Below are 144,179 nucleotides of genomic sequence, written 5' to 3' on the forward strand. Positions count from 1 at the left end.
GTCGGTAAACACAATCCGCCGTGCCATCTGTAGATGCCAACTAAAGCTCTATCATGCAAAAAGGAAGCCATATGTGAACGTGGTCCAGAAGCGAACAGAACACAGTTAAAATGGACTGTTTCAAAGTGGAAAAGTGGAAAAGGCACTATAAATGCTGAAAGGTATATAAAGGTTTTAGAGCAACATATGCTCCCCTCCAGACGACGTCTATTTCAGGGAAGGCCTTGTGTATTTCAGCAGGACAATGCAAAACCACATACTGCAGCTATTACAACAGCATGGCTTCATGGTATAAGAGTCCGGGTGCTGAATTGGCCTGTCTGCAGTCCAGATCTTTCACCTATAGAGAACATTTGGCACATCATTAAATGAAAAATACATCAAAGACAACCACAAACTCTTCAGCAGCTGGAAACTTATATCAGACAAAAATGGGACCAAATCCCAACACCAAAAGTCCAGAAACTCATAACCTCGATGCCCAGATGTCTTCAAACTGTTTTGAAAAGAAGAGAAGAATGCTACACCACAGTAAACATGCCCCGTATTAATTTTGTGCATAAAATTGTAAAATTTCTCAGTTTAAACATTTATGTTATATATGTTCTATTGTGAATAAAATATTGGCTCATGTGTTCTGAAATCCTTTTAATTTTAATTTTATTCAAATAAAAAAAAAAAATTCAGTTTCCGGAATTCGGGTTGTATGAGGTTAATGACATCAATCACAATTATTTTAGCTATTGATAGCTATGGTATTGTTTCTCATTAGATTTATACATCTAGGTACAAAAAAAAAAAAAAAATACAATTTATTATAAATTTAATAGTAAATACTTTCTAATAAAAACATACTTTATAAATTGAACATTTTACAGATTTCATTAAACATTAAGTTATTACATTTAATGCAATTTAATAATTCATGGAATATATATGTTACAATTGTTACGTGCTGAACCCTCAGGGAGTACGAGGAGACACAGGAATAATGAATTCAAATCTTTAATCATACAAATAAGTTCAGGAACACGAGAAACAACACCAAAATAACTTTAAGACTCGACAAGGGTGGAACTCAAACTGAATGCTTATAAAGCCAACTAAAACTAGGGAGGAAACGAGATAATGATAAAAACCCAGGTGAACAGACTTAACCTTAATTAACTAATAAAGAACTAATGAGGAAAACCGGAACACAACCAAATTAGGGAAAACAAGAACAGATAGATGAGACAGAAACAAACTAAACTGAAGTCCCAACTCCTAACATTACGCGTCCCGTGCCGTAACAGTTCCACCGGGGAGGGGGGCTGGGGCCCTGGAGGCCACTGTGAGGCCAGGACAAGGGAGACCTCCAGGGCGGGTCAGTGGAGTCCAGCGGCCATGACGGATCCGGGGACTCGGGCGGCCATGGCGGATCAGGGAGCTTGGGCGGCCATGACGGAGCAGGGAGCTTAGGAGGCCATGGCGGATCCGGGGACTCGGGCGGCCATGGCAGAGCTGTCAGCATATTCGGTGTGGGTCGAGTCTTCTGTTACCTGTTGAACCCTCAGGGAGTACGAGGAGACGCAGGAATGATGAATTCAAATCTTTAATCATAAAAATAAGTTCAGGAACACAAGAAACAACACTGGTTCAATTACTTCTAATTGTACATTGTCCCTGTAAAAATAAACAATAAAATAAAAAAATAAAATAAAAATAACTTTAAGACTCGACAAGGGTGGAACTCAAACTGAATGCTTATAAAGCCAACTAAAACTAGGGAGGAAACGAGATAATGACAAAAACTCAGGTGAACAGACTTAACCATAATTAACTAATAAAGAACTAATGAGGAAAACCGGAACACAACCAAATTAGGGAAAACAAGAACAGATAGATGAGACAGAAACTAACTAAACTGAAGTCCCAACTCCTAACAACAATGTTACAATGTAAAAAAAAAAAAAGTAGCAACATTTCTTCTTTATTGATATACATCCAAGTGAAACAAATTATGAAAAAAAGAAGGTTTAAGTGGATTAAATGATTGGAAAAGTCTAGGATATGTTATCGCAGAGGAGTATGATGTTTCACTGGAGATCATGATTTTTTTTTTTTTTTTAGGAAAGAAAAAAATTATAAAATTAGTGAAATATATGCTTGGGAGTATTTACAACAAGAAAATTCATAATAAGTTTAGAACAAATTGGGTGCATTTCCATTTTACACCAACTTAATATTAGCTGCCTCTGAAGGAAGGAGGTCCCTATCAAGGGGAACATCATATTTGTGGGTATGTGCCATCAAAAACCCTACATGAGTACATCTAGTGATTCTGAACCGACTGCCCTGCAAAAGAATGGAACAGCAGGAGTGTCGTGGCACAGACCTGTAAAACACACACAGAGCGGAGGATGAGATGTGATTTGAGTTGTATGTCACACTAATGTCACTTGCAGACTTATTAAGCTCTTCACCATGGTGACGATGAGTCATTCACCAGCTCCAGACCCTTGCCATTGTCACTGTTAGACAGCTTCCAAGAGAAAATAAATAAATTAATAAATATATTCAACGTTTTAAAAGCACATCTAACGCTCCTACATTAAGTCCACATGTCCAGTGCTTCTCAGTCTGAAAAGCATAAATACATCACAGTCTACATGACATTCATTTGGCTGAAACTTTTGTCATATTACTTCCTCCAGCGTTTTTACTCGGCCCATATGTTGGTCTAACCAGTACATTTTTTACTCAGTGTTTAAACAGGACATCAGATAACATAAGTGTTTATTGACTGCCCAAATGTTAGTAATTACGGCCAATGCCAGCAAATGTTTACCGAGGACTGTATTTATTTCCATCACATGTGAGTGTGGCTGACAGGTTATTTTCACAAGCTGCATGATGCACTGTCAATGTTGATATAACTCACATGTCATGCATTTTACCTCGATGCACAGTAATGACTGCCTTTCATGGCGTGCCGATATGTCATTCTCACAACCTCTACTGCGAGACTGTGAGGATTTATAGCATCATATCATGACATTTTCCAGAATTCATGTCATTACCCAACATTCATCACGCATACAATTCACAAGGTCCATACGCATAATTACCTCTCAAACTCAGCTGAAAGAGGCTTTCATATGCATGCAAATAACTGCTGGTATTGCTCTTTATCATATTAAAGTCAGTGTTAGGCAAGCTACTCCAAAAATACTTACTGTATATATTAATATCTTTATTCATAAAGGACACATTAAATATAAATTTAAAAAAAGCTAATTATAATCTTACAAAATATTTCTATTTCAAATAAATGCTGTTCTTTTAAACATTCTGTTCATCAAATCCTGAAAAAAAGTACCATGGTTTCCATAACAATATTAATCAGTATATAACTATTAGTAGTATATAACTATTTTTAATAATAATAATAAATGTTTCTTGAACAGCAAATCAGCATTTTCGAATGATTTCTGAAGGATCATGTGACACTGAAGACTGGAGTAATGATGCTGAAAATTCAGCTTTATCATCACAAGAATTAATTACATTTTAAATTTAATTAAAATAAAAGCAGTTTTTAAATTGTAACAATATTTCACATTATTGCCATTTTCACATTTTTTTTTTTCAGTCAAATAAATACTTCTAATAAAAGATTCAATTCTTTCAAAAAAAGAAAAGTAAAACCTAAATCTTGCTGACCACAAATATTGAATGGTAGTGTACATGACAACTTTTAAAATGTAATTTAATTTAACTACTTGGATCAGATAGCTGTATTGTTGTCATGAATCCGGTCTGTGAACTTCCATTCACTCACCACCAGAGGTCACTCACTCACCACAGTTACTCTTACACTACACTAACTGTTGCACGTCACCTCCGGACTACAGTTCCCATCATCCACTGCACTGATGACAGGCACACAGCTCATTGCACTGACTACACACAGCTGATTCCCATTTGCACACCTTACTTAAACCATGGACTTTCTCTCCCTCACTGCCGAGTATTGTATGCACTTATCGCTCCCCTAGCTTTAGTTACTCTACAGAGCCCTGATAGTTTTCCTAGTCTTGCCTTGCCTGTTTCTGATTGTGTTTTCCCCTGCCTGGACTATTGCTCACGTTTTGTATTTACCTCTCTTGTCTAGCCCCTTTGGATATTGTTCGCTGTCGATTGACCCTTGCTTGTTTTACGACCACACCTTTGTAATAAAGCTTGCACATGGATCCGCATGTCTCACGTCTCGTTGGCTTCATTACAATTGTATCTTTTATGCAGTGTGTAACATCGCTGTATGTGAATGCAAACGATCTGCAAAGTTTTATAGGCGAAAGTGCATGATAAATGTGACCCTGGAGCAAGGGTATATTTGTAGAAATAGCCAACAATACATTGTATGGGTCAAAATTATTATTTTTTCTTTTATGCCAAAAATCATGAGGATATTAAGTAAAGATCATGTTCCTTGAAGATATTTTGTAAATTTCCTACAGCAAATATATCAAAACTTAATTTTTGATTAGTAATATGCATTTCTTTAAAGATAAAACATAGGCTTTCCTGTAGCTCAAATAGTAGAGCATGGCGCTAGCAACGCCAAGATCATGGGTTCGATTCCCAGGGAAAGCAAGAGCTGATAAAATGTAAAAACTGTAACTTGAATGCAATGTAAGTCGCTTTGGATGCAATGTAAGTCGCTTTGGATAAAAGCGTCTGCTAAATGCATAAATGTAAATTTCTAAGGACTTCAGTCGGACAACTTTAAAGGCGATTTTCACAATATATAGATTTTTTTGCACCCTCAGATTCCAGATTTTCAAATAGTTGTATCTTGGCCAAATATTGTAGATGATGTAGAAATTTCACTTTCAAAAAAAAATTAAACATTTTTGTGTCCAGGGTCACAAATAAATGTATTGTCTCCCAAAAGAAAGAACGACTTCAAAAAGCGTAAACGAGTCATTAATAATTCAAATCCCACTTCTGTGATGGCTGCACGTCACAGGGTAACACATTTTCATTATGCGCACCCATGTTGGCCAGCCATGAACAACTTGACCCACCCTTAAACATGTAATTTTACTAACGCCTGTTTCTCTAATCTCAGGGAGTTCAACACAGGTAAAATGGCTTAGTACCCAGTTGATTTGGACCAGCTGGCTCCACTGAATCACAACCTGTAAGTATGATAAATAATAGATGTTTATATTTTCTATCGAGCGTTCAAAACACGAAACCATGGCAATGGGCATATCGTTTCCTACATGCGCTGTACAGACCAATCACAACAGACTGGGCCATCTAACCAATCAGAGCAGATTAAGCTCACAGAAAGAACGGGTTTGGAGAGACTGAATTTTAGAACTGCTTCAAAGGAATTGTTTGAGAATCGTTGGAAAATTAGTTGATATTAAATGCATATGTTGAGAAAACGAAAGCATTGTTTGACCTTGCATGCATGTAAACCTATTGTAGGAGACTTCTAAAACAATATTATGAACCTTAAAAATAATATGATAAGTATAAAGATAAAACATTTAATATGTACATCGGGTAAAATAAGTATTGAACATGTCACCTCAGTAAATATATTTCTAAAGGTGCTGTTGACATGAAATTTTCACCAGATGTCGATAACAACCCAAGTAATTCATACATACAAAGAAAACAAAACAAATATACTCACAAATTAAAGGTGCACTAATCGATTTTTGCCAAACAATGTTGATATTTGAAAGCACCAAAACAAACACGACCATACCCCAACAGGACCTCGCCCTTATTTTGATATCTCCGTCCCACACTTACATACACAACCATGGCAAAGACAATCACGGAAACAAGCGAAGATGACACACAAGCATATTCAAACAAAAGCCAACACAGATAAGTTGTGTGAAACAATGCAAAATCAACATTACTCACCTATCAAGAAGAAACAATGTGACCTCGGCGTCTGCTTCGAGCCCTTCTTGAGTTCTCTCCACTGCTGGAAAGCTGCTCTAATATTTACCGAAGAGGGTTCTACCTCTGGCCTGATCGTAACCCTTCTTTTTAATGTTTTGTTCCTCCGATATTTTCCTTTTTTTCATCTTCCAATTCCTTTCAGTCGGTCTCTCCAAGTTACATCGGATGACTGACGAAATTGGGATCTCGCCAGAGAGACCAATCCACTTCGAGTGTAACTAAACGAGCCAATGGACATTGGCATGTGATTAGTTGCGAGTGCGGGCGTTACGGCACTGCAGCGGTGGTCACGGTCGCACGGGAGAGAAAAAAAGATCGTCTTCGTGCAGACATCCACACCAGGAGTGTGCGGTGGCCAGCTCCCCTGCATGCTTCAGCACTAAAAGAGCAATTTCTCTAAAAGAGCAACACGGGTGATCGCGTCTTTTTAAAGATATCTTATTACCCGTGCGTTTCTGGGTGTGGTCGTTTCCTGGCGCCTCAGGGCGGTCACGATCGCTGCCTCACGTGTCTAGGCATTCAACACGCTGAGGAAGCTTTTGGTGGATGGTTCATGTTCTTCTTGTGGGGACATGACCATCTCGGAGTTGTGTAATAGACTCCGCTATGTCAAAAATAGCGGAGTCCCTCTGCCTCTGCCGTGATCCAGTGTTCATCCCGGCACCCGGGGTTGCGCTACATCCGGTGGAGTCAGAGGTGATTTGAGGATCATGGTGAGGGCTTCCCCAAGTGGAGCGCCTCACCCCTCAAGCAGTCTGCAACCGGTGGAGCTGCCGAAGGAGCGCGCTGGGCCCTCTGCTGGACGGGGTGTACCACGCGTTTCCTTCGGTGCCCCCTCTGATGACCAGATGTCGATCGCTGCTGGTTCTCAGCGCCCCCCTCCGGTGCCATTCTTTCCAGAAGTGTATGAGGAGCTTACAAGATCGTGGAAGGCACCTTTCACTGCCCGAAACAAATCTTGTGGCTCCTCTCCCCTCATCACTCTCGATGGTGGGGCCGCTTTGGGGTATGCAGGCATCCCTTGGTGGAGCGGTCTGTGGCCATGTAACTGTGTCCAGCAGCCGCTACTACCCTGTGGGGGTGACCCGTGTCTCCCCTGTAGGGTTTGATACATAAATATAATTTTAATTTAGCTCAAAGGGAATCATTAATGATTTTATAGGGAATTTGAACAGAATCACTGTTTTGCGGCTGTTCACTGAGTCGGCAGCGATTCACTGAACGAGCCGTATAACATCAACTCTGCACTGGATATTAAAATCCAAAATATAGTGAAAACACTATTAATAAGCACAGTAACAAGATCGGCAGATTAAGACATTAACTTGTAAGCACAAAACACAAGATACTTCTCTTTTGAATATAAATACGACTTTATTTATATAAACCTAAGACATAAACTAATCTAACATGAACACAAGCATTCACACGTTGCAAAAGAGAGAAAGGATGAGTTTAGAGAATGAGAATGTGAAATCCCAAGTTTATAGCAATATGTGCTATCACATAGACCTGAACAAACCATCAATCACTTAATTAACCCTCGCACTGAGTTTCGCAATGAGGCTAAATTTTATATTAAATGCACCAGTTCAGTTAGAATCTGGAGTTGTTTTACTTGCGTTGCCTTTGAGTTACAGGGATTCCCTTCTGTCGTCGTCTTTACAGGAAAGGGGTTTTCCGAGTTGGTGATTGGCTGGAAGTTCAGTAGTCTTTGAAGTGATGTCTTGGGGAGCCAATGGTTGGGTGTTGGCTGAGGATGGTCTTGGAGTCGCTGGTTGAAGTTTGAAGCGGGTGCAGTCGGAGCTGGACTTTGCGGCAAACTTAACTTTTGAACACGAGACTCAACGGAAAGAAAAGAAACTAAAGTAAAAGAATAAAATGAGTAACGAGACTAGGTGGTTTTTCCTCTCATCGTGGTGTTAAGTAGCAACTGGCCTGTAGGCCAGAGCACGCTCAAAGAGCGCTAAAACAGCGTCAAAACGCGGTGGCGAGAAGAAGAAGAGGAGAAGGGAAGAAGGGGAGAAGGGAAGAAGGGAAGAAGGGATGATTTGATGCTGTCCTGAGGTTTTAAACTCGGCTTTTTGGACACATCCCATCTGGTGTCTTGACCAATTAGATAGGCTATTATCTTAGCTAGGGTTGTTCCTTCCATCATAAATCAGCATGTTATCAGTCACATGGTCTGAATTTTACACACTCTTGCAAAGTATAATTTCGGATGTGATTTCTATAACCAGAATATGATACATTTGACAAAGAATCAGTTGGAAGAAACGTTTCAAGCTAGAATTGTCAAGCTCATACATACCAAACACGAATAAACCTTAAAGTCATTCAATAGTTATTAAAAAGACACATAATATGTGCTTAAAACATGATAATCTAATGTGTGGGTTACATACATAATATAGTGTTACGCCTAGAAATGTCCTTTTAGGATGATTTTACGTGCATATGAAAAAGAAAGTCTCTGTATAGTTCTGTGGAGACCAAAAGACATGTTCTTTGGACAAAGGAATTTCAGTCTCAGCCTTTGTCTTGTATGTGTGGGGGAAAAGTCAATCTAAAGAAGCTTGTGATTTCTCTTGTGGAACACATGTGATGGCCATCTCTTTGACCATTAATCTTGACTATTTACCCCAAATTTGACGATCTCCTTCCTGCGTTGGACTTATCAATAAATGTTCTTTTGTCTTAATGTTGCGAGCTGTTCTGGAAGAGGCTTGTTGGTTAGGCTTGCTCCAGAGGTTGGAGATAGGCATCTTTACGACGTTGTCATGTTCTCCTGGAATTTCGGCTCCTCATGTTTCGATGTCCTGATCGAATCTTAGTTTTGTCTGACTCGTTCTGATGCTACACCCCTCATGGGCCTGTAAGTATTAGTCAGGTCTAACTGGCAGTGCTTATAGAGCCTGTGGGGAAACGGCTTCTGCCCTCCACGCCATGGCGTTACTGGAGGTACACCAGGTCAAAGCCCTGAAAGACCTGCACGAGGGTGGTCATGACCTGGCGGTTCTACATGAGCTGCGTGCTGCGACGGACCTTGCGCTTCGAGCGACGAAGGTGACCGCACAGTCTCTGGGTCGTGCGATGTCCACGCTAGTGGTCCAGGAGCGCCATCTTTGGCTGTGTCTCGCTGACATGAAGGAGCAGGAGAATATACAGTTCCTGAATGCTCCCGTGTCACAGACCGGCCTCTTCGGCGACGCTGTCGAGAGCTTTGCCCAGCAGTTCTTGGTGGCACAGAAGCAGACTGAGGCGATCAAGCACATCATGTGCCAGAGGAAACCTGCTGCTTCCACCCCGGCTGCAGCCCCTCAGCCTGCTCGTCACCATGGACGCCCTGCTGCGGCCGCCCCCTCTCCCACGCAGCCGCAGCAGCCTTCCACCAGGCAGCGTCGTGGAGCCAGTCGCAGGCAGGATGCCCAGCCCGTCCAGGCCCCCGCCAAACCTGGCGGCAAGCGCAAGTTTGAGACGGGCGACCCAGAGATGGAGGAGACTGCTCGTCGGGAGATGGTGACTGCACCACTCTCTCCCCCGGAGGAGGACCGGGTGGAGAATCTTTTGTTTCATTTTGTTTTTGTTCCGCCACTGGACCAACAGCCAGCGGTACCCAAAACATCAATAAAAAAGCGCTTTCCTCAATCTCTGGGTCTCAACAGGAGGAGAGTGGTGAACCGTGCATCATGGGATCACTTCCCTCCTCCTCTTTCACCAGCAGGCAGCAGGTGGTTGGCTGAGTTCCGAGGTGGGCGTGGAGACGAGGTACTCACCGGGTTCAGATTACACTGGCCTGCCGCAAAATCTTCAGCCCGTGGACAGATGTCTCGTTCCTTCGGGCAGGAGTGCCCCTGGAGCAGGTATCCAGGCATGCTGTGGTATTCACGGGTTGCCTCGGCCCCCGGCAGGGGTGCCGCGTACAATGGGCACGCAGTGTCAGGGGAATGGACGGGTCCCCGACTGCATTGGCATATCAATTGCCTCAAGTTGCTGGCAGTACGCCTTGCCTTGAGCAGCCTCAGAGGGCGCCTTCGGGGCAAGGACGTTCTGGTCCATACGGACAACACTGCGACCGTTGCGTATATCAACCGGCAAGGCCGTTTACGCTCCCGTCGCATGTCGCAACTCGCCCACCACCTCCTCCTCTGGAGTCAGAAGCATCTGAGGTCCCTTCATGCCATCCACATCCCAGGAGTGTTCAATCAGGCGGCCAACGAGCTGTCTCGAGCGGCACTTTCTGGGGAGTGGAGACTCCATCCCCAGGCGGTCTAGCTGATTTGGGGTCGATTCGGAGTTGCTCAGGTAGACCTGTTTGCATCTCCATAAACCACCTACTGCCAGTGGTTCTACTCCCTATCCGAGGAAACGCTCGGCACGGATTCACTGGCACACAGGGCCTGCGCAAATATGCGTTCCCTCCAGTGAGCCTGCTAGCACAGACACTGTGCAAGATCAGAGAGGACGAGGAGCAGGTCCTTTTAGTGGCTCCATATTGGCCCAACAGCACCTGGTTCCCAGAACTCATGCTCCTCACGACAGCCCCTCCCTGGCCGATTCCTCTGAGGAAGGATCTGCTTTCTCAAGGATCCCCGGAGATGTTCGATCAGATCCGTGCTTTCCTTTTTGCAACAAGGGTTGGAGCGTAGAGGGGAGGTCAGTGGGGAAGAACAATCTGGTCATCAGGTTTCTTAGGGGGGCCAGGAGGTTAAATCCTCCTAGGCCTCCCTCCCTACTCTCTTGGGATTTGGTATTGGTGCTAAGAGCCCAACAAACTGCCCCCTTTTGAGCCTATGCAGCCAGTCGAGTTGAAGCTTCTTTCTATGAAAACCCTACTCCTTACTGCGTTGACCTCGAACAAGAGGGTGGGGGACCTGCAGGCATTTTCGGTCGACGAGTCGTGCCTTGAGTTTGGGCCGGCTGACTCCAGTGCAACATTGAGGCCCCAGCCCGGCTATGTGCCCAAGGTTCCTACCACTCCCTTCAGGGACCAGGTGGTGAACCTGCAAGTGCTGCACCTGGTGGAGGCAGACCCAGCCCTAGCTTTGCTCTGTCCCATACGCGCACTGCGACAGTACGTGGAAAGAACTCAGAGCTTCAGGACCTCAGAACAGCTCTTTGTATCTTACGGAGGACAGCAGAAGGGGAAGGCTGTCTCCAAGCAGAGGATGGCCCACTGGATAGTGGATGCCATCACCTTGGCCTACGAAGCACTGCCCGCTCAGGTTCCGTGCTCACTCCACTAGGCGTGTCGCATCATCCTGGGTGCTGGCTTGTGGTGCCTCGCTAGCAGACATCTGTAGAGCTGCGGGGGTTGGGCGACTCCCAACACGTTCGCTAGGTTTTATAGCCTACGTGTCAAACCGGTTTCCTCCTGTGTTCTCACCTCAAATGGGTAGTGGCACTGAGAGGCCCGACTCAGAGTCGGCTTGCGGTGTTCTTACACCAAATATTCCAGAGAGTTCCTTAACCAGGCAAACCCTGTTGAGTCCTCCAGCATTCCGGCGTCCGGACGTGGAGGAGCATCCGGCGCCAGGCCTTTCAGCCAATGAATTCTTGAAATCTGGTGTGAGGTTAGTGCCCATATGAGTGACCCTGTTGGGATCCCATATGTGTATTCCACAGTATACTTATTAGAGCCGTGTTTCCCTGGCAGACCACGTTCTGCCATCTATAAATGATGCAGCCTAAGCCATCTCAGAGACTTCCATGTGCAATAGGGCCCTACGGGGTTACTTCACATGTCTAAATGTCACTTAACCCCCTCTGGGAGGTGACTCCGCAGTGTGCCTCTTCCAAGCGGAAGGGCACGCTTCCCAGTGTTATCCAAGTCCTACTGTTTGGGTTGCTCAAAGTACAACAGTAGTTGACATTCTCTGTGTAGAGCCCGGTCCTATCGTCTGCCTTATAGGAAGGATCAGGAGGCCTACACAGGGCACTGGAAGGGGCAGCTCCTGTGGCACTTTGGTAGGGATCCCAATTTCGGCGGTCATCCGACGTGACTCGGAGTGACCGACTGAAAGGGAACGTCTAGGTTACGTATGTAACCCTGGTTCCCTGAAGGTGGGAACGGAGATGCCACGTCCCGTCGCCACAGTTGCTGTACCACCGCTGAGCTGCCGGGTCACCGGCTCGGCTCCTCAGGGAAAGCATGAATTAATGCGGTGCACCTCCTGCCTCTTATACTCACGCTGTGATCAGCGGCAGCTACATGCAATAATCACATGTCAATGTCCATTGGCTCGTATAGTTACACTCGAAGTGGATTGGTCTCTCTGGCGAGATCCCAATTTCGTCGGTCATCCGGCATGACGTCTCCGTTCCCTACTTCAGGGAACAAGGGTTACATACGTAACCGAGACGTTCTCTCTATCTATAGTCGATCTGCTAATATCCGTCCTGTACACTCAAACTGAGCGCATTTTTCTCTCATTACTTACTGCTGATTGGCTGCAAGTGTGTTTTGGTCTGACACTGCGGTCAAAAGCGTTTTTCAAAAATTTCTTAGTGCAACTTTTAAGTTATGTGTAATAAAATGGAATGACACCGGGTAAAAGTACTGAAATCAATTTAAAATTTTGCACAAAAGCCTTTGTTGGTAATGACAGCTTCAAGACACCTCCTGTATGGAGAAACTAGCCGCATACATTGCTCAGGTGTGATTTTGGCCCATTCTTCCACACAAATAGTCTTCAAATCTTGAAGGTTCTGTGGGCCTCTTCAATGAACTCTGATCTTTAGTTCTTATTTTCTATTGGATTCAAATCAGGTGATTGGCTGGGCTATTCTAACAGCTTTATTTTCTTTCTCTGAAACCAATTGAGAGTTTCCTTGGCTGTGTTTGGGATCAGTAATCTAATTATTTACCTTATTCTGAATAAGACAATATTATGATTAAGGTGTTTATATGGGTTTCTTCTAGAATAATCCTTTCATGTTCCCGTTTTACATGTTATAGTACATAGATCGATTAATATTAATATAGTTTTGGGTGTTTCATTTTTAATTTTATGAAAGCTTCAAGTGCAGTTAATTATTTGTGCGTGCAGACGACAGCAGTGTTGAAGCTCTTTTATTTGCCGTCAAACGGTTGATCGCTGCCGCGTGTGTGTCCTTTCGGAAAATGCGGCGAAAAGTTCTACACGACGGTAATAGTTTGATTAATGTGTTTACATGTCTGTACTGCACCTCGATAATGGGACTAAAATAGGAATACTCCACATGTCTTAATTCGATTTCTGTTAACTTCGATTATGAATTTAGCCGGATTAAGGTCATCAAAAATCTCTGTTTATATGGTAGACTCTTAATCAGAGTATTGTCTTAATCGTATTAAAATCAGAGTATTGATGTCCATGTAAACGTAGTGAGTGTCTTGCTGTAATGTCCACCCTTTTTTAATCTTCATCATCCTGATAGGTGTTGGGACTGAACTAGCTAATATTAATTTCCACTGACAAGGGGCAGGATTGCTTTCTAATTACTGATAGATTTCAGCTGGTGTCTTGGCTTTCCATGCCTTTTCACACCTCCCTTTCTTCATGTGTTCAATATTTTTTCCCTGTGTCCTTCCATTTTATTACCCATAACTTAATTTCTGAACTTATTTGTTTTGTTTTCGTTTTATGAATGGATTACTTGGGTTGTTACCAACATCTGGTGAAAATGTCATGTCAACAGCACCTTTAGAAATATACTTATGGAGAAAATGGTAAAGTGTTCAATACTTATTTTACCCGTTGTAAATAGTAATGGTTCCAAATCATTAGCCAACTGAGAAATGTAGCTAAACTAATAGCTTTGCTCCTTGTAGCAACACAACTGCCCAACACTGATACGCAGTATTTCCTTCAGCCTCCATTTCTGACACACTCAGGAGCACAGCCATAATCTCCTCTGTAACAGCAGGTGATAAGCTAAGCCTTTGGGGTAAGATAGGATATGATCTCAACTACCTATCTGGACGCTTTTCTTAAGACTCCGAGCCAATCTATTCAATTCCTTGTTAAGAGTTTGAACTGAGCAATATTCCATGCTGGGTTTACGAGAAAAACACATCTGAACATGCAGGAGACAAACACAGATCTCTGAGGTGTAACTTCCCACTATTGCATTTTAAGAGGCCACACTTATGCAGGTATGCTAATTACAGATGCACAAGCCGTTTCCATCTAATGAAAATTAATTTACCCCTGCCAGGAAAAAGATATCATCCACTTTGGCATGGGTATAAGGATCCCAGACAAAGGAAAAAGCAATTTATTCATGCCTGACATATCTGTCCACATCTGCAGAGGTCAAGCAAATAAAATTGCAAATTGATTCCCTCTCTATAATTGGGAAGCCCTGTGTGTGGAGGAGAACCAGATGCACGATCTCTGAAGACTGCCAGTTTCAATAAGTGTCAAGGAGGACTTTCTTGCATCCACGTCAGCAGAAGACACTTCTGGGTCCTGAAGAAGCCTCTTCAGATGGTCACTAACAAAAATATGAATCTATACATACACACAGAGGATCAAGGAAGAGAAGAGCTGTAGAAGTCAAATGCTTCTAAAGGGATGAGACTGTACATGTGTGTGTTTGTGTGTGTACCTGCATGGTATTAACGTACATTTTTTAGGTCCCCATGAGGAAACAAGCTTATAAATCATTCAGAATGAAATGTTTTGAAAATCTGAATTAGCAGAAAGTTTTCTGTAAGGGGTAGATTTAGGTGTTGGGTTAGGGTAAGTGGGTTATAAAATACAGTCTGTACTGTATAAAAAACATTACATCTAAGGAATGCCTCCACAAAACAAAATGGAAACCAGTATGTGTCAGGTTTGCAGTCTTTGTAAGGGCTAAATTTACCCACAGACTCTATGATGTTTTTAATGAACAAAGTATTTTATTTATTTTTTTATGATGTAAAATTAGCCCAGCATTTACTCAATATGAGATGGCACTGGATTAACGTGTGCAATTCAATCTGCTTGGTTAAAATGTGTAACTTTTCTTGCTGGGTTACTATATGTTGGGTTACTAACCCAACATATGTTCTGTCCAATATGTACCCAGTGCTGGGTTGCCAATTTGTTTATTTTTAATCCAACCATTTTAGAGTGCAACGATGGAAAAACCTGAAAAACCTAACATTGAGTGCGTTTACATGGACCCTCTTAATGCGATTATAATGAGATTTTGGCGATATTGCGATTATGCTTTACCTCATGTAAATTTTAGATTAAGCTCATAATCGCAGCAAGCATAATCGTATTAACATAGGTGGCGTACGCCGATTTTAATCGGAATATACAGGCATGTAAACACCTTAATCGCAGTATTGCCGCTCTGACCAAAGTGCGCATGCGCTTGTGACATATATGAATAACGTGACACGCACCTGTAATAATACGGAGATTAGAAACGATGGAGGGGAAGAAAGCATCGCATTCTGAGGAAAACACAACAAGCTGCCAGCAGTCTCTGTGCAACATGATCTCACAGAATTCCGTGTAATGTTCACGGATTTAATTAACCCCGAATCTGTGGTGGCATCACGGAATCGTCGAAAATTCCGTGATGGACTCACAGAAAAAAATCCGTGATGGGCTCACAGAAGTGATACCAATGTAAGTCAGTGACAGGCATCAGCCATGCTCCACACACGGAAACCAGTGAATCCGTGCATGGACCACGGCTGATGCCTTCTGTGAGCCCATCACGGAATTTTCGGCGATTCCGTGATGCCACCACAGATTCGGGGTTAATTAAGTCCGTGAACATTACACGGAATTATGTGAGATCAGGTTGCTCTGTTCCTTACCCTCATCCAGAAAGGACGAACAGAACGCGACGGCAGCGTATAGGCAAACAAATTCCATCATATTTCTATCATGGCGCCGAAAAAGCATGGAATACAGCGATACAAAATCATTATGCATTAGACGTAAATAGATTAAAACAGCGACCAGTAATACTGCTCTTTATGAGTCCATCATTTGTGCTGTCCAGTGGGGTATGTGAATAATGGCAGTGAAAAAATTAACCACAATTCTTAGCGAATAATAAGAATAATGAAAATTGCATGTAAACGGGAGTAAGAGCTTTGCTCTTGACATGTAAACATCAAAATGCGATTAAGTCCTTACTCTGATTATTGGAAATAATCGCAATATTCGTGCGCATGTAAACGCAGTCATTGAGTGCGTTGACCCTCTTAATGCGATTATAATGAGATTTTGGCGATATTGCGATTATGCTTTACCTCATGTAAACGCAATACTTCGATCTAAATAATACGATTAAGCTCATAATCGCAGCAAGCATAATCGTATTAACATAGGTGGCGTACGCCGATTTTAATCGGAATATACAAGCATGTAAACACCTTAATCGCAGTATTGCCGCTCTGACCAAAGTGCGCATGCGCTTGTGACATATATGAATAACGTGACACGCACCTGTAATAATACGGAGATTAGAAACGATGGAGGGGAAGAAAGCATCGCATTCTGAGGAAAACACAACAAGCTGCCAGTAGTCTCTGTGCAACCTGATCTCACAGAATTCCGTGCAATGTTCACGGACTTAATTAACCCCGAATCTGTGGTGGCATCACGGAATCGTCGAAAATTCCGTGATGGGCTCACAGAAGTGATACCAATGTAAGTCAGTGACAGGCAGCCGTGCTCCACGCACGGAAACCAGTGAATCCGTGCATGGACCACGGCTGATGCCTTCTGTGAGCCCATCACGGAATTTTCGGCGATTCCGTGATGCCACCACAGATTCGGGGTTAATTAAGTCCGTGAACATTACACGGAATTCTGTGAGATCAGGTTGCTCTGTTCCTTACCCTCATCCAGAAAGGACGAACAGAACGCGACGGCAGCGTATAGGCAAACAAATTCCATCATATTTCTATCATGGCGCCGAAAAAGCGTGGAATACAGCGATACAAAATCATTATGCATTAGACGTAAATAGATTAAAACAGCGACCAGTAACACTGCTCTTTCTGAGTCCATCATTTGTGCTGTCCAGTGGGGTATGTGAATAATGGCAGTGAAAAAAATTAACCACAATTCTTAGCGAATAATAAGAATAATGGAAATTGCATGTAAACGGGAGTAAGAGCTTTGCTCTTGACATGTAAACATCAAAATGCGATTAAGTCCTTACTCTGATTATTGGAAATAATCGCAATATTCGTGCGCATGTAAACGCAGTCATTGTCTAATCCAACCCAACAATAAAAACAGCAGCATATTCACCATTCAAAATTAATAATTTAATTTAATACTTTACTGTAAAAAAAAGAAAAGAAAAAAAAAAAAGCTGCATCCAAATATTCCTACTGTCCTACTATATACTATGCGAAAACAGTACACCAAAAGAGCAGCATGTCCGTATACATATTCAAAAAAAAAAAAGAGTAGGCAAAAAATACCTGAATGAGCTACTACTGATGGACAATATACATTGAGGCCACTGAAGAGGAGTTATAAATGGCAGTGAAAAGATGCAACTTGAGTCACATGACAATGACAACTTGCCGAACAAATTGTCCAGATTGCATACATAGAACATGCTTCTCTAACGGTCACAAAGTATAAAATACTAAACCTAACATTGGTGGTTCTCAAACTTTTTACTGTGGCGTACCCCCGGGGCATTTAACATTCTTCTGAGTACCCACACTTAGACAGCAGTCACATCTTTTCCATCAAGGGACAATATTCGCCCCCTTAAATTGATTTACAGGTGCATTTTTTTACCTTTAGGGAGGCAAAGTTTTTCTAGCCTTATTATTAGTTGTATATTATGTCATATTCTTAACATGACATTAAGTGTATTATTAACATAATAAATAAAGCAATAAATGATGGCAAAACGAAGAGAAACCTGTAGATTTAAAACTAAAATCGCCAGTAGGTGGCACTGTCTTAATGAGCGAAGCATCACATCATTAATTCATTCATTCATTCAGTACCGAAGCAAATGGCTGTAGTTATGAATGGGTTATTAATCACTGACTCTCCGAATCGTTCAAAGCTGCAGATTAATTCACTAACGAAACACCACTGTTGCTTGGAGACGCACTGTTGCAGATTTTGTTGGAAATATTATTTCGTTTTCTAAAATATAACAAACAATAATTGACAATATTGTGTTTAAAATGTAGGCTACATTTAAAATTTAAAATGTTCACTTAATATCCTACCTTTTTTGTTGAACTGTTATATAAAATAAATGTCACAGTTGCAATCGTTTGAATATTCAGGGGAAATTGCATTCTTGGTCGTATTTTAAAGATGAAAAACAATAACGGGTATGTTTCTGTATTGAAGAGTTGCTTAAATCGATCTCTATGTATAGTCCTTGTCAATATTTGTTCTTCATGCTGTAAGAGCTACAAATCTACTTTGAAGACACAATGAACAGCGTGATTTGATAAAGTAGCATAATCTGCAGGCATCCTTATAATACTCATGAATGCTTGTGTGGATGCAGTCAGTTTTGACCGCAAAAGATGAGGTAATTTGATGTCATTTGACTGTTTACGGCACTCCGAATTTCCTGTTTTATATTAGAAGCAGCATTTTGCTTGTTAGAAATACATGCTTGGTTTTAATATTACTTTAAGTTGGTGTAGAATTAAATGAGTGCTAAAGCTCAACAATTTGTTCGCTATTCGCAATTTGTTAACTTCCGTATTTGAGGGAGGGGGCACACAACAATGTAAACCTAGCTTAGGGCATCCATTTGGCCAGCAGTGGCCCTGTCAGTGACAACAAGACAGACACCCCCCAGTGCTGACTGGACAAGAGGCACACCTAAGTGGTTAGAGTAAATGGAAATGTAGAAGTAAGCAACAAGACAAGAGTAGTCTCATATTGATAAAATGAGAGAGAGAGCGAGAGAGAGAAAGTGGGAGATTAGGAGGATAATGCATGGTGAAGAGGCGAGAGACGTGTTGCATGATTCACAAACCATAGTGGTCAAGTGGACGATATGAAATGGCCTATTTTCTTAAGTTACCATGAATGTGCTTCAACAGAACTGCAATGCTGTTTTACTGGGACAAATATGGCTGGCCTATATAAAAATGTACACATTTCCATTCTGTTCAAAAGTTTTCAACCTTTTTCAACCTTTTTTCTGTCCACAACAATATTCAAAGGCCCCATGATTTTTCCAATTGCTCATGATTTACTGAATAAGGAGTTTAGAGCATAGCATAACTAGTATATTCATTATAAGAAAAAGTGCCCATGGGGTTCAGAATTTATTATTTTACATTTTACTAGAAATCACACTTTTAAAATGAGACTGCTTCTTTTTCGTCAAAGGAAACAGTTGTTGAGGGGGTGAATAAAATAAGAAATATCTTGATTTTTAATGGTTTTAGTTCTTTGTTTTGTCTTATTTTAAATCATTTGAGGCCCCTTTGGAAGTTTTCTGAGGCCCCTACTCGGGAACCATCGTTTAGACAAATCTGACTGGACAAAAATCTAGACACGCCCACAAGTGTGTGCAAGATGTATCATAAATACTTTAGGTCCACAATAAAGTACCTTTTTATATGCATATAGCTACTAAATGTTTGCTAACATTTTGAAAGTACATTAGCATGTAGATCTAAACTAATATGCCACACTTTTGAGATTTTAAGGTATTTTTCAGAGAAAAACTGAATCCTGTACACTTCTTTTGTGGGGTTGATCCCATGCTGAGAAAAGCCCCGGTGGTAAATCACTGATGATGCATCTTTTTCTCATGCCGGTAATTTCCTTCCCCTCCACTGGGTCTCCACCTCTCTTCTAAACGTTTAATGCAAGCTGGAGAACAATTTGATGGAGCCCACAATACTATCTATAAAGATTAACATTTCCCATTTTCAGACCAAGACCCTTCCATGTTTTATTCATGGAAAAGCATGAGCTGTGTGGTCCAGAATTCTGGGAGATTTAGGTGGCATACCAGCCGATTTGATCTGCCCTCCTACTCTTTTATTCATGAGCGTCTCTCTTCTTCAATGTTTGAGGAGGTAAATTAGTGGCCAGTCTGGCTCTGGTGACTGACTCTGCCACACCGAGGGCTGAATGACACCAATTTGTCTTTGCAGGAGCAAACATAATCATTGAGGAGTAGACAGCGGCATACGTGCTCAAACATTCAACCTCACACAAACACAAAATACACACACATACTATACAAACATGAACCATAAGCAGACATATACAGGTGACTGCAAACACAAAGAACAAAACAATCTGTTAATGACATATGCTAATCAGTTGACAGAAAACAGAGGAAAGAGCTGGGTGGCCATCTAATCAAAGGATTAGCATAACACTGACCACACACAGATCAAAAAATTTCCAGAAAAGGTCAGCAATAGTTCAAAGGTTTGACATGAACAATTGTGATGAACGATTTCATCCCTCTAGCAACTCTCAAGGTTATGTGCATGAATGGTTTGAAAAGCTAATTTCTTGGCTGTGTTGCAGATGCCATTGGCTTTCAGCTGGGTTTGCTTCATATTTTTCATACACAAGTGCTCTTAAAGTCGCAATGTATTCTATTCTACTGTATTTTGACGTACATCTGAGTGAAACACCAATGCAATAAGTATTCCTTCGATTAAAGGGGTCATATGACGATGCTAAAAAATAAAATTATTTTATGTATTTGATGTAATGCAATACATTTACGTGGTTTAAGGTTAAAAAAAAAAACATTGTTTTCCACATAACGTACATTATTGTTGCTCCTCTCTGCCCTGCCTTTCTAAAACACATCGATTTTTACGAAGCTCATTGTTCTGAAAAGCGCAGTGTGCTCTGATTGGTCAGCTATCCAGTGTGTTGTGATTGGCTGAATACCTCAAGCATGTGACGGAAATGTTACGCCCCTTTACCATATTTGGAAACACACAGCATCTTCACGACATGGCGGTGGCAACAATACTACAGCAAGAATAAAACTTACACCTTCTCTCTTTGCATAAACATATGGGCAGTGTTGTGCAAATCTTCCAACACAATGATGTAGATATGTGGGGACGTGTTTAAATGAGGCATTTAGGAAGGTGTGGACGAGTCTTAACTTTTATAAAGAATATCTCTTTGGGTTTGAGACTTTAGTCTTTGCAACTTTACGGATCTTATATATGCACGAACAGCTTGTAACACTCCAAAGACAAAGGAAAACTTGAAATCACATCATATGACCCTTTAAGATGATTTCAAAAATTTGGAAACTAACAGTGTACCACATAAAACCATTTATAACTTGATAAGCAGCATATTTATTAGGCTGTCACATCTGCACTTTATTTATTTATTTATTTTTTGCTGTATGTGACCCTAACAGATCTGCGACCAATTTTTGTGTCACAACCCACCAATAGAGAAACATTGCCATACACGGATCAATAGTCAGGATTGTGAGAGGTGAGAGACACACGCTGTCGTCATCTTTACTCCTGGAGGAAGAAAGATACTGTGCAAGGCAGGAGAGTGATTCAGAGTGTCTCTAGGGGCCGATGGCTCCATTTAAGCTAAAATGTCACTCAGCAAAACAAGCTCCTGCCTCACATGACCCAAATACACCACTGTTAGTCAACAAACTGCTTGTTTCATTCCAAACTGCTGCAAATCATTCACACATCTCTCTTTAATGTGCTTTAAATTAGTCTAATTTATTATTTATGTAGCTACATGGTGCATTAAAAGTGAATTCATTTATTTCCTCATTATAAAACTTTTACCTCTAAACAAATGAATCATACTTCTGAAAAAAAAAAAAAAAAAATGTTTAAATAAATTAAATTTAAATATTAAATTAAATTACTGTTTATAAATGGTTTGGTAACTAGAGTCAGAATCTGTTTTTGATAGCAAATAACAACCTTGATATAATTTATTTAAATTCCTCTTTTATGTGATGTGTGAAGAAGGTGAACAGTCACGCCAGTAACTGAATTACACCGTGGAATTAAAGCGAATGTGATTAAACAGGAATTAAGTCATGGTACTAGGGTAAAATCTCAGAGAAATAGGTAATAGGTAAAAAATAGGTTTCAAAAAGCACAAATATGTCATTTAAGGTGCTAATATGCATTAACCATTAGGGGAACACTTATGTGACAATGTTATACCTTTTTTATGGAAGTGTTTGAGGGCAAATGTCCTACTAGCAGCCAGAGATATTAAGTGAGATAATTCCTGCTGGCAGCATAAATACGTTAACATAACATATTTAGCCTTCATTACAAATACACAAAAGGACTCCCCAAAGCAATTGACTTACAGTGTTTGGTGATGTCATTTAATATGGTTTGGTTTTAGCCATAATATGCAATAATATCTCAGTGAAAGAACAGAAAGCTTTCGGTTAAAGATCATTAAGTACATGCAGTAGGTGTTTCCTTGGTGCAGTGATACTGTAACAGAACCTCTTACGCTCACTGATGCGTGACTGATGTATCTGCATATAAACATGATGCAGACCATGGGGAATGATAAGCTGCTTTAGAGAGAAGATAAAAGGAATATAGTATGAAGTTCTGGCTTGCTTAGAATATTGGATTGCACTTTAATGGCCTCATTATGAATTGATCTTTATTCAAATTGTTTGAATTAAGATTTGAGATCAAAGATTGCAAATAAGATTACACCGTGTCCTCTGCACCCACACAATCTGATAAAATGCCCCGTTGTTTTACTACCTGGTATGGCTGGAAAATGAAACTGGCAGTACAACCAGAATAGTGGAGACCCTAGTCAAACAATCCTGAAGCAATATGTACAGGACTTACATCATAGTTGTGAATCAATAGGATCAAATATGAATCTTCTAAGAATCAAGAGAGAGAGAGAGAAAAAATACACTTCTAGGAAAAACTGTACAAAATGGAAATGGTTATTGAAAGCAATTGCAGACTATAATTTTGATGAAAGCTTTGGTTCTGTGATTTCAGAATGACCAGGACAAGATGTTTTCTTTTCCTCTCTAAGCGCATAAAAAGAAAAGAAAGAAAGAAAGCTCATGTGGCAATATCTCCTTTTTTTTTAAATTATTATTATTATTGAGCACTTTGCTTGCTGGCATATATGGAATCCCATCTCCACAAAAAGTTTTTCTCTGAATTCTCCATTCACATCTCGCAATTCTGTTTCACCATATATAAATAAAAAAGATAATTGCAGATTCTCACAATTCTGACTTTTCTTCCCAGAAAGTTATCTAGCGATTCTGCAAGAAAAAAGTTTTGAGTCCAAGTTTTGAGATTTAGAAAAGTTATTTATTCATTTACTTTTTTATATACCGTGACAAAACAAGTTTCCATAGGAATCCCCATTAGGATACTTTTAGGATTGGTTCCATATGGAGCTTATGATGCAATTTTCAGTAGGGATTCAGTAGGATTTTTCTGACTGGGAAATAGTCATTTGACAAAGTTCCTTCACACTCAAAAGGATGTTTCATATGTTAAAATGATCCGAATGCATCGAAGAGGAAATTCATACGTGGGCTGGAGAAGTCTGAAATGGGAAGTTACCTAACCTAAAAACACATCTTGCTCCTCAAGTCTGTGACCGAAAGCATTAGCCTTTAGAGTCCCATCACTTAAATTTTACCGCAAGCCATCCCTGTTATTCCTCTCTCCCGGAGGTCGTTAAAGCTTGTCATAATCAAGGAGAAAGGCTCCGTGACCTTCTGCTTTGACATTTCTGTCACTTGGCAATTGTATAGCAAGAACACCTGAGGGGGAAAGGCATGCAGAGGCTGGGTGAGACAGGGTCTTCGCTAGCAGTAATTTGACATTGGATTGACGATAAGTGTAAACACAGTACATCATCCAGAGAAGCTGAAGAAAAAGAAGGAGAAAAACAGATCGTTCCATCACAGCCTTGATTGCAGGAGGAAGTGATGGCTTTTACATCTCTGCGTGGTTAGCTTCCCAAGTGGTCACTTAAAGGTCTGAGCTAAATGCATCAGAAAATTAGCCAGGCACACTAGAAGAGTAATCTTGTCAAGTTTGGTAACCTCAATTAGATCTCAGAGACAGGAAAATAAAATAACCATCAATGAATGTGTTTGTGTGCAATGTTCTCTCCTTTCATCACGTTTCTTAAATGCTCTTCCTGGCTTTCCATGGGATAATGAGAGGAGATAACATGGTGAAGCATTTGACTGCTCATGTAATCATAAGAGCTTGATTTTCACTGTCTTTGTCACCGTTACAAGGGTTGGACAATGCAAGTGAGAATGACCTGGTGGACTTCAGCCAATCAGATTCTCTGCAAAAAGAACTAAAATTAGGAGGATGTATTAATTAAAAAATAATTAAACCACTGACAGACACATTTTGTGATTTAATTGAACATGCCTACTTAACAAATGCCTACTGTGTAAATCAAACTCTTGACAATTACATGCACTTTAACAATACCACTCACTGATTTAATTTATCATCCAAAGAACATTTAAATGAGTCTGAGTGCACTGATTTTGATGGAGATGTTTTCTTAAAAAAAAAAAAAAAACTTTAAAAATAATATTTAGTAATTTTGAAATCTGCATGACCTACTGCAGGACTTATTTCCTGCATGACTTACATGAGAAATACTGTAAGTGAATGCTTACCACGGCTGTCAAGAAAGATTTCTGAAGCTAGACTGTCAGTTAATGAAAACTTAAACTTAGGTTTGTTAGTCACAAAGCTATTATATGGCTTTAGAAACTTCAGAAATATAAGTCATATGTACTACTTGTCAAGCTCCAAAAAGGATAAAAAAGCATCATACATCTGTGGTCGACATCCGTTTGTATAGAAATAGAGCAACATTGACATTCTTCTGAACTTCTCCTTTTGTGTTCCACAGGAGAAAACAAAAATGCATAAGGGTTTGGAATGACAAGATGACGAGTAAATGATAACAAAATGCTAATTTTTGAGGGAACTGTCTCTTTAACTTTGCTAATCTATTAGTAATGTTGGCAAGATAGACTGATAGACGGCTGCATGCAGCACATTGCAAAGGATATGACTAGGTAATGAGCAACAGGGGAAATAAGACTTCAGACATGACATTTTGTGTTTACGTGTGTGTGGCATGCATATTTAATACTGTAATCCAAAGGACTCCTCATTAAAACTCAATATTCAGGCAAAACAGTTAAGGAAAGAACCAAAACAAGGAAACCGTGCAGCGTCGGTGCAGGGAAATATTAGAGCGCTCATTCCTCCCTAACACACTTCAGCCTCATGTAAAAGTGCCCATGTTATATCTTAGCACATAAGCTAGCAGTGCAACAGGATATGCAGGGAAGGGTATTATCATGCTCTAATGCGTATAGCGTGTATTTGTGTGTGAGTACGGCACGTGAGCATAATGGTGCGCGGCAAGGGTTTGATGTTGATGCCTGTGGGCGTTAGAAATGTAACCCTAGGGGAACGATCTACACATGATCAAAATACTTCAGAGAGATAAAGTGATAGCAGGACAGAGAGAATAATAATAGCCACAAACAGATTTGGAGAGCCTTACATAAAATAAAATAGCTCTAACACAAGCATGCACGTGATATAATTACTCACTAAAGTGAGGCAGGTGGCCAGATCCAAGCTCTTAATTGAAGCATTAGTGAAGGTTGCTTGTTACCGCCATAATGGTTCTGTGAGATCAAGAGAGCATGAACAGGTCATAAAAAGGGTCCATAAATAAACTCGTATGTAATTGAGTCCCATGGCCTGCGTTTGAAAGCTAATGGTTTTCAAACGTCTTTTTTTTTTCTTTTTTTTTTTGTCCTGCAGTGACTTTGAAGTAGCATCATATTTACATCAAATCGCTTAAGGTCACGTACACATGGCATGCTTCGGAGTGAAGCATCTAAGGCACCGTTTACACTAGTGCATTTTCAACGCATAACTTTTGCTACGGTTACGCCTGTCGTTTACACTACTCCAGCGTTTTAGACCCTCGAAATGGAGACTTTTGAAAACACTGCAGGCCCCATTTTAGTTGAAAACTCTGGGGTTTTGAAACGGAGACTTTTGAAAACGATGGTGTGGCTGCCCACATTCTCTCTACGTATCCTTGACGACCGTGTAAACAATAACATCATGCTCATAGTTGTACCCATAGATATGTATAGGTATGAATGAATGAATGAATGAATGAGGCATTTATATAGCGCTTTATTGTGTATTGCAATACACCCAAAGCGCTTTACAATCATGTGGGGGTCTCTCCTCAACCACCACCAGTGTCAGCGTCCACTTGGATGATGCGACGGCAGCCACAGGACAACGGCGCCAGTGCGCTCACCACACACCAGCTACAGGTGGAGAGGAGAGAGTGTCGTAGAGCCAATCAAGTGGATGGGGATTATTGGGAAGCCATGATTCCCCATTCGACCACTCCAAGTACATAGACACGTCCAACATCTAAATAATAGGGAATCTACCTATACAGTACATATCTATGGTTTTACCTGCATGAATGGTCATGTAACGTGTGTTTTCGGTTGTGTAGTGTTACCTAAATGATCGTTACATGTTTGCACGCAACATGAGTCACTCCGAACCATAATGAAAGCAAAAGTTGGGCGTCTCGGCTGTGAACAAGCAACTTGAACACTAACAGTTTAACCAGATTAATAACTGCTAGTTTAAACTAAAGTCATATTAGCGGCTAAATACGCATTATGAAGGATAACCACTGCTGACAGACGTGCTATGTTAGGTTTATGTGTGTAAAGCTGCGTATTTTAAACAACGCACTCTGTGTGTTCGAGGTTTTCAATAAGAACGGCAGGTGGGATAAACTACTGTGGGAACATAAAGTATCGCGACTTGTGAACGAGGGAAAACACGTATCTCTGTGTGTGTTTCCTATGGAAAGCCAAAACATCAAAACGATTAATCTGTTGCTGCACGTTGGAGTTTATTTGCGTGGGCCAACTGTAAACAACGCAGCGATCAACTGGATTAAGTTTATTGGGGTTTATTTAGGGGTTTATTGCGGTAGTTGCACCATCTAGTTGTTTTAGCTTAGTTTTCACGAAGTGTTTCACTTGTCTGAGTTTGCACCTCAGACAAACCATGCGTCTGAATATATTCTTTGCTGTTTCCGTACTACCCACCTTTTGCCTGAGTAACTGATGAGTGCCGCCATTCTAACTTCCGATCTTTTTAGAAATCCATGTTAAAATGGGGTAAGTAAAAAAAAAAAAAAAAAAGATAAACAATTAATTATACTGAAACTTTTTCAATATAACTTCATATAAAAATGTGTGCAGGGCTAAGTTGTGCTGTTGCTAACCTCCAGCTGCTTCATGTCATCTTCCCCCTTATTACTGCAAAAAGATGGTCATTGCGACACTGTAAAGTAATGAAACTATGGTGCCATGTGCTTTTTTTAATAGGTTTAACATTATATTATCGTCTCAGAAAATAAGTTAATTTGACTACAAACACCAGAGACCGGAAATGTACAGCTAGCATTATTCCAGTTGAGCGAGACTTCTGCATTCAAAAAAAAGGTGGCGAAAAACAGTATGTGAAAAGAGTAGTATGTCCAAATTCAGTGTTCATAAACCAATATAGGCAGAAAATACCTGCATGACTTACTACTTCCGAGATTCTTAATGTGCATCTGATGGACACTAATTTACACCATGAGACTGAAATAATTTGTGAATAGCAATGAAGCGACAAATGATTCTGGTAGGTCACATGACAACATGTCATAGTACACAATGGAAGTCATTTACATTGTCCATCTAACAAAAACAAAAAAAAGTGCATTAATAACTACCTTTTCAGGTTCCCTGAACATTATCCAACTACACTACCTGACCAAAAGTCTGCTTTAATAAACGTGTTTCACAAGGCCTCTTAAGCAAGGTCCATATAAAAATGGTTTGGTCTGGTGTGGAAGAACCACACCCAACCCGATCTTATGGTGAAAGTATTTTATGAGGTGGTGATTTCATATGAATTTGTACACAGTGCTGGGTAGATTACTTATAAATTGTAATCCGTTACTGATTCCAGATTATATGACAAAAATTAGTCAGTAACGTAATCCGTTACATTACACATTTTATGTAATGTAATCAGATTACTTTTTGATTACTTTTAGATTACTTTTGACTTAACTTGTTTATCACATTGATTTAAATAGGATTATCTTGTACCATAATGATGTAAAAAATGCAAAGAGTAAGAAAATGTGTTCCAGTCATTGTAATTTACAACATGAAGTGCATTAAACATATTACATCAAGGTTTCCCAAACTAGGGTTCGTAAAGGAACTGCAGGGGGCTTGTGAGTTTAATGAAAAGCTAACAATGAATTAAATCATAAAAAAAAATTAAAATAAATCATTTTAAAACAAAGTCCCTTTCAAGGAAAGTCTCTTCACTCAGTGGCCATATTTGAAATGCCTAACGGGCAGCTCATACAAGACCAAGTCCTATCTTAATGAATGGGGGAATCCTGAAATCTGAAAAAACTGCTCGCTGAACTCGCAATTAAATTGCATACATCAAATCAGCAACAAAAATCTTAAATGAATTGCCCCATGAATGTTGTTTCTTAAAAAGCTTATTTTTAAGGCTAGACCAGCCAATGCGCATGCGCAGTCATAACGCACTTGTGCCTGTGCATGTGCATCAGCTGGTCTAGCTTCAGGTTTCTATGGGAACTGGAGATTCTAACGGCGCTGCAGTGACACAATGATTTTACACAACCGAAAACACACGTTACATGACCATTCATGCAGGTAAAACCATAGATATGTACTGTATAGGTAGATTCCCTATTATTTAGATGTTGGACGTGTCTATGTACTTGGAGTGGTCGAATGGGGAATCATGGCTTCCCAATAATCCCCATCCACTTGATTGGCTCTCGACACTCTCTCCTCTCCACCTGTAGCTGGTGTGTGGTGAGCGCACTGGCGCCGTTGTCCTGTTGGCGCATGATTCCCCATTCGACCACTCCAAGTACATAGACACGTCCAACATCTAAATAATAGGGAATCTACCTATACAGTACATATCTATGGTTTTACCTGCATGAATGGTCATGTAACGTGTGTTTTCGGTTGTGTAGTGTTACCTAAATGATCGTTACATGTTTGCACGCAACATGAGTCACTCCGAACCATAATGAAAGCAAAAGTTGGGCGTCTCGGCTGTGAACAAGCAACTTGAACACTAACAGTTTAACCAGATTAATAACTGCTAGTTTAAACTAAAGTCATATTAGCGGCTAAATACGCATTATGAAGGATAACCACTGCTGACAGACGTGCTATGTTAGGTTTATGTGTGTAAAGCTGCGTATTTTAAACAACGCACTCTGTGTGTTCGAGGTTTTCAATAAGAACGGCAGGTGGGATAAACTACTGTGGGAACATAAAGTATCGCGACTTGTGAACGAGGGAAAACACGTATCTCTGTGTGTGTTTCCTATGGAAAGCCAAAACATCAAAACGATTAATCTGTTGCTGCGTTGGAGTTTATTTGCGTGGGCCAACTGTAAACAACGCAGCGATCAACTGGATTAAGTTTATTGGGGTTTATTTAGGGGTTTATTGCGGTAGTTGCACCATCTAGTTGTTTTAGCTTAGTTTTCACGAAGTGTTTCACTTGTCTGAGTTTGCACCTCAGACAAACCATGCGTCTGAATATATTCTTTGCTGTTTCCGTACTACCCACCTTTTGCCTGAGTAACTGATGAGTGCCGCCATTCTAACTTCCGATCTTTTAGAAATCCATGTTAAAATGGGGTAAGTAAAAAAAAAAAAAAGATAAACAATTAATTATACTGAAACTTTTTCAATATAACTTCATATAAAAATGTGTGCAGGGCTAAGTTGTGCTGTTGCTAACCTCCAGCTGCTTCATGTCATCTTCCCCCTTATTACTGCAAAAAGATGGTCATTGCGACACTGTAAAGTAATGAAACTATGGTGCCATGTGCTTTTTTTAATAGGTTTAACATTATATTATCGTCTCAGAAAATAAGTTAATTTGACTACAAACACCAGAGACCGGAAATGTACAGCTAGCATTATTCCAGTTGAGCGAGACTTCTGCATTCAAAAAAAAGGTGGCGAAAAACAGTATGTGAAAAGAGTAGTATGTCCAAATTCAGTGTTCATAAACCAATATAGGCAGAAAATACCTGCATGACTTACTACTTCCGAGATTCTTAATGTGCATCTGATGGACACTAATTTACACCATGAGACTGAAATAATTTGTGAATAGCAATGAAGCGACAAATGATTCTGGTAGGTCACATGACAACATGTCATAGTACACAATGGAAGTCATTTACATTGTCCATCTAACAAAAACAAAAAAAAGTGCATTAATAACTACCTTTTCAGGTTCCCTGAACATTATCCAACTACACTACCTGACCAAAAGTCTGCTTTAATAAACGTGTTTCACAAGGCCTCTTAAGCAAGGTCCATATAAAAATGGTTTGGTCTGGTGTGGAAGAACCACACCCAACCCGATCTTATGGTGAAAGTATTTTATGAGGTGGTGATTTCATATGAATTTGTACACAGTGCTGGGTAGATTACTTATAAATTGTAATCCGTTACTGATTCCAGATTATATGACAAAAATTAGTCAGTAACGTAATCCGTTACATTACACATTTTATGTAATGTAATCAGATTACTTTTTGATTACTTTTAGATTACTTTTGACTTAACTTGTTTATCACATTGATTTAAATAGGATTATCTTGTACCATAATGATGTAAAAATGCAAAGAGTAAGAAAATGTGTTCCATTCATTGTAATTTACAACATGAAGTGCATTAAACATTATATTACATCAAGGTTTCCCAAACTAGGGTTCGTAAAGGAACTGCAGGGGTTGTGAGTTTAATGAAAAGCTAACAATGAATTAAATCATAAAAAAAAATTAAAATAAATCATTTTAAAACAAAGTCCCTTTCAAGGAAAGTCTCTTCACTCAGTGGCCATATTTGAAATGCCTAACGGGCAGCTCATACAAGACCAAGTCCTATCTTAATGAATGGGGGAATCCTGAAATCTGAAAAAACTGCTCGCTGAACTCGCAATTAAATTGCATACATCAAATCAGCAACAAAAATCTTAAATGAATTGCCCCATGAATGTTGTTTCTTAAAAAGCTTATTTTTAAGGCTAGACCAGCCAATGCGCATGCGCAGTCATAACGCACTTGTGCCTGTGCATGTGCATCAGCTGGTCTAGCTTCAGGTTTCTATGGGAACTGGAGATTCTAACGGCGCTGCAGTGACACAATGATTTTTCCAATCAGCGATTGGCTCTTTCATTTAGAAGGTGGGACTATTCCTCCATATTGTGTGTTGCAGTTTCTCCCATTCATAAGTATAGGAGTGAACAGTCTTTGTATTTCTATAGACATTCCCTGCGTCCCAGTGTGCATACTATCCACCCTATCTGCCCTAAATAGTATCGAAAATTACTACTGTCACATAGAATTTAGGATGGATAGTATGCACATTGTTTTAAAATAGCAATTAAAATGAAACACTTACAAAAAAAATTGCTATGTAACCATTAATCAACATCAAAGAAACCGTGAACATGCAAATGTGATACTTAATTATTGAAATATTTATTTTAAAATCTCAGGGGTACTTGAGTATATACTTAAAGTATATTTGACAAATAAGGCTTAGATGACAAAAACTTTTGGAATGCCTGCATTACATGTAAATAAGAAATCATGTGAAGTGAAAGTGACGTGACATGTGGCCAAGTATGGTAACCCATACTCAGAATTAGTGCTCTGCATTTATCCCATCCTAAGTGCACACACACAGCAATGAACACACACACCCGGAGCAGTGGGTAGCCATTTTTTTTGCTGTGGCACCCGGGGAGCAGTTGGAGGTTCGGTGCCTTGCTCAAGGGTATTGAAGGTAGAGAGAGTGCTGTACATTCACTCCTCCCACCTACAATCCCTGCCAGTACCGAAACTCGGACCCACGAATTTGTATGCATTTTAAGAATACATGCATTTTAATGAATTTGAAAGACAAAAGCCTTCCAAAGACATAACATAAACCTGAAATGATTTTCTTAAATTCAGTGGTCAAATGCTGTATCACCACCTGACTAATGACTGTGTAAATGTCCACAAAACTGAACTTTCTGAATGTATATAATCGGTAGGCTATTTTAGAAAGATGTAAAATTTTATGTAAAAGATGTAAAAATTTAAAAGATGTAAAAGAGAAATTAGGGAGAATCAATGAATTTGAATAATTTATTGCTGTTGTGTGAATATGTAATCATTTAATCCATAAAAAAGTAACTGTAGTCTGATTACGAATATTTTAAAATGTAATTTACTCTAATTACAAGTACTTAATTTTTGGAATCTGATTACGTAATCCAGATTACATGTAATCAGTTACTACCCAGCTCTGTTTGTACAATGAAATTAGCCACCAATTCACCAAAACAAAATACCAGATCCCATCACAAACTGATGCTCAGGTATCCAAATGGGAGCAAACCGCCATAAATATGTAATCTATTGTAAAGTCGTCCCAGAAAGACCAACTCACTATCAATGCCCCTGGTTTTAAAATGAAATACATTCACATATACAGTAGTATAGGTGTGTTATTAATATACATTTGGCCATATGTAGCTGCTTAACAAGCCTTTAATCCCACTGTGATTCATCTTCATCATTCATCAAACTAAAAAAGAAAAGTGTCTGCAACAAGATCAACACCCGCTTGAGAAAAACAGCTGAGACCTACTTCTAATTGAATCTCTCATATCACAAACTTATATTTTCAAAACATTTCCCCTAGTCCACATTACACTGAAATGGGAAATAAGATGGGGATGAGAAATCATGTTGCCATGGCAACGGAAATGAAAATATCAAATATTGATGAAATGCAACAGGAAACGGGGCTTCCTAGAGTTTGGCATACGTCTCATTTTGAGAGCGTGATTGTTTGATTTCGTAGTTAGCACTTGAACAAATGAAGTACGTGTGGGTCGCAACCCACCTACAGCCGTCTACCAGGTTCTGTTTTAACTTGTAGGTGCAAAATAAGAAAATATATTATTTTCATATATTTATTTATTATATGCTTAGCTTGGAGCTGCAGTGAGTGAACAGTAGGTGACGGGTGCATATGCAGCTTTAAAATATACAGATGAAAATGACTGAGTGCAAAGTAACAGTGTACATAATGTATGAATTACATCCTAAATAGCTGTACAGCTGCATCCCTGTTTATATTACGAAACTGTAATGACTGAAAGAGTGAAACAGGGCATACAAGTTAAAGATCTGGGCTGTGAGCCTAAAAATTGATGGTTCCAACTGAGGGAATTACACTGGGGAGTTACAGGGATACCAGCAATGGACTGACAAATGATGAATCTCAATCATTTTTGTGAATTTTAAGGAACACGTTCACATCCAAGGTTTTGTTTTCTTTTACAACCACAGTGAAATGAAACCCCATGGCAGACATACATGCTGTGCAGAGCGATTGAGGTGCCACTCAATATGAATGCATCTCATTTACACAGTTTTTAGTTGCGAAAAACAGGTGCAAGATAAAGTATGTGAACCCTTTGTCATAAAATGGTCTTACATCTTCAGGTAAGTCATAGCAATAGATGAACACAGTCTGCTCAAACCAATAACACACAAACAACTATAAATGTTCATGTATTTATTGAACCCACTGTGTAAACGTTCAAAGTGCAGAGTGGAAAAAGAATGTGAATCACTAGGTTTGGGGGCTGCTTTGTTGCCTAAAGCCCGTTATACACCAAGCCGACGGTTGGCCGTCGGGCAGTTTTTTTTCGTCGGCCGACTAAGTTTTCTCAGTGTGTTCCGCGCCGTCGGCTGAAGTTGGTCCTCGTCGGCTTTTTTTCGGCCGATTCGACATGTTGAATCGGCGTCGGAGCTCGTCGGTCAGTCGGGCCATTTGATTGTTCTGATTGGCTGTTCAGCTGGCGAACCAGTGCGCGAGAAAGGCGCAGAACGGACGTGCTACTTGGCCGTCGGTTGTCGAGCGTCGGCTTGGTGTGTCAGGGCAACTTTGGACCCAGACGCTGCCGACGTGAGCCGACCCCGCAGTCTGCTTTCGTCGCCACTAGTTTGTCGGCGTCGGCTTGGTGTGTACCGGGCTTAAGGTCCCGGACAGCTTGTTATCATTGACAAAATTAATGAATTAATTGCCAGTTTATCAGGAGACTATAAGCCCATATGTCCTCCATTTGAAACTCAAGAGAACTTGGGAGATGCAAGAGCACAACGACCCAAAGCACAGGAGCAAATCAACAGCAGAATGGCTTCAACAGAAGAAAATACGCCTCCTGATGTGGCTCAGTCAGAGTCCTGACCTCAATCCGAGTGAGATGTTTTAGCATGACCTCAAGAGAGCTACCAGGTTTCCCAAGAATATTGCTGACCTGAAAAGTTTTGTGAAGAGGAACGGTGCAAAATTCCTCCCAACTGGTGTGCCAGTCTGATCCGCAATTGAAAATGTTTGTGGAGGTTATTGTCACCAAAGGTGGGTCAAACTGTTATTAAATCCACCCTGCACTGTGTAAGTTTCCAGTGTGTTCCCAAAAAGCCTAAAAAAAATTACTTTTTTATAGGTTATTTTTTAACCTGACTTTGTTTGTCTGTTATGACCCATCAGACCCAACTTATCCAGAAACCCAAGGGTTCACTTACCTTTTCATGTAACTGAAATCAACATTATCAGCTTGTTATTCTGAGATGTATATCATTGGGATCTTTCAAAATAACATGCCGTAGGAGTTTTTAATCATAAACGGTGCTTTACAGCCATAGAAGTGCATTTTAATAACTGCTTTAATAAGTACGTAGAAGAGAAAAGGATTTCCCATATAGGCTGTGTAAACGTACATAGCACTAGCTGGCATTTAATTTCAGTCCATCAGAATATGGTCCCACCAGTCAATAAATATGCAAGTACAGGTAGAAGATCAGCCAATCAATGCAGCAAGTAAACAAACAATCACAATATCAAGTTAAAGTTTACAGGAATAAGCATTATGTGTACAATATATCTATATTCCACTGACACTTTTAATATATATATTTCTTTAATTTGGCGTAAATAGTCTTTTTTTCACATTCAGTGGTCTGTGATGTAAACCCATGACAATGCTGGCTCTTTGTTGTCCGTCTCATCGAGAAGAATCCATTATGTAATAACAAAACAAGATACAGAGCGAAGCAGAAACATTCGAGAAAAATTCGAGGTAATGCTGACCGACGTCTTCAACAATGCAAAGCCTCGAACGTGATTAACTTAATTTTATGCACATATATAATAGAACACTACAGCAACTGTTTTGCGATACGTTTTCATTTCTTTACAAGTATTTTTAAGCTTCAATCTGTGCTACCAATCATACATGTATATAAAATATTTTTGCTTATTATACAGTCAAACCAAGAAAAATATCGACTTTTTTTTCAATAACAATCAGGCTTTACAAGTCTCTGTAGTTTAAGATTCAGTGTCATAACTGTATGTAGTTATATAATACATAGTACAGTCCATTTACTATATACTGTTTATACACTATATATACTCTATAGTGTATATAGTACAGTCCAACACTTGGCAATACCACAAAAAGGACTGATACACTTAATCCATAGGTTCAGATGTATGTTTAAGGCCATGAAATTCTACAGTCTCAAATTTCAAGAGAAACATTGATTGTTGTAAAGAGAGACAAAAAAAGCATCTGTACAAGGCTGCAACACTGAACGACAAAGTGTAATAATTCTCGAATAAGAACAAAACCATGGACAATAACATCCAAAACCAATTAAGACACTGTAAAGTGAGCCCCTTTGTCCCTAAAAGGGCGTGTCATTTAACTTGACTCCGCCCTCACTCCTAGCCCAACCCTTTCCCCCGCCCACCTGACGGAGGTGACTGTGGTGCTAGAGCGTTGTAATCTGAGTCAACTCAGAGTTTGAGTTTCCTGTCCCTGGACTGGGTTGAGGCTCAGGGCTGACCAGGGGCAGCTCCACGCCTAGTCATGCGGGGTTACTGTTCCCGTCCGCAGTCTTGCAGTTGTAGGCCACCTCGCGTGCAATGTTGCGCATGCGGCCTGACTGCTGCGCATCGAGGCCAAACGGTGAAGGGTGGCAGAACTCGCGGAAGCAGCGCTTGAAGTTTTCGTCGAGGAACGCGTAAAGGACGGGGTTCAGGCTGCTGTTGACGTAGCCCAGGGCGATGCAGAAGTGCATGAACACCACCGTCTGGACGCTGCCCAAGTTGAAGCCCAGCGACTGCGCCAGGGCCATGATCTGGATGGGCGTCCAACACACAACGAAGGCCGCGACTACCACCAGAACCATGCGTGTGATGCGACGAAGGTTGCGATCTTTCTCCTTGGACCCCGAAAGGATTCGGACGCTACGGAGACGCTTCACCATGAGGCTGTAGCACACGCTGATGATCGCTACAGGAATCAGGAAGGAGAGCAGGAAAACGCACGTCCCGAACACTGGGTCCCAATAACTGCGAGGATCCGGGAGAACCAAGATACACTCGATGCCTGTGTGGAATGAAAAATATACATCAAAAGTCTTTTCGTGAATTTAAAAATATAATTTGATTTGAGGTAGCAAACAGGGTGCAGAATTGTAATTTAAGTTTGAATGTGAACAAGCAGAATTACATTGAAATATAATGCAAGTCATATAGCTAATTTATCTATAGAAAACAGTGTAAGATAAAAATATAAAAAGACTTGAAACTTGAATGTTTTGAGCAAGCAGACAGCAGATAGATCATTCCTCTTCCTGTCAAATTCCAGGTCAATAAGTTTAAATTGGATTTTGAATTTAAATTTGAATTTGAAAAAGAGAAACATCTGAAAATCTCTAAAATATTACAATGTATTTAATCTAAAACTGATAAGTTAATAGTGCCCCTCAATAATATTGAGTTCTTTACAGATTCAACATGCCCTTTTCAGAAAATGTTGTTTTTCACAGTTAATCATTTTCTCCTTGCCACTCCTCTTGACATTTTTGACAGCCTACCTCTGAGAGCATTAAAAGCCTCTCCATTCCTGAGATGTGTGAATTCGGACTTACTGTGAGCTACATCAACACTCCCATGAAACGGCTGTCAATCGTTAATGCCAAGAGATGGTCTTTTACTCATCTTGGCTGAAAAGCATTACATTTCTGTTACCTAGACTTCTGGACTGTGGAATCTGGTCTAACATATTTCAGCCTTGAACTGCCTACTTAGACAGGAAGAAAACACCCGACCAACATGCAAAGTGACCAACCTTAGTTTGATTTGTTTTTAAGTGCTGTTTAGGGGGAGTAAATGTAAATTAGATCATACCACAATAATCGAGCAACACAGAAAATAAAAATCCTCAAATTAAAGGTTCCATGAACAACCATACAGAAAACTAAGACCTTTATACCTTTTTAAAATGAAAACAATTAAGCCCTTGAAGCTTTAATCCTACTTTATTATTTTATTTATTTATTTATTTTTTCTTCTGACCTGGACGGTAAACACTTCAAAAGCACAATGCTCTGTAACGTAATAATTCTTCATGCAGCCAATATTGTGCACTAAGCACAAAATGTTAAAAATGCAAAACCTTTACTAGCATTTCTGAAAGCACCCTTCAAATAGATAAGATCAGCAATGTGTTTACAGGCCTTATGATAAAAAAGAAAAAAAAAAGAAACAAAATGTTACAAATTTATATAGCAGTGTACACTTACATAACATTTTAGGGCATGGCTGTAACCAGGGTTTGAAAATCAGTAAGGTCTGGGGTGGGGTTAAGAATTGTGCTATTGTAATACCTACAAAAAATACAAAAATACCTACAAATACAACTCATACACTAAAAGCATGTTAGATGTTTTCTTTGTTTTGGAGGGATGAACGCTGTTAAATCATACTATATTTATTGCTTTATAAGTTGTTAATATTTTACTATAGGTTAGGGGTGGATCATTTTATCATTTGTTTATTATTTATGCAAAAATACTTATTACAGTTATAGTTTTCATTAATAAGCATTGCTATGTAGATGATAACTTTGTCTAGTGGTCTTACAGTATGAATGTTTTTAGCATGACTTACTACTATTCTGAATGAAATAGCATAGACTCCTTCATGGCCACTGTTTGCATATTTCCTTTAATTCTGTAGCCTACTTATTATACAGATCTCTGTATTAGTGTTAAATTATACTGTTTTTGATGGCATCGATGACATTTCTTACAGAGAATTTAATGTTTTTTTTGTTGTTGTTGTTGTTTTGCCTTATTGAATGTGGACCCTGTCGTCAATAACCTGACCATAGGCTTTTTGATATTTTTAATCCTGAACTGCAACTTCCCAATTCTTAACTTTCAAAAGTGTCAAATTAAGAGGAAATGACAAGGCCAAAGAAGCTTATAATAGCTGGATCTAGCTGCGTCTGCGCATAACTCTCTCAAGCACTACTCACTCTGCCAGCATTTCACAGCGACATGTATATTTCTCCATCATTAGCAAACGGTCTAAATTGAATTACCTATAGCCTACATTCAGACACTCATATGAGGAGATTTAAATGACTAATTAGAAAACAGATTTTATTTTTGAACATGACAAATTTACCGAGTTCCAGACCTCCAGTGAACTCATAGCAGGCTACGGCCATGTTTTAGGGATACGATGGATCACAAACTCACAGTTCATATCACATTATGGTTTTTGAATTGTACATTGAATCATATTTCGGATCAGCAAAACGTTTTTTTTTAGGTAGGTCAAACAGTAGTGTTCAGGTACAAAAATTCAGTAACGAAATGTTAAATAACATTGCATAGTTTTCACTGTATAAATTAAATACAGATTCTTTATTGTTAAAGTTACAAAAGTTATTCTGTCAAGAGCAGTGAGTGGTTTTGATTTGTTATTTTATTAACATTAATGACACAGACAGCAGAAGGTTTGTTAGGCCGAAGTCACTTTAAGGCATGCACGGATCGCATATACTGTTACAAATATAAGACATAACTGATTGTGTTTACATGAATACTGATTGAGATTTTGAGAATTGTGTTTGTGTCTGTTTAAGCACAAGAATGTGCAAAAGAGAGCTAAATTCTATATTTGCACAAGTACCGAATTGCTTGAATATTTTAAATGGCAAGACTTAAAAACTTGTGCAAATGATAAACTAGCATCATCAATCTATGATGGTTAAACTTTTCAATTAATCTGTGAGGCACATGCATGCCATTCTGTGGGGCCATCCATATAGATCATGGATCAAATAAAATGTGTTACCCCCTAAAACATTTAGTTTGAAATCTCAATCAATCTATCTTTAAATCACTGGTCCAAAAACTGTACAGCATTATATTATTATCCCATTTGTTATGATGACCTTGTTTGAATATTTATCTGCACCCCACAATGTAATCTTATACAGTATATCTCTGTCAATCTTGCTAGAAAAGTGACAGTCTTATGTAAGTTATGAGTGGATTTTCATCATACTGGTCTAAAGTTTCTCCCTATCACATCTGCACACAAGTGGCAATCTGCTGCAGAGAACAGATTCTTCCATACATAACCTTTTTTTTTCACAAAAGTCAATCATATTGCAGGCCTTTCAAAATTGCAAATCCAAAACCAGTCACTCAAATCACATCAGTAAAACAGCAGGATTTTGACAAGCACAAATCTCCATGTGTCTTCAAAGACTGATGGAAACAGACAGGAAAATATTTTTGCAACTGGTTGGCATTAGTTATATGTGCAAATAACTGAATTACATGCAAACCATGCAACTGTCTGCAATGTTTCTGTATTTGTACAGTCTCACCAGTATGGAATATGAAATTCTAATTCATCATGTTGTGACCAAGCAACTCCCACAGAATCGAGAGCTTTCACAGTGATTTACGAATCATTGTTGCAAGTCTTGTTTGTTTGAAAGCTATTTTGAGATGGAACAGCTTTGCTAAGAACCTAAACATGGCTTTAACAGCTACACTGCTGGACATTTGTTTACAGACATTCATCCACATCCCTGTACCTCTGAATCTCTGTCATCCTCCCTCCCTCTGCTTCTGTCTGTCTTTCACTGCAGTGTCAAAGGCAGCAGAATGCAACTTGCATGAAGTGATGAATAAATAAATATGTTGCAGCCTGGCAGTAGAGGAGAGGAGAGAGAGTGTTACGAAAGAAAGCTGTCTGAACATTCTGCTGGGAGGAACACTGATCATCTGAGTACTGCGTGTCCAAAGAGTTTTAGTTATTTTCATCAAACTCTACAGTAAAGCATACTGGTGTTAATTGAACCTATTTAGGTGGGCTTCTGCTACCTGTTTTTCATCTCAGACCCCAAAGGATCTGCAATTAATTCAGCTGTCAGCACCCTTAAAAATCTGTGATTATGTGATTTTCCTTCACGCTTGGTGAACAGAGGTGCAGTAAGCTATCGGAGCAATGGTGCATTAAGCTATTTACACTTTTCATTGCTCTGCCACTGTTTAGAAGAAAACATAATGCTTATAGTAATGAACTTTTTTAGTGTCATCCAAACAACAACAACAGCAGCAGCCAATCAACATATTAGAATGATTTCTGAAGGCTCATGTGACACTGAAGAATGGGGTAATGATGCTGAAAATTCAGCTTTGCTAAAAAATAAACATTTTTTTTTAAATATTTGTAATAATATCGGTAACACTTTGTATTGATAGTCCACTTTAGACATTCTGCTCACTATAAGTAACTTTGCTACTACATGTCAACTACCAGTCATTTAAGTATACGTAGACTGTCTGCTTAACATCTGCTAACAATTGTACTGGTTCCAAGTAGGGATGCACTGATCTGATACTCAGCATCGGTATCGGCTCCGATACTGACATTTTCTGATGGATCGGGTATCATCAGATGAGACCAATCCAAATCTGATATTCTGCGTATACTATTCTGTGTTATTGCTAAACTCCATGAAAGGCACAAAAACATTATAGGCCTAAAGCACCGTAAAGTTTTCATGCACTATATTTCAAGTGTTCTGACACCGTTCCATAGTTTAATGTGTGGTACAGATGAATGTTTAAGTCGTTAAATTCAAGTTCATGTAAAATTCGCTGCGGCTGTCTGTCATCCTCCATTCAGCATTCAAACTGCGTGTCGCATTCAGTTACTACAGTCAAAACAATGAAACTCTCTCTAAGAGTGCACAGTAACTGAAGTTTAAAACTGTTAAAGAAAAGGCGCATTAAACTATCACACAGATATAATACACATATGTATCTCTTCTCTTTGTGCTTTGAACTTTGCGCTCTGTGACTCCATGTTGCTTCAAGCGCATCATTAATGCGCACGGGATGCGCATAAGCGTTTTGTGCCATTCTGGATTGGGCCTTTCATATTATAATAATTTTGCGCAATGAAAGATTATTAATAGCCTTTCTTGTTCTGTCCTATCTATCATATGTTGCTGCCTCATTACTGTGCTATACATTTAAAAGAAATGTATTTTAATTTATAGTATATACAAACAATACCAAGAGCTATGTACCATTTTAACAGATTTAGTCATACCCTTATTAACTTAAATAACGCCCACTAAATAATGTTATTTCACTAAATGTTTAATTTTGTAAAATTATTGTGCACTCATGATTTTTCTAGAATAACTTTTGCTACTGAATAATCTACTAATCTAGTTTATAACAGCATTTTTGTTATAGATTATGATTTTATAATTTTTCATTTGTTATTTTTCTTTAAAATCAAATTGTCTATATTTAGTAGATTGTGTTTAACACACAAAACAGTGATGATCAGGTCACCACACTGAGGTATAGAAATTCTATGTTGATTAAAAAAAAAAAAAAAAAAAAAAACTCAGTGAGCTCCTATACTCCTATAGAATTTTTGATATTGGATTGAATCGGTTCTTTAAAAAATGGTATCGGTGCATCCCTTCCTAAGCAGACATTTTTTAATGTATATAAAGCAACTGTTATAATGTAAAATTAACCTCTAACTCATCTGCATGTAAATACTGTGTCCTGTTTCTAAAGTGCTGGTTTAGTGGTGATTATTTCACAGAGAGGGATTTCGAGATCAGAGAAGGTTTTCCAACACAATACAGCTAAATGGGCTTATCCACTAGTCTTCAGGATCTTTTAGGTTCATGAATAATGGATTTTGAAAGAGAGGAGGGTGCTGAAGAGATGTCGCAGAGGGCACAGCAGAGATTCAGGACATATACATAAATACTAATGAGTGGACATAAATAGAACTATATAACGTCACAAAATAATATATAATAATAATAAATAAATAAAAAACGTTACAGCTCTTTAAGAGATTTTACATTGACATTATTTTCTGGACAATTCAACTGTTTTATTTTATTTTATTTTATTTTTATTTTTTAATTGTAAATCATAGTAGTATTTTTTTTAATATGAACTAGGATTTTTTCCCAATGAGATTTACTCCTTCGCACACTCAAAATGCATTGCATACCCACATACCAAATACACACTCACATTTATATACTTAATAAAAAAAAAGTGAGCTTGTTGTTAAACCTGTTTCCTGATAATACAATTAATGTAGCAAGGCACTTTCATGCTCTTTTCAACTAAAAAGAAACCTCATTCAATTAGGAAATGTTATGATTATCAAGAGCTCAAGCCACAGGGAGGAAAGGTCTTTCTGGGTTGCCCGTGGTTCTGCTTTCAGAGCAGTGTGCAGAGCAATTACTGTAACCTCAATGGATCCAATAACAGCAAAATGATTAACACTGAAATGCTTTGGATGTGCTTTTTAAAGTCTCTTAATAGTGCATGCATTATTGACAAACAAACCCTACACACATATACAGTCATTTTACGATTCCCCTGTAGGTCTCAGGTGTTGCAATTTGTTATTTGGCGTGCTGGTGCATCCTACGATAGTTGAACGGCTGCTCACAAATGAATGTTGCATAAATGTTTAATATTCACTGACTGGCCTGTGAGCTACTGTGATTATTCGCACATTTCCTGCAGTTGAGGGAACCTTTTACATTAAAGTCGACAGGAAACAGCTTTTACAACCTGTTTTACTTTCATCATTTGACATACACTACTGGTCAAATGTAAATTTTTTGAAGAAGTCTGTTTTGTTCACTAGGGCTGCATTTATTTGATCAAAAATATAGTGAAAACAGTAATATTGTGAAATATTGTTACAATTTAAAATAACTGTTTTCTATTTTAATATATTTTAAAATGTAATTTATGATGCAAAGCTGAATTTTCAGCATCATTACTCCAGTTTTCAGTGTTACGTGATCCTTGTAATATGCTTTTTTATTTCACAATTCAAACTTTTTTACTTGTAATTCTAAAAAAAAAAAAAAAAAAAATAAAAAAAGTGAGATATAAAGACAGAACGGGTTAAGTAAGAAAAAATATGGGTGAAGAAAAAGAAAGAATAAAAGAAAGAAAGAAAGAAAGACATACTTTTATTCAGGATTAAATTTTAAAAAATTCAGCTTACTGTTTTTATTGTATTTTTGATCAAATAAATGCAGCCTTGGTGAGCATAAGATCCTTCTTTTAAAAACATTAAAAAATAATTAATAATCAATTAAATTATTCCAAACATGACGGTAGTGTATTTCCAAAACTGAAATTGGATATTCAATGAAAATGATTACAGCACTTACTTTTTTGGGAAGGCTTTTTAAAATTATGTGCAGGAATATGTGCAATCTCAAATAAAATAGTTGCAGAGAATATTAAGTAAAATTAGGCCTAAAAGAAAATAAAAGAAAATAAAAAATAATAGGGTCATAAGTGTAGACACACACTCACCATTGTCATTCTCCACGTCTCCAAGTACCATAGCCGGGACCCCTATGGCTGAAGCCAAGACCCACACGCAGATATTGACCACCTTGGCCTTGTGGGGCGTCCGCATGTCCAGGGCTTTCACCGGGTGGCACACGGCCACGTATCGATCCATGCTCATCACAGTCAAGGTGAACACACTGGTGAACATGTTATAGTAGTCGATGGAGACGACCGCCTTGCACAAGGCATTGCCAAAGGGCCAGAAACCAAGGAACACATCTGTGCCCTGGAAGGGAAGGGTAGCCAAAACCAGTGCATCAGCCAGTGCCAGGTTAAATATATAGATGTTGGTAGCTGTCTTCATCTTGGTATATCTGGGAAAGTGACAGAGAAGGAGACAACAAAAAAAAAGAAGGATGAAAATATAAATCAGGATGAACAGCTAAACACATTTATCCTGACAAAGTCTGTATTTGTGAGGAAACAGATCAGTTGTCGCTCCCCTGGGCCCTCCGCAACAATGACATTAAAATGACATTTCACATCAAATCCGCTTCGCTTTTTAATGGTTTGTTGGCAATCTCTTGTTTTATTTGAAAACTAGAACCTGTGATCCCCACTGTGGAAATGCACCAAGATTCATAAACGATTACAAATATGAATATAGCACTGCCACGACAACGGATGAAAAGCAGGAATTATTTGGTTGGCTGCTGTTTTATGATGTTTGAGAAAGGCTGATAACAGTTGCTGTTCTGTACCAACAATCCTATCATTTATCACAGCTCCACCTCCACTCAGGATCTAACAAAAGATGTGGTGAATCGAAAAAACACCCCAAATCACACCGAAGAGTAGATTAACATCGGTGGACTTTGAAAAGTGGTGTGTATTGATGCCGTACCGCAGTTGAAACAAGATACCTTCTGATGTTCATTCACGTTTATTTCGTGCTATAACTAGTAAAGAGGAAAAGATGATTGGTTCACGTGCCGCTTGAACTGAGGCGCTGCAGCGATCTGTCATGACACAATAAAGAGCCACAAAACGGTATTTATTGTTTCAGTTGACTTGATTATTTCAATTATAATAATTAAGAATGAACTTTTTCTCAAAAAATAAATGAGCCACTTATTTTGAGCTGAAATTGCAGAGCCAATGTTTTGCGATATGGAGTGATCCTTAAAAATATCAGCTTGGTCTAATCTAGTGTTTTGTTCCTCTGTAATCAAAATGACATTTAACAGTAATGACTGGTATTCAGACTGGTTCAGCAGGTGAGAATTTGTGTCTGATGCTTCTACTATCTGTTTGGATAATAAGCCTGGATTTGTTTGTTTGTTTTTCATGAGAGATGTCCTTCATATAATTTGAAATAATGTGAATACATTTAGCATAATGAGGTCCTGCTTCTGACATCATCATGCTCCATCTATTCCAATCCTTTCTAAATCAGTTTTGCTGCATGTAAGCATGTAAAAAAAATGAATGAATGGACACCGAATTAGCATAAATATACAAAGAAAAATTTACAGAAAAAAAGAGAAGAAACAATACAGTATAAAGCAATAATTTTAATACATTTATGTATTTGCAAAATAGTTTTCCCCCAATGGTCCAAATATGCATTTTTCACTAGCTTTTTTCTTATTAGGTTTTGGTCAGCAGTTTATTCGGAGTCAGCAGACAGGCCAATCTCATTTTCAATTTTCAGTTTTAGTGCACTTTAATGGCATGCAATGCAAATTAAAGTATAATCATAACAGTGCCAGTAAACAAGTAATATTAACCAATGAATCTACCAGTGATGCAAATAAATAAATAAGCATAATAATAATAAAGAAACTTTAATACAGCAACATTAGAGGATGGCACAATGCTTTTTGCCTCCTCTGCTGTCCTTTTTCAGATTGTTATGCAACAGCGAGAGCCAGCCTGAGAGAGTACGGTGAAGAATTGAAGAAGAAAGACAGCAAAACATCCTCCTCCAGTCCTGAGTCACGCAGGTATAGAGCCATTTTAATCATCCAACATCACCACAGAAAAAAAAAAAAAATCACATGAAATAGAATCGAAACACGAGGCCAGTGGATCCAGCAGTAAGTACCGTCAAAACTTATACCATCAAATATGGTACTGTTAGATTATTTGTTGAACCTCCTAGGAAGTGGAACATAAGATTTGAATTGCATTCTCACTCAGACGGTGTTTTCATATTTCCAGCTGTATGACAATACAAACATTGACAGACACTGCTGTGAAATGACACAAATGATAATACTTTCATTGGACTTCATAATCCTAATCATAAATCTGTATGTGTGTGTAAGAGCTACAGCATAAATATTAGCACACCGCTTATGAGCCCCTCTGGGTTTATTGTGACAAGTTAGCCGGCAAATGAAAACAACACCCTGTTTTCACTGATATATCATATTTAATAAGCAGTGAATAGACTTCATCGTTAGAAGTTAATGGTAATTCTCTTATAACTGGCTCAGTGTATATTTTGATGACAGCACTGCGCATACAGTTCAATAACTCAATGACTGAAAAATCATATTAGCATATTTCACAAACTGAGTATCTTAATATGATTTCAACCACAGAACATAACTTTTCCAGGAAAAAAAAAAAAAAAAAGAATAAGTAGTTAAAACTGTTTGGACAAACTCAATTTCCAATAATATCTTGACTGGTTTTTAAATGGGTTTAAGAAAAATGTAAATCCCAGTAAATTATGTGATTTAAGATGTTTTCACCGATGCTTTGGTGCAGCCTCCCACTTCTCCTTCTATTTTCTCGAAATTTGTGTTTTTATTACTCAGTATATGTCTGTACTGACTTGTCAAATATCATAGATTTTGACAAATCATTTTAAACCTAAGCAAATCTACCTCACCAGAGCCCGTGTGACTTTATTAAACTCTCAGCAGGTGAAATATGGAAAAAGGACCTCTGGGATGAAGGCTGACTTTGACATGACTTGATTTCATAAATATCTGATGGTGTTGACAAGAGGGACACAGTTTTGAAATCTTATAAAAGTGTTATATATTCTGAAATATTAACCTCTTCCTGAAGGTTGTCAAATTGCAGCAGTAATGTTTCTTTAAAAGATGTATATTAATATTTCAGTTTTTCATTTACTCAACCATATGTCATTCCATACGACTTTATTCTTATTTACTTTTTTACATCTGTAGAGCACAAACAGAGACATTTTGAAGAATGTGCTGGTCAATCTTTTCTGTGAAATTTGCATTTACAGTGTATATTAAATAAATATATTTATCGTATATTAAATATTATAATTTCATAAACTTTTTTTTTATGGTCTCTGGTTGTTATGGTGTGAGGACAGTTGGATTTTGGGGGTAGTGAGTGATGTGATGTTATATACAGTATGTCATAAAATAAGAGAAAATAAAATGACAGAGCATTTGTGTTAAGAATATTTTAATGATAGTCTCTGATTTACTTCATAGTTCATAGTTTACTTCACTTCAAATGTTGCTACTTTCAAACTGAATGGCAAATAAAGTCATGGATCACGTTGTGTCCCATATGTTTGTCACCAGCCGAGCTGATCTAGGTTGGTTTTCCGCAGGGTTAGCAAGTCAAACTAAAACTAGAGAGATTAAACATTTCACAGCAGGCTTGGTTGTAGCAAGAAAATCTAAAGTTGGACGAGTAAAAGAAAATCTCACTGGACGGAGAGAGTTTGCTTTGAAATGTGAAGACCGAAGGCTGAGATTCAGTCTCTGTTAGTATGGGATGGATAGAGGAAAGGGCTCGTGAGAATTGTGGTTGATCTTGCACTGACAGCATTTCAACTCCTTGAAAACCAGACTGGGATCAGACAGTACCGAAACTAGACCCTGAGCCTGAGAGCAGCAGAGAAGAGTGCAGAAGAGAGAGATCAATGAAGTGGAGGGATGGGGAGAGAGTAATCAAGGTTGAGACATCAGGGAGGGAGAAGAGCGTTCAGATCGGATGAGGCTGTGATGAGCTTTTGGGAAAACCAGTGGGAATACATTCATATACAGCAGCTCCTCTCCCTCCCTCTATAATCATGTCTCATTTACACAATCTTGGCCTGGATGTCTACAGACACTTTTGGGCTTGGGCCAGACTCTGGCTGTTAACTGATGCTAGATATAGGAAGCATAAGACCAAACAATGAGTTCTCTGGAATGCTTTCCAATCTTAATTTGTACTTAATTGGTACTTAAGTATTGGACTGTAATGCAGGAATATGCTGCCTTCTGAGGGAGCATCACATATATTCTTCATGAAGAACAGAATCCCAGAATGTACAAATAATACATCCAAAAGTAGCAAACTATATAATATTTGAATTTTAAAGTAGTAATATTATTATCAACATTTGTGGATCACTATTTGTGTGTGTTTTGCAAGAAATCAATACTTTATACAGCAAGGATGCATTAAATTTATCCAAAGCGTCAGTAGAGACATTTATAATGTTACAAATAATTGCAGTTCTTTTGAATTTTCTATTCACCGGATAATCCTGAAAACAGTGCATTATGGTTTCCACAATTATATTATTACAAAAATTGTTTCCAACATTGATAATAATAAGAAATGTTTCTTGAACAGCAAATCAACATTAGAGTGATTTCTGAAGGATCATGATGCTGAAATTCCCGCTTTGCATCACAGGAATAAATGACATTACAATAGAAAACCGTTATTCTAAATTGCAATGCTTCACAATATTACTGTTTTACAGTAGTTTTGATCTAATAAATGCAGCCTTGGAAAACATAAGAGACTTTTTCTAAACTCTAAACTAAACCCGACCCTTTTGAACACCAATGCTCATCTGCTAATAGTTCTTTTTAACATTTGATCATCATCAAAAGTGAGATTGCTCACTATAAATATAAATTTGCTGATCTGTAAGAGATAAAGGTGCCAGTGCATTATTGTTCCTGTAGCATGAGATCAATTCTAATTTTGGTTCATGAAACAGTCTCTCCACAGATTATGTATCCATGCAGGAAAAAAGAATGAATAATCACTTGATCTGCTATAAATATTACATGACCTGCCACGTTAGATGATATATTTATGTTAATTGTATAATTTTTTTTTTTTCCGTCTTGCAGCCACTGAAGTCATAGGGGAAGGGCTGAGATTGCTGGAATTTAATTTAATTTTCTGCAGAGTAATATCTCAAATCTAAATAAAGCAGCAGAGTTATGCAGTACCGGTGAGTGTGTGTGTGTACTGGTATATATGGTTTACGAGGACACAAATGTGTATAATGACATGGATACTAAAACGTAAACAAGGTTTATGAGGACACTTCCTGTGTCCTCATATAACAAAAGGCTTAAAAAAAACATACTAAATGGTGTTTTATGAAATTCAAAAATTGGCAGTAGTTTCCTGTAAGGGGTAGGTTTAGGTGTAGGGTTGGTGTAGGGCAATGGCACATACAGTTTGTACAGAATAAAAACCATTACGCCTATGGAGAATCCCCGTAAACCACAAATTCAAGTGTGTGTGTGTGTGTGTGTGTGTGTCAGTCATAAGAGTGAAGAGTGTTTCTGTAGACTAGAGACTCTCAGTCCGACACCTGATCTGCGAGTTAAATGTGAGGAGATTAAATAGTGTTCGAGAAAATCTGTGTATCACATTTTCGACATATAAAGCAGCACAACTGTTTTCAACATTGATAATAATAGTAAATGTTTCTTGAGCAGCAAATCAGCATATTAGAATGATTTCTGAAGGTTCATGTGACACTGAAGACTGGAGTAATGATATTTGAGTTTTGCATCACAGGAATAAATTACATTTTAAACTATATTAAAATAGAAAACAGTTATTTTAAATTGTAATAATATTTCACAATATATATATATATATATATATATATATATATATATATATATATATATATATATTGCTGTATGTTTGGTCAAATAAATGCAGCTTTGGAACAAACAAAACGAACAAACAAAAATCTAACCAACCCCAACTTTTAAATGGTAGTGTATAGCAAATAGCAAAAGGTTGTGAAATAAACAACTGGACTTTAAAGAGCCCATAAAAATGCTGGATCACACTTTATATTAGGTGACCTTAACTACTATGTACTTATTTTTTGATGTAAGTACAATGTACTTATTGTGTTCATATTGTATTGCAAAACACTTCTGCTGCTATTGAGGTGGGATACGGGTAAGGTTAGAGACAGGTTTGGTGGTATGGGTAGGTTTAAGGGTGGGTTGAGGTGTAAGTGATGGGTCAACAGTGTAATTATGAATGTAATTACAGAAATTAATTACATATAGGTATTTTTAAAAATATAAGTACAATGTAAAAATATGTATGTACACAATAAGTGCATTGTACCAAATTATTAATTTAAATGTAAGTACATATTAGTTAAGGCCACCTAATATAAAGTGGGACCAAATGCTGTATGTATTTATAGTGCATTTTGTTGATGTTGGAGTACAGTAGCAGACATAAAACCCACAAGCACAAAAGGATATGCTTATGTTACCTCATCAAATGTTTTCTCTGATAAATCTGTGTGAACTGCTGTTTCTGAACAGCAAATGGATATACTATTAAGTAAAGTACATAAGCCATATAGGGGTGTCCCCGACTAAGGATTTTCATAGTCGAATCGGAATTTTCGAATCTTGCTTACAGTCGACTGATAGTCGAATCCAACCCATTCTCACTCCCAAGGCGTCAAAAACTGAAGCATGGTCAAACGCCTTTCGTTCCAAGTCTTCTGAAGCCATACGAAGTCTTTATGAGAAGAAGAAAACAAAACATAAGGTTTTAATCGCTGAAAATGATCCCGCTCCGTTAATGCGCTCACATCTCATTCAAAAAGATACTCCAGTCCTGTAGCATGACGCAATCTGTCACGAGACACACAAGAGCCAATAGCCTGTCAGAACAGCATAACGCAATCTGTCACGAGACACACAAGAGCCAATAGCCTGTCAGAACAGCATAACGCAATCTGTCACGAGACACATAAGAGCCAATAGCATTTCACAACCAAGGCTGACGTAAGGCTTCTTCTGGCGGTATTTTTTGAATTCGTGCACAGACTGCAGCATACAGGATTAATATGGCGTCAAATCTGTGCCATTAATAACGGTAAATCACTTCCGCGAGAGGAAAACAGATCTACACGCGAGGAAACGGGAGCCCGCGAGCTAATTTCAAACACTCGCGCGCGCGTCACTCGTCCTCTGCGCGCAATACAAGCCATCGCACGCGTGATCATCCCCCACATCCTCGCGCTCGATCTTCTCTCACCTGCTCGCGCGAACACTTCGATTTTTGTCAGTCGTGGGGCGGGGCTTGCTGTTTTAATTGTTATCTCTAACGCCATTGGTTACTTCCCCTTTTCCGGAAGTCAGCTGTGATTGGACGCCTGTGAAAAGGCCATCCATGATTTATTTGAAAAATAAATTCCGTTTACTAGTGATTGCAATCTTGTGATGTTACAAAGATAAAACAGGACCATAAACCCTTTTTTTTTTTTTTTTTGATAGGTATTTTTATTAGTTTTATATTGCACAATAAACAACAACAATAAAAGAACAAAATACGTAAAATAATAATGATTTAAAAATAAATCAATAAGTAAAAATTTTTTTTAAAAACAGACTTTTGAGAACAACAATCAGGGCATACAAGCAGTTTCAATGGAAAAAAAAACTAGACACTCAATAGGGGGCAGACAAGATACTAAGCATTACGTTGCTGGTCAGAGTCAGCATTACATTGGTCCAAATGATCTAGAAACGGTTGCCATATACTGTAAAACTTATTAAGATTACCAATAACTCCATACTGGAATCTTTCCATATGCAATATTCCAGTAAGATAGTTCAACCAGGTCTTAAACTGAGGAACACTGTCCGATTTCCACAGCCTCAGAATGACACTCTTAGCAATAATTCACATGTAACCTGAGACATGGCTTCATCAACAGACCAGATGCAAGTTGTCATTTATTTTTTTTATAAATATAAGTAGGGTAAAGTGCAGAACCCTCTTACAATGAAAGAATATATTACCATCAACCCCTAAAATTTGACATAGTAATACAAAATATATTAAAAAGTTTATACAGCAACTCTTGCTTATTTATATGAACAATTAATTTATTCATCCAAAGGTCCTTTGAACCAATTTGGGATTTACAGTCATGTACATTTACAATTTACATTTATGCATTTAGCAGACGCTTTAAAAGCAACTTACAGTGCATTCAGGTTATAGATTATTGTTATTTTTGTGTGTTGTTATTGTTATCAGTATGTGTGTTCCCTGGGAATTGAACACATGGCCTTTTGCGCTACTAACACAATGCTCTACCACTGAGCCACAGGAACACTTATTATTATTTACAATTATTTAATGGACACTTCTCACATTTTTGAGGTTGTATATAAATATGGTTGGGTAAGCATATAGTGGTGAACTACAACTAATTCAGCATATAGCAACAAGTTGACTATTAGTTTTATTTCATTTTATTTTCATTTTGCAAAGTTAATATAGCCCAAGCTTTATGTTGTATGAAAATTTCAAATATAACCTTTTTGGTAGATTTACCATGCTAAAAACCGTGGAAACGTGTAATTAAAATCTATAAAAAGGGTTTATGCAGGGTTAATGCTATTAGTTCTAGGCATCAGTTAATTCAATGTAAGGTGATGCATAGACTGCACTATTCAAAATCTAAATTGCACAGAATTTTTCCTACTATCTCTCCTATTTGTGAGAGGTGTAAATCTGCAGAAGGCTCTCTGACCTATCTCTTTTGGACATATCCAAAACTATATGATTTCTGGCGTGACATATTTGAATGGTTCTCGGATATGTATGGTTGTGTTTTTACACCTGATCCAGAAATTGCATTATTTGGTTATTCTATTTCTCTGTTAGATCATAATGTGTCTGTACAAAGTACAATAATTTACGGAATGATTACTGCTAAGAGTGTCATTCTGAGGCTGTGGAAATCGGACAGTGTTCCTCAGTTTAAGACCTGGTTGAACTATCTTACTGGAATATTGCATATGGAAAGATTCCAGTATGGAGTTATTGGTAATCTTAATAAGTTTTACAGTATATGGCAACCGTTTCTAGATCATTTGGACCAATGTAATGCTGACTCTGACCAGCAACGTAATGCTTAGTATCTTGTCTGCCCCCTATTGAGTGTCTAGTTTTTTTTTCCATTGAAACTGCTTGTATGCCCTGATTGTTGTTCTCAAAAGTCTGTTTTTAAAAAAAATTTTTACTTATTGATTTATTTTTTAATCATTATTATTTTACGTATTTTGTTCTTTTATTGTTGTTGTTTATTGTGCAATATAAAACTAATAAAAATACCTATCAAAAAAAAAAAAAAAAAGGGTTTATGGTCCTGTTTTATCTTTGTAACATCACAAGATTGTAATCACTAGTAAACGGAATTTATTTTTCAAATAAATTATGGATGGCCTTTTCACAGGCGTCCAATCACAGCTGACTTCCGGAAAAGGGGAAGTAACCAATGGCGTTAGAGATAACAATTAAAACAGCAAGCCCCGCCCCACGACTGACAAAAATAGAAGTGTTCGGTGAGCAGGTGAGAGAAGATCGAGCGCGAGGATGTGGGGGATGATCACGCGCGCGAGGGCTTGTATTGCGCGCAGAGGACGAGTGACGCGCGCGCGAGTGTTTGAAATTAGCTCGCGGGCTCCCGTTTCCTCGCGTGTAGATCTGTTTTCCTCTCGCGGAAGTGATTTACCGCGCGCGCCAGCATAAGTGGCGCGCTCGGTTATTAATGGCACAGATTTGACGCCATAGATTAACGGCGGACAGAGACGGCGATCGCGTCTATTCAGCTCACAAATCAAATGTTTTAACTCGGAAGATATTTTTTGAATAAATTATGATGGTAGTTGTATCTGCCTGTTATATCTTGTGTATAATTGACAAATAAAACACAAAAAAATAGGGGCAGGGGTTGGATTATGTGCTCATAAATGTGTAAATAATGTAATATAAATAAAACCGTTGTGGCTGTTTACATTGAAAAATCACACCCCAACATATATGCAATATGGCACTGTTATTACCCAATATATAATTTAATTATGACGATAAAATTCCCAGTATGGCGTCGGCATATTGACGCTAAGGGTTTCCTATTTAAAGCAAGGGAGGACCCTGCAAGTCGAAAAATGACGCTAAGGGGTACCTTGAGCGTCAAAAAGCGACGCCAAGTGGTCCTGACCAAGCTTCAATATGTGACGAGTTGGGTGTGAGAATGGGTTGTCGAATCATATGTTTTGGGGGCGGAGCAAAAAACATTACCAAGAGTCAAGTCAGACATTCGACAGTCATAAATACTGACGTTAACACACAGGGAAAATGTGTAATGGACGCCTCGCAGATACAAACGGAGTGAATAATGTTTTATGCTTTGATTAAAAGATAGTTTAACATTAAACGTCAGCGAAACCCTAAGAATTCACAACATTTTTTACAATAGTGCTCTCATTATAACGTTATGTATGCTATATGACAGTTATTAATGTTCTGCATTTCTGTTTTGAGCTGCGCGCGCTGAATGACAAGTAGAATGAAGCATTTGATAGCAGGTTTTTAATCAATGGGATTTAACTCATTTATCTCATATAGAATACGCTTCATTATTTATACAACATAACGTTAATATAACAACTTATAGGCTATCTGCACAAAACGCCCCGATGCATGAACATGTCTGCGTCTGAGCGGCTCTGAAGGAACTCCTTTTGTGGACGCGTTCTTCACGCAACAACGTGCAGAAACACGGGAACTAAACTCTAAAAATTCACAGTGTTTTATCATAATAGTGTTCTCATTATGTTATGTGTATATGACAGTCCCAGTCCCAGTCATTAATATTCTGCATAGTTGTTTGTCCTGCTCGCGCTGAAGAGATAATCACCGTACAACGAAGCACTTTACTGCAGCATAACTCAACCAAATGCATCTTATACGAGATAAATAATATACACGATATATATAAACCGGCTGAAATGTTTTGAAATCACTTGTATTCTACCTGATCGAAAAAAATCCAATCTTTCACTCTGCCTGTGTCAATTTGAGTCTTGTTAAAGTTTTAAATCCTTGCCGCCAAGATGCTGTGAAATTTACATCTATAGGGGTGGTTGGATTTATTCAGGCACCTTAAAATATTTATCAAAAGCTGTTTTTCTTTTCAGATTCTTATTTACAGCATTATCACAATAGGCTGTATATTAACTTATTGGGAGAAAACCGGTAGTTCCATGTGAAATCAGACATTGAGCACCCCCAAATAACCAAAATGGCATGACCATAACACCCCGCGAATATTCGACTGAGAGATTGGGAGTCGAATCAGGCTCCTCAAATCGAATCGTCGAATCGTCGACGATTCGGGGTCACCCCTAAAGCCATATGGTGGCTGCATGTGTCATAAATCATACAGTATGTGGCCTTCGTATGTACACATGACATAAATGCAACGGTGTGATCTGAATGATGCAGTTACTGGTGTGTAACCTTCCATTTGGGAGCTATAACAAATTTTACTGTCACTCCTCAGCAGCCAAAAGACAGCTTGATTCATAAATGATGGATGACTTATTTGAATTGTCAACATCCGAGACAATACATATTAAATAATAAAAAAATATAATCTTTCTAGAAAAAACACTTTTTCACAATATCTGATTGGAATATTAAATACTGTGCAAAAGAGAAAATATTTGTATGTAGCATTGCATCAAATGCCACTCTTTCTACATGAACTCCAGCAATGAGACAAACAAATCCTTTGCTCAAGTAGTCATCATGTAGATGTACTTGAGTGTAATTATATTTGATCACTCTGTCCTATTCACAACCAAAAGTGATCAACCTATTGAAATCACAGAGTAATTGGTTCTTTCAGATGCTGTGCAGATGGCTTTATGAAGTAAATTTACAAGGACGGCTATAGAAAATGATAAAGATTGAATGTGCTTGGCCAATATGTATTGCTACACTCATATAAAAATATAGTGGCTCCTCAGTGCGAGTCTGTCATTGAAAGACAAGGAATTGAAAAAAGAACACACTGAACCAGAAATAATGCAAACACACATATGAATCGATGTATATTTCTGAGTTACATGTGGTCATGTTCTGATGGAAAGAGAGAAAGAATTGGCTGTATAATTTTATCCTTGTCATATACAGATAATAAATATATAAAATAATAAAAAGACAGCCTGGTTGACTGCAATAAAGTATACTGTACAGTGAGTAATGAATGAATAAATACATCTAGATAGATTACATTTTAAATTACATTTAAAAAGGTGTTATTTAAGACTGCATTTTTTTATCACATAAATGCAGCCTTGGATAGAATAAGAGACTTTCAAAAACATAAAAAATCATGATTATTCAAACTTTTGGTAGTAAACTTACCATTACTAAGCACATACATAAGCAATTTACTTGGGTAGTGGTGCAGTAATTCTGAGCCTAAATCAGGCAATGTGAGGGACAGCCCTTGAGGACCACATTAATCATCTCAATACAGACTAAATGAACTGTGCAGAGAGTCGGGATTGACAAAATGACAGACAGCTCAGATAATGTTTCGCCAAAACTAAGCAAAACAAACTGCATGACTGGCACCATTAGCGTAATGACAATCATTATAACTAGGGAGGACAGAAATGTTAAATTCATTCCCTTCAACTTTTGGATGGCCGCAGTGTAAACACCAACTTAAAAATCAAGCTAAAGCCTCTGCCAAATGGATGCTTTGGCAGTGTCCTGAACAAACGTGTGAGCAGTAATCAGCTAGCACTCGCTTCCCAATGTCCGTGTTGTTGTTTTCTTGTTGCTGTTTTTTTTTTTTTTTTAGAAAATCAGTTGGGCTCTTATATTCAGTTTTAGGTCTAACTATTAAACTTTAATGGCAAAATATTTAATGACTGGCTTTTTTGTTACTGAGCTGATCCTAGTAATGCAGAATTGTAAATGTCTAATCAAAAGCTTTGTGGCTCCAGACGTTTGCTGTGCTGTTGTACACATCTCATGTCATGCTGGGTGAAGCCCATCATTGCTTGTGTAAAGCTTCTGCTTTGATTGAGTATAATCAAAAAACAAATTTCTTATGTGGCAGTCTCTGCCAGCAGTTCAGATAATACCCAGCATGCCCTGAGAGGATTACTATGCATGGAAAAGGACAAGAGAACGGAAAGACAGCAAACAACTCAATTAAAACCGTGTGGGTAAAAATCAAATAAGCATGAAAAACAAACTCTTCTGCTTTCAAATATCAATCAGCATTGTTGAGAATGCTGCACGAAACCATTTTGGGTAGCAATATGACAAATTTAGAATTCAACAGAAACCATAAACTATGAATTATTCAGATGTTTTGTGCAAGTAAAATTAACCTAATTAAACTAAATCAAATAAATAGCTTGTCAGCAATAACTTGGTTATGCAAATTGTAAAGTCCAAAATTCTTTTTAAATTAATTTCATAGCATTTTAACTTGGTATAATTAAATAAACTTGCTATAATAATGCATGAAAAAGAAAAGTAAATATTGAATGAGAGATAATAATATTTCTACTTCAAACAGTCTCAACTGGAATATATAAAGATAAAATGGGGATGACACAAAAAGGAAACACTTTGGTCTCTCATAATATCTTATAAATTATTAGGGGCATAAATCCTCCTAAGTATAGAAGCCAGATAAACTATGATCTACTATAAAATTAATAAAGCATGACACATGGGACATTTTACACATGAACTACCATTCAGAAGTTCAGGGTTGGAAATATTATTTGATGTTTTTGAAAGTCTTTAATGCTCTTAAGGCTGCATTTATTTGATCACAAATACAGTAAAAACAGTACAACAGTAATATACTGAAATATATATATATATAGTTTTGCACATATTTCAACACCAAATGTTCTCCCCTACCGAGTGCTGAGTGACAGCTTAATGTACTTTAGGTTAAATCTGCGGTTACACTTTATTTTGATAGTCCACTTTAGACATTCTACTAACTATAAGTAACTTTGTAACTACATGTCAACTACATGTCAGCTAATTCTCATTAATTTGCAACTACATGTCTACTAACTCTCAGAATGTTAGGGTAGGTTTAGGGTTAGTAGAATAAGTTGACATATACTTGCAAAGTTTCTCATAGTCAGTATGTTGTATGTTGTGAACCCATCAAAATAAAGTGTTAGAAGTTATTAAACAGACAGTCTACTAATATTCTAATGACTGTTAGCTGACATGTAGTTACAAAGTTACTTACTGTTAGTAGAATGTCTAAATGGACCATCAGAATAAAGTGTTACCAAATCTGCTAATATGTTACATTTTGGTGTAGTGTTTTATTAATTATTTGATTATATTGATTGTCGTTAACATTTTATTGCTAGAAAATATTCACACAAATCAGGGATTTAACCTGTATTAAGACATGTCATAAAATGTTGTTAACAGGGTTTCCAAAAGTACATGACATAAATATAATTTAGTGTTATTTAGTGTACAAATTTTAGTGCTGAGGTTGACAATTGACATTATGTGAAAGTAAAGCACCTTATTTTGGTGATAATTTCCTGAAAAACATCAACAGAGTCAACAAAACTCTTTTAGATCCTCATTTGTTTCCTTGAAATGGAAAGTGATAATTGCTCCTGCAGATACATTCACATTAACTGAGTTTAGATTTCATAGCAATTACCCAGAGACTGAACCCAAGCCGTCAACCTGTGGCATCTTTATTACAGACACAACATATCCAGTGACTTCAAAAACAAACAGCCTGGAAAGGGAAGTGAATTGAATTAGCCCCTGCCTGTACATAATTAATGATTTACACATCCAAACAGAACAAGTGCATGACTGCACAATTTTACAGGTCTCTCGTTTGGCAAGAAGCTGCTGGGAATCACAACTTTGTGTCTGCCAAGCGCATTTGCGTCTGACTGCTTCTGCATGTTTTGCCAAACGCACTACATTATCAACTCACACACCTGTATGTAAGTGTTTACACACAGTGTCCGCATGCTGGAGGCTGAAACAAAGTCTAGTGCAACAGAGTACAAAGGCACAGCATTTTGCATTCAGGTAGGGCATAGGGAAATTACCAATGGAGAAAACTATAACCATCTTAAAGGAATAGCTCATATTAAAAAATAAATAAATGAAATTTACTTAAAAATGTACCCACCCGACATCCAAGATGTACATGAGTTCGTTTCTTCATCAGAACATATTGGGTGACATTTAGCATTACATCACTTGTTCACAAATGGATCCTCTGCAGTGAATGGGTGCTGCCAGAATAATAAAAACAGCTAATATAAACATCATAATAATCCACAAGTAATCCACATGATCCCAGCCCATCAATTAACATCTTGTGAAGTGAAAAGCTGTGTGTTTTTAATAAACTAATCCATCAAGTTTTTAACTGTTGCTTCTGCGTAAAATTTGAGTCCATAATATTGCTTTCTCCAGTAAAAAAGTTAGAAGTTAAAAATGTCTTAACAGTGGATTTGTTTCTTACAAACACGCTGCTTTTCACTTTACAGGTTAACTGATGGGCTGGATTCATATGGATTACTTGAAGATTGTTGTGTTGTTTTAATCAGCTGTTTGAACTTTCATTCTGATGGCACCCATTCACTGCAGAGGATCCATTGATGAGCTTGGAACTCATCATGTTTGTGATACAGTGAGGGTCTGAAGGCACAATGGATTTAAATATTTCACATTGCGCATTGTCAAAGTCATAAAAACAGAATTTGTTTTCCAATGGTGTATCAGCTCAGTGCCAGAGCCATTTAGGTGCAGATGACAATAAAGTGGATGACGGGCTGTAAATTAAAGCAATTGCACAGCTATGTTATAAAATATTCCCTTATGATTTTTTTATTGTATTTAAAATAAAAAAAAAATTATTTTATGAAATTGGAATTTGGATTAGCTGATGTTAGTGTGGTTTGACAGTCACTTTACACAACATTAATTAAAGTGTTGCATTCTCTGTAAACATTGGGTATCATTCACTAATGTGCTTAGTGCTTAATCTGCTTCTATCTATATATCTGTCTGGCTGGCTGGCTGGCTGTCTATCTAATCTCACGGTCTTGGAAAAACAGGTTTTTTTACACTTTAAAAGTGTAAAAAAAAAGTGTATACAGTGGACATCAAAATTAGAGAACAACCTACAATTTCTACCTGGTCTCATGGCATTTACGTACCTGGGTGCACTTTTTAGCGTGACATGAAATACGTACCAATAAGTACATATCACTGCAGTTTCCAAAATAAATGAAAACAGACTTGCGATTAATAAAGCGTAATTTTTGCACAATTACTTGAAGAATATCATGCTATGACTTCAAAACAATATTAATATGCTGGGAGATATGAAAACTGATGCTTTTGAAGGTTAGTATCGCACACATCCAGCTTCATATCTATGGGTTTTCATAGCTGATAAGTTTGTTCAGCAGCTCACGGAGTACGGAGACGGACTTAGGAGACGAGAAGCACCGGTTCGAATCCCGTGTAACAGCGGTTCGACAAAGCAGTTAAAATCTGCGTAAAAGGAAGTTCAAATGGCACAGTGGCATCAGCTTATACGTTTTTGTATCAGTTTTGCATTTGTTAACACTATCGGGTAGGTTTAGGGCTGGATTTGGTGTAGGGCATATTTCCAACACGATAGAGCATTAACCTTTAGCGACAGTCCCCGGATATTTGAATTCTGAACCGCCGTAATACGTATCTGAAGCAACGTAATAAAAAAACAGCAATACGTACCAATATCTACGTAATAAAAACGTGCCAGGGTTCACATATTGAACCTGTGTTTTAGCGCCAATCAGTGGACATTTCTATTTGAAACTGCCGCGAAACGTGCAGCAAGGTACGTAAAACGGTGTCGCACAAAAAGTGCGCAGAGGTACGTATTTTTATGAGACCAGGTTGTACAATTTCTTAAATTTCAAGGTCACTGCTCTGTCTTAACAGGAGTAGAAACACAGTTTTGAAGGATATTTCATGAGTTAAATATATTCTGAAGTACAGTATAAAAAACTTAAATCAGATATTTGAAAAAGAACTCTGATCAAAATTAGAGAACACTTTCAGATACCTACAAGTTATTGGTGTTAATCTGGCAGCTGGTGCTTATTTCCTTAATTATCTAACAAACCCTATTTAATGCTGCCTTCACGTGCTATCGGAATTATCGTAAATACGAGTTTCCTAATTGGAAATTGGACGTGAACGGCCTCTCAAGTCGTATTTACTACTGGGAAATTCAGAAATAATTTTGATACCTGAGTTTCCGAGTTGGGCGGGTCATAAACTTTAAACATGGTGGAGGGGACAACCATTGCTGCTGTCAATGCTGTTCTCACAACTACATCCCTTTGTCTTGTCGCTAAAGTAGTGTATTTATAGGCTAGATATGAACGATCATTCGAAGCATATTGTATGTTTTATAAGCAGTGAAATAACCATATATTTGACCGAAATTCCAGAATTGTCAGCAAACTGCATGTATAGCACGGTGAATGTTTATATGATTGTCAATCAATGGAATGCTACATTTTATTCTTTCCGACATTAAAGCACTTGAATACGACAAGCTCGTAATCACGACTTCATAAGTGGGAAATAGGGAATTTTTACAAATTTACTAAGTCATTCAAGTCCCCCAAAAAGGCCGTTCGACTACGAAAGACAAATGCATGAGAGGACAAGATAATGCGTAGAATCTCAATGGGGAATCGGTTCAACACTGCACCTGGAATTGCTCGCCAGTTCAGTGCTGAACAGGGTAAGGATCTGTCTCCATTTTTAAGAGAATTTGGACTGAAAGCTCACTCTGCAGTGACCAAACCTCTTTCCTGCGTTCATCGCACAGTCAGCCAGAAATTTTCAAACAGGACAACACTCCCATCACACAAAAATGGGTAAAATAGTTCCTAGAAGCTGAAAACATTGAAATAATGAAATGCCCAGCCCAGAGTCCTGATTTAAACCTGATTGAAAATCTTTGGAAAATCCTTGGCAACAAAGTTATGGCTAAGAAACCCACTACAGTCACCAAACTGTGAAAGAGACTTTTAGAAGAGTGGACCAAGATCACACCAGAGCAGTGTGAGAAACTGTTGAAAAAAACAGCATATGCTGGTCAGGTATGTTTTGAAGCATGGCTGCTGGTGTTTGCTGGTTTAAGCTGGGCCTTAGCTGGTCATGAGCTGGTTTAAACTGGTCAGGTGCTGGTCATGAGCTGGTTTAAGATGGTCATGCTGGTCCTAAGCTGGTACTGAGCAGGAGCTAGTTGCTTAGGATCAGCTCAAGACCAGCTAAGGACCAGCTTAAACCAGCTCAATCTAGCAGCCATGCTTCAAAGCATACCTAACCAGCATATGCTGTTTTTTTGTTTGTTTTGTTTTTTTAACAGGGTAGTGATGTGGCTGTAGATGTGCTGAAGTCATTCAAAGCAAGGGCCTCTACACTTACTACTAATTTTTGATTGCTGTAACCTTCAAAAAATTTAGATGTAATCTTTCTTTGTGCTACAGTCATTGCTGTTCTATAATTTGATCACTGTGTTTTCCACAAAATAAAGGGTTTTTGTTAAAGTGTCTTGGTTGTTTTGTAAAACATCATCCAACTAGCATGGTATAGTCACAACTGAAATTCCTTTAACATTTCAAGTGTTCAAAAAATCAAGTGTTCAAAAATTGTTCTCTAATTTTAATCTTCACTGTGTGTTTATATACAGTCATGGCCAAAAATATCGGCACCCTTGGTAAATATGATCAAAGAAGGCTGTGAAAATTAATCTGCATTGTTAATCCTTTTGATCTTTTATTTAAATAAATCACAAAAAAACTAACCTTTCATTGGATAATAAGAATTTAAAATGGAGGGAAATATCATTATGAAATAAATGTTTTTCTCAAATACACGCTGGACACAATTATTGGCACCCCTAGAAATTGTTATGAGTAAAATATCTCTGAAGTATATTCCCATTCATATTCACAATTTTGAGCACTCCAGGGTGATTACAAACATGAAATTATCCAGCCACAGCTTCCTGTTTCACAGAAATATAAATAGGGAAAACAAAGCCCAAATTCCCTTAATCATCCATCACAATGAGAAAAAACAAAGAATATATTTCTGATGTGCAGCAAAAGATAATTGGGCTTCACAAATTAGTGAAGTGGCTTTAAGAAAAGAGCTAGAGCAGTGAAAATTCCCATTTCCACCATCAGGGCAATAATTAAGAATTTTCAATCAACATAAAATGTTACGAAACTGCGTGGAAGAGGACATGTGTCTATATCATCCTAATGCACGGTGAGAAGGAGAGTTTGAGTAGCTAAAGACTCTCCATGAACCACAGTTGGAGAAATGCAGAAAATAGTTGAGTCTCGAGGTCAGAAAACCTTAAAAAAAAAAAAAATTGTCAAACAGCACCTACATCACATGTTGTTTGGGAGCGTTTCAAGAAAAAATCTCCTAGCTCATCCAAAAACAAACTCCAGCATATTCAGTTATCAGACACGACTGGAACTTCAAATGGTACTGGCTTCTATGGTCAGATGAAAGTAAAAAATTAGCTTTTTAGCAGCAAACACTGGGTTTGGTGAACACAGGGATAAAAAGTACCCCATGTGTACAATGAAATATATACTGCTGTATTTTTGATGTTGTGGGCCTATATTTATGCTGGAGGTCCTGAACATCTTGTTTAGACACATGACATCAAGGATTCTATCAAATACCAACAGATAAAAAATCAATAAGTGACTGACTTTGTTAGAAATCTTATAATGGGCCATGTTTGGATCTTCCAACCGTACAATAATCCAAACACAAACCTCAAAAACAACACAAAAATGGGTCACTGAGCACAAAACCAAGCTTCTGCTGGCCATTCCAGTCCTCTGACCTGAACCCTATAGAAAATGAGTGGTGAACTGAAGAGAAGAAGCACCAACATGGAGCTAGGAATCTGAAGGATCTGGAGTGATTCTGGATGAAGGAATGGTCTCTGATCTCTTGTCAGGTGTTCTCTAACCTCATCAGGCATTATAGGAGAAAATTTAGAGCTGTTAAACTGGCAAATGGAGGTTTCAAAAAGTATTGAATAAAAGGGTGCTGTTAATTGTGGCCAATGTGTATTAGAGAAAAACATTTATTTCATAAATTCTTATTATCCAATGAAAGGTTAGATTTTTGTGAATTTTTAAAATAAAATATCAAAAGGATTAACAATGCAGATTAATTTTCACAGCCTTCTTTGATCATATTTACCAAGGGTGCCGATATTTTTGGACATGACTGTATATATAAAATGTAACAATTATTTTCATTAGCTCAGGGCTTTATCTTCCTAATACAGTACATAACAAAAGAGGAAGGCCAAACATATCACATTCCTAGTTACGCAACTAGTCCTTTCATTCCCATCTTTTAAGAGTCATGCTGTTGTCATCTCCCTTCATATGATGTGCCACTTTCCCACAATTTGTTCTGTCTGTTTACTTTTCTTAGAAGATGACTCAGTGACTTGCCTTTTTTGGCTAAATGACTTTCCAATGCTTGGTCATTAAGTGAAATTGTTTCCACCAGGGTGAACATTACTGTTAAAACCTTCAGAGTCATTATAGATTCCTCTAAATGTTTAACATCAAGCAACTGGCTTCATTTCTGATGATCCGTGGAATACGATGAAGCCAAAGAACTAAATATGCGTGTGCCTTCCAACACTGACATCTCAAAGGATATTGTTTTATTCAAGAGATATGATTGAAATATTTAGGCTGAATACTTTGTGTTTGATCTGAGATAGTATTGTGTGCCACAAGCAATTCCGGCGTTCCTTTTCAGCAATGAAGCTTTGATCACAGCTAATGAATTGTTGTACATAGGAGCTCACGATTCAAATGCAACAATGCACTTACTCATAGAAGCCTTTTATTTTTTGCAATACACTAAGAAGCAATCAAGCAAAACTAATAATGCCAATTGTATTGACCGTCCACCTTGTAATGAAAGGCACTTAGAGAAAGAAAGTTAAGATAAAAGCATGTGTGTAACGACAAAGTGACCACAGAAAGAGAAGAAAATCTCTTTATGTTTTAATTAAGAGGTTGGAAATCTTTGTCAACCTGTGCCTCTAATTAAGACAAAGACAATGAGGTGATTTGTAGACAGAGAAAGAGGTCAGCCATAAAAGGTTTAATTAAATTAGATTTAATTTATACAGCACTTTGTTTGCACAAAGACCATCATAAGGTGCTGTGAAGCATGCAGAACTATTTTTCTACACTATAAATAAATTAATTACATCTAGACCTTTTAGTTTATAATGTAAGAAGGAACCAATTTGCCCAAAGGCCAGTGGAAGGATTTCCTATTCAGTGGTCAATTACTCAGGTAACCTGTGCATTGCAGTAATGTAAGGTCCTGCTTGTTGTTTATAGATCTTCAGGTATAGCACTGCTATACTCAAGAGGGCCAGGCATACGTGCATGAATGTGTTTTTCAGTATTTCAAAAATAAAGTACTGACCTCAGTAACCACGAGGTGTTTAGGCCCTATAGCATCACTAAAGCAGTAAAGTCCAGGCCAGAGATCACAGAAGAAGGTGATATCAGCTGCTGTGCGCTCTGCTTCAACAGCTTACACCGAATTAAAGTGAGGAAATATTCACTCAATCATGGACATTCACACTCACCCTCATGCTCTAAACCTGTATGAAGTTTAAAGAACGTCTTTGACCTTAATTTTCCATTCAGTTATATAGTTCCCTTTCGATACTTCACTCGTACTGCGTCGCTAGACGCTAATGGGGAAAACTCCTTTTTCTCTGAGGACTGAAGACTTCTTCAATCACGCAGTGTATTAAAAATGAACCAATGGCTCGGCAGCGGTGCTGCATGAGCCTATGGCAGTGAAGCCCGCCAGAATGGGCAGGGCCATCTGGCTATATAAGCGGGCATTTCGCCATAAGATCTCAGATCAATTCTCCTTCAGGGACGACGATCTCTCTTCGCTGACACTCGGGACTGAAGACGCTGCGTGAACATGAGCCTCGCCACTCTGCGCGCTCGGATCGCTTTCATTTTAGAGAGCGAATCCTCCCCTCGCGCACTCCCGTTTTCTTCCTCCCAGGGACCTGTGAGGAAAAAACAGCGGGGCAAAGGGGTTAAGCGCTAGGTCACAAGCGAGCTCACGCCGGCCCAGATCCCATGTGCCTCGCCCCCGCCAAGCAGAGTGATTTCTCCTGTTCTCTTTGAGCGCGGAGACCAGCATCCCTCTGCTTATGTGAGTGACATGGTCTCGTTCGGTGCCGTCGAGGTCGAGCTATTAGATGACAGCATGTCTCTAATAGCATCAGACACAGAGGATATTTCGGGCTCTACTGCTGACCCCGCCCCCTCTCCGTCTGCTGAGCCCAGAGACTCCAAGCCAGGGATGGATGCCGAACTTTTCCGCATCCTCTCTAAGGCAGTCGAAGAGCTGGGATTGGAGTTGTCCACACCGGAGGAGCCCACTTGTAGTTGTCTGGATGAATGGTTCCTGATGGGCGCCATTAGGCCCCTCGTCAGCGAGCCTCTCAGTTTTTTCCGGATGTCCAAGATGAGCTTATGAAGTCGTGGCGCGCTTGCTACTCGGCCCGCCTTCGCTCTAACTCTTCTTCTGCTCTCTCCTCAGTGGACAACGCTGAAGAAAAAGGTTTCGAGAGGATGCCTCCTCTCGACAAAGCAGTGGCTGCGCACCTCTGCCCGCCCACTGCCATTGGATGGAAGGCTAAGGTGACTCACCCCTCCAAGCCATGCAGAACGACCTCTGGCCCCCGCTGGACGAGCGTACTCCTCCGCCGGGAAGGCCGCCTCATCTCTGCACTCCATGGCCATGCTACAGGTCTTCCAGGCCAAACTCCTCCAGGCTATGGATGAGTCAGGACCTGATGCCTCAGCTTTTAAGGAGCTGCGCAGCGCTACAGACCTGGCTGTAAGGGCCATCAAGGCCACGGTACAGGCTATAGGGAGGTCAATGGCCAACTTAGTGGTGCTGGAGCGCCACTTATGGCTAAACCTCACAGAGATTAAGGAGGCTGACAAGGTCCCCTTCCGCAAGTCTCCGGGGCTGTTTGGACCTGCCGCCGAGGGCTTTGCGGAGTGATTCACTGCAGCACAGAAGTCGTCCCAGGCTATGCAACATTTCTTGCCTAAATGATCCAGCTCTGCAACGGCCACAAGTCGCTCCAGACTTCCTCCAGCACAGCCAGCGAAACCAGTGCCGTCGCCTGCTCAGCCTGCACAGAAGCCTAAGCCTTGACAGCGCTAACGCTTGGCCAGACACTACCCGCTTCCCAAGCGCCAAGGACCCCAGCCCAAGCTAACCTTGGATCCTGCGCCTCCGGCGTCTTCCTGATCTGCTGGAAGGGAAGAGGAAGGGGCAAAGTCTCGCCAGTGCTGGACCGCCCCCAAAACGCCCTCTGTTGTGCCCTCAAGCACCCCGTTCGGTCCTGGGTGCCAGCGGCAGTATGTTTGTCCAAAAAGCTGTTGTGAGTCACAGGCCCATTGTCAAAGCGCCCTCTCGCACAGTCACTGTTATACACAAGTTTTTGAGCTGTTTCCGCTCTACATCCTAAGCTCCTCCCGTCGATGCAATCCACTTCCGTTCTGGCGGGCTGGGCTTAGTTTCGCTAGCTAGCTCCGTTGTGCCGACAAAGCACTGATATCGCAGTGACAAAGAGGATCTAAACAATTAACGTTACAAAATGAAGAAAAGTGGTTCGGGAACGACGTGTGCGGTAGTTGGTTGCAAATACTCGAGAAAGCACCTGAACGAGTGGTTAGATAGAGAGTGCTATGACCACAAACCAGCTACGAAGAGGCAATGTCCATGCGCTCCATTGTTTACATTTTTCGCAAGCCTGATACCGACTCGGAATCAAAGACCTGACTGAAGGCATTGAATCTAAAGAAACCACCCCGCAACGTTTTTGTTTGTTCCTATCACTTTGTTGACCAAAAACCAACCAAGGATAATCCTTTCCTAGAGTTGTGGCTGGGATACAATCGCCCTCCCCAGCCAAAGAGGCGTCAACTCACCCAGCACCGAAACTGGACAACATCTTAACCATCTGTGCTGGCCTAGTTAACCTGAAGAGTCCACTGATCAGAGTGCCTCATGAGGTTTAGAATCTTGCCTTGTGTCCTTGTCTACCAACACCCAGCCATGTTGTTCATTAAATATAGATAAACACAACAAATACTGCATGCAGTGTATTTTTTTTATATATGAATATTTTCATAGTGATGTAATTGTGTGGGCTGCTTTTGTATTTTACTTTTTAATACCTGTTAGGATTAAACACGCAATCTTTCTTGTTGAAGCCATTTGTTTAGTTTCCTCAAAACAATTAATTCATCCAGTGTTATTTATGTACAGTATGAGCTTACTATGAATGATGAACTGTGTTAAAAGAAATTGTAGCACTCTAAGGAGCATAAGGCCTATCATTCATGATCGTAGTTCAGTGCAATAATTAAATGAAATAACATCAAACTTTATTTTCACTCAAACAGTACAGGCACACTGATATATTGCACAGCATAAAGAGATAATGTAATGCAATTTATTTTGGTTTTAAAATGCGTACATCCCGCAGTTTTGACTTCTCCAGCTTCAGTTACCAGCACCCAAGCATTATGCCACGCATTGTTCAAACACTGGCTAGGCTCTACATTTGCTTTTAAATAAACAAAACGATCATGTTTGTATGACATGACACAACCGACTTTGTTGCTGTGCAGATATTGATATGCCTCGGAGGCTTTCAGATTGTCCATTGCTTTTCCATCTATTGCCATGGATTCCACGAAGTAGGAGCAAATCTTGCTGTAGGTTATGCTGGGCCACGTCGTCACGTTATCCTCCCAGTTCTGCACTGAATTCGGGTGGGGGAGAGTAACGCCTTCTCCAGTCAAAATAGTAGAACCGTGTTCCCAAGCTAGCATCATAATCGCTGTGTAATCGCTGTGTTTACACCGGCAGACTACTTCCGGCGGAAATGAAGTGCATTTGTGTAGAGTAATGGCGCCGCCCGGGATTGGGCGCGTAAACTTGTGTATAACGAGAAAAATAAAAAACAAATATTTTCCTCTTCCAGTCACCATGAGTGTCGAGCCCCCGGCTCTCCACCCGAACTAATCCAACCCCTTGTCACATGGGCCGAGGCCTGGCAGGCCATCCCTGGAGTGTCTCATTGGGTGCTGGGGATTATAAAGAGAGGATATTCGCTTCAGTTCGCTCGAAGACCCCCGCGGTTCAGCGGAGTGGTCTCCACCTCAGTGCAGAGCAAGAATGCTCACATTCTGCGAGCTGAGGTAATGAATCTGCTGGCAAAATGAGCCATAGAGACAGTTCCGCCAGCTCAGAGCGAGTCAGGCTTCTACAGCCATTACTTCCTTGTCCCCAAGAAGGATGGCGGCCTTTTGCCCATCCTCGATCTAAGACTACTGAACCACGCCCTCATGAAACGGCCGTTCAGAATGACTACTCCGAAGCAGATCCTCGCCCCGGGGGACTGGTTCTTTTCGTTGGATCTGAAGGATGCTTACTTTCATATCCAGATAGCCCCCCATCACAGATGATTCTTGAGATTTGCCTTCGAGGGAGTGGCTTATCAATACACGGTCCTGCCCTTTGGGCTATCCCTGGCTTTTACGAAGTGCATGGACGCGGCTCCCTCCCCTCTAAGACAGATGGGAGTCCGTATCCTGAATTAACTCGACGACTGGCTCATTCTGGCACAGTCAGAGGCAGAGCTGTTAGCCCACAGGTCCCTCCTCCTCAGCTACTTGGAGCGCCTCGGACTCAGGATAAATTTTGCCAAGAGCTCACTGTCCAACAGCCAACGAACTTCGTTCCTGGGAGCAGTTTTCGACTCAGTCCAGATAAGGGCGGCAGTCGCGCCAGACTGTGCACTGGCTATACAACAGCTCGCAGCATCATTCAAAGTCGGAGCCTTACACCCTCTCAAAGCGTTTCAAATGATGCTGGTCCTCATGGCCTCTGCTACTCCAGTACTTCAATTGGGCCTTCTCCGGATGAGACCCCTTCAGTACTGGTTGAAACCTTTGATTCCGCCCCACGTGTGGCGTCATGGACGCATCCGTGTCAGGGTGAGCCAAGCCTGGAAGAACCCGCAATGGTTCAGACAAGGCGTGATGATGGGTATGGTCTACAGAAGGAAGATTGTCTCAACAGATGCTGGTCAGTCGGTGGGCCGAAACAACCTAGTTGTTTGTTTCCTGAGAGGATCCAGGAGGCTACATCCGCCCCGACCTCTCACGGTCCCTACACGGAATCTGCCCATGGTCCTGAGAGCCCTCAAGGGCTCCCCCTTTGAGCCACTTCAGTCTGCAACCTTAAAAGCGCTTTCGCTGAAGACCGCGCTGCTACTAGCACTAGCATTGGTTAAGCGAGTGGGCGACTTGCAGGCTCTTTCAATAAACCTTGCATGTCTTGAGTTTGGGCCTAATGACTCCAAGGTAGTCCTAAAGCCAAGACAAGGGTATGTCCCTAAGGTGCTCTACGCCCCGTTTAGAGCTCAGGTTATTACTCTCTCTGCGCTGCCTCCTTATGAAGAGGACCAGGAGTTTAAACTTCTCTGCCCAGTCAGGGCACTGAGAATTTACATTGAGCGTTCCCCCTTTCAGGCAGTCAGAACAACTCTTCGTATGCTTTGGTGGCCGCACCAAGGGGTCACAAAGCAGAGTATCTCTCAATGGTTGGTAGACGCTATTGCACTAGCCTACTCCTCCCTGCGGCCGACTGGGCCTTGCCATCCACCTTTGCCAGGTTCTATAGCTTGGACGTTCTGTCCTTACAGGCCCAGATTTTATCTGCTTAAAGTGCACACGCCTATCTAGGTGGTCTGACTCTCAGGCTTTTCCTGTTTCTTCAAGAATGCTCTTGGCCCTAATAATAGTGCTGAGGTTGTACATTAGACCCTTGGAATGATTATCCAAAGCTGGGCTGACCTCTATGAGTTCATTCCTCTTGCTTCCCGCAGGGCTCACCCTGCATATAATTGGTCCCTCTGAGTCCATATCGCTCAAGGTCGTTCCTCTTACATGGCACGGCAGGATTGAATTGGTTCCCCATTAACGTCTAGCGAAGCAGTATGAGTGAAGTATCGAAAGTGATCGTACTCAGTTACTTACGTAACCTTGGTTCCCTGAGATATGGGAACGAGTACTGTGTACATTGCTGTGCCATGACGCTGCATGACTCAGGGTCGTTGCTTCAGTCGAATTTACCTGAGATCTTATGATGAAATGCCCGCTTATATAGCCAGATGGCCCCGCCCATTCTGGCGGGCTTCACCGCATAGGCTCGTGCAGCACCACTTCCGAGCCATTGGTTTGTTTTTAATACACTGCACGAACCAATGGCTGTGCAGTTACACTGCATGATTGAAAAAGTCTTCAGTCCTCCGAGAAAAAGGAGTTTTCCCCATTAGCGTCTAGCGATGTAGTACTCATTCCCGTATCTCAGGGAACCGAGGTTACGTAAGTAACCGAGTACGTTAATATGGACTACATTTCAAAATTTGGGGTCAGTAAGATTTTTGTAATGTTTTTGAAAGAAGTCTCTTATACTCACCAAGGCTGCATCTATTTGACACAAATATTAAATAAAATAGCTGGTTACTATTTTAATATATTTTAAAATTAATTGTATTCCTGTAATAGGAAAGATGAATGCCATTTAGCATCATTACTCCAGTCTTTAATGTCACATGATCCTTCAAAAATCATTTTAATATGCTGTTATCTATGTAAAAAAAAAAAAAAAAGCTTTATTCAAAAGATTCACAAGAACAACTTTTATTCAAAATAGACATTTTTAATAACGAATCAAGTGTTTACGGTCACAAAAAAAAGTTTCGAATTTTTAAAAATCGCTACTTCCTCGGAATGGTACAAAACTTGGTGACTTTTATGGCAGTCACTATGTGACCACAAAAAAAAATAAAAATAAAAAAAATTGTGGACTTATTTCAAAAAAGCTAAATAAAATAGTCACACTTGTGTTGTTCATGGTCAAAAATGGCCGACATTGGAAATAAATGGGAAATACACAAAAATACAGAGAATTTTTTGTGTGTACAATCTACAAATCATTCACGATGCAGAAAAAGAGTGCACAGCAATAAAGGGGTGACACTCTAAAATATCAAGAGTGCAAAATAGACACACTCTTAAAATGAAATTTTCATTTTTTTGATAGAACTATCCCTTCAAGACCCACTGCTCTGTCCAGTGCAAACGCAGTTTAACATTGTTAATCTGGTAAGCCTTGAATCAACTATAAGAACAACCTGACGTTCTGAATATTCAGACTAATTCAACTGACAGAAATTCACTGATGTAGTGGCACTGATGGCCTCTCAAGTCAGGCTTCACTGACGAAACTGAATTAAACTGTTTTAATGTAGATCATATTGAAATGACATATCTGCATTGAAAATTGCCTTAATAAATGCACCATAACCCCCGATGACTGATCATAGATCATGGGATTATTTTGAAATCTGTGGTGGTTTTATGTTTTAGTTAAGTGAGCGGACCACACTTTATGTGAGCACACACTGCAGTCAGAGATGTCAAAAAAAGCCATTTAGAGTCTCAAAGAAAAGCCTTTTATTGAATACCTCCCTAACAACTACTGAATATATTTCCAGGCACAGAGTAAAAGGCCTTTTCACTTTTTCCTTTATGCATGCCTGATTATACATGAAACACATGTATAAGTTATAATCAGTCACACTTTGCATATTCTAATATGCCGGCTACTGTCTAGTGATTTTGCAAGCCCTGCTAATTTTCTGGTAACAATTTCATTGCATCAACTTTAATAAGGGTAAGGGGCTAATAGCATAAATCTGCAGATAAACTCATATATAATGAGCCAATGAAGTTAGACACCCTGAGTCACTGGCACACTGACTATGCGCCCATGCATAAACAAATAAAAGTTCTGATGTCCAGTGTTGGATATAGACAAAAGCCATGAAATAGTCAAAGGACTGTAAAATACATTCAGCCTGAGATCTGCACAGACTAAATAAACAAACAAAAAATTAGATCAATTGAATCATGCTTTTAGTGGAAAACTATTTTCTTATGGTGAAACTGCATCTTATAATGAATGGAAGCCAGTCATAAAGTGATTTAATTACATTAAAAACATTTTACAGAAGGCCCAACATAAAAAAATAAAAATAAAATAAAAAAAAGAACTATAATACTTAGGATGAATTGACACAAAAAAAAGTTACAAAAGCATCACTACAGCCAAACAGCATTTACACTGAATTTAGGGCACGGCAGGGCAGTGCTAACGCTGTTATGCAGTTTCATATTCATTCCTCCTTGTAATGCACTGTCTTGAGTCCAGTGAGAGAGGATGAATTCATTACAGCTCCAGTATCGATCTGACAGGACCCATCTGAGCCAACTGGAAGAGAACTCTCTCCAAATGCCCATAAACACACTTTTACCTCAAAGCTCTTCCAGGGAGTTCAGAATCAGATGAGGGATTGACAGACAGAGGAACAAGCAGACAGGTGGATGTACATACAGATGTGCATGAATAGACAGACGAACTGAGGAAAGGATGGACGGATGTGCATGGATAGACAGACAATGCATGGATTGACAAGCACATGGACAGATGGACAAACGAAAAGGAATATGAATGGATGTGCACGATAGACAGCCAACCAATGGATGGATGTACAGACAGATGTGAGAATGGACAGATAGATGTATGCACCTAGATAGACAGATAACCCATGGATGGATAAATGGATGGATGGTGCATGGACAGACAAGCACATGGACGGATGGACGAACAAACAGGAAGACATACGTATGGATGGATGTGCACAGACAGACAGACACCCAACCACTGGATGGACGAACGTATGGATAGATAAATGAACAGACGAATGATGGATGGATGGATTGATGTATGCGTCTAGATATACAGATAACCCATGGATGGGATAATAAGTGATTGATGGATGGATGCATGTGCACAGATATGCAGACAATGCATGGATAGGCAAGCACATGGATGTACAGACAGATAGAAGAATGGACAGATAGATGGAAAGGTGGATAGGTGTATGCACCTAGATAGACAGATATGGATGGTGCATGGACAGACAAGCACATGGATGGATGGACGAACAAACAGGATGGCAAACGTATGGATGTATGTTGACACCCAACCAATGGATGGATGGACATATGGATAGATGAATGAACAGACGGACGGATGGATGGATGGATTGATGTACAGTCATGGCCAAAAACATCAGCACCCTTGCAATTCTGTCAGAAAATGCAACCCTTCTCTCAGAAAATTGTTGCAGTTGCAAATGTTTTGGTACTCACATGTTTATTTATTTATTTTTCTTGCATTGGAACAACACACACAAAAAAAAAAAAAAAACAGAAACAGAAAAGAAAAGAAAAGTCAAATCTGATACAATTCCACACAGAACCCAAATAATGCACTGGATAAAATTATTGGTACCCTTAACTTAATATTTGGTAGCACACCCTTTGGAAAAATAACTGAAATCAATCACTTCTTGTGACCACGAATGAGTTTCTTACACCTCTCTACTGGAATTTTGGACCACTCTTCTTTTGAAAACTGCTCCAGGTCATTCAGATTTGAAGGATGCCTTCTCCCAACTGCTGTTTTGAGATCTCTCCACAGGTGTTCTATGGGATTCAGATCTGAACTCATTGCTGGCCATTTCAGAACTCTCCAGCGCTTTGTTTGTAACCATTTCTGAGTGCTTTCTGAAGTGTGTTTCGGGTCATTGTCCTGTTGGAAGACCCATGACCTCTGGTGGAGACACAGCTTTCTGACACTGGCCACTACGTTGCGCCCCAACATTCTTTGGTAATCATCAGATTTCATGATACCGTTCACACAGTCAAGGCATCCAGTGCCAGAAGCAGCAAAGCAAACCCAAAACATCTTTGAACCTCCACCATGTTTGACTGTAGGGACTGTGTTCTTTTCTTTGAAGGCATCATTTCTTCTTCTGTAAACAGTGCCATGATGTCCTTTACCAAAAAGCTCTACTTTTGTCTCATCTGTCCACAGTACGTTCTCCCAGAAGGATTGTGTTTTTGTCACATAAGTTTTGGCAAACTCCAGTCTTGCTTTTTTATGCCTTTGTGTCAGCAGTGGTGTCCTCCTGGGTCTCCTACCATAGCGTCCCTTTTCATCCAGATGGCGACGGATAGTGCGAGCTGACACTGTTGTACCCTGTGTCTGCAGATCAGCTTGAATTTGTTTGGAAGTTAATCGGGGTTCTTTATCCACCATTCAAACAATCCTTCGTTGTAATTTTCATTAATTTTTCTCTTCCGTCCACGTCCAGGGAGGTTAGCTACAGTGCCATGGGCTGTAAACCTCTTCATGATATTGCGCACAGTGGACACAGGAACATTAAGATCTCTGGAGATGGACTTGTAGCCTTGAGACTGTCCATGTTTTTCCACAATTCTTTCTCTCAAATCCACAGACAACTCTTTAGACTTCTTTCTTTTCTCCATGCTCAGTGTGACACACAACACAAAGACTGAGTAAACTTTTCTCCATTTTAACTGGTTGCAAGTGTGATTACTTATTGTCCACACCTGTTACTTGCCACATGTGTGTCTAAATACAAATTACAGGAGCATCACATGCTTGAAAAGCAATTATTTCTTACAATTTTGACAAGGTGCCAATAATTTTGTCCAATCCATTTTTTTAGTTCTGTGTGAAATTTTATCCAGTTTGACTTTTCTTCTCTGTTTTTTTGTGTTGTTACAGTGCAAACAAAAACAATAAGCACGTAAATACCAAAACATTTGCAATTGGAACAATTTTCTGAGAGATTTTCTGAGCATAATTGCAAGGGTGCCAATATTTTTGGCCATGACTGTATGTGCCTAGATAGACAGATAACCCGCTGATGGGATAATAAGTGATTGATGGATGGATGAATAGATGGGTTAAGAAGTGACGGTTGATAAACTGATAGATAAAAAAATTATAATAAGTAATGGATGGATGGACAGGCAGACAGACAAACAGATGGATGGAGGGACAGACAACCCATGGAAGGACAGATGGATGGATGGAAGAACAGATAGACAGATACCTGAATAGATGGACAGACAGACGAATGGCTGGACAGATGGAAGAATGGATGGAAGTACACAGATAGACAACCTAAAAATGAATGGATCTCTGGAACAATGAATGGAAAAATAGAAAAATAGCTGGATTGATTGGCAGAAAGGTGAATGGGTGGACAGGCAGACAGGCGAATGGATGAATGACAAAGAAATGAAAGTATGGATGCATACAGTCAGGTAGAAGGATGGTCAGCGAGACAAATGGATGGTTGGATGGATGGATAGAGAAACATCTTCCATCATTTAAATTTCATCAACCCTTACACCAAGGCACTCATGAAATAACCAGCCATCCAGTTACTTCCTCAAACATCTGACACTTCAATCTGTTTTAACTGTAAAAAGACACTATTCAATGTCATCAGACAACCTAGACACAAACAGAGATGAAACGCATGGAAATTGCTCATGCATTCCAGGAATGACTTCTTTTAGAGAGTGGATTGACTCAGCATTTAGATCAGAACAACACAAACTGATTAGAATGATGCATATACGGTTTCATCCTGCCAGTGGGTCGATGCTTCTGATTGGCTGAGATTGGTGAAAGCGCTGGTCTGGCAGGAAAGCTCTTCTCTTAAAGAGGGAAAGAGCAAAATGGCAGAAGTAAACCGCTTACATCCACATTCCTCCACACCGACACATGATTGATTCACACGACAGAATGTGCAAGAAGGAGACAAAACAATACATTATGAGAGTGAACAGAGAGAGAACGCCACAACTTTCACAGCTGAAATCATCAACGGCACTCATCCAAGCAAAAGCAGTGATACATCAGACTCATAATCATACACTTTCCCTCAGTGAGGGAGGGACAATAAACACATTTGTGGCCTCCACGCATGCTGGCAGATGGAGAGGGTGGGTGAGCTGGGTCTGAGTGGGTGACGGCCTAAAGACTCAGCACAGAACAGGAAACTGAGGCTGCCCGATGATTAATCTCTGGTACATCACTATGCACCATGTGTGGTACAATATCATTATGGGACAACCAGACACAACCAGATGGACAGTTCAGGCCACGTCTGTATATAAAACCAAAATGATGCTGCCTTTACATGGTAAAAATTAAAATTCTGTCATTTTTTTGTTTGTTTTTTTCTATTGAAGAAAGAAGAATTTGGTAACCAACGCATTTTTGAAGAATGTTGGTAACCAAACCATTTTGGTAGTGATTGACTTCCATTGCATAGAGAAAAAATAAATAAATCAAATTAAAAAAAAATTAAAAAATAAAAAACCTCAATGAGACATTTCTCAAAGTATCTTCCTTTATGTTCCACAGAAACAAGAAAGTCATACAGGTTTGGAACAATGTGATGGTGAGTAAATTATGGCAGAATTATCATTCTTGAGAGAACTATCCCTTAAGACAGGTCTGAAATCGAATTTGGCATAACATCCTGTTACTTCACTGCCTATAATATCCCACAATCCTTTGTGTGCTCATGGTTAAAATAATAAAAATGGCATCTGATGAAGTGGTCAGAAGAAGTAAAAGATTTTAAAACGTCTATTTAAAAAAATATATATTTTCAGCTTATGACTCTTGCTCTTAAAAATAAAGGTTCCAGCAGGGATGCCATAGCAGAGCCATTTTAGATTCCCCAAATAACCTCTCAGTGAACAGTTCTTAAAAGAACTATTTTTTCTTAGTGTGAAGAACATCTTAAAAGTCAAAAAAAAAAAAAAAAACCTTTTTCCACTAGAAAGAATTGTTAGTAAAACTGAACATTTCTGAGGATATTAAAGATTCTTCATTGAACCATAGATGCCAATAAAGAACCTTTATTTTAAGAGTGTATCTGCTCTAAAATAATCATTTAGCTCATTTGAATTTGTTTTAGATCATTAGACATGACCACATGGAGCCCTAAAAGGCAGACTGGAACCAGATTTCTTAAAAGGTGTCTTAATACAAAAACACCGCCTGTTAATGCACTGACTGGGCAATGAAACAGCAAAGCAGCTGCCTTTGGATTTGGATGCAGCCTAGATGTTTGAAACCAAATGACATTAAATTAGCTACATATGTGACCTCGCCATGAAATCCAAAGGACTATCTGTATTCTGTCTGTGTAGCTTACAGTGTGTTGGCAAACATTATAAATATTGGGTTCCTCATATTTAAATGATATTGGGTTGGAAGCATTAACATGTTGAAACCATCAATAATAATTATTAAAAACTAGTTTATGGCATCTACAGTATAAACATAAGCACAAATTGTAATAAATTGTGAAGGAGTGATGCAAAAAAAAAAAAAAAAAGGTCTTTGTACTTCCAGATGGTTCACGAGATGAGAAAATGGGGTAAACAGGAAAGCCCAGAATTGGAAAAAGAAAGACAATGTGCCATGATTAGTTATAATACAGATTTTTGACCCACCATTGTAGCTTTCGCTCGTACAGTGAAACTCCAGGACCAAATTACATACATTTTGTAAAACAACAAAGGAATGGAGAGAGAAAGGGGTGAGGTGTGGGATGAGGAGGTGGAAAGATGAGGTAATTGAGAGAAAGCATGTAAACAAACAGAAAGAGTGAGGATGGAGGGTGAAAATTAATTTCACATCTCTTGGCCCACTGAGCTGTCGATAGCGATCAAAGCCTGCTGGGTGAGATGGTTGTGCATTGGGGTTCTCAGTTGTAGTACAGTGTGGGTTAAATGTGGTGTACTGGCTCTCAATTGCTTTAAAGGGATAGTTCACCCAAAAAATGTATTTATTCACCTTCAGGTCAAAAGGAGATATTTTGAAGACCATTTTGTCCACACAATGAAAGTCTTTCATTGTATGGACCAAAATAAATACACAGACTATCACCAACCAGCTATGATGTGAATCATAACGTTACAAACTTTTATCTGAGATAAAGCAACATTTGAAAATCAGGCAAATATACAAGACTGTGTGGTTAACGGCTGTAATGAAGGAAAGAATTACAATTACATGAAGCACTGCAAATGACATAGTAATGACGGTGAAACATAAAACAAATTATTTACAGTTGTTGACTGTGTAGATAGAAACTATATATCTTAAGTCTATTGCAAAATATAGATATATACAGTATACACAACTATTAAAGTATTTTGACAGTTAGATCATTTTTACTGCTTCATGGGTGTGGGTGGAATCCTTTTGGTGCGCTCTGATCACTGTGACTCTCTGATTGGTGGCATTTTCTGTACAGCATCATGGGTAATATATATGTATATATATATATATATATATATATATATATATATATATATATATATATATTTAAACCACAAATTCCACTATCAACATAACATGGTTATTTTAAAAGCAGGTTGAATTAATGCAAACAGATGGCTTCAGTGAAATCATATACCATCGATTAACAACCTCAGAGCTCACAACGGGTCTGTCTTTAATGGATTATCAGAAAGTAAACAGAACTGCAAAAACGATGACTGTTTCCAACAGGTTTCCTAGTCAAACAAAAAGTCCTGCCCCATATCTATGCCATTGGTTGAGTTGGTGTAGGACAATAAAAAGAAAGACAAAAAAGAAAAGAAAAAAGAATGACCACTTTGAGTGCTGAACTGTCCACCACAGCAAATAAACACTTCAGTCTCTGAGCCGAAGGTCATGACCCTGTGGTCTGCTGTCAGAATGCAGAGGTTTTTCCTCATGGCTCTCAAATAAACTGCGCAGTGTACTATTACCAAACCCATTACCAAACCCATAACCTACAACTCCTCATTTTATTATGAATAATACATGAAGTTCCATCCTGTTTTCTATTCATCAGGTCGTATGTGTCCCTGGGCCACAAAACCAGTTGTAAGTTGCATGGGCATGTTTGTAGCAGTAGCCAACAATGCATTGTATGGGTCAAAATGATACATTTTTCGGTAACACTTTTTTTACGGTTACACCTATTAGTTGCTTATTAGCATGCATATTACTAGAATATCAGCCATGTATTAGTGCTAATTAAGCACATATTAATGCCTTATTCTACGTGACCTTATTCTACGTCCCTAATCCTACCCAATACCTAAACTTAACAACTACCTTACTAAGAATTTATTGAGGGAAAAGTCGTAGTTAATAGTTAACAAGTGTTACCTATTCTAAAGTGTTACCAATTTTTATTTTATGCTAAAAATCATTAGGATATTAAGTAAATATGTTCCATGAAGATATTTTGTAACTTTCCTACTGTAAATATATCAAAACTTAATTTTTGATTAGTAATATGCAATGATAAAGACTTCATTTGGACAAATTTAAAGGTGATTTTCTCTATATTTAGATTTTTTTGCACCCTCAGATTCCAGATTTTCAAATAGTTGTATCTCGGGCAAATATTGTCCTATCCTGACAAAAAAAAAAAAAAAAAGTGTATTTATTCAGCTTCAATTGAAAGCTTATTATATACAAATCTCAATTTAAAAAAAATTGACCTTTATGACTGGTTTTGTGAGTGCAAGGTCACATATATCAAGTTCCATCCTGTTTTGACCCGTCAGCTTACCTGATGATGACGTACATGACCAAGCAGTTTCCCACCAGCCCCACCACACAGACGATCATGTAGACCACTGCTATAGTGATCTTGACACCCCTTGGGAAGAAGCTGTCAGTCCCATTGAAGGCGCTGAAGTTGTTCTGGAACAGGGACTCGTTGTACAGACGGAAGTGTCTGGGGTCAGCAAAGCTGATGGAATCATTTGGGAACTCCATGACTTCAGCTATTGGAGAAAAAACAAAACAAAAATAAACATAAAGATAAAAATGCTGAGTGAAGCATGCTCTCCATGCTGTCTATCCCACATCCACGATTAACATGTTTTTACATTTATGATTATTTTTTTTCTTTTCATACTTTGGTGGTAAAAAAAGTAAAGATTACACTTTTAAGGTGTCCTTGTCATTTATGAATTTTACATTCAATACCTGGTAAAATTAGTTAAAAACACGTACTTGCTACAAGGTTAGGATTCGTATTTAGTTAAGGGTTAGTTGCATGCATTTATGCTTAATGTACTGTTATAGTACGTGCATATAACAAGGACACTAAAATTAAGTGTTACCAAAAGTAATAAACATGTTGTATGTTTAAAAAAATCTCTAGCTTGTTTCCTATTCTAGATGTCTAATAAACCTGGCACATTGTATATTAAAAATACTGTTGGTTCTTTGGAGTTGCCTTTGTTCCTCTTTTGTAAGTCGTTTTGGATAAAAGTGTCTTCTAAATGTATAACTGGAAACAAAAATATGCAGTAAAGCGATATTGTTTAAAATATTATTAATATTTGAAAAAGTTTGTTCGCCAAATTAAAGTCAGTCTGGTGTAACCAATATGCAGGCAGCCATTTTGTTGTCATGTGACATGACAACAAACCACTCTCAAGTTTTGAGGTTTTGAAATATTGAAATATTAAAAACATGAATAAATAAATAAACTGTTAGGTCAGGTCAAATGGAGTAACTCTTTATATTAATGAATCAAAAATTGTTTATATATATATATATATATATACCTTGAAGAATGTTTGGAAACATTGTTTACTTTAAAACCAACAAAAATACAAAGATAATATTACTATGAACTTGAAACGTGTGTTTTATATTATGTATTTTAAATATGTCCCGTTTGTATCTCTGACAACATTTATCGTCATTGACCCAAATAGATTTCGCTACAGTTGATGAGGTCGATGTGATATGCGAGTCGCATGGTGAACCATCTACTGTACTGTCAACAGTTTGCGCATGAAATACATCACACAGTTTGTCTATACAGAAAACAACCAAAACATGCCAACATCCTGGTAACGTTCACAGCGGACCAAACAAAAGTAGACAATCATTTAAATCACATCGCTTGAGGAGGGTTGAAATAGAGCAGGACATACCGCTGTTTGAAGAAATCCCGTGTGATCGCTTATGCGTCCGACTCCTGCAAGCACGCGAGGAATTCTTGTTTCCGCTATTCTTTCTGTTTTAAGCAGTCTCAGAGCTCTGTTTCCAACAGCACACAGATATTCACATCACTGTGTATCTCAGGCAAAAGAGAAACATGTTTTGTGTGTGTGTGTGTGTGTGTGTGTTTTTTTCTGAGCGAGCGCAGTGGGAGGGGGAGGTGCGCTAAAGCACTTGCTTGTTGTTGCGAATCTTCAGCAGCGACTTACATCTCCACTAGGTATCTTTCAGTCTCTCTCTCCCTCTCCCTCTCTCTCTCCTGGCACGCGCTAACCCAAACGCTGATTACGCAGCGGTGGCGCGCGCATGCAGGTGTCTGTGGAACGCGCGCGCGCGCGTCTGAACAGGTGTCTTGTGATGGAGAGTCTATGTATTGTAAATATTTTATTAAAATATTAAAATATAAAAATAGTATGTTTACATTAAACGAGAGTAAACAGGCATATATTTTTGTAAGTATGAATAACTAAAACTATAATAAAACATTTTCATTACCTGAAGTACAATAAAACGTTAACTGAACCAAAAAATAGAAGAAGAAGAAGAAGAAGGAGGAGAAGAAGAAAAAAAAAACATGGATTAACCCCGAGAAAAACTTGATAAACATGGCTCAGTAAATATATATATTTTTATACCTGTTTACTTGAAAACTAACAATAACACAAAGATAACATTATTAAAAACTTGTGTTTTATTATTTAAAAAAATAAAACAAACAAAAAAAAATGCTTAAGATTTCCCAGTTTTATCTTGGACAACATTAACTGAACTAAAATATAAAATGTAAACTTAAATTTAAACATTAAAATATCTAAAAAAAAAATAAAAACTATACATGTTCAATAAAATAATAATAATAATAATAATAATAATGGCAAAAACATACAAAAAAATACTAAAAGTAAAATAAATATAACTACAAATAAAAACAAAAAGACAATACGACAAAAAACAAAAATTAAAATTAAAATAGAATTTAAAATTTAACTTAAAGTACAGTGCAGGGCTATTGAAAATAATAAAGACAAAATAAATATAAAATGCTGAAAAGCATAAGATAAATGGTGACCAATTGCAGCACCTAAAATATACACTTTGACTTGAATGTATACTCAAATACATTTTAACCTAAAATCTTGATGCTGACAAATAATGTCAATGTGTCAACCACTTTAACATGACATGCACTTGAAATACTATGTGCCTCTCTTTTCTCATGTTTTTATATTAATTTGTGCATCAAGCAGCTTTCGTGATAATTGCAACAGATTTCAATTGCAAAGTGCAACAGATTTCATGTATAAGTCATTAATGCTGTTTGAATTATTTTCAGGATGCTGCCGATTTTGCATGCAGATTTGTTTCGTCAGCCATGTGACAGAATTGAGAAGTGCACGAATGCTTTCTCAGCTGAATGCCAGTGATGTTGTATGTGCTGCCCTTAAATGTATCAGGAACTTTAATGTGAGTATAAATGGGAGCGTTGGCTACAGGGGGAGCTCATGTTCAGGTATCAACGGACCGGTGATAAATCACAGCGTCATTACTTTGACAACGTCACACTCATCAGTCACATAAGCTTCAGCTGATTCTTGTTTTTAATGCCTGATAGAAACATGCGTTGGAGGCTAAGAGTACTTGGTGCATTAATGTGGTCTCATTAACATTTTGCTCCGTGAATTTTATGCTCTCCTAAGCAGTTTCTTGCACTCTGGGCCTAGTTGAGTTAAATAAATATGCAAAGTGCTATATATTAATAGAAGGCAATGTCTAAGAGAGCAGTGAAATGTTACAATTTGATATGCTTTATTCCTGCACTGCCAGTTGAAACCTGTTTACTGCATAACTGTCAGAATGGTCACTGTCCTTGGTGCTGAAACCTACAAAAGGAAAAATGACAAGCTCTCAGTTGTTCATAGACTACTTAGCAAAAAAACAAAAGATAAAACTACTAGAGACCATATACTGTATAGGGGAGACCAGGGGCAAGCTGTCACTTAGGGCTCATAACTATAAGATTTTGAGACAAAGCAGTCAATTCAAGCTTGAACATTGTCTTATATTGTACCTATTTAGTAAAGGTCATTTAAAGGAACAGTCCACCAAAAAATAAAAATGTACTGAAAATTTGGTCGCCCTAAGGCCATCCGAGATGTATATGAGTTTGTTTCTTTGTTAGAATATATTAAAAATAAAATAATATATATATATATATATATATATATATATATATATATATATATATATATATATATATATATTATTACATCACTTGCTCACCAATGGATCCTCTGCAGTGAATGGTGTCATCAGAATGAGAGTCCAAACAGCTGATAAAAACATCACAATAATCCACAAGTAATCCACACAACTCCAGTCCATCAGTTAATGTTTTGAAGTGAAGCTGTCTGTTTAAAAAATAATAATAATAATAATCAACCATTAAGATGTTTTAGCTTTAAGCTGTTGCTTCTGGTCAAAATACGAGTCCATAATCCATAATAACACTTCCTCCAGCTAAAAAGTCCATCCTCTGTTGTCCTCTCACATCAACACCCACCAACATATTTGTTTAGAACTATTTTAGACTGTTTTCGCTTGTAATCTAAGCATATCTCTCTCCTGATTCAGACTAGACGGCTTTTTCACTGGAGAAACAATGTTATAAATAGAGTACTCGTTTGAAGTTAAAACTAGTCTTAATAATGTTTTTTTTCTTTCTTACAAACACACAGTTTTTCACTTCACAAGATGTTAACTGATGGACTGGAGTGGTGTGGATTACTTGTGGATTATCATGATGTTTTCATCTGCTGTTTGGACTCTCATTCTGACGGCACCCATTCACTTTAGAGGATCCATTGGTGAACAAGTGATGTAATGATAAATTTCTCCAGATCTGTTCTGATGAATGAACTACTGTAACTCATCTACATCTTGGATGGTCTAAGGTCTAAACAAGTGTAAAACACAGGTAAATCAACACTAGCATACATTCAGCTGTTTTTTTTTCTTGTTAGTTTTTTTGTTAATGTGACAGCTGTGACAGTCTTCTATTATGGCTTGTATGCTGTGAATCAAATAAACTGTATTCCTATTGCAATGCTACATGCATTATTTGAATCTCAGCTGATTAAACTTGTTAGATGTGAAATATCCTGCTGTGCTTTTACAAGCCAGGAAATTAGCAGCATGTTCTGCTTGGATTCATTTGATCACACGTATCGTCTTATATGTAGCAAATCTGTTTGCATTATAAATGCCACTCTGAATAATAATGTGAAAATGCTGCACCCTACAAATGCTAATAAAATCCATCCTGCACGGTGTTGTAAAACCTGGCAGGATCAGACCAGGGTTGATGTAATCTCTGATGTCATGTACTATTATATATCTGTGTTCCTCTCTCTTGTGTACACTGAGGCAACAGGCCCACGTTTGAATCACTTCCACTAAATACAATAATGGTTCACTTAATAGGTTTCAGATAAGCTACATGTACTTTTACACACAGCTTTTACAACATCCCAATCAATAAATTAATTTATCCACCCATTCTCTAGCCAAGGTTCTTTATTATACAGCAGCCATACAGATTCACTCGTACAGTACAGTTTTACTACTTTTGTTCTCCGCAGGGAACAATGTTTCCTATTTCACATAGTATTTACAACCCGAATTGTGGAAATGTTGGGACATTTTTTAAAATTTGAATAAAATAAAAACTAAATGTATTTCAAATCACATGAGCCAATATATATATATATATATTTTTCACAATAGAACATAGATAACCTAACAAATGTTTAAACTGAGACATTTTACAATGTTATGCACAAAATGAGCTCATTTCAAATTTGATGCCTGCTACAGGTCTCAAAATAATTGGGACGGGGGCATGTTTACCATGGTGTAGCATCTCCTCTTCTTTTCAAAACAGTTTGAAGACGTCTGGGCATCGAGGTTATGAGTTTCTGGAGTTTTGGTCCCATTCTTGCCTGTTATAGGTTTCCAGCTGCTGAAGAGTTTGTGGTCGTTTTTGACATATTTTTTGTTTAATGATGTGCCAAATGTTCTCTGTAGGTGAAAGATCTGGACTGTAGGCAGGCCAATTCAGCACCCGGACTCTTATACCATGAAGCCATGCTGTTGTAATAGCTGCAGTATGTGGTTTTGCATTGTCCTGCTGAAATACACAAGGCCTTCCCTGAAATAGATGTTGTCTGGAGGGGAGCATATGTTGCTTTTAAACCTTTATATACCTTTTAGCATTCATAGTGCCTTCCAAAACATGCAAGCTTCCCATACTGTATGCACTCATGGACCCCCATACCATCAAAGATGCTGGCTTTTGAACTGAACACTGATAACGCACTGGAAGATCTCCCTCCTCTTTAATCCGGATATCACGTCGTCTGTAATTTCCAACAAGAATGTCAAATTTGGACTCGTCTGACCATAGAACACTTTTCCACTTTGAACTTTTCCACAGTCCATTTTAAATGAGCCTTAGCCCACAGGACACGACAGTGCTTCTGGACCATGTTCACATATGGCTTCCTTTTTGCATGATAGAGCTTTAGTTGGCATCTGCAGATGGCACGGCGGATTGTGTTTACCGACAGTGGTTTCTGGAAGTATTCCTGGGCACATTTAGTAATGTCAATGCTGATGAGTGATGCAGTGTCGTCTGAGGGCCTGAACACCATGGGCATCCAACAAAGGTCTTCGGCCTTGTCCCTTATGCACAGAGATTTCTCCGGTTTCTCTGGAGAAATCTTTTGATGATATTATGCACTCTAGATGATGAGATTTGCAAAGCCTTTGCAATTTGACGTTGAGGAACATTGTTTTTAAAGTATTCCATAATCTTTTTGCGCACTCTTTCACAGATTGGAGAGCCTCTGCCCATCTTTACTTCTGAGGGTGCTTTCACATTATCACTTTTGGTGCGCACCCGGGTTCGATTGACGTCAGAGTTTGGTTCGTTTGGATGATGTGAACGCTGTCTTCCGAACTCGGGTGTGCACCTGCAAACCGTACCCGAGTCCGCTTAAAAAGGATGATCTGGGGTATGGTTCAAGTGAACTCCGGTAAGGTTCGCTGCTGATGTGAATGCAATCATACCAAATCACGGAAGTGAACCGCTATTAATTACGTATTATTTGATAAAAAGAAACGTATGTTTGTGTGTGTGTTTCACTCACTTTACTGACGAGCATGACTGTCGCGCTGCGAGCATTGAGCTGTATGTCTCATTTCTGTTCGCCTTCCGCGTTCTTTAGAGAATTTGCAGTACATTCGTAAGACAGATGCAAATGTTCAAAACGAACGGTTCAAAACGTCAATATATAAAAGTGCAGAGAGCAATGTTATGCATTTTGCCGTGTTCTACTGCACCGTCGTTACTAAGCAACGGGGTAAACAGCTGCTGGCTTGATGACACAAATGAACCGCGTTTTGGATCCAAATAAAATAATATGAACGCAGTCCAGCAGGGGCAGGGGGACCAATCGAACTAGGGTTCGGACCAGATAAGTGAACCAAGTGTGATAGCACCCTGAGAGACTCTGCCTCTCTAAGACATCCCTTTTATAGCTAATCATGTTACAGACCTGATGTCAATTAACTTAATTAGTTGCTAGATGTTCTCCCAGCTGAATCTTTTCAAAATGTCTTGCTTTTTCAGCCCTTTGTTGCCCCCGTGCCAACTTTTTTGAGACCTGTAGAAGGCATCAAATTTGAAATGAGCTCATTTAGTGGATAAAAGTGTAACATTTCTCCATTTAAACATTTGTTATGTTCTCTATGTTCTATTGTGAATAAAATATTGACTCATGTGATTTGAAAGTCTTTTAGTTTTCATTTTATTCAAATTTAAAAAATGTCCCAATATTTCCGGAATTCGGGTTGTATATTATATATTTTATTTTCACATATGTAGACATCTGTTCAAAAGTTTGAGGTGCTGACATTTCTGACATTGGGTTTTGGGGGAATCTGAAACCTCAGACAGAGGAGAAAGAATTACAGGCTGTGCGAGGTAAGGAGAAGGTGATGGAACATTGAGGAGCAGAAATGAGAGGTAGAGAGAGGAAACCTGTGGAGGGAGGATGACTGATAACAATAATGGCTGCGAGTGACATAGTGAGAACAGAAAATGACCAATAATGGATGAGAAGAAACTGCAGCGGTTAAGTGCTATAACATAGTGCTAAAACAGGGTGCAAAGACACTGAAAGATGAAAGTAGGCAAAACAATGAGGGACTGCTGAGAGAGTGGTGGAGCATGGGTGTGATGCCTTATTCAAGCTACTCAAAGCTTTTCAAATGGTGGAATGAAGAGCATTTCTCAGAGATGTGTCACAGCATTCTTGGTTACTATCATTATAAATATATGAGTGTGCTTTGAGAATTTGTTTTCCAGCAAAATTAAAGCAAGTTTGTAGTCAACATGAAACTGTAGTCACAGCCCACTTACATAATGTACTGTAATTACAAGTGTCAATGAGAAAGGAAACCCTATAAAAAGTGAAAATGTAGAGTGAAGTAAAAAAAATGGGATGCAACCATATTAAAATTCTGGTCAATACCGATAAACTGTTAATTATTTTCATATTATGGCCAGTACTGATAAATGGTGAGTATTAAAATTCTACATATATTTAGCATAAATCAATTTAATATAAATCAATTAAATATAAATCACTAAAAACTGAAATCATGTCTCTTTTGCTCAGCAAGGCTGCATGCATTTATTCAAAAATACAGTAAAAAAGTATTTTTTAGGTTACCTGACAAAACATTTTCCAGTGAATGTAGGACAGGACTTATTCATCCATCAGGAACTGTCTGAAACATGGTTTCTGTATCACACTTGGAGTTTAGGATCTGAAAAATAATAAGAGGTTGTGATGACATCAAACAAAATGTATTTTAGATTTAGAGGCAAAGTAATTACATTTTGATGAAAACAGCTTTTTTTCTCTCTTTGGAATAGCATGCACCAATAAATTGTTCATAATGACAGCAGGAACATACATTAGTAAAAGTCAAATGGCCTTAAGGAGTCTTAGACCACTCTTCCACAAATCCTTGACTGCAACAAAATAATTTCAAGAGGAACTGAAGGATGTGCTTTGGAATGGAGATGTGGGTGGTTGTGTCAGCAATTTCTGGTTATTAGATGGGATAAAAGGTGGGATGGTGTTGTGGAAGGCCTACAGAGGCAAGACAGGAGTAATTAGTGGTGAAATGATGACTCTGAAATAGAGATGCAGCATTATCAACATCTCCTTCAACCATCCATTCTCAAAGATAGAAATGATTCATCTCAGCCTTCAAACCCTCCAGCCTGGCTCACTCTCTACTCATCTCTCTCTTTCAACAATGCATTTGAGGAAATCTCTTCACAGCAACAAAACAATCTTTTTAGTCTATTCAGATCTATTATCCGATATGGTTTCAGGATTCAGTTCATGGTTGACTGCGTAATTAACAAAGCCCTTATATCTCTTTTATCACATTTATTCAGCAAGTGCTGAAAGATTATGCTGCTGATAGGAAAATAATTGAAGACTCAGATATGAAAATCATAATGTATGCTTATTTATTTCCCATGGGCAGATGATTGTGCCACTTCAGAATTCCATTTATTCCTCAAGAGTTCTTTAAATGAGTACTGAGGGTGTCAAAAGCCATTCTTGACACCTGTCTATCAACGTCATTGTCGTACATGAATTTGTCAGCAGTCTGTCATGTTGTCATTGGCCACTAAGCATGTCTATAAACGTCCTACAATATGCCCGAACGATTTGGGAGGAAGTGTAACGTCCTGTGGGAAAACCTACGAACATAAAACGCACACATAAGACCTATTGATCAAAGCCAAGTGTGTATGAAGAACATCATAAAAGAACAAGGAGAATGGAGCTGGGTGACATTGATTGAGGAAGACAGTAGGAGTGTGTAGACTGTATTTCTTCAGAACTGCACACTGAATTCTGCAAATGGAGTTCAGATAATGTCAGCATGGGATCAATTCAATTTAAATTCAATTAAACAGACAAAAGAAATGGAAGTACAGAGAGACAGAAAGAGATAGGGAGAGACAAATCATTACAAGTATATTCCAACTCTATTTCCTCACAAATTAAGTGCTTATTGATTTCTATCCTCATTTAAAGTTCTAAACTACTTTTTTTGACTATAAATGCTAGCCAAACAATTCTACTTTAAAACCACATTAAACGTGTTGATTCACATACATTTGTCTTAATCAAATGACACAAATTAACTTTGAATCATATTTATAAAAATAAAAAAAAAAACAGTTTTCCAGAATACAGTAATCAGAGAAGGTAATATTCATAGTTCAAACAGTTCAAACTAAATTATTACCTAATATTAAGTAACTAACATTTTAGACACGATATTGCCAGTTGTCTATTTTTGCTCCAACAATGAAAACAGTTTAAAACAGAGCCGTAGCTAGACAAAACAGTGGTGTTTCTTTCCAAAATAATATTTAAATATTTATTTAACAAGTAGGTTGAGTGAACAATTCTATTTTTTTGTTCCTAAATCTGTGTTTTTAAACAAATAATTTGTGCAAATGATTCAATGACTCATTCATAAAGACACTGGCTGCATCAGAATAATTTCCTACTACACTGTACAAATATTTTTTTTCAATTTTTCCATTTTCTTTTCTTTTCTTTATAAATTGTCCAGACAACAAGAACATTTAGGTCTACTGACACTAAACTAAGCAGAATATTGAATGAACTAGTATAACTGTCGTTTCAACTCAAAATCGTTTGACTCAAAAAAATTGTTAACTTTGAATCATATTTAAAACCAGAAAAGCAGTTTTCCCTGCAGAATATGGTAATCACAGGAGATGATATTCAGAAAACCGCCACAGTTCAAGTAATTTAATAAACAATTAGCTATAATATTACATCACTTTTTAGACACAGTATTGCCAGTTTTCTATTTTTGCTCCAACAATGAAAAGTTTAAAACAAAGTCATAGCTAGACAAAGTAGTGGTGTTTCATTCCCAAATTAATCAAAGTTTTTTGAACAAGCAGGTTGAGCGAACAATTCGATGACTCATTTTTGAATCTGTGTTTTTGAACAAATCATCTGTGTAAATGATTCAATGACCCATTCATAAATACACTGGCTGCATCAGAGTGCGTGTACAGTACTTTACTACTATATATTATACAAAAGAAAAACACTATGCAGAAAGAGCAGTATGTCTGAATGCACAGGATTCACAAAACAGTAAGTGAAAAGTACTCATATCAGTAATATCTAATGAGGCCGTGGGAGAGGAGTTGTGAATGGCATGAATCTGATGCTGGTAGGTCATGTGACAATGACAAATTGACAAATGTAGTACATCCAAATTTCATTCATGCTATATAGAACACATGGTCATGAAGCAAGCACTTATTCAAAAGAAGTACCTACTTAGAAAGTATGTGATTTTGGACACTTTCGTTCCTGAATATATTAACATTTTAAACTAATCGGTTGACTGAATGATTCAATGACTCACTCAGTCAATTATGTAACCTGCAGAAAAAGTCACTAGAAAATCCCCACCACTCCACAAAAAAAAAAAAGTATGTTTTGAATGAACATACACACATATACAGAGTGAACAATAAAACATTTAAATGAATAAATGTCTCTATGCTATTAAATATCTGTATACATCAAACTCTGCTGAGTACTAGAACAAACTATTTTGCACAAATTCCATAAAATGTGCAGTTAAGCATAAATAAAATTAAAAGCATTCCTAGATATTTAATCGGGGTCAGGCGTACATTTCAGCTGTGGTCAAAATGTATTTTGCCCAGAGGTGTTATGGACAATGATTCGGAATGTATTAATTCAGCAATGCATTCAGCTTGTTTTCAAATGTGACATTTCCTCTTCCACGCCGATCAGATGGGTTAAGCAGACACAAGCAAATGTTTCTCTCTTCCATTTCAGCTAATTAAAAACACTCCTACGCAAACACACCAACACATCCAGAAACACACATGCACGCACTCTTCCCTTTAAACTAATGATAAACAAAGCAACAAGTCTGCCAGTGGGTGGCCTTTTGTAAACAAAGCAGGACTGACTCTAAACTAACGAGTCCCACCTCACCACCAATGCTCAGTTAGCAGCCCTGAGGCTCAATTAGCACTGATCCTGTATTTAGTCAAACACACACCTCATAGTCTGCAATTATAACATTGTCTGTTACAAATGTTTTGTAATAATAGTATTTTATATTACAGTGTTTTATATGTGACCCTGGACCACAAAACCAGTCATAAAGGTCTTTTTTTGAGACCTTGAGATTTATACATCATCTGAAACTGAATAAATAAGTTTTAAGGCTTGCTTCACCTACAGAAAAGGACAAACCACTTAGCATAGTCGATATAACGCTCCAAAGAACAGATTGTATCAAACACCGACATCTGCTGATAGAGCTGATCATCTAATCCACCCCAGAAGACTGTTTTCAGGGTTATTTCCTTCCATGGAACCCTATAGGAAGGATCGAGAAGTTCCTCGACATAATCCTCAATAGGACAGCCATCCTGGAAAACTGTGAGGAGCAAACTTTCATCGTTAGAAAATAGGAAGTCCATGGTATAGTTGTGCAGGTCCGGTCTTCTGTCACAAACGGGTCAGACACAAACAGGTAAGTGATACAACACGATGGTTTATTGACAGGTAATGCTGATCGTGGGGAGAAAGGCAGGTGAGCATCTTGACGCTTTGCACAATTCTTAGAGTCTTAGCTGGGAACTGAAGTGAGTCTCTTTCACAGGATCAATGGAGGTCGGGAACTGGAGATTACTGGATACTTCGCTGGAGGATTGCAGGAGAAACGTTGGAGAACTGTAAGGTAAATATGCACAGGTTAGTGCACACAGGGTCTGGTGACAGCTCGGGGTAGTAAACTGTAGACCAGACAAGGAGGGAGTGTAGAGAGTGTGCAGATATAGTGGAGCTGATGAGTGTTGACAGGTGCTGGTGATCAATAACGAGGAGATTGTGAACAGGTGAGTGTGGTGACTGGGCTGATGACAGAGATTCCCTGACAATACCAGTATACCACTGATATATATATATATATATATATTATTTTTTTTTTTTCCAGCAAAAACAACAGCCTTTTTGTACCAGTCACTTCTAGGTACATATCTATTAATTTCCAAATCTAAACCCACCCTGAAACATTTTCACCCAGTGTGACAACTAGCCCCAGTTGCCCCTGTTTTTATGATAATATTTCAATATCCAGTGGGAAGAAAGAAAACTGAAGAATGGAAAAGCTAATCTATAGCATTTTCTCCATTATATCACTCACTAGCCCTCGAAAATAGAGTCAAGGCTTGTTAGAACTAGAACAATGTATCAGCATGTCTGGAGAGACTCATATAAACACTGTGATTAGAAGAATAAACCATTTGGCTGGCAAATCAGCAGATGGACACATGTAAGAGAGAGAAAGGAGGACACAAAAGAGTCCTCTCACTTCTAATGGACTAAATCCAGCCTGCGGGTGAGCAGTGGGTGTGTGCATGTGCTTACTCTCTCACGATGATACAGACACACAAACCCACACACACTCATGCACAGATCTCCAGCACGTCACTCCTGTAGGCAGGTCAGCGCCTGTCCATCTGTCTGACCTATTGGAGAGCAGTGGAGGGGAGAGAGACCGCAGAGACAGGCAATTACACAGACGCAGAGCTTGATGGACAGCCGTGAAGGTCAGAATGCCAATCTGCAACACAAATGTGCAAAAAAACACTCTCGTCTAGAGTAAGGCATGACGGTGTTATCTCAATCTAGGCAGAACCCTACCTCTCTAGAATGGTAGGAGTGGTTTGGAGAGCATGGATATTGTGATATATGAGTCAATGAGTCAATGCAGTTTTTTCTTAATTAATGCTTATATTTAGCAAGGATGCATTCATTGATCAAAAGTGAGAGTAAAGAGATTTACATTGCTATAGGTTTTTAAATAAATGCTGTTTTGAACGTTCTACTCATCAGAGAACCCTGGAAAAAATATTAAGTAGCACATCTGTTTTTAACATTTATAATAACAAGAAATGTATCTTGAGCAGCAAATCAGCATATTAGAATGATTTCTGAAGGATCAGGTGACACTGAAGACTGGAGTAATGACACTGAAAATTCAGCTTTGCATCAGGAATATACAGGTGCATCTCAATAAATTAGAATGTCGTGGAAAAGTTCATTTATTTCAGTAATTCAACTCAAATTGTGAAACTCGTGTATTAAATAAATTCAATGCACACAGACTGAGGTAGTTTTGTGAAGTCTTTGGTTCTTTGAATTGTGATGATTTTGGCTCATATTTAACAAAAACCCACCAATTCACTATCTCAACAAATTAGAATACTTCATAAGACCAATAAAAAAAACAAAAAAAAAACATTTTTAGTGAATTGTTGGCCTTCTGGAAAGCATGTTCATTTACTGTATATGTACTCAGTACTTGGTAGGGGCTCCTTTTGCTTTAATTACTGCCTCAATTCAGCGTGGCATGGAGGTGATCAGTTTGTGGCACTGCTGAGGTGGTATGGAAGCCCAGGTATCTTTGACAGTGGCCTTCAGCTCATCTGCATTTTTTGGTCTCTTGTTTCTCATTTTCCTCTTGACAATACCCCATAGATTCTCTATGGGGTTCAGGTCTGGTGAGTTTTCTGGCCAGTTAAGCACACCAACACCATGGTCATTTAACAAACTTTTGGTGCTTTTGGCAGTGTGGGCAGGTGCCAAATCCTGCTGGAAAATGAAATCAGCATCTTTAAAAAGCTGGTCAGCAGAAGGAAGCATGAAGTGCTGCAAAATTTCTTGGTAAACAGGTGCAGTGACTTTGGTTTTCAAATAACACAATGGACCAACACCAGCATATGACATTGTACCCCAAATCATCACAGACTGTGGAAACTTAACACTGGACTTCAAGCAACTTGGGCTATGAGCTTCTCCACCATTCCTCCAGACTCTAGGACCTTGGTTTCCAAATGAAATACAAAACTTGCTCTCATCTGAAAAGAGGACTTTGGACCACTGGGCAACAGTCCAGTTCTTCTTCTCCTTAGCCCAGGTAAGACGCCTCTGACGTTGTCTGTGGTTCAGGAGTGGCTTAACAAGAGGAATACGGCAACTGTAGCCAAATTCCTCGACACGGTGGCTCTTGATGCCTTGACCCCAGCCTCAGTCCATTCCTTGTGAAGTTCACCCAAATTCTTGAATCCATTTTGCTTGACAATCCTCATAAGGCTGCGGTTCTCTCGGTTGCTTGTGCATCTTTTTCTTCCACACTTTTTCCTTCCACTCAACTTTCTGTTAACATGCTTGGATACAGCACTCTGTGAACAGCCAGCTTCTTTGGCAATGAATGTTTGTGGCTTACCCTCCTTGTGAAGGGTGTCAATGATTGTGTAGCCTAGTGAACCAAACTGAAAGACCATTTTGAAGGCTCAGGAAACCTTTTCAGGTGTTTTGAGTTGATTCGCTGATTGGCATGTCACCATATTCTAATTTGTTGTGAATTGGTGGGTTTTTGTTAAATGTGAGCCAAAATCATCACAATTAAAAGAACCAAAGACTTAAACTACTTCAGTCCGTGTGCACTGAATTTATTTAATACACGAGTTTCACAATTTGAGTTGAATTACTGAAATAAATTAACTTTTCCACGACATTCTAATTTATTGAGATGCACCTGTATTATATGAACATTTAATGAAATAGAAAACATTTATTTCAATTGTAATACTATTTCCCAATATTACTATTTTTACTGCATTACTGTATTTTTTATCAAATAAATGCATCCTTGGTGAGCATGAGAGACTTCTTTAAAAGCATTTTAAAAATCTTACTTACGCTAAACTTTTGATTGGTGGTGTAAAAGTGTCCATGAGCAAAAGGATAGGGAAGAAAAAAAAAATCAATTTTAAAACACATGCAAGAATCGGTGTATTCATGTTGGTTTCATTTTGTTTGTGAAAAACTTTTGTACTGTTTTAAGAAAAGTTTAGATTTTGTGACTAAAAAAATGTTACATGGTCACATAAAAATCAATAAAATATTTTCCTTACACATTCCTTACACATTCAATGTGTATCTGTACACATCTAATCATTATTTTTAAGAAAGTTTTTACAGATTTTTCAAGGCAAAACATTTTTGTTTTTTTGTACAAATGTCATTCATTATAAATATTCAGTTTGTGAACTGCTGCACCGTAGGACGCTTTACCTGAACTAACCTTTCCTTCACATAAAAATATCAAAATATCTAATATATTAAAACACTTATTAATCTTGATATTTTTTTCCTGGATTTTTTTTTTTTTTTTTTATGTTACTTGGACAAAATAACTATGTTTTCCAGACAAAAGTCAAGGCAAGGCAAGGCAAGTTTATTTATATAGCACATTTCATACACAATGGTAATTCAATGGTAGATATTTGGAAAAAGTGTTCCAAATATTATCATAATACAGTTTTGTCTAAGAAATAATAATAATAACAATAATAAAGAATCGTGAACTATTTGAACTTGATTTTCTTTTCTTTTTTATCTATTAATGAGGCTTTTTGCTTTTCAATATGATATCAGGACAGTTGTATCACTGAAATGTTATAATTTAGCTCCAAAAAAATGATCAAAATGAACTGTAATATAGATATTAAAAACATTATTGTCATAGAAGGGGTGTATTCATGCCATTTTGTATAAACTGTATTTTTATGCATTTTTGAATAAATTAATAGATTCTGACAAAAAAAAAAAAAAAAAATGACTGCACATCATTGACCAATAAATGGTTTCTCTGATCCTTTGACCTGTGATTATTTTACTCAAGAAGGCTAATGGGTGGATGAACAGCAGCTAATGTTTGTGCATCTGTGTGGGTGGGTGTGTATATGGATCGATAGAGATTGAAGAATAATGTTGAGCATTACAAACAGACCTGCTTTTTGTGATTAATAACTATGATTTTCATCAGCAGCGCAATTCCTCTGGCAATGAGGTGAACAGAGGGCAGCGTGTGCCAGCTTTGAGAATGAGTAAAATTGCTCTTTGGATAATTTTGCAGAAATGTTTGCAGAAGTCAGCAGTTTCATTCAATGAATGCTGACTTAAGGCGAAATTACTCAAAGGATAAAAAAAGCGCTCAACATTATATTGAATGATATCACAGACAAAACCATTCAAAAGAAACCCGTTTTTGCCATTCTTTTGAAAACGCACAGCAAGAGATGAATGGTGGCCTATGTATATTTTTTTTTCTTGTCATTTAGGTGAAGCATTTGATCCTTACACATATAAAGGTACAGGTATTTAGAAAAAAGCCAAGAAGAAATCTCAAGTGGCATTTGCACAAAATTGAAAGTATTGATCTGAGTCTTCAGCTGGACGAAGAATCATTGGTTGTTGTGAAAAGGCAAAACCTGTAATCTATAACTCAATATATCTCAATTCATATTCACTAACAGAATGTGCACAACAAGGTACTGTGATTTTACACACAGAGATCATTAAATTGCCTTAATATGAAACAAAAGAAATCTGTTCAAATTACAAGCATCTTTCTTACTGAAGTCTTTGCACTCATTACACATTTTCTATCTCTAATTACTCACTGTGATCTTTGTGTTGACCTATTAACTTGTGGCTCAGGCTTGAAAAAGTCAACGTGGCTGAAATGTCTACAGGTTTTACTGCAGTGACATAAACTACTGACCTTTCAAGTATAGTTTACTCCATTTAGATGCCCCTGACCCCACCACGATGGACCTGCACACACACCACTGTTAATTAAAAAACCTCTTGAATGTCACCGTGCTGCTTTCCACATCACAATGAAGGATGTTTCAAGCCCAGAAAATGACTGCTGTTGTCTATCTACTTACAGTGAACTAAATATGTTCATTTTTCATCATCTGGAATTGATTAGTGAGTAATGAATTCATAAATTAATGGACTTTGTCACATCACTGAGGTGGAAAATCAACAAGCCATATATTTTTTTTTCATCAGCAATTTAAAATGTCAGACTAAATACAAAATGGCTGCTGGAATAAAAGGGAAACCAAGAAAGATGATGTCCTAAAATAATAATAATAATAATAATAATTATAATTAGAATAATAACTATTGTTATTATTATTTTAAATCTATTATTGTCTCTTATGCTCACCAAGGCTATTATCATAAAACATAACAAATAATTACAATTTATTAATACAAAATGGAAAATTATTATTATTATTATTATTAATAATAATAATAATAATAATAGTTGTTGTTTTGTTGCTGTTGCTATTATTATTATTATTTTTAAAATCCATTATTGTCTTATATGCTCGCCAAGGCTTCATTTACTCAAAAAAAGTAATATTGGGAAATATTATACCACTCATATTTTCCAGTTGAATATATTTTAAAATGCCATGATTTTCAGCATCATTTCTAAAGTTCAGTGTCAGTTCAGAAATCATTCTAATATGCTGATTCAAATAGAAAGCAGTTATTTTAAAATGTCATAATATTTCACAATATTACTGTTTTTACTGTGTTTTTGACCAAATAAATACAGCCTTGGTGAGCATATAAGACTTCTTTTAAAAACAACAAACATCAAAAACAACAAGCTTTTTTACTGGTGTAAATTTATATACTGTATATATATTTATTGTGTGTGTGTGTGTGTGTGTGTGTGTGTGTGACTGCAGAACTGAGACAAATGACCATATAACATGCCACCAACCAAACAGAAGAGAAAATGATATGAGAGATGACAGATAGCATTTTTCTCAGAGTTTTTAGTATGTTTTAAGGCAAGTGAACAACCTGAAAGGTCTATTTAGAAGTGCCAACTGTGTCACATGTCTGAAATCAGTGCCTAAAGCAGCTTAAATGCGTGAAGGAGAAATAACTAGCTGAAAAATGACATACAGTACATTAGCAACTTAAAAGTAAAGTGAACTAATACTTCTGGCCTCTAAAGTACGGTAGCAAATACACATCAATATTTACTATAAAGGTTACAATTTCCATTTTTGGTTTGTTTTCTGACTCACGCAAACCCACACATGTACACAAACTCCCTTCGCCCAGATTACTGCAGAAATACCATCAAATTGTGCTTTACTGCTCTGGTCTGGGTTTGAGACAGACAAGATCTAATTATATGACAAGGGTCTGTGCAGAAATGTGCCTGCAGTACTCTAACCACCTCTGTCCCTCTGTACTCTCTCCTTCTCTCATCCTCCTTCATGCATCCTTTATCGTCATTAGCTGCTCTGAACTCTATTTCTGTTCGTTCATTCTGCTCTGCCCTTTATTTAAACACCAAACCATTTATCAGCTTTTCAACTGTCCCGACCTCTGAACTAGCTGCATGAGCCTCTTGAAGGTCTGTAAAAGCCTACGCTGTTACATGATTGAAAAGTTTATTGCAGTAATCAGTTTGTCTGACAACATTAGAGTGAATACTTTTACTGAAAAGCAAGTTGGGATGGTGTAAAGGTGAAGTATGTAATTTATATTAAAACTAATACTTAAAATACTCTTTTGCTTATCCCAGTTTAACCCTGTAAAGCCTGACACATGAAATTATAGTCCAAAAAATCTATATGTTATGGAACTATTTACTGAATCTTTAGACAAAATGGAAAAATAATCTAATACTGTATGTGTTCAATCTGTTTTTTTGTTGTTGTTGTTGTTGTTGTTTTTTTCGTCACTTCTATTGATAATTATAGTTTAGAGATGGCAGGAAATAATGCAAGTTGTTGATTTTTTGTAATTTTAGGACTCACAAAAGCATAAAAGGAATCTAATTTATTTTTCTGTAACAAAAGGACAGGAATTACTGTTACAATTAACATGCAGAATTATTTTAATATATTTTAACATTTAAATGATAGCATATGCTGCTAACACAATGAGGGGAGGCTCTGTTCATTTAGCTGAATCATTTTGAGATAATGTGTCAATTGATACTCTTTGAAACAACAACCAAATAAAAGACATCAAAGAGAGCTAGCCAGGTGATGGCTCCTTTCTAATCATGAAGAACAGCAAGATGGACAAATAGGAACTAAAGGACTGGTGCAACTAATGAGATCTCACATTTGCATAAGCACTGAATTAGCATCCTAAATATGCATAACAGGCTCTCAAACTTGCTTTCAAGAGAAACAGCTTCAAAACATCTCACAAGCTCTTGCAAGTGTCTCAACGAGTACTCTACAGTGTTTCTGCTGGATTTTATAATCATCTTGCATCATAAGTGTGAAAGGGGAATAATTAAAGGGGTCATCGGATGCGACATGCACTTTTACAAGTTGTTTGAACTGAAACGTGTGTTGGCAGTGTGTGTACACAACCACCCTAAAATGATAAAATTCCACCCAGTATTTTTTATATTTTGTTATTTTAAATCTCATTAAATAATTTCCCAAGCCATTCTCAGATGCCTGTCTGTGTGACGTCACACAGACCCAGGCCCTCCCACAATTGTTGACTGACACTAATGTTTTACCTTAGACCTGCCCTGAGTGAGCGGTCATCAGTCTGCATTGTTCCGATGCCGGAGCAGGGGTAGACAAGAATGGCTCCTAAGTGACAGAGGTGTTTTGTTGTTGGATGTAATAATGAACATAGCAGTCATCATAGCAGTCAACATAGCTGACATCTGAACCACTGAAGACACAGTGGATTACGTTTGTTTATGAAAGGAATGAGACCCCGATCTGCCTAAATGCGTCTATGTTTGCGCGAATACTTCATGATCCAGCCTCACATACAGAAGAACTGAGTATAAGTTTGTTTTTTTTGTTTTTTTTATGAATCATTGCAAATCGCCGTTCCTAATAACGTGATAGATATCAAATTCTGCGGCTAAAGTAAACAATCTCATGAGAACGGCTTGTCACCCCACGGAAGAGAGGGGCGGGGTGAGCAGAGCTCATTAGCATTTAAAGGAACATGCACTGAAACTGCTTGCTGAAAACAGGAGATGGTCCTCACTGCAGAACACAAGATCCAGGGGGTGGAGTTGGATCTAGATACAACTCCTCCCACCTTACATAGACCTAAACCTACCCGTCTCCACCCCCTGATCCATAAACCCACCCATCCCCACCCCTAAACCTACCAATCTCCACCCCCTGGATCTTTGTTCTGCAGTGAGGGGCTACTGGAAAACAGAGCTGTTTTTGACAGAGTAAAAAGAGTGTTGTTTCACACTACCATTGAGAAATTTTAACCAAAGTATGTTATTGACTTTTCATTAAGACCCTAAAGAATTATATCAACTTGTGGAAAATGGGCATCCGATGACCCCTTTAAGAATTGAGTCTACAATGTTAAAAGTCCTCACCATCAATTTTATAACTCAAAATATTTATTCAGCATTAAAGGAATAGTTCATTAGTTAAAAAATTGCTCACCCTCAGGCCATCCAAGATGTAGATGAGTTTGTTTATTTTGAAACAGAATAGAAATTTAGCAGTACATCACTTGTTCACCAATGGATCCTCTGCAGTGAATGGGTGCCGTCAGAATGAGAGCCCAAACAGCTGATAAAAACATCTCAACAATCCACATGTAATCCACACAAGTCCATTAATTATACTGTTTATCAATATTGCTTTCTCCAGTGAAAAGTTTCTCAGCTGAATCAGGAGAGAAATATGCACAGATCAACAACTGTTTACAAGACAAAATAGCCCAAAGCAGTTCTAAATAAAAATGCCAGTGGATTTTGATGTGAGAGGAGGACAGGAGGATAGACTTTCTCACTGGAGGAAGTGTTATCATGGACTCATATTTTAGCCAAAAAATCAATGATTTGAAGTCATAACATATTAATAATACATATGTTTATTATAAGCAGCTTTTCCTTTCACAAGATGTTAATTGATGGACTGGAGTCATGTGGGTTACTTGTGGATTATATTGTGATGGTTTTATCAGCTGTAGGATCCGTTGGTGAGAAAATTATATAAATTTCTCCAAATCTGTTCTGATGAAGAAACATCTACATCTTGGACAGCCTGAATGTGAGTAAAATCTCAGCAAATTTCCATCTTTGGGTTAACTATTCCTTTAAATTGACATTGTAACAAAGGATTTCAGTACTATTATTTCCAAATAGTCACTAAAACTATAAAAATCCAATCTTACAGGAAAACTTGTGTTGACAATAACAAAAAATGTATTATTATTTTATTCAAGGCAGCCACTCATTGCTCAAAGAATGTTATAGGCATAATTTATTTTTCGGTCACAGTTTAGTTTAGGGGCCAATTCTCACTATTAACTAACTATCAACTACAACTTTTGCCTAAATAAACTCCTAGCTTGCTGCTTATTATTAGTTAGTAAGGTAGTTGTAAAATTTAGGTATGGGGTAGTTTTTTTTTTTTTTTTTCTTAAAGCAACTTTTGAAAAAAGTGGTTTTCTTTTAAGCAGTTTTCAAATAAATTATTAAAGTGGTTAACGCATAATTTTGTTACAAAACACCTTTCAAGGTGTCTAGCAACAAATGGTGCTGGTAAAAGAAGGGTCACATCGCTGTGCCATTAGCATTCAGACAAACACACACTGAAAATGAGTTCAAATTGAGCTGAGTGCCTTGATCAAGACAGATGAAGGTAAACACAAATTCTATTTCTTTCCTCTGTGTCTGCTTCCTTTTGGGACTTGGCCTGATATTGTACAGCCTGTAATTTGGTTGAATAGAGCTGTGAAAAACAGCAGCCCTGTATATTGTGTGCAACAGTTGCTGGCTGATTAAGGTTGCCAGAGGTGTTATATCAGAGGACATCACAACAGTGAGGGACTCTAATTCTCCGCCTGATTAGCTTTCAGTGCTCGCACAGAGAAGATATATACAGAGATAAAGGAGGATAAGGAGCAGAGCATAACACCATCACAGGAAATAACACAGCACTCATTTTTCCACATATTAGCATGAACAAAACGTGTTTTGTAAGTGCTTTTAGCCTAATTTCATTCCTCACATGTGTGTTAATCTTTCCTTTAAAGGATTGTCGAAGATTTTATTGTTTTCTTTGTGTAGTCCGATTCTCCCTTGCTGCCAAAACACATTCTATACATAATAAATGACATTGCTTGCGGCTGCATTCTGAACAGGCAAAATAATAGGAAGCCTGAGGATGTGCGATACAAAAGCACAAAAGCAAACGGGTAAATATGGTAAACTGGGTGTTCTCTAGGCATACATTAACGTGAAGTTGGTTTTATTGCTTTCTAGAGGAGATAGTTGATAGATTGCTATCATATCAAGTCACACACCTAAAAGACTAAGGAAATTCAAAGGGGAAAAAAGCAAGAGAAATGATGCAACGCAGATTGCTAGTGTAAGTAACAAACAAATAAGCAAGATCAGGTGCGTTTCTATACTAACATAGTTACTTTGCCAATATATATATATATTTATTTTTTTTTCTTCACTTTTCAAAATTACACAGTTGCCATTGCAAGCAAATTTCCCTGACAATAGCTTTTTTTTTTTTTTTTGGAGAAGACTAGTTTTCCCAGAGGAAATGCAAATTTCTGTTTCACAGATGCACTTGATTTTAATCCTGTCCGATATATTATATTTTATATATATATATATATATATATATATATATATACAGTGAGGAAAATAAGTATTTGAACACCCTGCTATTTTGCAAGTTCTCCCACTTAGAAATCATGGAGGAGTCTGAAATTGTCATCGTAGGTGCATGTCCACTGTGAGAGACATAATCTAAAAAAAAAAAATCCAGAAATCACAATGTATGATTTTTTAACTATTTATTTGTATGATACAGCTGCAAATAAGTATTTGAACACCTGAGAAAACCAATGTTAATATTTGGTACAGTAGCCTTTGTTTGCAATTACAGAGGTCAAACGTTTCCTGTAGATTTTCACCGGGTTTGCACACACATAATTTATTTTTCGGTCACAGTCTAGTTTAGGGGCCAATTCTCACTATTAACTATCTATCAACTACAACTTTTGCCTAAATAAACTTCTAGCTTGCTGCTTATTATTAATTTATTTCAAACTTCATTAAATTCCATAACTAAAGTAAAAATGCCTTCTTGTGCTGCCTAGTGAACATTGACTTTTAAGAGTTTTTGCCAACTTTTTTCAAGTACCACTGGCATGCTATCCAAGACAAAAGATTAAAGGAATAAGCAGAGTCAGATCCCAGTCACGTCTCTTAACAGTGGTTGTGAAGCAGCAGCAGCAGCCATGATCCTCATCTCCATTTATTCCTTCTTTCAGATTTTGTACATACTGCTATAATTAACTCATTATACATGCAAGTCTTGTCTCTGCCTGTTTGAAAACAAGCAAACAAACAAAGTTTTACTTCTAGTCTTACTTCTAAAGTTCTCCTTACAATCATTGCAATTGGACCTCACTATGCTAATCAATGATAAATAACATTTTTTTGTTATTGCAAAACTTTGCATAGCTTACCCAAAGATCTGAATAATTGAAATGCATGGCTGAAGTTTATTTTTAATAAAATGCCAGAGTGCCAAGATTTTTCACATTCTTTACATTTCACAATAGACTGTTTTGTGAATTATTCTAAACATGCTGCCAGTAAAATCAGTGCATACGGTGATCAGAATTATTTGCTTCAGCTAAATGTTTTTATTATGTGAGCTGAATATATTTGATTATAGTTTATGTTACTGTTGCTATCAATAAGCCATCACACAATGTATAGCTAGTGTTTTACTGCGATCATCTTTTAGGAATTTTGTTAACAGTAGTATGCAGATATTTGGTTACTGTTATGTTGCTTTTCATTGCAAATGGTTGCAGCATTTAAATTTTTTCTGCCTTGGATTCAGACATATACCCATGGCTCAATCACAGCACTTGCCATCTTGAGTATCAAAACACAACACGCTGTAAAGGAGGCCATGGATGTGGTGCAATGAAGTTAGCCAATCACATTATCATGATCTCAATTCAAACCACCCACACGATCTTATTCCTATGTCTATACCACCTGTATCACGTTGCGAGAATCAGTGGAGCGGGAGCAGCGCATGTTTTTGATGCTGACCTTGTTAATGAATAAAAGGGTCAGCCTTCACACTTTTGATGTGAACACTTTAATTCAATAACAGGGGCAGCGACAAAACATGCTATTCTCACGCCGATGCTTGCTATCTGAAACAGCATGTTATACAAAAGACTTTAGAGACTTTAGTTAAATCTTTGAAAGTAGGCTACGATCAACACACTGTAACTTTCAAATCTGCATTCACACTGTCTGTCACTGTTCGGGAGAGAGCAGAAAAAAGTTGTTTCAACAATGCATTACCATTATTTATGTGTTACAAACAATTAAATATCGGTTTTCCTGTAGCTCAAATAGTAGAGCATGGCGCTAGCAACGCCGAGATCATGGGTTCGATTCCCAGGGAAAGCAAGAGCTGGTAAAATGTAAAAACTGTAACTTGAATGCAATGTAAGTCGCTTTGGATAAAAAGCGTCTGCTAAATGCATAAATGTAAATAAACAGGTTTATAGTTTGGGTATAAACACTGATGTAGCTCAAAATAGAGTAAATTGCCTTTTGAAATTATTTTGACACTTTAATATGTCAATTATCTCATTATGCCAGACAAGTGTCTGTTTGTCATTGAATTAGTTGAATGATTTATTGAAGAGATCCATTCACAAATGCTGATTCAACCATTAAGGAAACAAGTCTTTATAAAGGAGACATTGACTCCTTCATTGAAATATATATATTTTTAATTAATTTGTTCAAATAGGCCTATTTTGATTTTTTTATAGATTTACAATTAGATTTTAATCAGTAAATTAGGCTGATATTTTGTTTTCTAGTATTTCAGTTTTTTTTGTTTGTTTGTTTGTTTTTTTCTTCAGGATTTGCAACAGGATACACATGGCAGTGGTCAACCATTTGCCTGCAAACAAAAGAGCATGGTTTCAACAACGGCGTCGTCTGTTTGCACTACCATGACTAATTACCTGCACTTCAAGCTTTCGTAAAATTAAAAATGAAACACCCAAAACTGTATATGGCACCATAATGAAGACCGACTGTATGTTGATACATGAAATTCTGGAGGGAATGTTGGATGGCGTTGCATGGCGATGTAATGACATGTGCCATTAATCGATCTACTGTATGTCCTATAACATGTAAAACGAAAAGAATATTCTAAAAGAAACATATATAAACATCTTAATCATAATATTGTCTTATTCAGAATAAGGTAAATAATTAGATTACTGATGTCCATGTAAGCTTGTATCTTACCCAACCACCAACAATGGTGACTAAACTTTAAATTGTCAATGCAGTTTTACAGTTTTTGTCACATTTTACATGTTAGGGTAGGGACACACCAAACCAAGGCCAGAGAACTAGCGCACTAGGGAAACCGGAAAAGCTATAACTGTGGAAATACAAAGAAAGCAGCACTTTGTATATATCGTCCGCTCATTTTCTTAGCTGAATGGCCAATCGAAGTTCTCTTTCTTGCCGACGAGCTCCGCTGCTGATTCGACATGCAGAATCGACCTAAAAAACAACTGATGTTTTTCGGAAAAACCAACCAATGCTCAAAACTGCCTTAGTGTGTCCCAGGCTTAAGTCGCAGTCTGCAGTCAGAGCACATAACCTTCTGGTTTAATCAGTGCATTCTTACAGATTTCTTCTGTTAATAATTGTAACTCAAACACAGTTTATAAAACGAATCACGTCCGAAGAGAGCTAATGATAAGAATATTGCTTTCAGTAAATGAGGCCAACAGACCCAGTGGAATGGATAGCACTAACACACTCCATTTCCAACTTTTATGTTCTTAAACTTAATTATATCCTTAATACTAATTGTATTTCTTTAGATGTATTAGTTTAGTTTAAAGTTATCAAAGTGTATGGTTTTGTCTTTTTTGAGACATAACGTGCACTGTCAGAATAATGAACGTGGACTTCAAAGACCTTTTTCAGTTTTGATATGAAACGTCTTTACTCAGGAGATTTAAGCAAGACACATCTGAAAGTGAAAGAAGATACCTTCAGTTTTAATAAGGACCTCAAGGACAAAAGCACCGACAATAAAGCCAGTAGTGTTGTAATGATAGCATCAGACAAATAGCACTGTCGCTAATTAGAACAAGCCCTCGTTGCTTTCATTTCTAGAGAGGACACGAGGAATGGCATGAATGAGAGCTTCCACAGGAGTCGCTCTGGTGTTGTGCAGGGGATCCTTTCCAGCAAACAAAAGATGGTATTTCAGACAGCATTCTTGAATGGAGAATGAGTGTGACAATCAAAAGAGCTCAAAGAGCTAAACATGGAGATCACCTAAATTGGCTGACCCATCGACCACATGCAGACACGGAGCTTGGGATGGACTACACTAATGACAACAAAAAATCTAGTTCCTTCAAAGACCTTCTCATTTTACAGAGGTGCTGTTCCACGAACACACATTACACAATAAAAACACAAACTAATTGTATGAAATATGAGATCAAAAAGTCTATCAATCACTCATTTTTATTGTTTCCATGCTTGCAACAAATCAGACTGGTGAAAATGGACCAAATGTACTAATGCAAAATGGACTAATTACAAAGTAAACAACTCACCCACTCAAACTGAACCACTTTTAGTCACGTGCAAAACAAAGTGAACTCGAAATTTAAAGGGATGGTTTACTTGCCAAGTTACTGAAATAAAAAAAAAAAATTAAGAACTACATTTACTAAAATTTGAATAAAAATTGAAGATAATGTTAATAAAATTAAAAACTAATAAAAATGCTTAAATCACAAAATTAAAAGGAATACTCTTCTATTAAAAAATAATATTTTGAATTAGCTTTCGTATATATTCAAAATATTAATACATGATATATTATTAAATAAATAATACAAAAATAACACTATTTCTTTCAAAATACAAAATATAAATAATATATAATATAGATAAAATATAGATCATATAGAATATAATATAAAAAGTCAATTCAAAATATTAATAAATATTATAATATTTATAAATAATATAAAAATAACACTTCTTCATTCAGTTTTAGAACAACACAGTGAGTAACTCATGAAAATTTAGGTGAATTATTTCTTTTAAAACACAAAATAATCTGTGAATAAATGTTTTCAGCAGACACTGAACTCAGCTACATTTAAAGCTGTTCTTCTGACCATCATTAAACTATAACCAATGGTCTATATTTGATTGATAAACGTAAAATAGGTGTAATTCAGTGTATTTGTGGCCCAAGGGTTTTGTTGAATTAAAATCATTTTTGCCTGAAAGGAACCTAAATATTTGAACCGAGGCAATGTAATAAATTTTTCGTGCCTCCAGGTCTCCGTGTACACACAAACATCTTGATTGATTCAACTGAAGCAAATACTCTGTTCCCAGAGAAAAAAGAGCGATATTAATAATCCATGTGTATCATGTGTTTAAGTGCTACAGCAGTGCTTGTTTTTGAAACTAACCATCATTTACAAGCATAATATCATCAAACCTGTATACCCGCTGTTCGCTTTTTATAAAAATCACCAGGGCTGCATGCTCGCTCTACCAGTTAAATGACAGTTTTCATTACAAAAATGGATGTCTTTAAAACATGTTTTTTTAATGTGTATCTCGCTCTCCTACTCGCGTCTCCATTCTTAGTTTCCCACAGTCGTTCTCCACCACCTACCACCTCCACACCTTCATTGACGATGGGACTACTTGCTAATTAGCCTCACCTCAGATGCCTCGCTGTGTTTGGGGGTATTTAGTGCTATCTACAGTGCTAATCTGTGTGTTTACCTTTGCCACATGGACGCCATAGTGTCTGTGTGATGACAGGAGATTTACTCAACTTTATTAGAGGGATTGAAAGGGATGATTGCCAACCGAAACTGTAGGAAATGAAAAACGGAAGCTAGCAAATTGGGGTGATGATTACGATGTCGTCATCGATTAATCCTTGCTGACCAGTCAGGTCATCGCTCATGATCACTGATTTCGTCTTTCCTGTACTGAAGTGTGATTCAGAGATGAATAATTTACCACAAAGAAAAAAAAAGCTTGGAGATGAAAACCTAATTTTTGTTATTAGCCAAACAACATGCAGTCAGGACAGAAAGCCTCAGATAAGATTGGAGAGCAAATGTAGATTTTCTTCAGAGAGGAAGCTCCTAGTAATTTCTGTCTCCTTTGGTTTCAGACAAGCGTTCAACAATGAGCATGTTTACACGCACAATCACACACCAATTATCCATAATAACCAGACAATGTGCAAGGTCATGTAAACACTTGAGGTGTGATTGATTATTAGGTAAAAGTCATAAACAGTAAAAGTAAAATTCGATCAATGTAGATTTTTGAAGAAGCCACCTTGAAAAAGGCCTGTTGCTGACACTTTATAAATAAGCTTGCATTTTATGTTGTGCAGTTATATACTTTTTATTTGACATTTAAGAAATAATTTGCATCACTAAATTAAAATTGTGTGTTTAGTTAATTGTTTCCCTATTACCTTTTCTGTACCTTTAATCATCTTTACTGGCATCATGATGGCTTATTTTTGCTGTGACCATGCCCATTTAAGCTTTGACATTAAAAGTGGACAAAAACCAGATGAAATCTTATGTAAACATGGTTTAATTTAATTCTTGGGATTTTATGATGAGCTGATTTGTAATAGTTATCAGCATTTGTTGTGCATGTAAATACAATACATAGATTTCTGAAAATTTTAATTTGTTAAAGTTTTCGAAGAAGTCAGAGATTTCATGTGAATTTAAAAGTTTGTACACTGAATATGTAATTTTCATTTACCATGCTGTCAAATGTATAGTTTTTGAAAGTAAAAACTATGAATTAGCATATGCCTTATTTTTTTCATACTATGGAAGTCAAAGGCTGTTTCGTTACCAACAATCTCCAAAATATCTTCTTTTGTGTTCAACAGAAGAAAGACATTCGGTTCGGAACAACACGAGAAAATGAACAACATGTGAGCTATCCTTTTAGGGTACAAAGCAGATTTTGCTAGTTCAAGTATTTTGAGCTATGAAAGGTGAAATGTGATCACATTCCATTTAATAGAATCACTTACTGATTTAAGTCATTAATACCGTGAAGGTCTGAGCACCTAATTACAAACAACAAGCATTAGATATCATGTGTCTTTAGAGCTCTTGATGATTATATCCTTTCCTCTTGGAATTCAAGTCAAGCTTTTAAAGGCTTGAGGAGAACAGAGAAGGACTAGGCTTTCTGTAAGAGTTAGCTTTGCCACTACAGCACTCTGCCAGGAAAGCTAATTACTGACGAGAAGGTAAGACTCTGTAAAAGGACCTTGGGGGAACAAATTGGAACCAAAGAAACTAGTGATTTAATGTGGATTTCTCCGGACAAAAAAAAACAACAACAAAAAAAACTGTTAAAACACTAAATGCTTTAGTACAATCAGACCCACCGGCATGGACATTTTTCCAGAGAGAACACTGCAAAGAAATTTTTTTTTTTAAAATATATATAAAAAATAAATTAAACACAAAATTGAACATAGTCTACTTAATTCTTATTTAACCCTTAATTCTTAATTGTGCATTTTTTTCTGTTAAGATTTAAGATTTCTTATAAGATTTTTTTTTTTTTGTTCTTTATCTGGGTCAGTTTTTACCCCCAGGAGTGGTAATCGCTAAAGTTTGCAGCTCTAGTAAAGATGCTTTTATTGCATTTCTAATTCTATCTATCTATCTATCTATCTATCTATCTATCTATCTATTTAAACTCAATTGAAATTCAAATGTGGTTAATTGTTCTTCTGTGAAGTGGAGGATGTTTGAAAGTGAATCGTTTGTATGGAGGTTCAGGTCTAATGTTGCCTCTTCATCACAGTGTCCTTCAACAGAGTGTTTAGATGTTGCTCCAGGGGGGCTGTTAGTGTACTGATGAAAGATGAAGATGAAAAGCTGCTACAAAACTATAGAACTGAAGTTCATATGATACCATTAAAGTCCCTATAAGGCATCAGTTCACTTGGAAGCAATATTTATAATGCTTCAGTTTGCAGCCATGAAAGTAGCTCAGATCTACTTTATCTACTGTACATAACTGTTGGTCGAAATTATGTTTTTAAATATCAAAATATGGCAGTATGTCTAATTAAATGGACATACAGTAAATGAAAAGGGGCATCCATATTCACACTGCATGGGACAGCATGATGAAGACTGTAGACTGTAAATGATCAGAGATGATGTTAACTTGAACTTAAGAAAACCTGAAATGCATCAATTAATTAGAATGGAAATGACTCTGGTGTTAAAATGTTCATAATCAACTGAACCTTTGCAAAGAACCGCCCCCTATCGTTACTGTTGCTACTGACAACATGTTGACAGACAAGAGCAGGCTACTTTTGGTAAAAACAGTCCCAGCTTTCAGATCTTGTCATCGTTTTGTGGCTCTTTATTGTGTCGTGACAGATCGCTGCAGTGCCTCAGTTGAAGCGGCATGTTTATTAGTTATAGCACAAAACAAATATGAGAAGGTATGTTGTTTCTTTTGTGGAAAGATGTCAATACACACCATTTTTCAAGTTCAAGTCCACTGCAGTGTTTTTTTTTTTTTTTAGTCAAAGCTCGTATTATCAATCTTTAGGCTTTTGAAATTATGTTTTAATATGATCAACTATACAATGCAATGGCGCAGTTGTGCTTCGGGGGCTCCCGAGTTCGTATCCCGCCTTTCCCGATCACGTCCACCCCTCTCTTTCCAGCTCACTTCCTGTCATATCTCAACTGTCCTATCATGAAAAATGCAAAAGTGCAATAACAAAGCATATAGTCAATAGCAATAGTCAATAAAAAACTAGAACGCAATAACAAAGCAAAGTTAAAAATCTAATCTTTTATTTTAAGTTTCTACAAACTTGTCTGACCTTCTTCTGTGGAACAGAATTTTTAGACTGTCTTACATGAAATTACAATATGCAATGAAGCTTTCAAGCTTTTTAAAAATAGTTTTTTTAATTTTATTATTATTTTTTTTTTAAAGAGATCATATTCCAAATATGAGAAGTTTGTTTTATTGTCCAGTTTTCCAGTATTTTTAAGGAACTTGTTCACAAATTAGATGGATATCATGGTTCTCAAATAATTCAAACCAGTTTTGTGAACTAGAAAATTATTTGTCCATGAATCAGACATCACAAATTCTCGCATGCACCTTTCAAGGACAGCAAGGGTGGAGGTCAAGATTTTCAGTCATTAACAACTTAAACTTGAAACGTGTTCCACAGAAGAAAGCAGTTCTATGGGTTTGAAAAGTCATAAAGGTGAGTAAATGACAGAATATTCATCTCATCGGGAATAAAATCACTTTTTTATACCAAAGACAGTTTGAAAGATAAATAAACTGATCTTATTTCAGTGCCACTTCCACTGTATTCCTTAAAAAAAAAGATATTTAGGTAATCACAATACAATAGCTGCTGACCCGTAGAGATGGTTTTGTAGCCATTGCCTGTCGTGCTGCACCAATTTCAGCCTCCCAAAATAGTATGACATGATCACAGCTGTTGAGGTACTTGTGATACGCCAGACAGAATGACTTTTGCAAAATTGGAACAACACAATTCCAACTGATGTGCAACTTTCAATTTATTAAATGTTCCTGTGACCTTTCAGTTGGACTATTATGTTACAACAGGTGCTGGTTCCCCTTCAGGAACTCGAGCTGCGTCAAAATGCTTTGGGAATGCCCTGGCGAGACCACATTCTGAAGCATGTGTGAATTCAGTCCAATAGCGAAGATAGACGTCACGAGTGAGGTGACGTAAGAAACCAGGAAGCATAAAGGCAATTTCAGCAAGCGCACATGTTAGCTTTTGCTCTTCAGTGAGCTCATCTATGGCGTGTGTGTCTGCATAAGCACAGTCAGTCAGAAAAACTCTGTATAGAAAGCGTGGCATGACTGTGAGCTGCTCCCGCTCCATGTGCTCCGCTCCCACCTGGCCATCTTCGATGAAAGCGGCCAGATTTGTGATCCTGCTGGGTCCGGCCCCGCTGTTGCTGAGGCACAGCGGTGGTTGTTATCGTGGGGATCGCAAGTTGATTTAGTGGAGGGATCCGAGACGGGCTCATCCTTATCTCGGTCCTCACCCTCTAGATCCATGGCTCCCTCTCAGGGATCGGAAGCCCGCCCTGGCCAGTGGTTTCTTCCTCACGGAGAGAGAGCCAGGTGCTTCATCTGTCTTCCTCTGAGGAGGTTGACATGATGAGTATCGACACAGAGGAGATTGTGGACTCGCCCACCACAGTTCCTTGCATATGAGGAGCTTGTGGAGGTTGTGACTCGTGCTGTAGCAAACTTCAACATCGATTGGCCAGCCGAGAAACAGGACGCTCGTCCCAAAAGCAAACTGAATGAGCACTTCCTAAAGGCTAGATCACAACCTTCATGTCGGGGCCTTCTGTTTTTCCACGATATCCATGCTGAGGTGTCGATATTGTGGGAGAAGCCATATTCATCCCGACTCTTCAGCCCTACAGTCACAAACTACTCTAACATCGTGGGGCTGAATGAGAGGGGTTATGAGGCAATGCCAGCGGTGGAGCAGACACTCGCGAGTTATCTCTCCCCATCCTTGGCATCGTCCCCTGAATGCTCCGAAGCTTCCCACCAGGCCAGTAAAACTAACATCCAGCCTGGTTGGGAAGGCTTATATGGCGGCATTTCAGGTCAGTGCATGTCTGCACACCATGGTGGTGTTGCAGGCGTACCAGGCCGACCTGCTAAAAGACCTGGATGAAAGGGAGGAAGAGGAATCTGACGTAGTTGCTGAACTGCGTCGGACCACAGATTTGTCGTTTCGGCCACCAAAGAAACAGCCAGAACCAACTAGAACGGAGCGGCATCTGTGGTTGAATCTGCCCGAACTACAAGATAAGGATAGATTCTTCCTGCTGGATGCCCCGCTATCGCCTTCTGGCCTCTTCTGCGGTACAGTAGACTCTGTCGTTGAGAGGTTTCACGAGGCGAAGAAGCAGGCGGCGGCATCCCAGCGCTTCCTCCCTCGCCGTTCCAAGGTCTTTGGGACTGCTGAGAGGGAGCAGTCCCAGCCATCCAGCTCCATAGGGGCAAATACCAGGGGGCAGGGTGGTGCTCTCGGTCGGAGTCCTCTAAGCAGAAAATGGATCTGCGGACCGTTATTATGTCTAAGAGTCCCAGAGGGCAGCCCACCCTGGGGAGGAGAGGTACACATCTCAGCCCGATCCTCCACAGTGCCCTCAGGGAGCTTCACAGATACTCCTACCACCCCTGGTGCTTCAGGGCTCAGTAATCTATGACGAGCGAATTTCCCAGATGCCGGTACAGCATGAACGTGTGCGGAGAGGACCAGCCTGCCGCAGCACAATTTCCAGTGGCACGGTTTCCAGTGACGGTACGGCACAGGAAAGCTCGTCCTCTCAGATGAGGGCGCTACAGCAGTCAGGTCAGTTGTTCCCTGTAGGTCATCTGCTTCAGGGCACCGAAGTGGCTCCTCTAGTGACACCAGAGGCCAGTCTCGAGAGACTGGTTCCCTTAGTAGACTTTCTGACAGCGTAGAAACTTCAGCCAAATGTCTCACAATGGGTCCTGGACACTGTAGAGAGAGGTTACAGAATTCAGTTCGGTTGTCATCCACCTCGCTTCAATGGGGTCATTCCTACACTAGTGGGCCCCTAGCAGGCTCTGGTATTGGAACAAGAAGTAGACACTCTCTTGAGGAAGGAGGCCATAGAACGTGTTCCTCCTCCTCTCGAGAAAGTGTCAGATTCCGATCAGGAGGGACCTCCTCTCTCAGGCGGGAGGCTTTGTGCAATGCTCCTTTCGGACATCCCTCTGCACCCCCTCTGGACCGAGGGGGATGGCCAAACTTTAGTTTAGCGTGTATAATAGTCTAACTCGTAGTGTAAAATAGTCCAACTGATTGCTTTTAGATGGAAAAACTGCCCATAACTCCTGGTCTAGGGTTTGTTTTCTTCGTAAGAACAGCATAACGAAATAGATTTGGCAAACAATAAAGTGTATCTTCTGCTTTGGAAAGCATCAAATGATTTTACAATGCAGTTCCGCAGAGGGGAGCAAAGCAACCAATCACAGACCTGTTTGTTGATTTCTACCACGCCATGGCCAATCAGAGGTGTTTAGGTTGAAATCCACGCACTCACCGCTTTTTGTCCAGCACCTAGTTCTATCATGCTCGTAACTTCATAAAAAAAAAATAATAATAAAAAAAAAAGGTTCATTGTGTGGTCACATTCATTGGTTAAAACGGAACTTTGTAAGATCGTGATGAATGAGTGGCAGTTTTTAATAAATTTAAAGGGAGCGCTCTTTTAAATAACACTTGTTTTTCATGCTTGACAAGCCACCACATATGACACAGAGATAGCTACTACCACACTATATAGATCAAGATAATAATTTCAGATGGACAAATGTGTTTTGTGATTCTGCAACCGAGCCTGGTCCAAACGCAGGATTTAGGTAAGGAAATGGTTATTAATTATTTGTATTGGCTGCCATGCCAAATCATGCTCCTGCTTGCTTTTCTCTTTAATTTAAGTGTTAGTGAATTATTGTAAAGTGTTACCCAAATAATTAATGCATTTTGTGCGTTTACTTGAAACCATTTGAAACTTGAAATATAAAAGTTGTGAGTCCTGGCGCCTGGCCTGTGTTACGTCCTGGGACATAGTTTTTTTTTTGTTTTTTTTCTTTAATGTGTTATACGTTTCTGTGTTTGTTCGTTGTCTTTGTTGTGCAGATCGCGGACACCTGCTGCTGATTTCCAGGCTGCTGATTAGCGTCAAGATATATGCGAACCAACGAACCTAGAGAAGAGAGAGGGGAGACGCTTTGTCGCCTTTGATGTCTTTCCTTATGTCTCCACTCCCAGACCCAGTTGCTGTGTGACTGGTGCGGTACTCAAACGAATTATGTAGTGAATATATTTGTGAACGGTATTTGAGTGGGGTGTCTTTTTTGTTTAATCCTTTTCTCCTGTTTTGCTGGATAGACAGGGAGTAAAGGGAAGTAGATTGTGGTTTCTTTTGGGGATTTTTCTTTTATTAGGCAAGTTAGTTTCTTTCCAATTATTTAATGCACTGTAAAAAAAAATCTGTCGTTTTTACAAAATGATTCTGGCAGCTGTGGTTGCCAGAATAATTCTGTAAAAAAATACAGAAAAACTGTAAAAACACTTACAGAACAAAACTGTATAATTTACAGTATAAAACTGTAATTTACAAACAGGGAAATTTGAATGTAAACCAGTAAATTCAACAACGCACACTGCTATTAAAATCTGTTTTGTACCTTTAACATACTGACAACCACCATAATAATGCAGGTGGTAAAAGAGAAAGCCATATGAAGAATCAAAGCTCATCACAGGTAGCTTCACCACAAGTAGAAGTATATACTAATACACAGAAGGTGCACAGAGTCATTCATGCAAACACAGAACACCATTGTGGTAACACACATGATACTTAAATAATGCAATAAACTTTCATTAAACAACAGAAGATGTAACATAAAGCCCAAATGTACATAACTGATAACAAAAACTATTAAAAAAACATGATTATTTAAACAAAATACTTTCAAATGTGGAGTGTCACGCAGGGAATTCTGGGAATATCAGTTTACAGTTTTTGACTGTAAATTATACATTGATTTGTTATTTTTACTTCTAAAAATTGTACAATTAACAGCATTTTACTGTAAAATTACATGAAATGTCTGGTTAGATCTTTTACAGTTTTTCCCTGTATATAGTACAGGAACTCACTGTTAACATATTAACAGTTTTTTCAGTAACGTTTTTACAAACTTTTACAGTTTTGTTTGTTATTTTTGGGCTCCCACTACCTGAGGTAAACTGGACTATATATTATCACTACTTATACTTTTTGTCTCTTCTTGTCCGTTAAATAAATGGTCGCTTAATGGCAATCATTTTGTTTTGAAAAACAAAACGGTGTTGTGTCATGTTTCTGGGTCTGGAGACGGATAAATCAATGTTAGTTTCTCCTTTTGTTAGTTTCTATTTGATCCCCTAGAGGTAAGATTCATACAGTAAGATATCAATTATTCCATTCAAAAATATGAATGATTTCTGGGCCACTATAAGTGGGACCAATTGGTGGCAATTCACTATGCATTTGTACTTGCTTGATATATTGATACTGATATTACAGAATTTATTGGTAGCTATCAGTTGATACTGGATATTTAACTGTTTGTGCTCATTCCTCTGTTTTTATATTTAGGTTACGTTTGCCGTCATCTAATGCTCACTTTAAGTTAACTTTTACAAACACTATTAAATGTAATATTCATCAAATCTCAAAATTAATATCCATTTTCATTGTACATTATAATGTGATGTTATAATTATGTGATGCCTAAATTAAATTTTAATATTTAAATGACTGATTTATTTTTTCAGTGTGTGTTTTTTTTCATTTATTTAGAATATAAATAGCTTATATTTTATATAATTTATTTTAATATAATAATTGAAAATATATTTTATGTAACATTCATTTATCAATTATCATAAATAACAATAACCCAAGTAACTGTTTAAGGTTGTGTGAGCTGTCGTGCTAATTTATTTCTATGAATTCTGCATCCTGTAAAACAATTATGCCTTATTTCCAAAGGGAAAATAAAGACATGCTGTTTGCTGAGCACAGGCTAATGGATACATTTGAGCGCATGCGTATTTTTGTGTGTGTGGCAGGACATAAATGAAAGGTGACATATTATTCCTTCAGAGGATGACAAGACGGCCACATTAACACAGGAAGAGGCAGCGTCTGTGTGACTTAGTGTCATGCGGGAGGGTGAGAGAGAGACAGACAGATGAAGAGAGGGGATATGTATATCTAAGGCAGAAGGTTATCTATCTCACAGATTCCTGGAATGAGCCAAGACATTTACCTCTAGCCACAAATTTGACATAACAATGGTTATAGCTTAGGCTGGCAACACACTAGAGGATTTTAAGCCCGATTTTAAGGCCGATTTGCACCCCTGACCCGATTCGCGGCTTATCGCAAGCGATTTTTTTATTTTTGGTCCAAAAATCCTTTATTGTGTGGTGTCATTACGATTATTTATCTGCTCCCGATCGAGACGGAGCGTCGCCAAACTCAAATCGTAAATATAAAACATGTTTGATATTTATGACTCTTGATCAGGCTGCCTCTGACGTGAAAGCCGCAATAGCCAATGAGAGCGAGCAAGCGTCACTCACTGGATGTTGCGTGCTTCTACAGCTGAAACCTGGCAGCCACAAACATGCCATGAAAGCAGAGAACATCATCCATATTCAAATCGGTTGAACTGTCATGTCTGTGGTCTCCCATGGTTTTAAAATCGGTTAAGATTTGAAAATCGTCTAGTGTGCAGCCAGCTTTAGGTTGCATGTTTGCACTCATATGTATATGTTTACAACAGCCACATCATATCACAACCAGCAGTGAATGATAACATCAAACCAAGTGGAAACCAAGTGATGGTAGAAGATTTCATAGAACTTACTTCGCATTTCTGAGTTATTTTACACTGATTTCAATATGACTTTAATATAATATAATATAATAATATACCAGTGAACAGTAAGATTAGTGATGGGTTTTTATAGGGAATCTCTTCTGTTCACAAAGCCTGCATTTATTTGATCAAAAGTACAGCAAAAACAGATTTTTAAAAAATCTAATTTATTCCTGTGATTTAAAGGCTGAATTCTTTAGCATCATTACTCTAGTCACATGATCCTTCAGAAATCATTCTAATATTCTGATTTGCTGCTCCAAAAAAAAAAAAACATTGTCAAAAATCCAGTATCTCAAAATATTAGAATATTTACATTTGAGTTTCATTAAATGACCATCGCTACAGTATAAATTCCGGGTATATCTTCATCTTTGAAACTACAATAATGGGGAAGACTGCTGACTTGGCAAAGGTCCAGAAGACAATCATTGACTCCCTTCACAAAGAGGGTAAGTCACAGAAGGTCATTACTGAAAGGGGTGGCTGTTTACATAGTGCTGTATCAAAGCATAGTAATACTGTCAAGCAAAGCCGATTCAAACACTTGGGAGAGCTTCACAAGGAGTGGACTGAAGCTGGAGTCAGTGCATCAAGAGTCACTATGCTACCAAGCCACTTCTGAAAAAGAAACAACATCAGAAGCATCTTACCTGGGCTAAGGAGAAAAAGTACTGTTGATTGACTGTGGCTCAGTAGTCCAAAGTCCTCTTTTCAGATAAAGGTAAATTTTGCATTTCATTTGGAAATCAAGGTCTGGAGTCTGGAGGAAGACTGGAGAGGCACAGAATCCAAGCTGCAGTGTGTATAGTTTCTGAAGTCAGTGATGATTTGGGGTGCCGTGACGTTGGTCCATTGTGTTTTATCAAGTCCAAAGTCAATGCAGCCATCTACCAGGAGATTTTGGAGCACTTTATGCTTCCATCTGCTGACAAACTTTATGGAGATGCTGATTTCCTTTTCCAGCAGGACTTTATCACCTGCCCACAGTGCCCTCTTCCAAGTGGTCTGCGGACCATGATATTACAGTGCTTGATTGGCCAGCCAACTCACCTGACCTGAACCCCATAGAGAATCTATGGGGTATTGTCAAGAGGAAGATAAGTAACATCTGACCAAACAATACAGACGAGTTGAAGGCCGCTATCAAAGCAACCTGGGCTTCAGTAACGCCTCAGCAGTGCCACAGGCTGATCGCCTCCATGCCACGCTTCATCGAAGCAGTAATTTGTGCAAAAGGAGCCCCCATCAAGTATTGAGTGCATAATTAAACCTACTTTGGAGAAAATGAACATTTCTGTTTTATAAATATTTTTTTGATTGGTCTTTGAGAAAATATTAATTTTTTTTGAGATACTGAATTTAATTTTCTTAAGCTGTAAGTCGTAACCATCAGAATTAAAAAACCCAAAATATTTCAGTTTGTGTACAATGAATCTAAAATATAAGTTTGCTTTTTTGAATTAAATTACAAAAAATAAAGACCTTTTCCATGATATTCTATTTTTTTTTTTAGATGCACCTGCGCATATATATATATATATATATATATATATATACATACACGTTTGTATATATATTAGGGGTGGCACGGTACATGTATTCGTACCGAACCGTCACAGTACAGGGCGTCTCGGTTCAGTGCATGAGGCCTTACGACGAATACAGGCAATTCACCCCCAATCCAGAAGGAGGCGCCCGCAGTAATGCAGCGCTGTTTGATAACTGCCAGCAGAAGAACAGCGAATGCCATGAGTTGCGCAATTGAAAACAAAGCCCCCTAGACAGTGACCATGTGCTGATTCTGAACGCGTCTCTCACATAGACTGACAAAGGAGTATACTTTAAAGGCTTGCTCACTCAACTGTTTGCGAAATGGAGCTTTATGCTCGTGTATCCTACCTCTCTCATTCGGCACAAATCCAAATATTCCATAATATTTCCATATTTGCGATGTAACGTATCTGAATGCTAAACTATTATGTAAATGATAGGCTTTGTACTTCAGTCGCGTTCCAACGGTGACACAGAGGAGGGTGCGCTGATGTTTGGCTCATTGTATTTTATTTTGATAAAGTAAGTTACCAACTGCGCTGTCAAGTTAGCAATGCTGGAACTGATGTGTTTTGTGTGTGAGTGAGTGTGTGTGTGCACGTGCGATCACTTCAGCTGTTTCCTTATACCAGCAGAATCAACTTATGGTCTTAATCACTATATAAAAGGTCTGATTTTATTTCTGTACACTCACAATGAAAACAAAACAGATTTTATATATATATATGAGACATGTAATAATATTTAGTATTTTCACATCTAGATGGAAAAAAAAAAAAAAAAAAAAAAAAAAGTCTGTCTGTTCAAAATAAATGAAAAAAAACTGAGCATAGTGGGGTTTTTTTTTCCCCTGTTGTACCAAAATCGTATCGAACCGTGACCCCCGAACCGAGGTACGTACCGAACCGTGACATCTGTGTACCGTGCCACCCCTAATATATAATTAATGTATATGTATTGTCACGGGGTGAATGAGCACACAGACTCTGAAATGCAAGAATTGCCCCAGAGGGTGATTTATTGAAACACACATCACACGTGCTCAGATGAACGGTGCTCAGCGCAGTAATCCACTCGGTGCTCGTGGGGTGAAGTGTTGTGCGAAGTGTCACTCTCCTGGGGTGCAGTCTGATTCTGTGAGGAACAAGAAGAAACAAGCATTAGTTCCGGCTGGAGCTCCATTGCGCCTCTCCACCCGTGCCTCTTCTCCGGTGGTTTTACCTGGGGTCTCACTGAACACATCCTTAAACTGACTGACCAGGGCCTCGAGCTCCGTCTTCTGGGGTCGCCGACAGCTGCGGATCCAGGTCTACCACTGGATGGTCTGTTTGGGCGAGCGCAGCGTGTTGCTCGGGCCGGGGAACCCACTTCTTGAGCAAGGTAGATTTGTATTGCTCGTCGGCTGCCGGGTTGCCGCAGACGGTACGTAACAGGTCCCATTCGTTTCACCACTGTGTAGGGCCCTTGCCAGGTCGCTAGGAACTTACAGGCAGCTGTCGGGACCCCCGGTCGTGACCTGTTGAAACACATCAAGGTAGACAGACGGAATGTTAGCTGGTTGACACTTACCCTCCCTCTCGCTGTCCGTGGCTAGGAAGGCCGGTCTCTGGTTGGGTGGTCCCCGATGTTTCCTCCATGGCCTTTCTCCTGGGGGTGCAGAGGAGCTTCTCAAACCCCGGCCAGTCACGTCCCAGGAGCAGAGGTACCGGAAGGTCGCGCACAATGCCCACCTCGATGGCCCAGGTCCCGGGCTCAGCTGAAATCCGAACCGTACGGGCCGGTACATAGCGGGTATCTCCGTGCATGCACATAAGTGGTAGCTCTGACTTCTGTTCAGGCCTCGGCTTCACCAGGATAGGTTGCGCTAGGGTGACTGTACTACCGGAATCCAACAAGGCCTGAACTGGTTTCCCCTCCAGCTTCACCATCCTGATGGGGCCAGGGGGAGGCCCTTCTTTGTGTAGAATGCAGCCGGCCATCCAGACTCGGGCCGTCGGTGCTGGGGGTTCGGTGGGCATTGGCTCATCGACGAGGTCGGGGACCGCCGGTCTGCTGACTGGTCGCAGTGCACCTTCGAGCGGACGCCGCTCCATTGCCCTGCAGGGTGCCAGGCTCGCTCTCTCCCCGGCGTTGCGAGCGTTCGTTGCCTCCGCCAGCTCGACAGCTTCAACAAGACTGGCGATGTCACATGGATTCGTCATACTGACCGGGCATCTCAGCGGACGGGGCAGCGCCCGCAAGAGCCGATCCACGATGACCTTCTCCGCCACCTGTCTAGCTGCCAGTCATTCTGTAAACTGCTGCTGGCGGGCCACGAGCTCAGCCAGGTGGCGAATGATTTCTTCCATTATTCGTAGAGAGGGAGATGGAGAGAGCGAGAGCGGTTCTCCTAGGTGAAACAGAAAGAGTGTTAGTAAACCCTGGCGTTAATAATTTGTGTCTCAATTCACCTGCAATGCCTTCATTCTCCACCATATGGCACAAGGTGAATGAGCACACAGACTCTGAAATGCAAGAATTGCCCCAGAGGGTGATTTATTGAAACACACTGATCACACATGTTCAGATGAACAGTGCAGTAATCCACTCGGTGCTCGTGGGGTGAACTGTTGTGCGAAGTGTCACTCTCTTGGGGTGCAGTCTGATTCTGTGAGCAACGAGAAGAAACAAGCATTAGTTCCGGCTGGAGCTCCATTGCGTCTCTCCACCCGTGCCTCTTCTCCTGGCGTTTATGGCTGAGGGGAACGAGCTCCAGGTGCACCACTCATCATGCACAGGTGTTGGTGTTGTGTGATCAGTGTGGGAGCGGCGTTTCCAGGGCGACGCTGATCTGGAACTGGGACAATTGCCACAGTATATATGTCAACAAATTAGAATACTTCATAAGACCAATAAAAAAACAAAAAAAAAAAAAAAAAAAAACACATTTTTAGTGAATTGTTGGCCTTCTGGAAAATATGTTCATTTACTGTATATGTACTCAATACTTGGTAGGGGCTCCTTTTGCTTTAATTACTGCCTCAATTCGGCATGGCATGGAGGTGATCAGTTTGTGGCACTGCTGAGGTGCTATGGAAGCCCAGGTTTCTTTGACAGTGGCCTTCAGCTCATCTGCATTTTTTTGGTCTCTTGTTTCTCATTTTCCTCTTGACAATACCCCATAGATTCTCTATGGGGTTCAGGTCTGGTGAGTTTGCTGGCCAGTTAAGTACACCAACACCATGGTCATTTAACCAACTTTTGGTGCTTTTGGCAGTGTGGCCAGGTGCCAAATCCTGCTGGAAAATGAAATCAAAATTTCTTGGTAAACGGGTGCAGTGACTTTGGTTTTCAAAAAACACAATGGGCCAACACTAGCAGATGACATTACACCCCAAATCATCACAGACTGTGGAAACTTAACACTGGACTCCAAGCAACTTGGGCTATGAGCTTCTCCACCCTTCCTCCAGACTCTAGAACCTTGGTTTCCAAATGAAATACAAAACTTGCTCTCATCTGAAAAAAGGTGAGACGTTGACCCCTCTGACGTTGTCTGTGGTTCAGGAGTGGCTTAACAAGAGGAATACGACAACTGTAGCCAAATTCCTTGACACGTCTGTGTGTGGTGGCTCTTGATGCCTTGACCCCAGCCTCAGTCCATTCCTTGTGAAGTTCACCCAAATTCTTGAATCCATTTTGCTTGACAATCCTCATAAGGCTGCGGTTCTCTCAGTTGGTTGTGCATCTTTTTCTTCCAAACTTTTTCCTTCCACTCAATTTTCTGTTAACATGCTTGGATACAGCACTCTGTGAACAGCCAGCTTCTTTGGCAATGAATGTTTGTGGCTTACCCTCCTTGTGAAGGGTGTCAATGATTGTCTTCTGGACAACTGTCAGATCAGCAGTCTTCCTCATGATTGTGTAGCCTAGTGAACCAAACTGAGAGACCATTTTGAAGGCTCAGGAAAACATTGCAGGTGTTTTGAGTTGATTAGCTGATTGGCATGTCACCATATTCTAATTTGTTGAGATAGTGATTTGGTGGGTTTTTGTTAAATGTGAGCCAAAATCATCACAATTAAAAGAACCAAAGACTTAAACTACTTCAGTCTGTGTGCATTGAATTTATTTAATACGAGTTTCACAATTTGAGTTGAATTACTGAAATAAATTAACTTTTCCATGACATTCTAAATCATTGAGATGCACCTGTATGTATACATATACACATATGTATATTTATTATTACTATTATTACTAGTATTATTATTATTGTTGCTTATATACACTGACTGACTGTATAATGTTACAAAAGCTTCTTTTTTTTATTTCACATAAATGTTGATCTTTCTATTCATCAAACAATCCTGAAAAAAAGTAGTCAGCAGTTTTAAATATTAATAATAATAATAATAATAACTGTTTCTTGAACAGCAAATAGCATATTAAAATAATTTCTGAAGGGTTATGAACGGTTAAGACTGGAGTAATGATTTTGAAAAATCAGCTTTGAAATCAAACGAATAAATTACATTTTAAAATATATTCAAACAGAAAGCAGTTATTTTAAATAGTAAAAATATTTCACAATATTACTGCTTTTTTATATGTTGGATCAAATAAATGCAGGATTGATGAGCAGAAGATAATTCTTTAAAAGCATTTTAAAAATCTTACTGTTCTAAAACGTTTGACTGGTAGCGTAATTTAATATAATATAATACAATATAATATACACACTCAGTGCTGGGTAGTAACTGATTACATGTAATCCAAATTACATAATCAGATTCCAAAAATTAAGTACTTGAAATTAGATTTTATGTTTTAAAATGATTATAATCAGATTACAGTTGCATTTTTTATGGATCACATAATTAAATATTATTCACACATTTAATGTAATGTAATTATTAATGCATTTAATGATATTGATTTCTTTTTTTCTTCTTCTTTTTTATCAGGATGGTACATGATAATCTCATTCAGGTCTAGGTGATAAACAAGTTAGGTCAATTGTAATCAAAAAAGTACTTAAAACGTCCGCCCCCACACACACACACAATTATAACCCAAATTCCGGAAATGTTGGGACATTTTTTTAAATTTTAATAAAATGAAAACTAAAAGACTTTCAAATCACATGAGCCAATATTTTATTCACAATAGAACATAGAGAACATAACAAATGTTTAAACGGAGAGATTTTACATTTGTATCCACTAAATGAACTCATTTCAAATTTGATGCCTGCTACAGGTCTCAAAAAAGTTGGCACGGGGGCAACAAAGGGCTGAAAAAGCAAGACATTTTGAAAAGATTCAGCTGGGAGAACATCTAGCAACTAATTAAGTTAATTGACATCAGGTCTGTAACATGATTAGCTATAAAAGGGATGTCTTAGAGAGTCAGAGTCTCTCAGAAGTAAAGATGGGCAGAGGCTCTCCAATTTGTAAAAAGAGTGCGTAAAAAGTTTGTGGAATACTTTAAAAACACCGTTCCTCAACGTCAAATTTCAAAGGCTTTGCAAATCTCATCATCTACAGTGCATAACATCATCAAAAGATTCAGAGAAACTGAGAAATCTCTGTGCGTAAAGGACAAGGCCAAAGACTTTTGTTGGATGCCCGTGGTCTTCGGGCCCTCAGTCGACACTGCATCACTCATCGGCATGATTCTGTCATTGACATTACTAAATGGGCCCAGGAATACTTCCAGAAACCACTGTCGGTAAACACAATCCGCCGTGCCATCTGCAGATGCCATATGTGAAGATATGTGAACATGGTCCAGAAGCGGCGTCATGTCCTGTGGGCCAAGGCTTGTTTAAAATGGACTGTTTCAAAGTGGAAAAGTGGTCAGACCAGTCCAAATTTACATTCTTGTTGGAAATCACGGATGTCCTGTCCTCCAGGCCAAGGTTATTTCTGTAAATGAAAACTGAAACTAAGACTAAAACTATTGGCCAAAAATCATTTTCGTAAACTGAAATAAAATTACAATTTCTAAATAAATGAAAAACTAAAACTAAACGAAACTAAAAACAGTAACTGAAAAACAAACGAAAATAAAAATTAGCAAAAATAAATAATCGTGTTCGTGATTTAATAAGCTCTCATTCTGTGACAGAAAATCGGACCTGTGGTTGTTTAGGGAAATAGATGGCGCTTCATGCACGTGAGCTGCGTCCTAAGCGGCTATTCACAGAGAATGCGTTTTTATATTTAAAAACAAGACGCGGGCTATGAAATGGGACATAACTATAAAATGTGAAATAATAATAATGCACACCTTACAGCGCACGAACGTTTAAAAGCGTGCTTGACGTGCGAGAACAACATGAGAGTGAGTTAACAGACACAGAATTAAAAGTTTTGGATGAGCTGACTTTAGTGAGTAGTAATTTTGTCACGCTTTGCGATTACTATGGTAACGTATGTCTCGAGTCCATGACACGAGCACCGCCTTGACTGTATAAAACGCATCCAAAATGAGAAAAAGCGATAGCCGCGCTGTGTTTTCACCGCTTGCCGTGTTGTGTAAAAGGGGCTTTAGAACTGGGATTGATTGCGTTGCTCATCTGAAGCGCGTGCGCGCTGGAGCGGCTCGTCAAAGTAAAGTGCAAACATCATTTAAATCACCATATTGCATTTATTTTTTTGTAGTATGAGGTTTCAAAGCATTTTAGATTGTTTCTTCTTGTTGTGCACGTTCACTGAGGGAGACGGGACATACAGTGTGCACCGGTGGCTCGTATGTGCAACAAATCCAACAAATGAATGCATTGAAAACATAGATGGACAAAAATAAAGTTTACAGAGTTTCAATGACGATTGCAAAGAACAAGTCTGCATCCCAATGTGCACACTGTCCATGCTAAATTCTATCTGACATTAGTCATTTTTAATACTATTTAGGGCAGACAGGGTGGATACTATGCACATTGGGACGCAGGGAATGTTTCCTCAAATCCAGCACTGGAGGGCCACTGTCCTGCAGAATTTAGCTCCGACCCTGATAAAAACTCAACTGCCTGATGCTGTCTAGTAACTCTGAAAACCTTGATTAGCTTGTTGTTTGTAAACTATTGGCATATTAAACAAGATTTTACACAATAGTTAACTGTAAACTGCAAACATTCAACTTTGCTCAAATTAAATGTCTTGGTTTGGTCTACACTGGAAGTGTTCCATTAACTCTGTTAAACTATAATTACTAAAACTAAAACTGAAACTAAATATATAAAAACTAAATAGAAATGTGTTCACAAAATAAAAACTAAACTAAAACTAACAAAACCATTAATGAAACTAACTAAAAGTAAACTGAAATTCTAGGAAATTTGAAAACGATATTAAAATAAAAACTAATTTAAAAATTCAAAACTATAATATCCTTGCTCCAGGCTAAAGAGAAGGGAGACCTTCCAGTGTGTTATCAGCGTTCAGATCAAAAGCCAGCATCTCTGATGGTATGGGGGTGCCTACGGTATGGGCAGCTTGCATGTTTTGAAAGGCACTATGAATGCTGAAAGGTGTATATAAAGGTTTTAGAGCAACATATGCTCCCCTCTAGACGACGTCTATTTCAGGGAAGGCCTTGTGTATTTCAGCAGGACAATGCAAAACCACATACTGCAGCTATTACAACAGCATGGCTTCGTAGTAGAAGAGTCCGGTGCTGAATTGGCCTGCCTGCAGTCCAGGGCCCGTATTCTTAAAGATTCTAAGAATCCTCTCAGAGAGCTCCTAATTTAGCTTAAAAATTTCTAACTAGGAGTCTTAGCTTAAAAGTGATTCAGGAGCAACCTGAGAGCAACTCTGAGCGAGGAAAAGACAAAAACTTTTATCTTAGTGAGGAGGCGGGGCTGACCCCGTTGCTAGCGATGTCGGAGATGACATGATCAAAAACATGATCCCTGCACGATCTAATGTATAACGTCTTATTAACTCACGGTCATGCATTCTCCCTTTTCATGTTTCATCCATTTTCTCCACTGCTAAAGAAACTCTTAAGCCACTTAAAAGTCCTCGTCCGTACTCCTAACAATTTTGGACCTTAAGACCTCTTTTAAGGGTTAAGATACTTTCTGAATTACTTGTTTCTTTACTAGGATATTTTCTTTAATTTTAAGGGGAAACACCCACATTTCTAAGAATTTTCTTAGAATTTTGTTACTAAGATTTTTCACGAATACGGGCCCAGATCTTTCACCTATAGAGAACATTTGGCGCATCATTAAACAAAAAATATGACCATGAACTCTTCAGCAGCTGGAAACCTATATCAGGAAAGAATGGGACCAAATTCCAACACCAAAACTCCAAACACTCATAATCTCGATGCCCAGATGTCTTCAAACTGTTTTGAAAAGAAGAGGAGATGCTACACCATGGTAAACATGCCCCCATTCCAACTATTTTGAGACCTGTAGCAGGCATCAAATTTGAAATGAGCTCATTTTGTGCATAAAATTGTACAATTTCTCAGTTTGAACATTTATGTTATCTATGTTCTTTTGTGAATAAAATATTGGCTCATGTGATTTGAAATTCTTTTAGTTTTAATTTTATTCAAATAATTCCAACATTTCCGGAATTTGGTTTGTATTTATTTATTTTTTCTTCCATAACCTGTATTGTCTGTTTTCAATTATAACCAAACAGTGATGGTTACTGTTGTCCAGATTTTTGAACCTGCAATATAAAATACTTTCTGTTAGATTTTGAAATGTGCAGAGCTGCAGGCCATTAAATGAATTCAACCAGGAGTAAATGCTTGAAGACTACAGTGAAACTACTTTGAACACAGGTCTACTTTGGTTACCCCCCTTTATTTTGTTTGTTTGTTTGTATGTTATCTGCTGTGTAATTGTTTGTTGGGCAGTTATGAGTGAATATTGGTTTATGTGTGTGTTGTAAGATTTGAATATAATTGAAGAAAATCTAATAAAGTAAAAAACAAAGTAACTAAAACGTAGTCAGACTACATTATCTAATATGTGTAATCCAGATTATGCTACTATCCACAATTTTTCGTTATGTGATTTGTAATCAGTACAATTTGTAAGTAATCTACCAGCACTATACATACCTATTACTTATACATTTTAATTATTACGTATACATATACTTGTTCATCCACTGTACATTCTCCATGTTGATTACCTGAAGGTAAACGGACTTTACCATAACTTCATGATTTATTACAGTATGTAGCTATGGTTAGATGTTAACTATCTATAAATATGTATAAGTCTAAAAATAATTTTTCACCTTTTAAGGTTAAATGCTTGTAATTTTTTGTGAATCTCATGTAATTCAAATGTATCCAAATCACTTCAAGAGCAGCTCTTGATAAAGTGCTGATAAAGTGCCAGTGATTAAAGTGAGTTTTGTTGTATTTCAATGTTTTCTCAGACAGTTGTTCGCTCCAGTGCTTGACCTTCAGTCAGGCACATTATGCTCTGCATGTTCTAAATGCCGTCTACATCCATAAAACCTTCCCCTCTGGACAGACATGTACAGAGAAAAGTCCACCTGTCAGTCTCTATCTTCGTCATGCATCATTTATGAGCATAAACTGATTCAATTCATGTGAAAGGAAACATAAAATAGATGAGTTGCCCAAGCACAAAAGGACAAGATTCCAGAGGGCACAGGTGGAGAGATGCAAATACAAACTGCAAAGTTTGATGTTCATGCATTGCTTCATGTTTATTTTGCATCTTAATGCAAAAAAGACATCAATATCAACACCAGTTTGCACAATGTGGAAAGCAACTACAACAGTAAATGTATTCAGGCAATAATGCACAAGACTGTATAAAACTTTGAGAATGCAACATTTACAGTGTAAAAAAAAAAAAAAACATACATACAGTATTGTGATCTCATAACTAATAAAGTGTGGTTCTAGCATTCAAATCCTACTGAGGTCACCATGGTATGTCTCATACCTAAACTTTACATAATTTACAGAAATAATATTGGCGATATTATGTTTTAAATGGATTTCACCACATATAGTGAATCTACTGAGAAATCATACTAAATCATACTATACATGTAAAATAATCCATCTGTGTTTCACAATCCTACAGTATATGCACAAAATGTAATACCTCTGCCAATCAATTTACAAGTCATTTCATGATAATTTAATAAAATGTCTGTATAACAGTGAAGAAACAAATCACTGTTGATCATTATTAACTAAAATGAGACAGTATAATTATTTGTAGATATTGAACATGTATGAATATTCAAGCTCAAACACAGCTTGAATAGAAAAATCCTATGTCAGGAATGGCAGTTCGTATACAGTCTGTCATGCCATGTTTCCCTTGACTTTCTTATGAAATTAAAAGGCTAAATATATAAATAAAACTGATTCATTTGCATGCATTTGAAAACACTGCAGAGTGAGCAATTCCTCATTAAGCTTTGCAATCAAGGTTATTTCTAAAAATGTGCATTCATCTACAACTCATCACAACTTCATTCCTGAAGAGCCATCGTGGGTGTTACTTTCTATAATGAGCATGAGAATGCAGAAATCAGCATTCATAAATACATGAAAAAATTTAGCCCAAGAGGATTCATGATCTAAACCCTCACTGCCAAACACCTAATAGCCCTTTACTTCTCCTTGGTGGCATGTCTTGTTCTTCCTGTCCGTCTGGTAGATAGTAATGCATCAAATTAGGAAAGGATTATGGGAAACGGCCATAGTTTAATCTTATAATGCCTCTCCAGTGCTCATGCAGCACTTGGCTGTACTACAGCGAAGAAAACTGTATACGATCGATTGACAGAACACAAAAGGCCTTTTGAAAAATTATTTTGAAATTATCATTTCAAATTAATATAAAATATTTAATCTCTTTCATTCTGCTGAAAATCTATAATTAACCATACAGGGAATACTGAATGTTTACATTCCTACCTGAGTCTTTTAAACTGAATTTCCCAACATGCCCTGGCTCTATAGTTCCTTGAAAAAGAGAAATTCAACAGTAGGACATGTGTTTAAAGGTGCCATAGGTAATTGTCTTCAGAAACATGCTCCGGAGCAGGTTATGTTCCAGGGTTAGTTCACTTCAGCGCTATCAGCGCATGTGTGGCCTACTGACGAGCCTTCAGTGGGCGTGACAGATAGCGCACAGTATTATATATTATTACAATATACAGTTATGTATATAGCCTACTATATATATATATATATATATATATATATATATACAAACCCGATTCCAAAAAAGTTGGGACACTGTACAAATTGTGAATAAAAAAGGAATGCAATAATTTACAAATCTCATAAACTTATATTTTATTCACAATAGAATATAGATAACATATCAAATGTTGAAAGTGAGACATTTTGAAATGTCATGCCAAATATTGGCTCATTTTGGATTTCATGAGAGCTACACATTCCAAAAAAGTTGGGACAGGTAGCAATAAGAGGCCGGAAAAGTTAAATGTACATATAAGGAACAGCTGGAGGACCAATTTGTAACTTATTAGGTCAATTGGCAACATGATTGGGTATAAAAAGAGCCTCTCAGAGTGGCAGTGTCTCTCAGAAGTCAAGATGGGAAGAGGATCACCAATTCCCCCAATGCTGTGGCAAAAAATAGTGGAGCAATATCAGAAAGGACTTTCTCAGAGAAAAATTGCAAAGAGTTTGAAGTTATCATCATCTACAGTGCATAATATCATCCAAAGATTCAGAGAATCTGGAACAATCTCTGTGCGTAAGGGTCAAGGCCGGAAAACCATACTGGATGCCTGTGATCTTCGGGCCCTTAGACGGCACTGCATCACATACAGGAATGCTACTGTAATGGAAATCACAACATGGGCTCAGGAATACTTCCAGAAAACATTGTCGGTGAACACAATCCACCGTGCCATTTGCCGTTGCCGGCTAAAACTCTATAGGTCAAAAAAGAAGCCATATCTAAACATGATCCAGAAGCGCAGGCGTTTTCTCTGGGCCAAGGCTCATTTAAAATGGACTGTGGCAAAGTGGAAAACTGTTCTGTGGTCAGACGAATCAAAATTTGAAGTTCTTTTTGGAAAACTGGGTCGCCATGTCATCCGGACTAAAGAGGACAAGGACAACCCAAGTTGTTATCAGCGCTCAGTTCAGAAGCCTGCATCTCTGATGGTATGGGGTTGCATGAGTGCGTGTGGCATGGGCAGCTTACACATCTGGAAAGGCACCATCAATGCTGAAAGGTATATCCAAGTTCTAGAACAACATATGCTCCCATCCAGACGTCGTCTCTTTCATGGAAGACCTTCAGGGTTTCTGCAGGGTTTTTAAGCTCAAATTTAAGACTTTAAGACCTTTTTTAAGACCTGCACAAACAAAATTAATACCATATTAGCAGGGTAGCGCAATGTCTATAGTACCATATTAAATTGTAAAATGACTGTAAAAAGCATAATTTACAAAAACTTTTATAAAATGATACATTTTACATTTCAAACTTTAAACCATTTTTAAAGTCAAAAGTATTAATTATTATACTGATTTAAACAATTATCATCAATAAAATTACTATATGAATTAAATAACATGAATTAGGGGTGTGTGATATTGACAAATTATCTCTTGATTTTTTTTTTTTTTTTCTGGGATTTTATCGATAACAATAATTAGATGATATTTTGCTGAGTGTGTTATTGTGCTGGTATGTTAAAGATTATCGTGGACAGCTGACTCCTGAATTTTTTTTATATATTCATATTCTGTGTGGTCAGTTCACAGCAGTGATAGAAATTAATCTTTTCCAATAAGTTTTATGGGTATTTTTTAACTTTAAGACATTTTTTCTAAAAGTGTGCATCATCTTTTGAGTCAAATTCTTGCATTTGAGCTGTTACCAAGCAAATGAAATCAGCATCAACAGCATTTATCTTTGCAATGAATCTGAAGAGGCATTCAGATGTATTTACACACTGTTTAATGCAGCTCAGAGGGACATAGAATGCTAACCTGCAGTTATAAATGCATAATATTTTGATATTTGAAAAATAAAACGTTGAAAACTGATGTTTGAAATTATTTTTAATGTGAAATTAAAACCACCAGTAGGTGGCAGCAATTCACTGTTAATAAGTGAGTCATTGCGATTGAACCGAATCATTTTAAACAGTTGAATCATTCAGGAACGATGCTGTAGCTGTTTGGAATTATTTTTGTTGGTGAAATAGAGCAAAAGCAGGAAATATGGTGTCTAAAATGTAAGTCTCTTAATATTAACTTGCATTATTGAACTGTTGCATAAAATCAATATCACATTTGTAATCATGCTGACTTTTGGAGAAAAAAAAACAGCACTCTTCGTGTGATATTAACTATATGAAATGATATAAATATAGGCTATATATTTTCTGCCCGCATATCTTAAATTATGTGATCATTCTAAATGCATTTTAATAGAATCATGCAGTGAAAGAAGGCACTCATATGCACACTAGTTTAACCTGTTAACTGATTCATTCTCTGACAGCAGGTTAAGGCAGTAAGACAAAGCAGCGCAGCACTGGACTTTGAAGGTGCACCGCTCATGTTTATTTTAAGAAATCGTAGCCTTTTAAAGTTTAATCATCACATTCAGCCATATCGCAATTCTGGTCTTTCCGTCCCCAAATTTAAGACCTCTTGAAATCATAATTAAGACTTTCTTGTACAATTTAAGACTTTTTAAGGCCTTAAATTTGATACAACTACATTTAAGACTTTTTAAGACCCCGCGGAAACCCTGACCTTGCATTTTCCAACATGACAATGCCAGACCACATACTTCATCAATTACAACATCATGGCTGCGTAGAAGAAGGATCCGGGTACTGAAATGGCCAGCCTGCAGTCCAGATCTTTCACCCATAGAAAACATTTGGCGCATCATAAAGAGGAAGATGCGACAAAGAAGACCTAAGATAGTTGAGCAACTAGAAGCCTGTATTAGACAAGAATGGGACAACATTCCTATTCCTAAACTTGAGCAACTTGTCTCCTCAGTCCCCAGACTGTTATAAAAAGAAGAGGGGATGCCACACAGTGGTAAACATGGCCTTGTCCCAACTTTTTTGAGATGTGTTGATGCCATGAAATTTAAAATCAACTTTATTTTTCCCTTAAAATTATACATTTTCTCAGTTTAAACATTTGATATGTCATCTATGTTGTATTCTGAATAAAATATTGAAATTTGAAACTTCCACATCATTGCATTCTGTTTTTATTCACAATTTGTACAGTGTCCCAACTTTTTAGAATCGGGTTTGTATATATATATATATATAGGTGTATGCTATTTTAATGATAAAGCGCTAATATAAGTAATAAATAAGGTTAGTCTATATATTGCTCTAATATGGTTATTATATTTTATTGGCATATATAACAGTTATCTGTATAAATTATAAAACACTATTATGACAAGGTAATGTTTAATTTATTATATTAGCTTATATGTATATTTATTACATTTTATATTATCATCTCACACATGGATCGGCATTTTCTATAATGTATTTCTATAATAAAAATACATATCTGATATGACTTAATATATAATTAGCATCAAACAAACAACATAATTCTTATTCTCAAGGATTAAAGATTAAATGGAAAAAAAATTTAAAATGATTGCAAAACCATCAATTAGGTGGTGAGATGCACTAAGCATAAGGCCTACATGACCTTTGAACAGAAGAAGAAGAAAAAAGCAGTATGGCGCACTTATTCTTAGCGTCCGTTTCCATAGTGATTCGTCGATTCGTCGCTCTGTTGAGAATGTCTTGAGTCTTAACCAGGAACATACTCTGAGTTGAATGAACTTACTCCCGGAGGCGTTTTTGGAACCACATACCTCGAGTAAGCAAGGTTTGGGGTTAATCAACCGAAAGTTCAGGGTTTATCTGAGTTAACCATGCTTTCTGGAATACACCCCTGGTATTGTAGTACTTTTACTAACTGTGCTGTAAAGTTTTCTCACCGGTGAATGACACATGATGTAGCCCAGCGCTGTTCCCAGTTCCAGTCCTCGCGCCCCCTGCTCTGCATATTTTGCATGTCTCGCTTATGCCGAGTTCACACTGCACGATTTTCAAACTCGTTGGATCGCCGTTGTTTTCACACTGCGTGACTATCTGGGGTAGCATTCAGTCGCTGCTGTGTTCACACTGCACGATGGATCGGCGACAGGGGCTTTCACATTGCATGACTTTACAATAGGAAGAATCGCCGACAACTCTGTCTGATCAGCAAACTACGTTTCACACCAAAACACACACAATAAATGATAAGGAAGTAATGCGAGAACCTGCCTGAGTCAGACCATTGTTCTGGAGTAACTGAATTATCTAAAAAAAAAAATAGCCCACAAATTGTCTGTGCGCTGATTTCCAGCTTCAAAGAGAAAAAAAATTAAATTAAATTAAAATAAAACAGATTATGTAGGAGGGAGATACAGGGAACAGGGATTGTGTTCTGCAAAGAGGTGGAGGTAAATAATAATTTTGCAGTAACTGTTATGCTGATGTTGCGGCTGGTCAAGCAAATGTTTGTGCTTGTTTCTGTATGATATAATTGTACATATATATCAAAATACTGATATTCTGAACTCCTCCCCGAACTTCCCTCTGCCCTGTATCTTGCTCTCTCATTGGCTGCAGGTCATCGCCGATGTATTTTTCAGTCAGAACTCATTTCACACAGCTTGATTGTGAATCGCCGACAGCTCCAGATATTTAGCATGCAAAATATTTTGCGGACGTCGGCGATTCCCTCAGATCGCGTCTTTGATAATTACACTGCGCGATTGTCACTCGCGTGAACAAGCATCGATTTGCCTCCGATTCCAGGCATTTGTCGGCGATTTATCAAAACATGTCGGTGAGTGAAAAATCGGGCTAAAATCGTGCTGTGTGAACTCAGCATTAGTTAAAACACACTCGGTTCAGATGACCAGCTCCTTAGAAGAGAGCTACGTGCATGAACTGTGTTCCAATTGACATGCTCCCTACACAGTGTTCATTGCTCTCCACTCCCTGAGCAGGGAAAATCCGTTTATTTCACTTCAGAACATTCACTCACGGATTTGAGCTGCTCCTCACACACAGACGAAAGAGAAGTGTGAAGTGTGACATAATATACCTCTGTAAATAAATATGTAGGGACTCCTAAAAATATACCTTGTTTAATATGCTTCCTGTCAGAAATAATACAAAGTATTAAAATGTATTTTATTTTATTTTTATTTATTTTGAAATATGATGCAACATATGCTTGCTTATATCCAATGAGAAAGAGTGTTCAATACAGGTGTACTATTGCAAGCCAATGACTGTTGAGCTTGAGGTTGCATCATAACGTGAATCACATAATGAGGAAGAAGGGGGGAGGAGCATCGCACGTGGCAAGCCTAGGCTGCATGTGTATTCGGGGTGCGTGCAAATCTGAATCTTTGTCAGTTTGGAGACCGTGTATATTCTCAGTAATAAGGCCCAAAGTGAAAGGGAACAACCCTTGTTTATTTTTGGTTTGTTTGCTTAAAGTATTTTTCTTTTCCTTGTTGTTTATTCGCAATCGTCTGAGTCACCCGTGTGTGCTGACAGCTAGAGACATTCGGCCTAGCAGCTATAGACATTCGCCTTCGTGAAAAGTGATTGCATCGAAGAAGTTTGTGTTACGAGTGCTGAATTCGTTCGGGACTGGACGCATCCTGTTTCTTCAAGGGACTTCGCTGGACTGGACTCGTCGTGTGCCAGGGACTGTTCGAGACTAGAAGCAGTGAGATTGTGCCGTGAGTGATTTCAATATTGCCTCATTATCGTCGGAAGGACGTAAGTTGATTCATTTTCGTGACTCCTTGACTGTGAGCCAGTACTCTGAATTCATCATCATCTGATTAATGTGCACCAACGAAATGGGCCCCAACGATAACGATCAATCGTACATTTGAACTGTTCGACTGACTTACATATATTTGAACTGATCTTAAGATATGTAATTAATGTGTATACAGTACTGAAAGACAGTGTATGGTGTGAATTGCAAGTTTTCTCAAGTGTATAACTGATCTTGAAAGAGAGAGTTTTTTTTCATTATTGTATTACGTGGTTCTGGAGGCAACTGAGTGTTTTGCCAGAATAGGGTTCTGAATTGACATTACAGATCTCAGTTGAGTTATAGTATTCTAAAAATAGGAACAAAGCTAAGGTTAAGAAAGAGTGTAATAAGTGTGAAAGAACAAGAACCGTTCTGAGGGGAAAAAAAGGTTGATTTCTTCATTTACTGTTGTATTTAAGAAAAAAGGGAGTTATTACATTAATGTAAAACAAATAAATCTTTGTTATTCTTTTTCTCTTTAACATTTGTATTTTGGTATTTCATTGAGTCTGGCAAGTTAATTCATTTAGCAAGTTACTGAATTCCTGTGAATTGTAAATAAGAATTGTTTAATTGATCTTCAGTAAAGGGATTGGGTAAAATTGGTACAGGAGAAAATATTTAACTTTTTTGTAAACGCTAAAAGAAAAATACCGGCCTAATTCACCATCTAACTGCCGGGGATCCAGGATTTGTGTTAGAGAACTAATTAAATTAACCCCTAGGGTTAAGGAAAGGGTTACAAATACAATTTAAATTCAGGTCTGGCACACTTTAATGCCCTTTGTATGGAATATAAACACTCGCTTTGAACTGGAATCATGGCAGAATATCTGGTGATGTCCACTTTGCAGGGCACTTATGACTTACGGTCAAACAGTACAACCGTCGGACGTGATAAGATATACATATGAAATGTGCAGAGCGGGTAGGGCGCGAGGACTGTAATTGGAAACCGTTGATGTAGCCTATTGTAGTAATTTATGTTGTCTCTGGCTGCTCTTTGAGCTTATATGTGTTCAGGGGGCGTGGCTTTGGATGGCGATTGCAGGGAGGGTGGGACTTTCGCTTTCAGTGCTATCAGGCTAAAGTTAGCATTTTCCGAGATCTCCTACTGCACCTTTAATTAATAAGCCACAAGAGGCCATGTTACAGTGCTTCTGCCTCAGGTAAGGGGCATTCTTAAGCTTGATGGGAGTGAAGAGTTCAATTTATTATTAATAATTATAGGAATAAATAATTCTTCCTCACACATTACTGTAGGCCGTTTATGGTTGCTAAGCAACAAAGCCCCTTAGAGCAGCAATATATATAAACTCTCACAGTAGTACTGTTTGTCTGAATTCACAGCGTTCATAAAACAGTAGCCAAAAAGTTCCCACATTTCCTGTTACTTCTAGAGAGATTCTGAAGTTCACGTTTAATGGGAACACTATTATCCCATGAGGCCATGGGAGGGGATTTGTTAATGGCACACTATAAAAATGCTATGGCAAAAACTTATTAACTGGTTAACAGTATGTTTCCTTACTATATACAGGTGCATCTCAATGAATTAGAATGTCATGGAAAAGTTCATTTATTTCAGTAATTCAACTCAAATTGTGAAACTTGTGTATTAAATAAATTCAATGCACACAGACTGATGTAGTTTAAGTCTTTGGTTCTTTTAATTGTGATGATTTTGGCTCACATTTAACAAAAACCCACCAATTCACTATCTCAACAAATTAGAATACTTCATAAGACCAATAAAAAAAAACATTTTTAGTGAATTGTTGGCCTTCTGGAAAGAATGTTAATTTACTGTATATGTACATTCTACTTGGTAGGGGCTCTTTTTGCTTTAATTACTGCCTCAATTCGGCGTGGCATGGAGGTGATCAGTTTGTGGCACTGCTGAGGTGGTATGGAAGCCCAGGTTTCTTTGACAGTGGCCTTCAGCTCATCTGCATTTTTTGGTCTCTTGTTTCTCTATGGGGTTCAGGTCTGGTGAGTTTGCTGGCCAGTTAAGCACACCAATACCATGGTCATTTAACCAACTTTTGGTGCTTTTGGCAGTGTGGGCAGGTGTCAAATCCTGCTGGAAAATGAAATCAGCATCTTTAAAAAGTCGGTCAGCAGAAGGAAGCATGAAGTGCTCCAAAATTTCTTGGTAAACGGGTGCAGTGACTTTGGTTTTCAAAAAACACAATGGACCAACACCAGCAGATGACATTGTACCCCAAATCATCACAGACTGTGGAAACTTAACACCGGACTTCAAGCAACTTGGGCTATGAGCTTCTCCACCCTTTCTCCAGACTCTATGTCCTTGGTTTCCAAATGAAATACAAAACTTGTTCTCATCTGAAAAGATGACTTTGGACCACTGGGCAACAGTCCAGTTCTTCTCCTTAGCCCAGGTAAGACGCCTCTGACGTTTTCTGTGGTTCAGGAGTGGCTTAACAAGAGGAATACGACAACTGTAGCCAAATTCCTTGACACGTCTGTGTGTGGTGGCTCTTGATGCCTTGACCCCAGCCTCAGTCCATTCCTTGTGAAGTTCACCCAAATTCTTAAATCCATTTTGCTTGACAATCCTCATAAGGCTGCGGTTCTCTCGGTTGCTTGTGCATCTTTTTCTTCCACACTTTTTCCTTCCACTCAACTTTGTTAACATGCTTGGATACAGCACTCTGTGAACAGCCAGCTTCTTTGGCAATGAATGTTTGTGGCTTACCCTCCTTGTGAAGGGTGACAATGATTGTCTTCTGGACAACTGTCAGATCAGCAGTCTTCCCCATGATTGTGTAGCCTAGTGAACCAAACTGAGGCACATCACTGAGAGACCATTTTGAAGGCTCAGGAAACCTTTGCAGGTGTTTTGAGTTGATTAGCTGATTGGCATGTCACCATATTCTAATTTGTTGAGATAGTGAATTAGTGGGTTTTTGTTAAATGTGAGCCAAAATCATCACAATTAAAAGAACCAAAGACTTAAACTACATCAGTCTGTGTGCATTGAATTTATTTAATACACAAGTTTCACAATTTGAGTTGAATTACTGAAATTAACTTTTCCACGGCATTCTAATTCATTGAGATGCACCTGTATAGTGAAAAACTGTTACAGATCTAACCTTAAATTAAATGTAATTTTACGGTAAAATACTGTTATATTTACAGTTTTTGAAAATGAAAAAGAACGTCTTGGTAACGTATGTAACTGACGAGTGAACGGAGACGTAACTCTTTTTGAGTTCTTCACCATCCAGAACGCAAACGCCGACTCCAACACTACAGCCCTTCTGTACAGTCCAAGTACCATCCTACCAAATGGACAAAAAAACAAAGTAATTGCCCAAACTCATGACGGGGCTACTGTGATGAGAGGAAGCACTGGCGGAGTGCAGCGTAAGATAATGGATCATGCAGCAGGCGACAAAACACATTCCCAGAATCTGCTTTTTTTTTCTAACCATGGTAGATTTTCTGCCGCCTTCTCCAGGTCACCTAAGCGAATCGCCATGCTTGACCAAGTGGTTGCGCACAGATTTCCCAGGGCCTCTACAACACGTTGGAACTTCCAAAGTCGCGCTGTAAACACTGTGTACGAACACAAGGGTGACCTTTTAAAATGTTTTCAGATCATCAGAGACTCAGGGAACTTTGATTCCTCAACTGTCAGAGAGTCAGGGGGTTTTGTGAGGATGCTTGAAGACGAGGCTTTCTGTTTTTTCCTGGCATTGTTTCACAAGATCATGCCAAATGTAGACATGCTATTCAACCAGCTGCAGAAGAGGAACATCGACCCTGTCTACATTAAAGCAGCTGTCCAGGGATTCACAAACAACATGCAAGCAATCAGGTAAATATCCTTATTTACTAGTGGCTGATTAAGCTGTTGTTGTTAGAAAGATTCTTTGTCTGTGAAATCTTAATTGCACCTTGTCATTAAAGTGAATGATTTCCATAGAGCACATTTTTTTTTTTTTTTTTATTATTATTATTTATAAAATTTTTTGGACCAGGGACTCAATTCCCTTTCTGTGTAGGGTCATTGCTTCATCTGACCATCAGCACCAGCCCAACAAGCAACCGAGGACGATGGGGCCAGGAGAACAACGGAGGCTAGCTACAGAGGTAAAACACACACACACACACATACAAACAAAGATGACATATATATATATATATATATATATATATATATATATTTATTATTATTATAATTATAAAGAAACAGATGGTTAAATGCCAACAAGGAAAGAGAGTGAAAAGTATTATGTTTTCCCAAAAACAAAATCCATAATTTTTGAGGTTGGGCGTTATATTGTAAATAATTATTCCATAAAATGTAAATAATTTTTTTGTTCATAATAAGCATTCTTGCAGTGACTATTTGTAAGGCCATGACCCTCTTTTGTATGTAGCAGAAAATAGGTGGTTTATTTATTGAAATGCTACTGCAGACCTTGTTTTGTTTAGGAAACCAGTAGCAAGTTCAGGATTAGGAGAAGTAAACACTGTAAAGTACAATGAGGAATACTGATGTTTAAATATTAGTAATAATATAATGTACATGTTATGTTCACTCAGAATCACTTTAATAAATATGTTTTACAGGTATGTGATGTGTTTTACAGGTATGTGATACCATCCTGATTCATTCCAAGGAGCGGTTTTCCTTCACCCAGCACCTCGTCAGTGCAACATTGCTGCATGGATAGTTGTTTCCACAACACAGTGTGAAGCTTCCTGAATCAGCACTTGAAACAACAGTGGAGGCATACCCCATGCTGAACAAGGCCAAGCTCAAAACAGAACTGCCCCTCATCTATGAGAACCCTGAGTTTAGGGTTGGCAGTGGTGCAGTGCCTCTGTACCAGTTTTTCATTGAGAACAATCTTCAAAGTACTTTCACAGAGACTGTCAGTCTTCTCAAGATCATAATCATCACGCCTATGACAACAGCAGAGTCAGAGAGGTATGTTTCTACTTTGAAGAGGATCAAAACTTTCCTAAGAAATACAATGACCCAGGATCGCCTGACTTCAATAAGAAAGTAATTGAGAAGTTTGTCAATCAGAAGGAGAGAAGAGCAAAATTCCTGTACAAACATGCAGGTTTTTTTCACCACATTGATTTTCTTGTACATGGTTATCCTCAGATTTGTATCAGTCATGGAAGTATACAAAATTTAACTGAGATTGGTAAAATAACTGATCAGAGATGATTTAATGAATAAACAGTTAACCAGATGTTCTTTAACTGTGTCTGCATTGCAATAAATCATATTGCTTTGATTTATTGTGAAGAATTGATTGTGGTGCAGTCACCATCACCTGAAGAGCAGGATCCAAAGACTCCAGGTCGCCTGTCTCAGGGACGCCACTAGCCCTGACGCTTCACAACCTTGGCAGGGGTGGAGACGGGCTGCGCCGCTTTCCTGTGGCCAGCTCCACGCTGCCGCCATTGTGAAGGCTGCTGCTGAGGCCGAGCTGAAGTAGAGGTGGAGGCCACAGGAGGGCGCCCTCGGCGATGAGCAGACGGAGGGGCTGCAGCCGGCGACTGGGTGGAGACAGCAGCAGACTGCCAGGGCAGGATATGACGAAACACCACTGTCTGCTTCTGTGCGGCAGAGAACTGTTGGGCAAAGCCCTCCACCGCTTCCCGAATAGGCCAGCCTGGGAGATTGGGGAGTCCAAGAAGCAATGCTTGACAGCCTCATGTCCGCCAAGGTCAGCCATAGGTGGCGCTCCTGGACCACCAACGTAGACATCATCTGACCCGGGACCCGCGCTGTGACTTTCGTCGCCCTTAGGGCGAGGTCCGTCTCTGTTCGCAGTTCCTGCAGCACACCTGGGTCAGCACCACCCTCGTGAAACTGCTTCAACGCCTTGGCCTGGTGGACTTGCAGGAGGGCCATGGTGTGCAGGGCAGAAGCGGCCTGTCCAGAAGCACTGTAAGCCTTGGCCGTTAGAGCGGACGAGAACTTACAGGCCCTGGACGAAAGGCGTGGATTACCCCTCCAGGCGGCGGTGCTTAGCAAGCAGAGCTGCATGGCAATAGTACGCTCGACTGGGGGGATGTCCACATACCCTTGGGCCGCTCTGCCGTCGAGGGTGGTGAGGACGGAGGTGGCACTAGGCCTGTTTCGGGCAGAAAAAGGTGCTCTCCAAGACTTAGTCACCTCCTGATGCACTTCCGGGAAGAAAGGAACCGGAGGCGGTTGCCAGCGATTAGCCTGTGTCCCCAGGAACCAATCATCCAGCCTCGAGCATTCAGAAAAAGGAGGAGGCCTCCAGTGCAGCCCGGCACTCTTCCTGACGGAGGCAGCGCAGCCGAATCGTCATCTCCAGAGCCTAGCTCGCCCTTCGATGCAGCGATCGACATCCTATCATCTGCTGGTGCTCCGAACGAGATGCTGGGCCCCACCCTGTCTGGGGATCCTGCGAGCTCGTCTGGGGACACCAGATGGAGCGATGTGCTGAAGGACTGAGAGGCCTGCGGAGACGCACTCGACGGGGAAGCTCTCACTGTGATCCTCAAGTCACCCTGACCATGAACCGAAGTAGCCCTCCGAGGAGCTAGAACGGGACATGGCAAGGGGGATACCCCCCTGTTTGACGAGGAGGTATCTGGAGCGCAGCATCGTGATGGTCATGTTCCCGCAATGAGAACATGACTCATCCACGA

The 144,179-nt window shown here is 38.4% G+C and overlaps 2 protein-coding genes across 3 annotated transcripts; both read right to left on the reverse strand.

Annotated features, from left to right (window-relative positions):
• Nucleotides 1-34,860: 34,860 nt before the first annotated feature.
• On the reverse strand, nt 34,861-82,711 carry oprl1 (opiate receptor-like 1). The gene is made up of 4 exons (XM_058764532.1): nt 82,223-82,711; nt 80,839-81,055; nt 43,926-44,278; nt 34,861-36,610 (listed from the first exon to the last, which is right to left on the reverse strand). The coding sequence occupies exons 2-4, from the start codon at nt 81,045-81,047 to the stop codon at nt 36,087-36,089; spliced, it is 1,086 nt and encodes a 361-aa protein (XP_058620515.1). The 5' UTR covers nt 81,048-81,055; nt 82,223-82,711; the 3' UTR covers nt 34,861-36,086.
• Nucleotides 82,712-121,607: 38,896 nt separating this feature from the next.
• Nucleotides 121,608-123,172, reverse strand: LOC131532577 (uncharacterized). 2 transcript variants are annotated; one of them, XM_058764357.1, is made up of 3 exons: nt 123,155-123,172; nt 121,827-122,994; nt 121,608-121,739 (listed from the first exon to the last, which is right to left on the reverse strand). In XM_058764357.1, the coding sequence occupies exon 2, from the start codon at nt 122,804-122,806 to the stop codon at nt 122,171-122,173; it is 636 nt and encodes a 211-aa protein (XP_058620340.1). In that variant the 5' UTR covers nt 122,807-122,994; nt 123,155-123,172; the 3' UTR covers nt 121,608-121,739; nt 121,827-122,170. The 2 variants fall into 2 exon arrangements, with proteins under 2 accessions (XP_058620340.1, XP_058620341.1); XM_058764358.1 differs by lacking the exon at nt 123,155-123,172 and having other exon boundaries at nt 121,620-121,739; nt 121,864-123,059.
• Nucleotides 123,173-144,179: the final 21,007 nt, after the last annotated feature.

This window comes from Onychostoma macrolepis, chromosome 23, assembly GCF_012432095.1.
Source record: "Onychostoma macrolepis isolate SWU-2019 chromosome 23, ASM1243209v1, whole genome shotgun sequence".
NCBI classification, from domain to species: domain Eukaryota; kingdom Metazoa; phylum Chordata; class Actinopteri; order Cypriniformes; family Cyprinidae; genus Onychostoma; species Onychostoma macrolepis.

Coding starts and splice junctions, on each gene's coding strand:
- oprl1 (XM_058764532.1), bottom strand. CDS start 81,047: ATGGAGTTCCCAAATGATTCCATCAGCTTTGCTGACCCCAGACACTTC. Junction 44,279..80,838: donor GTCATGTACGTCATCATCAG/GTAAGCTGACGG, acceptor TCACTTTCCCAG/ATATACCAAGATGAAGACAG. Junction 36,611..43,925: donor AGACGTGGAGAATGACAATG/GTGAGTGTGTGT, acceptor CATTCCACACAG/GCATCGAGTGTATCTTGGTT.
- LOC131532577 (XM_058764357.1), bottom strand. CDS start 122,806: ATGACGAATCCATGTGACATCGCCAGTCTTGTTGAAGCTGTCGAGCTG.